The 137,872-nt window shown below is 39.4% G+C and overlaps 9 protein-coding genes, 1 long non-coding RNA gene and 1 pseudogene across 21 annotated transcripts; 5 read left to right on the forward strand and 6 right to left on the reverse strand.

Moving 5' to 3' along the window:
* Positions 1 to 415: 415 nt before the first annotated feature.
* Positions 416 to 1,332, forward strand: LOC134207598 (mpv17-like protein 2). The gene has a single exon (XM_062683306.1). The coding sequence runs from the start codon at positions 566 to 568 to the stop codon at positions 1,133 to 1,135; it is 570 nt and encodes a 189-aa protein (XP_062539290.1). The 5' UTR covers positions 416 to 565; the 3' UTR covers positions 1,136 to 1,332.
* An 11,893-nt stretch (positions 1,333 to 13,225) lies between these two features.
* Positions 13,226 to 16,393, reverse strand: LOC134205323 (N-acetylneuraminate 9-O-acetyltransferase). Of its 2 annotated transcripts, XM_062680480.1 has the most exons (5): positions 16,295 to 16,393; positions 16,053 to 16,206; positions 15,887 to 15,983; positions 15,071 to 15,826; positions 13,226 to 14,848 (listed from the first exon to the last, which is right to left on the reverse strand). In XM_062680480.1, exons 2-5 carry the CDS (start codon positions 16,183 to 16,185, stop codon positions 13,438 to 13,440), a joined length of 2,397 nt encoding a protein of 798 aa, XP_062536464.1. In that variant the 5' UTR covers positions 16,186 to 16,206; positions 16,295 to 16,393; the 3' UTR covers positions 13,226 to 13,437. The 2 variants fall into 2 exon arrangements, with proteins under 2 accessions (XP_062536464.1, XP_062536463.1); XM_062680479.1 differs by having other exon boundaries at positions 16,053 to 16,326.
* Positions 16,394 to 16,432: 39 nt separating this feature from the next.
* Positions 16,433 to 22,048, forward strand: LOC134205322 (DNA polymerase eta). The gene is made up of 4 exons (XM_062680478.1): positions 16,433 to 16,627; positions 16,696 to 16,799; positions 19,290 to 21,024; positions 21,310 to 22,048. Exons 1-4 carry the CDS (start codon positions 16,571 to 16,573, stop codon positions 21,943 to 21,945), a joined length of 2,532 nt encoding a protein of 843 aa, XP_062536462.1. The 5' UTR covers positions 16,433 to 16,570; the 3' UTR covers positions 21,946 to 22,048.
* Positions 22,049 to 26,319: 4,271 nt separating this feature from the next.
* On the reverse strand, positions 26,320 to 27,087 carry LOC134206646 (uncharacterized). The gene has a single exon (XM_062682374.1). The coding sequence runs from the start codon at positions 27,085 to 27,087 to the stop codon at positions 26,320 to 26,322; it is 768 nt and encodes a 255-aa protein (XP_062538358.1).
* Positions 27,016 to 29,743, reverse strand: LOC134207603 (retinol dehydrogenase 14-like). The gene is made up of 3 exons (XM_062683317.1): positions 29,610 to 29,743; positions 29,131 to 29,506; positions 27,016 to 27,719 (listed from the first exon to the last, which is right to left on the reverse strand). The coding sequence occupies exons 1-3, from the start codon at positions 29,669 to 29,671 to the stop codon at positions 27,156 to 27,158; spliced, it is 1,002 nt and encodes a 333-aa protein (XP_062539301.1). The 5' UTR covers positions 29,672 to 29,743; the 3' UTR covers positions 27,016 to 27,155.
* Positions 29,744 to 29,934: 191 nt separating this feature from the next.
* On the forward strand, positions 29,935 to 30,706 carry LOC134207610 (uncharacterized). The gene is made up of 3 exons (XR_009978388.1): positions 29,935 to 30,060; positions 30,432 to 30,487; positions 30,551 to 30,706. It is a non-coding gene; the product is annotated as an uncharacterized LOC134207610 (long non-coding RNA).
* Positions 30,707 to 33,116: 2,410 nt separating this feature from the next.
* LOC134205326 (ceramide kinase) lies at positions 33,117 to 88,902 on the forward strand. Of its 10 annotated transcripts, none has more exons than XM_062680486.1 (11): positions 33,117 to 33,187; positions 33,269 to 33,318; positions 33,617 to 33,806; positions 41,604 to 41,902; positions 77,263 to 77,511; positions 77,628 to 77,840; positions 77,959 to 78,234; positions 78,733 to 79,137; positions 79,207 to 79,589; positions 87,712 to 87,983; positions 88,058 to 88,902. In XM_062680486.1, exons 4-11 carry the CDS (start codon positions 41,791 to 41,793, stop codon positions 88,164 to 88,166), a joined length of 2,019 nt encoding a protein of 672 aa, XP_062536470.1. In that variant the 5' UTR covers positions 33,117 to 33,187; positions 33,269 to 33,318; positions 33,617 to 33,806; positions 41,604 to 41,790; the 3' UTR covers positions 88,167 to 88,902. The 10 variants fall into 10 exon arrangements, with proteins under 10 accessions (XP_062536470.1, XP_062536476.1, XP_062536466.1 ...); XM_062680485.1 differs by having other exon boundaries at positions 33,138 to 33,191; XM_062680482.1 differs by having other exon boundaries at positions 33,137 to 33,318; positions 33,518 to 33,806.
* Positions 75,168 to 76,463, reverse strand: LOC134205327 (uncharacterized; annotated as a pseudogene).
* Positions 88,903 to 93,391: 4,489 nt separating the features above from the next.
* Positions 93,392 to 102,848, reverse strand: LOC134205325 (ADP-ribosylation factor 2). Of its 2 annotated transcripts, XR_009978114.1 has the most exons (4): positions 102,690 to 102,848; positions 101,200 to 101,588; positions 93,793 to 93,947; positions 93,392 to 93,711 (listed from the first exon to the last, which is right to left on the reverse strand). XR_009978114.1 is itself a non-coding variant. In XM_062680481.1 (3 exons), exons 1-3 carry the CDS (start codon positions 102,754 to 102,756, stop codon positions 93,861 to 93,863), a joined length of 543 nt encoding a protein of 180 aa, XP_062536465.1. In that variant the 5' UTR covers positions 102,757 to 102,848; the 3' UTR covers positions 93,392 to 93,860. The 2 variants fall into 2 exon arrangements, 1 of the variants encoding a protein (XP_062536465.1); XM_062680481.1 differs by having other exon boundaries at positions 93,392 to 93,947.
* A 10,909-nt stretch (positions 102,849 to 113,757) lies between these two features.
* LOC134205328 (protein lin-52 homolog) lies at positions 113,758 to 123,701 on the forward strand. The gene is made up of 4 exons (XM_062680494.1): positions 113,758 to 113,992; positions 116,226 to 116,303; positions 123,260 to 123,355; positions 123,423 to 123,701. Exons 1-4 carry the CDS (start codon positions 113,947 to 113,949, stop codon positions 123,566 to 123,568), a joined length of 366 nt encoding a protein of 121 aa, XP_062536478.1. The 5' UTR covers positions 113,758 to 113,946; the 3' UTR covers positions 123,569 to 123,701.
* A 3,337-nt stretch (positions 123,702 to 127,038) lies between these two features.
* LOC134206647 (uncharacterized protein K02A2.6-like) lies at positions 127,039 to 130,872 on the reverse strand. Its single transcript, XM_062682375.1, has 3 exons — positions 130,513 to 130,872; positions 127,261 to 130,345; positions 127,039 to 127,184 (listed from the first exon to the last, which is right to left on the reverse strand). Exons 1-3 carry the CDS (start codon positions 130,870 to 130,872, stop codon positions 127,039 to 127,041), a joined length of 3,591 nt encoding a protein of 1,196 aa, XP_062538359.1.
* Positions 130,873 to 137,872: the final 7,000 nt, after the last annotated feature.

Below are 137,872 nucleotides of genomic sequence, written 5' to 3' on the forward strand. Positions count from 1 at the left end.
CCAAATATGGGTGAAATTTACCAATATTTCTCCCTTGTAAAAGTACTCATATTTGAGTAAATCACAATTACCCAAATATAGGTAAACGCTACTTTACCCATAAATACGTATGTGCACTTTTTGGCGATTATAGGTATTCTTCACCCATATTTGGGTGAACTGAACTAAGCGTGTACCGATTCCTTGTGGCAAATTTTCATAAGGCGTTTGATCGGAAAACATACGTCCATTTTCCTCAGTGTTGGGCAAAACGACAAGCTTTGGAGAACTCAATGCAAACTTTTTTGCAGTGCGTTGGACTGCTTGTTGACTCAAATTTGAGTTCTGTTGGATAATCGTGTATCACTCATGAGTGCATCGAGCACGTGTACCCAAATGGGCAGGGTCTCAAAAAAAAAATGTCAAAGACACATTTGTTTACAATTTGTTTTTTAATCACTTCGCGGCTTGTTATTCGTGTTTCATTCATAGATCAATCCAGTTACGTTAAGCTCCAGCTCTTACTGGAAGGAAACGGAATATTCAAACGTTTGCTGTAAGTGCTGGGCGGGGCTTCATCTCACAAATGATAAGACTATTCCGTCAGCTGCAAACTCTGACCAAGAAAGCCTTCAGCAGGAAATATCTCCTCTACACCAACGTTGCGATCTCGATTAGCTTATCAGGTGTCGGTGACATAATTGAGCAGCATTACGAAATCTACACCAACAGCTTGGAATGTTGGGACCGTCAGCGGACGCGCCAGATGTCCATCTCCGGCATGACCGTGGGCATCTTTTGCCACAACTGGTACAACTTCATGGATCGGAGATTCCCCGGACGAACACTTGGCATCGTGTTGAAGAAAGTGCTGATCGATCAAACCGTGGCGTCGCCGATAGTGATCTTCCTGTTCTTCATCACGTTAGGTGTTCTGAGGAAAGCCACTGTAGATGAAACGATCGTAGAAATCAAGGATAAATTTATTCGACTGTACACCGCCGAATGGGTGGTGTGGCCACCGGCTCAGTTATTTAATTTTTATCTGCTACCCAATAGGTACCGGGTACTTTACGATAATACCATATCGTTAGGGTATGATGTCTACACTAGCTACGTTATAAACGATCGTGTTGACCGTGATGGGAGCTCCTAACGATGAAGCAATTACCACCAGTGAAGGTGTTCGGTAGTTAAAGAGAATAAACGTTCAAAGTGTTTTACGTGCGCGAGGAGTCATCTGTAGGCTCAAATATGTACACCTACATATCATTAGTTACCACTTTAATTGTAATATTTTGATTTTTGAGAATTATTAATGAACAAGCCACTTTATAGTGTATGAGAGAGCAATTATTGATATGTATGAAATAGGTTTATAATTTTAAAGAAGTGTCCTGCTGATAAGCAATTCCTTTTCTTATCGCGTCATTTTTGGGGGGATTTTTTCCACAGCAAGTAGGAAGGAGATCTATTCCGGCAGCACCCCTTTTCCGTCCCAAATATTTATTACTCAGCCGTATTTCAATTTAATTAGTTGATGTATAGTACATAGTATCTATGTGTAATTTTAAAGATGCATAAACAACGAACGAACAACTTCGACTAAAATGCGAAAGAGTAATAAAAGCCGGAAGCGGGTGCTGTCTATAAAGTAGATCTACTTCCTATCGATTTCATCTTGTTTGCAGATCACCGTTCAACAGAAGTTTCATCAAATGCAAATCGTGAAATGCATGCAGAGAACCGGTTAGGAAAAAAATGTGTAATGAACTGAAATTTCATTAGATTGTTTAAAGATAATACTTCAAACAGCAAAAAAAGAAATAATAGCGTAACGTACTTGTTAATCGTAGCGTACTTGTTTTTCGTTTGTTAAAAGTATGATTGGTATGTTAAAAATTGAAGAAAATATTATGTAAATAAAACAACCCTTTAAAATGGATATTGAATGCTTTCAAGATAGACAAAATTTCCCTATAAATAAACAATCCCTTGTTATGTGCTATTTATTTAGAGTTCAAAACATTTCAAAAATCTGTTCACGTAGTTGTCTTCTGTTATTTTGTTATTCTCAACGTATCCTTGGGCCTCTGCTAATCTGCGATGTCTACGTTCACTGTAGTAGGACTGTGCTAAACCTTTTAGCCCAGCATGAACCACCTAGGACTGGTAGGTCGTAATGCCACAGCCTTAGATGACATAGTACATTTTTTGAAATGCTTTAATACATAGCGCAATCTATAATCTATGAGACAAAAACTAATGTAGGGCGGGTGTACCAATCCTCGCCATACATAAGAACAACTATTTTTTTTTTTAAATAACCCAACTAACAATTTGGTGCTTAAAGCTTCAACTTCAAGCCTTAGGTTGTATAATATTCGAATAAAAGCAACCAATGCTGAATAAAAGAAAAGCCTCCGCAAATAATCCCTTAAACTTCAACTCGACTATTAGGGTTACGCGGGCGAGATGGGTCACGGGGTAAGATGGGTCAGGGCCATTTTTGAACATCGTATACATTTTATTGTGGAGATTATGACTTTGTAGGAGGAATAATTTGGTTCTACTATATTGCCACTCGATTTGATGATAAAATTTCATTTTGGTTGAGTATGGCAAGGTAACATATTTTTCAGCATAGTTTCTTATGCGAAACATACTTTCTATAAAACGTGTATAAATCTCGTCGAGCAATCTAAAATTTAAACATTTTTAGTAGTATAGTGAAAGTATCATAAGTAATGTAGGTCTTGTTGTACTAACTGCGGTGAAAAAATAAAATTGATTGAGAATTAGACATTCTAACATGAACTTGCAAATGGGGCATGATGGATCTGAACATACTAAATGGCATAGTTCGTAATCAAAACATATTTTCTATTACGGATTTAATCATTTTAAGGTTACTTTTGAGCATAATGATGTTAATTTGTTATTTAAAAATGTATAATTTCTGTCTTCAAGAAAACAATACACGAACGGCTTGTTTCAATAAGAAATTGCAGACTTCATCCATTTCTTTGCCAATTCTTCATCCAAAGCTTAAAAATCCTTTTTTATTCAATAAAATCATTGGCAATAAAGCTATCAATCTGTGTGTGATTTAAAAATAAGAATAAGAATAGCTTATGTATCTTTGAAGATTGCACAACGTTTAAATAAACCTTTACTGCTTCTTTTAATAGCTTATTAGTATGGAACGTCAAAACCGCAATGTTTACATTTGATTTTTGTTGCTGGATCTGTGTATGAGCTATTGATTTCTGTAATGCAGCTTTAAAGGTATTCACATGCTCTTATAGCAACTGACAAAACGCTGTCATTGATGCTAGCAGATAGTGTAAGAAAACAAGACATTTAGAAGAAAAATTTCTGTTGACGGTTACTGTTAAACGATTAGCAGCGGATGGTACTATATGCAGGTCAATCAAATGTTGCCTAAAAACAATTTCAGCGATTGATGATGCATAAAAGATAGCAAACAGAACATGCTGATAGATGTTTGAATAATACCTAGTTGCTGAAAGATTGTTGTTGAAAGTTGCTGAAAAATGCTGAAAGTATAATGTTTAAGCTTATGTGCTAAAGGCAGCATGTAGCACTCTTTCTAACGTTTATACAGCACGAAACTGAAAATAGCGTTAGTAAAACAACCTATGGGGTATGCGCAGAAGCACATCCATAATTTTCTTTGTTATTTACATAAGTCAAAGTGACAGAGCAGCAGCCATTGAATCAGGAGATCAGGAGTTCGAATCTAGGTAGCAGTAAAATTGGTATTTCAGTTTTCACAAAAAAACTCCGAAATTTACTCTCCTCTCAAATAATATTTGATCAAATTGAATTCAGTGGCTGTATAAAACTTATTTAACAGATTAAAAAAAATCTGAATAAGTGCCATTGAAGCGAATTAGGGTAAATCACTACTTGGGCCTATGGACCCGGTTCCCGGATCACTGCACAGAAAACTAATAATTTATACTGTTTGGATGCCGTAGGTTTATGATTGAGATTTTTTAAAAAGTCTCCCATTTATTTTTTACAATACTCAATATTTTTCAATCACTTATTTGACTCCTAATTGATCCAATTGTAGAAAACAAAAATGTAGATTTCAAAATTTGCTCTCCGATGCCACGCCACTGAACCGGAGTGATTCTTTCCACTTTTACAAAACGGTATCATCGAATAAACACCTACCTGAAAATCGTCACAGTGCTCGATACAACCATTGCTTGAAGCTGTTGATCACCACACCATAATTCTAAACAAAAGCACTTCAATTATTCCTATTTGTTCGTTTCACTAGAACTTATTTAAACATATTAGAATACATTTTAAAATGTATTCTCAAACCGAACAAAAATTCACCTCGGCCCAAGAACTTCTAGCCGCACCGTGCTGCCAAAAGGCCAGGATTATTAAAATGATCCTTCATCGTTAATAGGAAAATTGTCTAATACGTTGACGCTATCATGTTATTTATAATTCGATTTGATTTCGATTTCAAAAGGTGGAAAAAATATTGTTTTCAAGTATTTGGAAGAAAATTGGATGAGTAAATATATCTTTTCAACCAAATAAAAATGATTATGAATAATACCATCTGGCATCTTGTTGTCGTGGAACGTGCATATTTTTGTTTACGTCGCATTTTCTACCGTCCCGAGAGAGAATGAGAGTAAAATGTTGAGAGATTGAGTGAAATTTTGCTTAGGCCGGGAACTGGGTTTTATGTATGCCGAAATGACAATCGCTATGACTGAAATGAGTGCTGCACCTCGTTAATTTAAAATAAATAAAAGCTTTTTTGAACGATATTTAGCACGAATAGCTATTTTTTAAGCAGAAGTGAACCCCAATGCAGTATTATACATCCCAAAAAATTCAGGAAAAGTTGCTTCCTGTCATAAATATCAATTAAATAATGCAGTCGTACGCAATGGGGTACCCGGGAATGGGGTAAGAAACCCTATATTACTTGAATGGTTTAGTAAAGATTGAGAAAAAAATGTGTAACATGCTGTAAAGCAGTTGGGCAGGCACGTCAAAAACAGCTGAATAGATTCGCCAGATTTGCTGGTGAAAGAATTGAATAGAAGTTCTTGATCATATGTATAGCACACATATTCAGCTTGAAGTCGTATAAATGAGTTGAAATAAAATTTACATTGACAATAAATGTTAGTTGGGAAGTACAAGGCATGTGGGTGGATTTTATATATCAAGCAAAAGGTTTTACTTCCTGCTTCTTAGAACAGCTGTAAAAACCACAATAAAAAAAATATAATCCTCAAAATTGATTAATCCATAATAGGAAAGCATGCACCACAGTTGTGGCACTATTCTTAATTTTGGTTCCTTATTTAGCGAATCGCATTGTTTTCTTATGAGATTGGCCAAATTGGGACCACTAGTGCAACAACTGGTTCAAAGGACGTCAAAAATCATTTTTTTACAATTATGCTTTGCTTGTTTTGGAGGAGATCAAAGGTGTTATCGTATCATATGAATATGCTTTATCGATATGAACTTGGTTTGCGGTGATTTGGCATATAAAGCACTAGTGCGACAACTGGTGCTATGGTCACAACTGGTACGTCTAGCCTATTATGAAATGATCTGCTGCAGTAGCATTTGACAAAACACACCAGTGATTGTTGCACTAACTCTTTCTAATATTCTAATTCATTGGTATTAAATCGACTTATATTTCATAAGAAATTAATTTGGGATTAGATAAGTACTTAATCGTCTGTGCTGATTTACATCACTCTGTTTCAGAAAGAGTCAAGTGCATACCATTGCATGTCGTAATTGAGGTTTTAGTAATCTTTTTGTAATGTCTTCCTTGTTGTTCGTGAGAGTTGATATGCCCGTAGAGTCTTCATTAGTAAGTCACTTAAAATAGAGATATTAAACATAGTTGGCCGCAATTGTGTGACCCACAGTCATTAGTAAATTATTGTATTAAACGCGGTTTGAGATAATTATGATGAGGGCCCTCCTTAGTCGTTCGGTGAGATGCGCGGCCACAAAGCATGACCATGCTGAGGGTGGCACGAAGTTAATGTGACCGCTTGAAGCTGCCGTGATTGTCAGGAGTGGGGACCGCAGTGCCATCCCTGTGCGTCCGCGCTGGTAATTATTCCCTGACAGTCGTGGCAGTAAGGTACGACAAGAGGTTTAACGCGGTTTAACCCTGCTGCAAGACGGGGGATTACCACACTGATTGGGAACTGCTTGGGTTGTGATCTGCTAACTTAGGGTACCTACTGCAAGGTATCTGGGCATCGACTTGTTGGTAGTCTCATGAGGCGTAGTTGGAGAGTTGAGGCGTATTCGTGCACATTGTGTACGTCTCGAGGGAACGTGATGCTCAATAGTCACTCCTCGATGTATTGCTTAATTGCGGGCCGGGGTTAATGACTGGAGAAAAGGGGTTTGGTTAAAGTGGGTCGAGTCTGGTGATCCCAACCTCACACTATCTTGGTTCGTCTCTCCCATGTGTCTGGTTGCAGTTTGCCGTTATCATAAAATCTGCAATTATTCTAAAAAATTGGCATAATATTCTTCATCTGTATACATTGCCATAATTATATTTACTTTTTGTGCAAGTGTATCAAAATCTGGAAGGCGACTGTCATGCGAATAAATAGATGGGACAACACAAATGGGTTTTGATTTTCAAATTTAGAAAACAAAGCCTATTATTTTATCAGTTTTTCTAAAAGATGAGTTTCTGCAAACATGTCTTCAGTGGTTTTGGCATTCATAATGTGTTTTTCAACGCAAGTCTGATAATTACATGAGCTTTTCCATGTTTGTCAGCCAGGCAGCGTCTTTTTGGGTTAAAATCAGTTCCTTTCTCTGAGTCACCACCACAGCATAGTTTGTTTCATTCAACTTTTTTTGCACCAAGTTTTCTTTCCTGATTGTTCTATTACAGCTGGTAATGCCATTTTCCTTTCTCGGTCGAAATGTTTTTGTACTTGCGGTTCCAATCTTCCCATATTTCCGTATTACGTATTACTAAGGTTTAACGCATCTCCCAGTGTTATTCCTTGGCAGAATGTTTGCTTATCTTTGGTTTTTTTTTACTACAATCTGGTCTGCTACCACGTTGCCTAAATTCCATTATGGCCCGGAATCCATTGGATTTAATCACATTCCATCTGACATCTTTGTATATTTCTCCAAGCACTCTCGTTCAATAACATCTTGCATCCGCATGCACTCTTCAAGCCTGTGAAGAAGGTTGAGGGTTCGAGTTCCTCCAAGACACGTGGATTCTTTTTCACAGATTTCATATCAATGTTTCCATTTGGAAACAAGTGCTGTGCATATGCCCCGCCAAGATATTTAACAAAAAAATGATTTTCGTACGGCCGAGTTGCCGAATAACATGCATTTTACTGGGAAGATTTCCAATATGCTGTTTCCTTTTTGCTTAGCCAACTCGAACGCATTTAGGATACCAAGCAAATCTGCGTTTGTGATTGCAAAGTTTAGTTGTCTCCGTCACAATCCACGGCTCAACTTCGAAATAGCAGTTTATTCGATTTGATATATTTCAATCATACAGAACAGCATATTGATAAGTATTGGTAAGTATATATAGATAATTTGATTTAAGACTATCGGGATGATAGGGATGCTACACCTTTCTCCTACGAATTTTTTCAGCGGTTTTTTTAATCACAGAGACCTTACTAATTCTCTTTTTGTGAGGCTTTCGGCCCGCAGTTCCATCGGTATTTGGCCAGTCTTAGCTTTTATCACATGAACTGGTGTACTGTTGAGATAGTTCATTGCTTTCCGTATGTAAGCATTTTGTAGTACTTTAAGCTTGTTCAGGTGCGTTTTAGCAGCATTTCCGAAGACCGTTGCACCATATTCCATCCTATTTCGAATAAAAGCGTTTCCGATGTTCACCAGTGTTCCAGGATTCACTCTGTTCAATTTACGTGATAGCATTTTCAAAGACCCATTTTGGCCCTGCTTTCTCCTTTACGATTTCGTTGTACTTCCTGTGTGATAGCCCTCTGCCTAGCACATAGCCAAGATAAGGATGCGTGTTAACTAGTTCGATTTGCTCTCCACGGACCTTCACCTTCAGCATGTCAGTTCTTTTCCTTATGAAGGGAATGATTGCTGATTTCTTGTTGTTCACTTTTAGGTTTAGTTGTTGCAGTTTATCAAACAATCTCCCTAGGAATGGCGCGCATAATCCTGCAGCTTCTTCGAGTGACTTCGCTTTGATGATGCCCGCGAAATCATCAGCCAAGTGTACAAGCTCGCAATCGCTGCCCGATAGTGTGTGTAGGCTCGCCGTGTACAGGTTAAAAAGAATGGGCGATAGTGGACAGCCCTGTGGAAGCCCTTCCGACACTTCGCAACCATTCTCCGGTGACGAAGATATTCATGGAGCCAACTGATTAGTTTCTCCGACACTCCTGGCCTTGCCATGCTGTCCAAGAGTAAGGATGTGTTCACTGAATCGTAGGCCATACTCACGTCCAGAAACACCACAAAAACTTCTTTGTGTTCCTCATCTGCCTTTTGCACCGAGTTCACCACGTAGTTTATGCACGTTGTCGCCGAAACATGTTTCCGGAAACCAAAATATAATCTCGGGATCATATTCTTCAAAGTTGCTATTTCCGTCAACCTGTTTTTGACTACGGAGTTGATCAGCTTAATCTCCACGTTGATTAAAGCTATTGGTCTCATAGTGTTTGGTAGTTCCGCTGACCACGCTTTCTTCGGTATTTTCGGTGAACCTGCATTCTTTCAGAATCTCTTCTGTGACAAACATCCAACTTAGCATTTCGCATTTTTTTCTTTCATTCCCGTTGCTTTAACACCACGTAAGATATTCCATTTATGCCAGGCGCTGAGTGCTTCTTCCTATCTTGTAGAACGGCCAAAACTTCTTCGTACTCGATTGCCATTTTGTATCCTTCTGACATTTTCTCCGTAGATGCCGTTGGTAGGACGATTTCACGAAATTTCTCTCCAAAATAGTGATCCATAAACGTTTTTCCCTCATCGCAGGTAAGTTCGTATGCTTCCCAGCTAAGGTTGTGTCAATTCCTTTGACAATATTCCATTCGCGCTCGTTTCTTTTTCAGCAGTAGGTAATTGGATTTCGTTTGCAGTCTATTTTATTCCCTGAGTGCCCCCGTTTGCTTGCATACAGATTGGCAATCTTCTCGGACCACCAGACTTTCAAAAAGTTGGTCTTTTTGTTTTTCAGATTAAAAGAGGGGTTTCTACAGCCTCAGCGAAAACGGACACCATCTCTTCCGGCTAATCTATATACTGCGGTCTTATTTGGTTCAACTCCTTGACAGGTTCCTTGGCTCTTGATGGTTTGGGCACTGCTCGTCTGTTTGGGGAGTTTCCCACCTCCACTTACGCTAAGGCTCTGTCTCATTTGGAGAATTAAACTTAAAAGTGACAGTTCGAAAATTAAAAAATCACCCCGTTATAAGAATGGCTGGTGCTACCCAGCAATTCCAATAGGACATCGATGGAAAATGATTCGATATCTGTCAAAAGTAATCTTGCTCTGCGAGCAGGGTTATTTGGTAATTATTGAAATGTCACTTTTAAGTTTAATTTCAGTTTAATTATCCAATTGAGACAGACCCTAAATCCGAATATTCTGACTCGTCCAGCAGTCCTTACCGATTTTGCGATCTCGTCGTAGGGCACTCGAACTCACTGCATTTTTCGGATGATATTCATTCTTCTTTCCCGTTATGGACAGCTCCTGTTGACGGCTTCGTGATCTTGCTGGCAGTTGGTACATTGCACCCGTCTGCTTGTTTACGTCCCTTTCACACTTCGCACACTGTGCTCTTCCTGTGCAACGAAAAGTATGGTCTTCCTAAACTGACCGGTAACCGAATACTCGGAAAAACCGGCACCTATCCGCGGAGAAGTCCACCATACAAGGCTATAACAAAAAAAGAGCGAGATGGATCAACTAGGTCCGAGCTCAAGACGTCTCAAAAGCAAAGGAAAAAAAAAGTATGGTCTTCCTATGCATTTTTGGAACAGCTTCATGTCCTTCGGTGTCAGATTAAGACCGGTCAGATGTATAAAATCCTCCACTCTATCCAAAACCTTCTTGAAACGGAACCAATTTTCTGGATTTCCTTACATTTCTTGAAACCTTCCTTGAAACCATACAGCATTTTTCCAATTGCGACTGGGTGGTTTGGAGTAAGTTTGTCCGTCGTAATCGACAGGTTCTAAATAAACCACATATGTCGGGGTGATGATGGATTTGACCGATGAATTGGGTTTTCCTGATGCTTCCTGCCGTCTTTCTCTAATCATTTTTCGATTCTGGATCTTGTCCTCATACCTTGGCTATCTTGCGGCATTCTTTTTTTTTTCTTCCACATTGTTTTCTTTCTTATCGGCAATTTCACTGTTTTTTTCTTGTTTTTTTTCTACTGCTTTTCTTTTCACTTCACTTTAGGTTAGGTTTTCTTTTCAGGTTATCACAGCCGGCAGATTTCTTTTCCCGACCACTTTTAACAGATATTTAATATTGAAACGATGATATTTTAATCACGAGCGCGACCGCGAATGTTTTCCGGTAATCCGACGATATTTATTTTCTTTTCAACTCGATTTTTTTTTTCAATTTTCATCGATCTTCAAAAATGTGTAGCTTCCTTCTTTTTCACTTTTCATATCTTTAACTTTTCTACTATACGGTCAACCGTCTTGAACTTTTCAACCGTCATCGAACTTTTCCTATAGCAAAAACTCTTTTTGCCTTTCTCGTACAACTAAGTTGTACCGAAAGGCTATCATTTCACTCCAAATTCGAACTTTTGATAGAAGTCCCGGAGACCCATAGTGTTATATACCATTCGACTCAGCTCGATGAGCTGAACAAATGTCTGTCTGTCCGTGTGTGCGTGTGTGTGTGTGTATGTGTGTGTGTGTGTGTGTGCACAAAATGCCATAAAAAACATTAGCCAAATTTTCACATAGAAACTCTTAACCGATTTTCTTGCAACAAGTTGCATCCGACAGAGACTAAAACGCTGTTGATCACTATTGAATTTCATAATAATTGTGAATTGCAAAAAAAAAATAATATTAAAATAGTGATGAGACATAATCACATAGAACAATAATGTGTTATGAAAAATGCCTTGCCTTTAATGTTTATTCATGGCTTGCTCCCATTACGAGTTTCTATCGTACTATAAAGATGCTCGTGTTGCGAGCATTTAGGCGTGAGTATGCTCTTCGTTCAGTTTCATAGTACTATGAAATTGTCCGAAAGTCCAAATTCGAACATAGGAAATTCGAGAAACTTTTGGCAGCGCCATCTGTCGTCTACTAGTGTAAATTTTCTATCATAACATTAGACGGTGTAGCTGTTTTGCCTTTCTTGTACATCATCGAGGTGTAAGCGTAAAGGCTACATTTATTACCTTTTGCGCGAGAAAGGCACCATCACCGCTAGGTGGATTAATCTGGGTTTTTTCAAACGAATACTGCTTCCAACAACTTCTACTGTTCTCGAGTCGCATCTAGAGATGTCGCAAATTAATCGATTACTTCGATTAAACGTTGTGATAATCGATTACTTCCCAACGATGAATCGACAAGAATGGAGAGTAATCGATTAGTTACTAATCGATAAATCTACGACAACGCTTAGATGTCGATTACTTCGATTAATCGATTCATCGTTGTCATAATCGACTAATTTTTAATCGATTACTACTCAACGATGAATTGGTTCAATAATCGTCAAGAATCGAGAGTAATCGATTAGTTACTGATCGATTAATCGAGATTTTACGACATCTCTTGCGTCACGTCGCATCAATAACCGGTTGATCAAAATTAAACACTTTATGACCTAGTCATTTGAAATTTCAAAATGACTGAAAATCAAAGCTCTGAATCAGTTGTGCACCGTTTCTTTAAAGAAGAACTCTACACGTTTAAATACATTGATAGCGCTAAGGATGGAGTCGATTGACCAACTTCTAATGTCTATTCTAACGCCGCATACACATGGTCAAGCATGTTTGACAAATATGCTCCATTCCGATGAAAGACAAGGTGTTGCTATTTAATCGTATGTATATGTACTTGGACTGGACTGGACTGTACATCAGACTGAAAAGCGAAGCTAAACGGATTTGACTAGTCATCAATACGTCGAAGACGAAGTACATGATAAGAAGAGGCTCAAGAGAGGTCAGTGTAAGCCACGCACCATGAGTTTCTATCGGTGGTGACGAAATCGAGGTGGTTGAAGAATTCGTGTACTTGGGCTCACTGGTGACCGCCGATAACGATACCAGCAGAGAAATTCAGAGGCGCATAGTGGCTGGAAATCGTACGTACTTTGGACTCCGTAAGACGCTCCGATCGAATAGAGTTCGCCGCCGTATCAAACTGACTATCTACAAAACGCTTATAAGATCGGTAGTTCTCTACGGGCACCTGGACGATGCTCGTGGAGGACCAACGCGCACTGGGAGTTTTTGAAAGGAAAGTGTTGCGTACCATCTATGGTGGGGTGCAGATGGCGGACGGTACGTGGAGGAGGCGAATGAACCACGAGTTGCATCAGCTGTTGGGAGAACCATCCATCATTCACACCGCGAAAATCGGAAGACTGCGGTGGGCCGGGCACGTAGCCAGAATGTCGGACAGTAATCCGGTGAAAATGGTTCTCGACAACGATCCGACGGGAACAAGAAGGTGAGGTGCACAGCGGGCAAGGTGGATCGATCAGGTGGAGGACGATTTGCGGACCCTCCGCAGACTGCGTGGTTGGCGAAGTGCAGCCATGGACCGAGCTGAATGGAGAAGACTTTTATGTGCAGCACAGGCCACTCCGGCCTTAGTCTGATAATAAATAAATAAATGTACTTGGTTTGTCAAGCAGCTCTACTAAGGGTCAAACCAACTTGTCTATTCTCATGAGGGCGGAGTAAATGTTTGCTGAACATGCTTGATCGTGTGTATGAGAGGTAACAAAGATTACCTTAAGAATTTATATGAGAACTTGTCCTTTTCCTCCCTCAGGCGATGGTGATGGCGATGAACTAAACTAGTCGTCGGATTTTTTTAATATCTAATTTTAAGAAAATCCATTTTTTCTATATATTATCTATCGATTCACTATTTTCAAAGCCAATGGAAAATTTCTCTAGAAATCAAATTTCAATAATTTTACATGAAATAGAATGTTGAATGAATATATTTGAAGCATAGGCAGTTTGGTAGTTTCAAATGTCTTAGTTAGGATATTATCTGTCATTATACGCCTATGTTTCGTGTAACTTATACACATTTTTATTTAAATCTAATTAAGTTTCAATACATTTGGTTGGCTTTTGTTAAATCTAATATTCAGTTTAATATTTCAAAAAACAATATCGGTCTTGCCTTTCTTTAGATCATTCCGTCATAGCGGCCTATAGGAATAAGAACCACTACAAATATTAGCATGTTACGCAAAGCTAATTTCCAATCATTAGGAACTACATAGGGCAATAGTACCGAAGTTAGACGATGAATTTCATGAGACACGCAGACGAATATAAACGAAGTGATCAACACATTCAGAGTAGGAAATCCCGGCAGAAGGACAAGCACACCGTTCCGATCCGCTGCCAACCAGATATGATACTGGCAAATGAATAGCTCTAAAGAAATTCGTCCGAACCACGCGAAGAACGTTGAATAGCGTGTTCGAAGAATTCCAGAAATGTTGCGAAGCAGTATGTAGCCAACGATCGGAATGAATACCACATACGAGTGAATTTCCTCGCAGTCTTGCTTATTTCGGCAGAAAAATGTCCACGTCGTGTAGAATCCTATTCCAGCAATGGCTGCCAGGGTCGATGTTAAGGAAATCCGTCTTGAGAACAGGTTTCCGTGATTGTTGTCGTCGAAAAAGTAATATCGCTGCGCAATATGAAAGACGGCAGCAAAGATCATCCCATAGGTAATTGTGTAACGATCAAGCTTCCAGCGGTACCACCATTCGTGGATATCATCATCTGTTGTTACAAACAGCGCTTTCCACGGACGGGTTACAAAGATTCGTTCAAAGAACACTTCGCTCATGTATAGCACCGTTATGACGCTTAACATACAGACAAATTTCAAGACGACATAGAGATATTGGTACGCGTTATTTTCTGAGCTTTGAGCAGTGATTTTTGGAGGTATTGATAACAAAAAGTAAACCATACAGTACCAGAATGAAAGTAATGGTACAAAAAAGTAAAACTGATAAGGTCGGTTCATACACAAACAAAGTATGACTGTCAGAAAGTTGATCTTGAACATGACGTGTAGGAAGCGCACGATACCATTATTTCCCGTTTGCCAGAAATATGTGAAATGACCATAGCCGGACAAGAACAAGTACCCACTGATTAGAACTTTTATATGCATGTAGATTGGTAGAACATGCGAAGCACCAGTCATGTAATATATCAATATAACGAGCTGCATCCAACCTTTTAGCTCATCGGTTTGATCTCGGTGCAAAACTTTGGTAAATTTACTGTCCTCGGTGAAGAACAGGCCCAATACAAACACATATCCTACCGGGATCCAAAAGCTAAACTCCGAGTAGTATTTGTTTTCCTTCATGAAGAAGTTGGTCCGATCGCACAGATAGAAATACGCCATGATAATCGCCAGAGATGCCAGGGCTATAATCGGAGATTGCGAATCTGCCGAGGCTGGGGACGTTGCCGTGCCTGCGGTTTGACTCAGTGGGACATAAACGTTGACGCCTCGCAGTTTTAGCAACGAACGCCGGACAAGCATGGCACCGGCAATAGCCAAGCTGTGGATAGAAAAAAAAGATGGAAAATAAAGTTAAGATCAACTATGAATAAACAAGTTGTGTATTGAGTTGTGTATACAAAAACGAGTTGAAAGGAAGCGACCACTGTCCTTTCGTGTACGATGAATGAAATGAATAAATCTACCATTGGTTGTATTTCGAGTCCCAGCTCAATAACTACTAACTATCGCTCATTACAACTAAACCATATTGTTTACTCACCATACTCCAAGTGTGGCATAAGTTACCACTTGGATAATTGTATACGTCTCAGCACTGCTGCAGCACGTTCCATCATTATAGTTCATGTAATCGTTGCAGTACATGTTCAGCAAGATCTGTATGTCGTGTTTCAGGGCCAACGTGCCAAGCCTGTTTCCATCCACAAATTCATCCACTAATCCCGAGGCGATCATTTTTGATGATGACCAAATTTTCGCATCCGAATAGCTCAAAATGTTGTACGCGACCTGGTTGATACGATCGATATCATCATTTTGCACATTTTTCCACTCGTCACTGAGGCGATCCTGATCGATGGGATCCTGCAACTTCCAGATAACCTTTGACTTTTTCGCCACCAAGCTATCAATGGGTTTTACCATTCTGGTTAAATTTTTTTCGAAGGCCTTCTGCACTTCCTTAGTGACATTGCCGTTGTGGAACTTCGAATAGGTGCAACTAGCAACAATCAGACTGGGAGGATCATCTTCGTGCTGCCACTTGAGGAACTCGTCGATCATTGTCTTGGATATTTCGTTGGTATAAATGTAATTGATTTGCAGTCGTAATTTGTAGTCGACAAACTGCAAATTTTCCATTTTGATTTGCGACTGGATGGAAGCATTGTCCGCATCCCTGGGCTTCAGATGATTAATCATCTCCAAGTAAAGAGATCTCACGCGACCGTCGCCAATAAAAGCGAAATGATTTTGGTTTCCCCAGAAGGCCAAGTATCGAAAGCATTTCCTTGTGTCGCTAGAAAGCACATCAATAATTTAAATGGTAACACTTCATCAAAGCAGAAAATTGCCTTACGTTTCCGTATATTTGTGCAGCATGCATCCAAAAGGCTGCCATTCCTTGTCGCCTTTGAATCTGCCATCGCTGAGAAGCCACTTGCAAGAATCACTACCTACAATCATCCAAAAGAATGTTATGAACAGAAAATAGCTTTTCACTGATATTATTTAATAACTATTACCATATCTTAGGTGCAATAAGCCGTGATAGACGGTGAAGCCAAGAACCATCAGAAAAGCCAGCTTCTTTGCGTTGCTGGCGTTCAAGTTTTGGATGAACTGTTCGGCTTTGGATATTTTCATTTCGCTGCCCATTGCGAATAGCTATGTGCCGTTCTACAATGCAACCCAGATATTATTGCTCTTGGTTACTTAATTGATTTTTCAAACAGATTTAATAAAACATTTTTTCGCTAAAACTCACGGCTTCAGGGTGAATCACAACAATAAGACCGATGCATTCTACTGCATTTGCACTTTCGTTCCCAAAACGTCAAACTTCGGTTTTTTTATTCGTTTGGGGCACGTTCGCAGATTTATGCAAATTTGAGCGATTTGGGCGCGATTAATGGATCCATCATCATGCGTGCGAATCAAAACAAATTCGTTTATAGAAGTTTGAAATAAAAACAAATTGTTTTCTTAAAATATAATATTATTGGGAGTTTACAGTGATTATTTTAAAGTTCAGTTTGGGACAATGTCCTCAAAACAGTTTATCAGTATAAATAATAAATATGATCGGATTGTAGTGCTAGTAATAAACATTATTGGTTCATTGCAGAGAAAACCTGCTAATTAAAAAACTGACCTCATTCATTACAGGTGGACATGGATTGCTTCTACTGCCAGGTGGAGGAAAAGTTGAATCCGGAAATCCGCGGTAAACCAATTGCTGTCGTGCAGTATAACCCATGGCAAGGAGGAGGGTAAGTTCAACTTGTAATTGATTGTAAAACACCATGAAAGAGGTAATATTATAATCCATTTATTAAAATAATTATGCTGACCATGAAGACGGAGTTGTTATACAAAAAGCTTACTAAGTGGACTATCTAATATTTTATTTATTCAGGCTACTGCCGGGGTGGCCTTTGCAGTACAATACCTACCTACATGAAAGTCGTCTCCACTCAGCTCGGTCCAACCAATGAGTCTACGGACGGTTCACAAATCGTCGCCTTGTGCATGTCGGATCGCTAACGAGAACCAATTTCACCGGATTATTGTCCGACATTTTAGCTACGCTCCCGGCCCACCGCAGTCGTCCGATTTTCGCGGTGTGAACGACGAATAAGTCAATTATTGTTCTTCCAACAGCTGATGCAATTTGTCGTACATTCGCCGCCTCCAAGTAATCTCTTCTATAAGCACCTTATAGGCGGCATCCGGCGGGGTAGTTGCTACAATCCAGCTTGTCGGTTTTTTGTAGATGGGACACACGACATCTTCCATCCACTCCTTCGGTTGAACCTCCTCCTCTCAAACCAAGTACCTCACAATTGTGTTTAAGTAGCTCTCATGGTAGTTGGTCAATACCAGGCGGTGTTGTTTATCATCCGGCCAATCTTCTTCTGGATTTCTTTAAAAACGTAGGTCCAGCGCGTGTGCTCCCATGTTCGAGGCCATACCGCCATCTTCCACCCATTAAAACAATCTCTGGACTCGTTTGGACTTTTGGACTCCAGAGAAGCCCTTCAAGATGCTCGGATGCCTCCTATCAAGAGGCTCTGAAACCCCCTTTCAAGGGCTAGAAAACCTACCATCAAGAGACTCAGAAGCTTAGAAGCCTCCCTTGAAGAGACTCGAATCTCTTCTTTCAAGAGGCTTGTATGCTTCACTTAAAAAAAAAACTCTGAAGCCCCCCTTCAAGAAGCCTCCCTATAATAGGCTTGGGAACCTCCCTTCAAGAGGCTCGGAAGTCTCCAATAGACATGCATAAAATTACTTTGAATTGGAATTTTTTCACAGAATAATGCAAATTTCAGCCAACTTCCCGGAGCGCCATATATATCGTTAGTTTTCAGGATAGTTTGTTATATATCTTATCCACGCTTGTTTTCATTAACTCCAAAAAAATATAGGGGGTACCTCAATTAATGCAAAAAAGTGAAGGGGTACCTGTCAGGAAAAAGGTTGAGAACCGCTGTGCCAGTTGAACTATCACTGACTCCACTGCCCCTAGCTTTGAAATCTCTTGCTATGACGTCCGGCTTCCGACCCACTAGGTCGGACGATAGCCGGTCGATCATCTGGTTGAACTGTTCTATTGGTAACTTTGGTTGGGCATACTCTTTCTTGTTAGTTTTGACCAAGAGGGCCTCGCCTATGTCCTTGAGTTTTTTTTAATGCGTTCTACTTCCGCTTTGTCCTACTAACCAGCTTCCAGCGATTTTCGGTTTCTTTTGCCGATGGCACATGCGTACTGGTACCATCTTGAAACCCGGCGATTTGCTTGGTGCCTTCCACCTTTGTTTGTTTAGTCACCTTCTCGGCTCGATGCATCTCCAGCTCCACTGCACCCCGATCTGCTCCGTCCAAACGACGGTTGTCCTTCATTATCGCGTTTCGTTTGGCATTGCGTTCAACACCTTCGCTGGATTGGTGCCTGAGTCGTTTCGGGTTAGGCGCAGTCCTTTCCTCGTTTATGTTCATCCGTGCACTGCATTCGATTATCTCGTCGAGTTGCTCGACGACCACCCGCATCCGGGGTAGTGGCCCACCGAGCATGCTGATAGTCAGACTATCGCTTATCACCACACGGGAGACTCTGGTGCTGCTGGAAGCAGACTCCGTCACTCCACTCTCCACCCTTCTGGAAGGAGACCTCGTCAAACCCCCTTTAGTACAGGGCTTCATCACCTTACTCCGCTGATTCGAAAGAATTAGTATTTGTATTATTCATTGCAATTAGGTCTCCCTTGTGGCTGCTGTCAAAGCCTAGTAGAGTACGTATACGTGTTCAGAGCAAAATCAGCGCAAGTCAGGAAAGGGCATTTGAGCCTACGCTCACCCAGTAAGAAAAACTGGGTTGCCGGATTGGACAGCGTGCTACAAGGCCCGCCATGGTTTTATGGGACGGAAGACAACCTGGCCATTAGTCCACTCGCAGTTTCAAGTCGGTGTCACCCGGCTCTACTAAGATAGTAGAATGATTCGGCTACCAGCCCTCGCTTCAATAATATCGCAATATCCGAGACAAGGTCTAAATATATGCAATCTAAACGCGTCTTGAAGTTGAAAACCGAGGTTCTTCCCGCTTCCATTCTGATACGACCGGCGTTGCTATTGTTTAATTTTGCGTCATCATGTTTTTGTTAGTTCCAAAAATCATTTTTTGATTCTCTGTGCAATCACAGCTGACTAGCTAACCTAATCATGGGTAGTCAATCATGCTCATTTCTACCTATTCTATTCAGTATTATTGCAGTAAATTATCCGGCACGTGCCAAAGGAGTCACTCGGCATATGCGTGGTGATGAGGCGAAACAGCACTGTCCGGACATCGTTCTGCCACAGGTGCCGCAAATTCGTGGCAAAGCAGACATTTCCAAATATCGTGATGCGGGTAAGGAGGTAGCCGCGGTTCTTCAAACATTCACTCCTCTACTTGAGCGCGCCAGCGTCGACGAAGCCTACCTGGACATTACCGAGCGGGTTCTGACACGGTTGCGTGACATGAACGAAGGTAAATTTCAACTACTTCCGGAGAAACTGGCCAACACCTTCGCAGTTGGCTACGACAGTATCGGAGAATTTGTACAAAAGATTTCCGGCGACCTAGACGGCAGAACAAGTTCGCAAGAGTTGGAGAGTGAGGAAGAGCGCGTGGCTTTCAAGAAAAGTGACATCAAGTTGCTGATAGGAGCTTCTATTGTCAATGAAATACGCTCGGCAGTGAAGGAACAAACTGGTTATGAATGCTCTGCTGGTATTGCTCACAATAAAATTTTGGCTAAGTTAACGGCTGGGTTCCATAAGCCAAATAAGCAAACTATTTTGCCTTTAAAATGTATTTCAAAAATGTATGACACCTTATCATTAAAGAAGGTCAAGGGGCTAGGCGGGAAGCTGGGAGATCAGGTGTGTGAAGTTCTTAAGATTCAAACCATGAGTGAACTTGGCAAATTTCCTGAGAAAGTACTACAGAGCCATTTCGATGAACGAATGGGATCTTGGATGTATCTAATGGCCAAGGGAATTGACTTGGAAGCGGTTACACCAAAGTTCAACTCCAAAAGCATTGGGTGCTGTAAAAGATTTCCTGGAAAAAATGCTATCACCGGTGTTGCTACATTGAAGCATTGGCTCGGAGAGTTGGCCAATGAGATTCAAGAAAGGTTGAACAAAGATCTGGATGAGAACAATCGCATCGCCAAACAAATGACCGTAAGCTACGCTCAGCAATTAGGGCAGAATGATGTTTCTAGTACAAGAAGTGTCTCCCTAATTGAATACAATGCTGAACGAATTGCTGCTGATGCTTTGGAAGCCATTAAACGAAATACGGACGTATTCCTCAAAATCGATAGCACTGGAGTATTGAATAATCCTATAAAATTTCTTGGCATTAGTGCTGGAAAATTTGAGGACAATGTCGCGGGGAGGAAAAGTGATTTAATGCAAATGTTCTCAAACATTGCCAATAAAGTTAAAGATGGAGAATCATCGAAAGATGCTAGAAAAGAGGAACCGACATTACCAACTCAACAGGTTAAAAGTGATTCACCACAAGTTGAAACGCATATAGCAGATATTGGCACTACTGATAACAGCACTTCTAATATGACCGAAACAAAAGGCAACAGCTCCAGGAAAATGTCTAACACAAGTTCTATTAAAAGTTTTTTCGGAAAAAGTGTTAAACAAAACACCAATGTTGAGGAACCTGCCACATCGACAAGTGACGAGCTCACAATTGCACAAATGGAGGCTGAACTGTTTGAAGATTTGTCTGGGCCTTATTTGAATTCCACTCTACCTTTGGAAGCAGGAGCAAACTCGTCTCCAAAGGACGACAGTTGCGAACAAAATCCATCATCGTCTACAATTAATACTTCGAATTCAGTTGAAGATGCACATGAGGTACCTACCATGGAACATAGTGAATCAACTTTATTAGAGGTCAAATCGGTGGAATCCATTAATCAACAGGTATGATTTCAAATTTACGATAGTGTTCTCCCTATGCTATTTTGATGATCGCTATTCCCGTCGTATGGGTTTTCAAATCATAAATTTAAATTTTGCGTCCCTTGTGTACTTTAGTTTTTCACACTTTCGTATTAGTTGTTCATCATTGGTCTTCCAAAAATCAAATAAATCAATAATAAACTTGGCCAAAAAGCTTATATCATTCACTACAGCTTGTTGGTATTGTCTATTGCGTTGAATCGATTGAATCTGTACATAGTTACATATTTTATTTTCTGCTTCCAGCTTGAAGATGTAAAGCCCGATAAGCCTTCGACACAAAAAGAAGCGTCTCAGCTGGATTACCATCAAACCTACGCCGAATTTAGCCGCCCAATTTGCCTTCCAGAGCCAACGAAAAAAGTATGTCCCGAGTGTGGAAACAATGTACCTGAAAGTGATCTACAGTCCCATCTTGACTTTCATTTCGCTTTGCTCCTTAGTCAGCAACAAAGAGAGGAGTTTCGCAATGAAATTAAAACTAAGTATGTGTCCCCACTTCCTGCAGCTAAATCCAAACCTGTTGCAAATTCCCAACGGGTCAAACCAAAAGCTCCCCTGATAGACAGGTTTCTGACGGTAATCAATACAGCAAGCACTTCAACTACAAATGCATCGACGACAGAGTGCTCTGAGTGCGGTAAAAGCGTTCCAACCGAAAACATGCAAGAACATCTGGACTACCACGCTGCCAGAAAGCTGCAAATTGAACTCAATAAAATGGAAATGAAGACGGTCAAATCCAATGGGTTTGGACCTGTCAGTAGCAAGAGCAGTGATGCGTCCAATGGCAGCCTCAAACGGAAACGACCTTCGTCGGCCTGCGATAAAAACCAGCCAGCTAAGGTGAATAGCCTGGCGGCGTTCTTTACTAAAATGTAATTTTAGTTATTGGACAGCTTTAAAAGTTGCAACAAGTTACGTTGTTTTAGGATTATGTTTGAGATCATTAAATTTTCTGAATAAAAATCCTGATTTTATTTTTCTTCTCATTAATTCAATTCAATATCAATATCATACAAATCCAACGAACAAATCCTCAGAACGTACCACTTCGCAGAAAAGCATTTCCTAGAATGTACCAAGTTGCGGCTCCTGCAAGATGGAGCCAAAAGAGAAATGAACAACCCGTAAAACTGAGCCACGCCCAAAGCCAAACACGCCAAAGTTTTTAATAGTAAAGTTACGCAAAGAGGATTTGCTTACGCTGATTCTGAATGATTCTCATGTTATTATGTATGTTGGCAAATTCCACTTTTGTTCAACCATTCAAGTTTTTTTAGCAAGGATTAATGGAAATCTGCAAACAGACATCTGAGGAGGTTAACTCAGGTAGTGTGGAGATTTGTTATATAGAAGCTCACTACCCACTAAAACCAAAACTCTTTCACCGGCCCGCAATTAAGCAATACTTCAGGGGAAGACTATTGAGAACGCTCACACTTAGGGTACCGCACAAGGCATTAAAACACATCGACTTCATAGTTGGTAATCTCACCACGCTTTATCACGTCCCGATTTAATCACGTTTTCGACCTGATTTTGTCACCAAAAAAAAAAAATTGAAAATTTTAGTCGCTCTTTTTATTTTTGCAAATAATACCGCAAAAAACAGTCATTTTCATGAAATAACTTTCACCGCACGTGATTTATTATGAATAATTTGAAATTATTTCATTTAAGTATTAGTAGTATTATTTAAATTATTAATTTCAGAGTATGTACCTATCAAGAATGTTGCAAGTCTTTTCGACAAGAAATTATGGTATCCGTTCACGTACCAGAGGAACTCATATAATCAATTTTGAGTACAAATAGTTAGACTATTAAAAACAATAAATTGACTATCGATTTACAATCAAAATCTTTTTTTTTCGTTTTCCACTAATTTTACCTATGTAATTTTTCTCAAATGTGACTCCTTTCTATTGAAATTTTCGAAAAAAGTCGTGGACGGCAAAGGGTTAATGATCCCATGATTATCTTTGCATGCCATGCCACGGTCGCTTTGATAGGGCCTGATTGCGGACACATGCAGCTTTTTAAAGAGGTTTAACAGAGCCCGCTGCCAGGCCCCACCACGTCCTAGGCAGGCTTCCTAACTCGCAGAGGCCGTGAGGGGATTAAGCCTTGGACAGTCCATTCTGCCCCAACAATCATTGGGGCTGCAGGGACTATGTCCAAGGGCTTTACTACCCTTCCTAAGGGCCTCTGCGAGTTAGAGGACCTACCGGACGTGGTGGGGTTTGGCAGTGGACTCTGTTAAACCTCTACAAAAAGCTATATGTGTCCACAAGCAGGTCTTATCAAAGCAACCGTGTGCCGCTCAAAGCGCACAGGAGCCCAGATAGTGCCAATTGGCATGAGAAGTGTCCCTACTTCGGTAGTGCGTGTTCTGCTGCAGCACAGAGCGAGTGATCTGCTTGTGTTGAGGCAGGAGTGTCATAGTGCGTCACCACTATTGTCACCTCGGAACACGGCAGAATTTTGAGTCTGGACTGCGCATGCCGTAGCGTAGTATTGTTGATTGGTCCCTACATAGCGCTAGTGGCACCTCAAGGCATGATGTTTTGAGAGAAAAAGTTGAGCAACCTCTGCATATAAGTGCGCCGTTGAGGTAAGAGGTAAGAGTACAACGTCATCAGCCATTTCGAAGTCATTTCGGTACTTCGCAGCAGCCCGCGGTTTGTTTCGCGGCCGGTGCGATTGAAATCTTTTTGATTACGATGAGGAACAGTAGTGGCGATAGAATACATCTTTGCCTCACACCAGCTAGGCCCCGAATGGGGTCGGACAAGACCCTATTTGCAACTAAGATACTAATTTCGTCAATTGGAGATGCAATTTCCAATATAGTGGAGACGGATGTTACCCGCGACTTTAAAAGGCGTATTACAGCTGCAAATAGGGCTTATTACGGACTTCGTAATCAGCTTAAATCCCGTAGTCTGCAAACGAAGACAAAACTCGCGCTGTATACTACTCTGATTCTTCCGGTGGCTTTATACGGCCATGAGCTTTCGGAGTGTTTGAGCGTGAGGTGCTGCGGACAATACTCGGCGGTAAACAAAAGAACGGTATCTGGCAGCGTCGCATGAACCACGAGTTGTACCACGTGTATAAAGGGCTGGATATTATTAAGCTTATACAACACGGCAGACTACGGTGGGCTGGACACGTTGTTCGTATGCTGGAAGAACGTCGAGCGAAGATAATATTTAGTACAGAACCCGGAAGAGGCCGCAGGCTTCGTGGAAGGCTTTTTGCAGTTGAAGAGGACCTGAGGGCGCTCAATGTTCAGGGCGACTGGAAGCGATTGGCCCGGCGTAGGTTCATCTAAGAGCTGTAGCCCATCAAGTACCTATCAAGTAAGTAAGTGTGATTAATAATTAGGGAAACCTCTATGGCACAGGTTCTTCTCAGGCGTCTTAGTTGGTAGCAGTTGTGGAAGATCTGGAAACAGCAAGCGACGCAGAGTACAAAAAGCTCGAAAACATTGATAATTGGCTGCGATAGAGGTTCGGATAACCTCATTTTCTAATTCAGACGCAGGGTTGGGGCGGCTGTAGGTCGCTGGCACCGGAGGCACGACTGTGCTGATGGTGTGTACCTTGAATGTGATTAAACCAATTTGAGCGTGTCTGTGCTAAAATCTATTTTATAGTACCATACCAAAACAAATAAAATAAGAAGACCGATCTGTGTCGATGTCGATCTCTTTTGTTATCCAGACATCAGTCATGATAGACGTGTTTTTAAAATCTGTCTCCGAACTACCTATCTACCGAATCCACTTCAGTATCTTTCCTTTTAAAGTTTTACCGTACTTTTCACTGAGAAGAATAGATGCTTCTTTTTGCCTGCGAAATGAAGCAGGAGGATTACTGGCCGTTGAAGGATTGTACTCGATTCCGAAGGTGTGCAATTTATGGAGGTAGAAACAGCTGATTTGTTTATGGGCAATGACTAGACAAGACTAATACATCAGGGACAAATTAACGAATCCACACTGTACTTGCTTGCAAATGGAGTTCAGAAGACCACATTTTCAAGCTCACCACAGAACCGGGAATGCTGCTGAGGTGAGAGCAATAGGACCATCCTCCGTGACTTGTGGCAGGTATGCGTGTCAGTGTAGAATGACTATTGCTTACTCGAGTGGCTGGAGAGAAACAGACGACTTACTTTGAACAAAATGCAATCAAAATCATCGTCACGGTTGAAATATCGCCCAATGCTAAATACACTGTGAGTGAACAATCGCCAACCACATAGCGGTAATGTGCAAACGGTAAATAAAAGGCAAAGTCGATGACAGCGCCATCGGTGACCGAACGACCACCTACAAAAAATTGAATCTACCACCACCTATCACCGTTGGGGAGGGGTGAGAATGGGGAACCGCTCTCACCGATAGTCTGGAGGTCGGATAGCAAAATTGTTCAAAAAGGTCTCTCATATTTCAGTTTTCATGCCCTCAGCTCAGATACATTCAATCTTTTCTACAAGCATTCTAAGTAGTTGAAAACAGTGACCCATTCTCACCCCCATTTGACCCATCGTCATCCCCGACGATGGTACCGTTCAAAAGGTGAACGATGGAACATGTGTTGAGTGAGACGTCTGTTCTCTGTGCCATAACAATAACTTCCTCTGATGATACATTTAGTTGATCGATGGCTGTGGCAGCAGTTCTCGGGTGCGAGGGTGACGACACGTTTATATTTATGTTATCTAACCAACTAGTATTAAACACATTTCTATTTTTTAACACAATACAGGGAAATATTGAAAAACTCCAAAAAAAGAGCTGTGAAATACAAATTGCTATGGAGCTTAAAAATTCAAAAGAATTACCTATTACTTCGGTAGATCGCCAGTAGAAGCAGATTTTGACATGTACTCTACCATGCTACCAAGAGTTTGATTCAAATTAGTGGACGACATTTTTTTCGGTGCCCGAGTGCCAACATACTCGAAGCTTAACGGTAACTGACATTAATAATTCTCTGTCCTTCTGCCTCGGGCTGAAAATCTCGATAATAAAGACAAAAAAAAATCTGTCCTAGCTGTCTTAGCTCTAGCCAATGAAGAATATCAATAATCCAATCAATATGCCACGGTCTTGAAAATGCTACTATTAATAGCTATTGGCTTTCTTTGCTCTTCCGTTTCTTCAACCAAATTGAACGCCATTCCACGATTTCTACATTTTATTTTCGCACTTAAATTTATATAAGCAAAAGTAGAAGCATTTCAACCGAACATTTTCTTAACCATATTATTATATGCGTTCTCTTCTTGCTGCTTTGTTGTTTTGATCCGATGAAACAGCGTTGAGCACTCTTTATTCGCCATGTAGTCGATTCTTTCTAGGGTTTCGATGGCTTCCGAAAACTGCTTCACGTGGTACTGGGCTAAAGCCATTCGGTAAATCGCCTTATCAGAGGGTTTGACCTGGTGTTTAACGAATTTCAAGACCTGCATTACTTCCTCAAACCGATTTTGCTTTATCAAACAAGCAGAGATGTTGAGGTATATAATTTCTAACAGGGTTTGCATTTCTTCTATGGTGTCTGGTCCCTCTAACGCCGGATCCAGTGCATCTAGTGGCGCACATGAGAGTAGGCATTTGGCGGCACGGTTAAAATACGTATGTGCAAACAGTGGGTAGCGAGGGAACATTTGCACTCCCTTTTCTTTGTAGTTTTTAGCTCGAGATAGATTCTCAAGAGCAGATCTCGTAAATGGAGGATTCGGGTTCTCAACTCGTAGTAGTTGAATGACACAATCAACGTTTTGGCCATTGCAGCAAGTGATAGAACACATACTTTTTTCGTTGGGAAGCATTTCCATAACGATTAGTTCTATATAACAATCGACAGGAGTCAATCCATTTCCAATGACAATCCACTGTTCGGAGCTTGACTCATCTTTGTTAAGTATGTTCGATTCTTTGCCTTCAGGATTACTTATTGCACTTATATCTATGAGACAACGAGCCTCTGGGGCTGGTTTGATCATCGTCGAAAAACTGAACTCAATCAACTCTTTCCGAAGACCTTTGGCAGCGTTAGTCCAAATTTTTGGAACTAAACCATCTCGAGCAGATACTCGCGACATAGTTTGCGACTCAGCGTCCATAATGTGTCGCCTAATATTGGATTGAATATCCGAGGGTTTATTTTGTAGTCCTCGTCTTTGTCGAAATGATGTTCATTAATGTAGAATCTGGGAGGATTAGGGGAAAGAATGGCTAGCAATAAACCTTGTGCTCCTTCCCTAGGAGTTTTGATCAAAAGCACTCTTAACGGTTTTTGTATGTAGTAGAGAAACTTATTTGATAAAGGTGGGAAGCTTCTGAAGATGCTAGTTTCAACGTTGCCAGGATCAACACAATGAACAGACACGTTGGAATTAGCCAAAATCGATGAGAGCTTATATGCAAACAATACCGAACTGAACTTGCTGTACTGATAGGACCTGAAACGATTACTAGAAGAGTCTTCAAATTCCCGATGCAGCTCTAAATCCGGAAATCGTTCAACTCTTTGATGTGCCTTCGAAGACAATATCACTATCCGACTATTTCCAGAATATTGTTTTAATTTTGGTAGCAGCAAAAGAGTTAGCAAATAGTGACTCAAATAATTTACCTGAAATTACAGAAGAGGTGAAAAAAAATACGTTTAGATTTTCTTTGAAAATAAAAAAAAGAAAATTAGGGCAGAGCGGGGCAAGATGGATGGATTAAGATGTACTCTCAACATTTTAGTACCAAAACATTTTTGTTTAATTTTTTTTATAAATTTTTTGCACATGGTCTATATTTGAAAAAAACTATCATGTCAATGAAATTATAAAAAGGTAGCTCAATTAACGTAGGGTTAGTTTTGAAACTGTAAAAAATAATTTTCAAGCTGCTGACCGCTAATCAATTAACAATGAAGTGACTTCAAATTTGGCAAATCTGCTGAGAACTTTTACTGATTTGAGCTGTTTGTAAAAATGGGTTTCCGAAATGCGAAACGCATATAAATCAGATTTCTGAACTAGGACAAAATCGGACCTCATAAAAATATGTTTGAGCTTCATTACATATGCATGAACTGGACAAAATCAATAACCGAACACTAATTACGTAAGCCATTTTTCTGGACTTTTCATCACCCCCTCCCCCCTTGTAAGATTTTTCCCATACAAATTTATATGGAGTGGAAGAAAATGGCAGACCCCTCCCCACAGAAGTGCTTATGTAATTAGTGCACGACCCCCTACTGTGGCATTACCTCACCGTTTTTAAGCAAAAAATGATTAGGAGTGCTTGTAACCTAGGGTAAAATGCCCAATAGTGGACCCCCTAGTAGCGAAATTTTGCTCTTCCTGGCATAAGGAGTGGAAATTTTCAAAATAATAATTTTGCGTGAAATCTAATATCAAGCTCTGCATCTCCTCTTTACGATACATACATAAAACGCTCAAATACTCGACGATATTCGTTGAAATTAACATTTTAAAATCTGACTGAATTCCCCCTATAGTAGACCCCCTGGGGGTCCATAATAGGAAATTGCTTCCCTATAGTCGACACTTCATTTGATTTTTATGTTCCGTTTCGGGACGTTCTTCTTTCCTATTATGGACCCCCTAAAATAATCCTATAATGGACACTCTCGTGTTTATTTTTTATAGAATTGTAAAAAATTATCTAATTTCACTTTCCATGGCATTTCCAATGCATGTAGTCAAATCATAGGAGTGTAAGGTAGGTTCTCCCGATGGAATTTCATAGCAAAATGTTTACATTTTGCTGTAATAATGCAAACATTGCTGGAGGGTCCACTATTGGTTGGGGGTCCACTATTGGGCACTTTACCCTATGCATTTATTCATATTTATTCAGGTTTTTATTTCTAACCAGAGGCCAGTTGACCTAGATCGCCACGCCTCTACATTAAAATTTATAAGATTCTAAAAACCAAAATTGACCCACCCTATCCGTGACCCATCTTGTCCCACCTTACCCTTATGATTTCTTAGAATGCCCCTAGAGGTGATAATACCCACCTGGAATGTCTGTTCGATTCCATCCACAGTTAACGTAGATTGAGTATAAAATATTCCAGCATTATTCACTAACGCGTATATCGGTTTCTGTAGTTCGTTGACATCCTTAACGAAACGTACAACGCTTTCCAAACTGGTAAGCTCTAGTTCGAAAATATTGATCTTAGTATCTGGGTGACCGATTCGTTGTTGAAGTTGCTTTTGTATTTCCCGACCTCGCGCTAGACTTCTGCAACCCAAAACTAAATGACAATTTCTCGAGACAAGTTCATCAGCCAAGGCCAACCCAATTCCTGAAGTTGCTCCAGTGATAACAACCAGCTCATTCTTAACGAATTTCCTTCTGCTGCGGTAGAGTCGGCCGATGTAGAACCACCTGCGAAGAAGGGTATACTCAGTCATTGAAAATATGCAGTCAATATTATAATCTATTGAAATTCGTGTGTGGAACGGAAAAAACAAGTGAAATGAACATTTACCGGATTGCATAGGACACAGTGCCGATGGTGAAGACTATGGCAAACTTTTGCAACAATCTCATCACGGGAGCAGTCACAAATACACGCCGGAAAAAATAAATAAAGTCTGTTCTAGCTCTGTCCACTAACAACTACTTTACCTTCTTCAACAATCAGCGAGATGAAACTGTGATAACGAAGGTTTTCTTCTAACTTTGCTTCAATTCATGTGATGATAAGCTTGATAAGAGTAAGGAAAGGACAATAAACAACTGCACGCTCGTCCGGCTGAACTCAATTTTGAGTCACTTCAACTCAAAATAATAACTTCTTCAGAGACGTCAAACGCTGAGTAACTGAGAATTATTATTTTGAGTTAGTTTGACTCATTCTGTATAAATCGAAGCAGAACTAGAAAATGAGTTCACAGTGAAAATTTGAAGAAGTCTAACGGTCGCTGATAAAACTTCATGTAAGTTTCTCGGTAAGTTTAACCACAGATAACAGATATTGAGGCTGGCATCCGATACGTGTGTAAACATCCGCAACCGTTAATTTGAATGTATTTTTAATTGGGACCGCGTTTGGCAATCGATTGGAGATGGCGCAAGGATCATTGTTATTGAAAACGCAGCCCAAATGCGGCTGTCGAATGCATTGGCTGCGTTCGACGGTTGTTAACCAGCTGCGTCCGTGTGTACTGCCGCAATCAGTTGAGTAGATGGCAATTCAAAAGTTTACACAGGATTTTCAATAAAATTTGTACTAGCCTAAATATCTGTTATCTGTGGTTTAACCTAAAGTCTAAAAACAAATTGAATATTTGGCTCTTTTTCGTTGCAGAACTAAAATCATAAAGCAGCAATCCAAAGTAACTGAAGTACAACTATTCAGACAAGGTAACCCGCATTTATTGTTTCAATGTGAATAAATTTATCAAGTAGTTTCTCGGTATTTTATAGATTGTAGTTTTGGGACTTTGGCAGCACCCTCATACACTACGTTAGATATCAGCATCAGTAATCTTTATATTAAGATACCCAGATACTGTTCAAATCCGATATGAAGGCTCAAAGGAGGTTTAGGAAGAGGTCCACGGTTAGAACCCTAACTAACGATCTTTCAGCAGCCCACAGCAGCCATTTTAGGAACGTTTTTATTATTTTATTATAGTAATCGGAGCATGTATTTGTATTTATAATGTATTTCAATTTATATTTATTTGATAATAAATGAATGTGCTCTGTTTCCAAATTAATTCTTTTTCCACTGAGCAAGATTGTTTTTCTCGATTTGACAAACTCAAAATCCTATATATCAAATTTTGTGAATTTGAGTTGAAGCAACTCAAAATAAAATATCTTCTTCCGTTACTCAAAATTGAGTTCGATGGCCATAACTCAATTTTGTCTTGAGCCAGTTTTTACGATTTTGAGTTAAACTGACCCAAATTTGAGTTCAGCCGAACGAGCGTGTGCGATATGAGGATTCAGTGCGATGCACAAACAGAAAGGTAAATAAATCGGAACACGTTCACTAATTTAAACTGACGTCATATACATGGATATAGGCACATTCAAGGCACAGTGGGCACAATTAAATATTCTGGAACTGTGCCGAGTGGCTTACCCCTTGGTTTAACGTTTAACTTTCCCGTTTAACTTTCCCAGCGCTTTCTGGTGACAATGTCATACGATATATTGTTTCGTGTAACATGCTCGCAAGATGGTGGTAGAGGAGTTGGGCGATGGATTTTTCAGAAAATTATTCAAGCTGTTACGTCTGTTTGTCTGTGCTGTTACTGATTCCGACATTTTACGAACACGTTTGCGATCTCTCGCCTGAATCTGTGTAAAATCCATAACATAGACGAATCCAAGTAAAAATAAGAAGACACACGACGGTGTTAACTTTGACAGATCCTACAGCATAGGAAGATCATTTTTAAATGCTTATAATACAGTATCCCCCCGCTGATCCAACAAATGTATGGCTGGACTATCGAGGTTTCTCTCGTTAATCCGACTGTCAAATCCATACAAATGAACCAAAACAAAATCACAGCACAAATTTGAAAACTGACAGCATACTTTTTAATCCGGAAAATTCCGAATTAGCGAGATCCGGACCAACGAGTCGTCGGACTAACGAGGTCCGGATGAGCGGGGGGATACTGTAAATTCTAGACAAATTGTAATTAAAATGTGATTGATGTACAATACGGAAAAAGTTCTGAATTATAAATACATATTTAGAAGCTTATCTCAATTTTTTATATATTTTCCAAAAATGTATCTATCCTACATGTAGTTTGGAACTTTTTCCGTATCATACATCAATCAGATTTTAATTACATTTTGTCTAGAATTTATTATAAGCATTTTAAAATGATCTTCCTATGCTATGCTGTAGGATCTTACTTGGATTCGTCTATTGATTTGCACGGTCGTTCAGCGGTTGTAAACAAGTTCAATCTCGGCAGTGTCACATGAAAAGGCTGAAAGAAACATGTTTACGAAAAATTAGTGAGATTTCCGTGAGAAAAAAAAGAGACGGCAATACAATTTTACTCAGGCTGTGAACCATTCCAGCCATTCGTTTAACTTTTAGTTAAAATTTGACAGTTCGATGGTTATTTTCAGGCTTCGGAATTCTCACTCATATGAATAAAAACCTGCGATTAATCCATTTAGCGGAGTGTGATTTTTCATGGTCCCCCTGTGAGGAAGTATTCTCACACAACATTTTTATCCGGATAGAATGGCGGGTGATAAATTCGTTAGCGCCGGATCGCCGGATAAATTAATTTTAATCCACAAATTTTCCTTCTCGCCGCCTCACCAGATACATTTTACAAGCATATTTACAAAAATTTAGGACCGCAACGGGATTCTAACCCAAAAGAATTTTAAAATGTTCAGAGCGCCCACTAAAACCACGCTACCACATGAATTGATTGAAAGCCAGGGGAAAACTGCTGTACTAAACCTTCTGCTTATTGTGGCGCATCGTCAGATTCAATCAGCTTGGAGAGGCAAAGTAAGCAGCATTTGATTTTCGCGAAACATGGGAAGAAGGATAACAATTTTTCGCACCATCGCTTGTGCCGGAGTTTATCGCACTGTAATTTATCCGGATAAAATGCATGGTGGAGTGATCTGTTGTCGCGTGAGTGAGTGAGAAATCCGAACCCTGGTTATTTTCCCATCGTGGTTAAAATTTCACCCCGGAGCCGACCCATTTGAGTTTTGACAGATTGATAGTTTTTTGGAACAAAATAGATTTGGCGCCAATTTTCTCGCGAACAAAGTTTAACTATCGAACTGTCAGATCTAACCATGCTCCAGAGGAGGGTTGTTTTTAACCACAGAGAAATAACCATCGAACTGTCAAATTTTAACTAAAAGTTAAACGAATCGGTGGAATGGTTATCACAGCCTCAGTCTCTGAGTGATTTGAAACGGGCGTGTACGTGTTTTCTGAACAGACCCTTCCTCTGTCAAGTTTACAAAGTGTTCTGTTCGTGCTGTTAGCACTGCTCCAGCAGTTGAACTTTATCTGTCGGGCGGCTCAGTCGTTTGTGTTTGCTAATTTGAATCGTGCGTAGGTGGATTTTTGGTTTTCAGCTGTTTTCAGTTTTTCCCAGTAATGTTTATCTAATAATCTAATGTATGTTTTAGCCAAACTTTAGGTGAATTGTGTATTTGGAGTGGAAAGGACGAAGATAAAGGTATGTTCAGTGTTAGGCGCGTACTGCTGCAGCCCAAACTTTCATATTTTGCTTGTTTACATCGCGTTCTGAGATCGCACTTAAGTTGGAGCTTCACATTGCTTGCTGGGCTTATGCATGATATAAGCCAGGTCAAGAACATTCTCAACGTTTTGAAAACAGGTTCTTATTTGGAAATATATTCTAAGTGCAATATTAGAACATGTTGTTACAGTGGTGATCGTCATCATTATTTATGTTTGAGAGTTTGCGTCTAACGCCAAGTAGTGGCTAAGTGATTTTTTTTCCTCTTTTAAAGAGAAACTCAGCGTGTGGATCGAGAGTTCAATCAATAAAATAGTGTAACATCGGCATGATTCAAAGATATGCAAAAAAATAAATGAGTGAGTTAAACTTGTGAGCCAGGGTGCAGTTAGGTACTTGTTGGATACTCACGAGTGGAGATTCTAAATCGCCGGAAAAATAAACCACAGCCATGGAATGATTTGGTAAGTACTCTTATTTGCTGCCAGGGTTAGACAAAAAGGTTAAGATAGGTAAAATTTGCCCTATTATAACTGGTTGAAATTATTTGATGTCGAAAGAAGTACCATCGGCTGCAGAACTCTTCCAGGTTTCTCATTTCTCTCCTTGTTCTTAATCTCAGATCGGTTCACGGGCACCGGAGATGTTTCGGGTTTTTCGGCTATGTTAAAATGCATTTTTCCTTCTGCTTGTCATTTTATGGGACGTATACTATTCAGTTTTATGCTTCCCCAAAAAACTAAAGCTGATATGTCGACTAATGCTGAATGCAGATAAAGAATCCGTCAGAAACAAGCAGTAATATGGCCGTCTCCGTGAAAACGGGCCGAGATTTGGCCATTCATCCTGAATCGGTGTCACTTTCGCAGAACACCTGGAACCTGTTGTAAATTGGCTAGTGAGTCATACAGTCCAGCACTGGCCGCTATAATAAAGTGTCCTCTTGCCGTTTTTCATACAAAATGGTCAACTTTGAAGCTCTAGATCACGGTTGCCGGATTTCTAAATCTCGGTTCACGGGCAACCGAGGTCTAGAGTTTGAAAGTTGACCATTTTGAATGAAAAACGGAAAGTAGGCACTTTATTATGCCGGCCACTGTATATGTACACTCCAGGTCATAAGTTTGGGTTTACACCTTATAAAATTTGACGAAGTTGTGTTTGCACATATTTCTGTAGTATTATGTCCGATTTGTGATTTTCAGGGCTCAATGGATAGATAATGACTAGATTTTGAACTTAAGACATTTGATACAGCATACTATTTGTGAGATGAATGCCAAGGTTGAGCATAAAGTTGCCCTTTTCATATAAATTTAACCTAAATGTGTAAACCTAAATATTTTCCACATGTGCCGATAAAATTTCAAAACAGTTGGGGGGGTACAGGGCCCTAAATGCCGTTAGTCAGTGGCTGTTACAAATATTTAATGAACACTATATCTTATTGCTCTCCAAAAGGTGAAGGTTGAGCTGGTGACCGTAAAAAAAAAACTCCACGGGTTTATAAAAGAATGTTTTAAAAATCCTCAAAATATTCCGGAAATTATACTGTTGCTCCCTCAAATTCTTATTTTGGGCAAAAAATCCAAGGAGAAGAGACTTTTTTTTTAACAATTTGTATCGGCTAAATTGCGCTGGACATGTCTTTATGGTTATCAAGGAAAGAAAATATTGTTAGATTATCTCTCATTGTGAGCATGAGCATGAGCATGATGACCGCCTCTGTTTTTCTCAATATCAGCAAAATATACAGCAAAACTTGAGGACCAGGCCTAAAACGTTCTGGAAGTACATAAATGAACAAAGGAAACAAGCTGGGCTCCCTACAACAATGACTCTGGACGAGGAAGTGGCCTCTACACCCCAATCCATCTGTCAGCTATTTGTCGACAAGTTTGTGAGCACCTATTGTAACGAAGTCATCTCTGATGTCACAATCGCTGAGGCTGCTAACAACGTTCCTGCAGTCGGGATCACTTGGGCCACGTTTTTCGTAGATGCAGAAATGATCCGTAGAGCTAACTCGCAGTTAAAATCATCCATGAGCCCAGGTCCGGATGGCATTCCGTCTGCGTTCTTAAAAAGGCACATCGAACTTCTGCTCGCTCCCTTTCAATTGATTTTCAACAAATCGCTATCCAGTGCACTTTTTCCGTCCGTGTGGAAAACCGCTCCAATGTTTCCCGTGTACAAGAAGGGCGATCGAAAAGATGTCAACAATTATCGCGGCATCTCATCCTTGTGCGCTACATCCAAATTATTCGAGCTAGTTATAACAGAACCACTCATATCTCACAGTAAGCAACATCTGTGTGCCGATCAACATGGGTTCATCTCAGACAGATCTACGACCACTAATCTTTTGTGCCTAACTTCGAGCATTACCGACAGCTTTGTGCAGAAAGCACAAACGGACGTTGTATATACGGACCTATCTGCAGCTTTCGATAAAATTAACCACGCTATCACGGTTGCAAAATTGGAAAGACTTGGCATTGCTGGTTATCTTTTGCGCTGGTTCCATTCATATCTCACCGGACGGTGACTGTCTGTTACGGTAGGCAATTCTCAGTCCACTGAATTTTTGGCAACCTCAAGCATTCCTCAGGGAAGCCATCTTGGCCCCTTGATATTCCTCTTGTATTTCAACGATGTAAACAATGTGCTTCGAGGACCGCGACTGTCGTATGCGGATGATATGAAGCTCTATGCCCTAATTCGGTCTATCTGTGACGCAATGGACCTACAACAAGATATTAATTCATTTGCGGCTTGGTGCACATTGAACCGGATGGTTGTCAATCCTAGCAAATGTTCCGTGATCTCTTTCACTCGTGTAGATCAGCCAATAATTTACAACTACGAGCTCAATGGAATTGTGATGCAACGTGTGAACTGTATAAAGGATCTTGGTGTTATTCTAGATACGCAGCTAACATTCAAGCATCATGTCTCTTACGCAGAGCCGTAGCGTGGATTTCGGGCGCCCTTGGCGAAAATGTTTTTGGGCGCCCCTCTTTTTCTAAGGAAAAATGTTCAATGTTTTACATTCCAATAACATGTTGATTCTCACCCTAAAGTTTTTTAACTTCATTAGCAAAGTTTTCAGCAAGGTAAAAAAGCAAGATTGAAAAGTTTAGTGGATTATTTTAGATATTTAAAATAACAAGCAGTATTTGGCGCGATGTGGCGGTATGTTTTTAAAAATGTTGTGATATTCTTTTACTATTTGCTAAATATGGTAGAAAATGTTAGGTACTGGATTTTCGTATGAAATCTGTAGAAACACTCAGAACGGGCTGGAAGATCATTAAAATGCTGAAAGTGATTATGATTCCTTTCAGCTCATACTGTCCATAACGGCTGTTTTTTGCTCTCGATTGAAGGAACTAACGTACTTGCAAATACATCATGGAGAAAATGGATTTAAAAATCGTGACACATCATATACAAATTTCAGATGGTGGGTACAAGAAAATCCAACACTAAAGTGGATCGGTCGATAATCGAAATCGCTAACTGATTTCAGATCAAGAAAAATCAAAATAATAAATTTATATACACGAGCGCTAAAAAAGCGCGTCCGAACTCAAAGGTGGTTCAGAATGCAATAAGTAACTGCCTATAGTAAGATATTCATCAGTTTCATCTTTTCCCCATTGGACTCGTACCTATAAGTTTTTAATTCGGTGGATTCAGTATTGTACGAAAATTATTGCGTTACATTTGGTCTTTTGGGAATGGGAAAAAATGTGGTGAATTTATTGTTTATTCATCTTACTTTTACCCCTACCCCGATGTAGGTAAGTGGAGCAAAAGGTCTTTCAGAATTTGTAACGGACCTGTAACAGTAATGGACTAAGCACAATGGATACGTTTGCGTACGTTTTGACAGTTTTTCTATGGGAAAACTGTCAAAACGTACGCAAACGTACAAATTCTGCGTGGCTCTTAATACTGTTCAAAAATGGAAACAATCCGATCCACAATATTTATATAACCTTTTGAATATAAGACTTGTCTATAGACATATAAGACTTGTAGAAGAAAATATATTTATAGAAATATATTTATATAATACTAAGTGATGTGATCTATGGGATTATGTTGGTAATTATAAAGCCACTCCACTTGAATGGAGTTCCATATAAAAGTGATGACTTTATAATTATTTCCAACTGACACGTGCCTTTTCAATAAAGATGCATACAAATAACAATCATTAATAGGAATCGATAATTTGATCCTTAAACATGGCTATTATGTATGAAAATCAGCGAATGTGTAATAATTATTTCCCATTGTGTAGTGGCAATACTATTTTTATAGAATGTGTTTTGTCAAACATTTTTTGAATTTATTTATTTATTTCGTCAACCGACGTAGACTAGTACATTTACAGTACACATGTTCTCAATGCTATAAATACATTATTATAATGTATAAAAATAAAAATAGATTGGTTAAGTAGTGTATAATTTTACAATGTAATTTTAAGATGTGTATAGGTTTCAGATTGTGAAAAAATATTTTTTTAGATTCTGCCGAGACAATGTCAATAGTTTCGCAGTGTTGATTATAGATGGCCATCATCTGATTGAGCGGTCTGAATTTGGCATAGTTTGTGCAACAGTGATTAGTTGAAAATATTTTTCGATGGCCCAGTTGTCGAGATGGTATGTAGAAATTTATTTTCGATAAAATATTTGTTTTGCGAAACTATATCGTTAACAAAAGAAACCATTGCAATTTCCCGACGCTCTTCCAAAGTTCGATTGTTTTTAAGCTTGCGTGCCTCATATGACGAAAGTGGGAATGTTGTCCAACCTAATTTACGAAGAGCAAACAATGGTAATTGTTTTTGTACTGATTACTCTTTCTTCGTGTGTTATTGAAAATGGGGACCATACAATGCTGAAATATTCCAGTATCGACCTTACATAAGCAATATAGGGTAAAATGGCCAATAGTGGACCCCCTAGTAGCTATTTTACTCTTCCTGTCATAAGGAGTAAAAATTTTCAACATATTAATTCTGCTTGATATCTGATACCAAGTTCTGCATCTCCTCTTCACGATACATACATAAAACACTCAAATACACAGCGTTGTTGTTTGAAATTAACATTTTAAAATCTGACTGAATTCGCCCTATAGTAGACCCCCTTGAGGTCTGATGAATTGATAGGAAATTGCTTCCCTATAGTCGACACTTCATTTGATTTTCATGTTTCGTTTCGGGACGTTCTTCTTCCCTATTATGGACCCCCCAAAATATTCCTATAATGGACACTATAGTGATTCAAATTTTGACTTTTTGCTCCCGATGCTTAAACGATTGCATTTTCCATTTTAATAAATATCCTCCTAATTTTTTAGCAAATTTGGATGTAATTTGACTGTGCACACGTCATTTGAAGTTTGTATGGAAATTACTGTGAAAACTGACCCTTATGTGGAAGACCGTTCCGAGAGGTCGCCCATGAACTATTTAAATGAAATCCACACATTGCCTACCTACACAGAATACTTCTCAAGCTGAAAGGCAGTTGTTGTTGCGAAGCGATTTCTCGTTTGGAAGCAAAGTTCTGAAGAAAACAAAAATTCTCATTATTGATATTGATGTTATTCTTTTACGTGTTAAATTGAATTTCCCACGATTCAGTATTTTCCTAATAACTTTTCTTGCGAGGGTCAAATCGTTTCGCAACAAAGACGGCCTGTTTCCTTGTAAAATTTCTCATGTTGCCGATGTACTTATATGTTGTTAGAGCTTGAAGCGAAGGGGTCATACACTAATTACGTAAGCACTAATGGGGGGGGGTCTGCCATTTTCTTACGCTCCATATAAATAAAAAATGATTTGGATGGGAAAAATCTTACATGGGGGGAGGTGGAGTTGAAAAACCCAGAAAAATTGCTTACGTAATTAGTGTACGGCCCCGAAGCGTTGGGGAACGGTTTTCCATGAAAGTTACTGTTTTCATAGCAATTTTCATACAAACTTCAAACCGCGCGTGCTCACTCAATTTACATCCAAATTAGCTAAAAATTTAGGTAGTTTAATAAACAGGCAAATGCAATCGTTTAAGCATCGGGGGGCAAAAAAGTCAAAATTTGAATCACTTTAATGGACACTCTCGTTTTTATTTTTTAAAGAATTGTGAAAAATCAGCTAATTTTACTTTCCTCAGCATTTCCAATGAATGTAATCAAATCATAGGACTGTAAGGTAGGTTCTCCCGATAGAATTTCATAGCAAAATGTTTACCCTTGTGCTGTAATAATGCAAAAAATGGCTGGAGTGGTCAAATTATTGATTGGGGGTCTCACTATTGGGCAAGCTCTTTACCTCTATAATGTTTTTTAATTTGTGTAAATGGGTCATGAAAGTTATAGCAGAAACGTTTTTATAAAACCCATTATATTATTTCCTTTATGAATAATGGTGTTGTAGTGGAACTCTATCGCATTTTTCCACAACATGGTTTCCTAATGCAATTGATATAATTGAAGATGTTCTTTTTCTGCTGAATGATATTAGGTTAAATTTTTTGACATTATTTAGTTGCAGTAGGCTTTTATTTAATCATTCGTAGAATGTGGTTATTTCGTTCTGGAATATGTTAAGGTCATCTTTGTTCCCTATTTCCCGTCATCCTCATCCCCAATACGCGTTCTGTACTGCTACACATATCCTTCATGAAGTGTTTAGTTGTGTCTTCGCGGCGTACGCCAATTCGCTTGATCACTTCTGATGAACTTGACATCTAGTGCCGAATCTTGAACCTTGCTTTTGAATGAACAGGCCTCACTTCTTGTACTAATTGAACAGCTTCCTCGACTGTCCAAACATAATCGTCAACGTAGTGGGTTTCTTTTACTGTCATTACTGCTTCTGGAAACTCGTCTGCATTTTCATCCGCATGAACATTTTCCACATACTGCAGTGAACATGGTGAGCAGAAAGAACCAAATGTTGCCATACGTCGATACCGAAACTATTTTTTTTTGGCTCTGAAGGGCTGTCTCGCCACAAAAACCGCTTCGCTTGATCTACACCTGATTAATACCTGGCATTTTTTAACAGTATAACCGTCGCTCTGCTATCAAGAAAATCAATCTGTTCGTATTACAGTAACACCCCAGATTGAAATCGTCTACTATAGTTGTGCAGCATGTAGCTGTAGCTGGGAACCTTTTCTTGGCCCATTGATCGTCTTTATTTATTTATTAGGCTCAGTCATGTAAAAACTCTTTTTAGACAACGTATCTCATCAATAAAGTATTTAAAAAAACTTTCAAATTGAGTTTTGATCGTTTCGATCGATCTTTTAAATCTGTTTAATAGCAGCATCCGATTTTCGATCAGAATCGAGTGACCGTTATCGTTTCGCATCCGCGTCTTTCTTTTTGCCTTTATTGTATAATTTGTTTTGTTTTTCTTTTTTTATCACTTCTAGGCGAAACCAACCAATCCACTGTTATCGCAACAGTGCCTTTCCCTATACACCCAGGTTTTTTTTACACGGTTTGGTTTTGGTCGTTTAAGACCTTAAGGGTCAATGAAGCAATGAGTTAACCCAACCAAAACATTCAGAAAAAATCAAAAAAAATTCAGGGGGTATTTGAAAAGCTGTAAAAGTTCAGGTTAACCGAGAAATTAATGAATTCCAACCGTGTAAAAAAAACCTGGGTGTACTGTTTCGGGAAGGGTTTTGATTTCAAGCACAAGCTTAGAGACTGTTGTTTCGGTTGTTTCGTTCTTTCGTTTTGCTCTTGTTGCAAACATAATGCACACTATGACCAGGGAGTCTAGAATGTTCCCCACCCGAAAACATCCTAAACCGGAACACAGAATAAAATTCTCCATCTCCGGATTGGCAGTCCAACGCCATTATCCTCCAGGTTAACTTTCAAATGTTGGAAAATCACTCTAACAAAGTTAAAAAAAAATCCCAGTTTAACTGGAGTCCCATACATAGGTACATTAGTTATATTTCCTGCAGACGAGGGATATTTTCAGCTCGATTTACCTTTGTTTTACTAGCTTTACAATTACAATGCCCCATTACTCATTATAATTCAAAATATTAACGAAACAACAATTAAATATGGAGATATATCTCACATACGTTTGTACGATTTTAATTAAATATCTTCCATTATTTCGCACAATACCTACTATTTTTAAATTTACATATAAAAAATCTTCAAAAGTTTAATCATATGTATATTTTTCTATTTTTTCAATGCAGTTCAATTTACCATAAACATCAACATCGACCTCTCACAGCCAGCACCAGCTTTCAGGAAAAAGTATTAATTTGCAACAGTCGTACCTAATACACATTATTGCTGATTGACCAGCTTAGAATAGCCGTTCCGCAACAACGCGCGCATTCATTTGTTCATGTGCTCAATCGTCCCAGTCTAGCAGAAGTCATGGACAAGCAAAACGAAGTGCTTCTGAACACATTCGTGATATCGAAGAAAAAATACCGAGTGGTCTACAATGCCGGCGTGCTCGTGTGGGAAGCTGAGAACTCCAAGAAGGGTATGTCGTCATATTACAGTCCATTACTTTTACAGTCGTATAGCGTCGTGTGTTATGGTGAATGCAGGTTTCCGACTCACTCAAGATCGCTTACTCATCCGGCTAATGAACAAGTATTTGTATAAAAACAGTAAATGAGCAGAGGCTTTTGAACCTAAGCGTTAACCTCAATTTGTGTAAAAAGCTAGTAGGGCAAGTCTCTTTTTGTGTACTGTTTTTTTTGGTTGATTTGTTAAATGGAGAAGATGTATCTACTTCTGTCCTTACTTTATCAAACATTCCGAACATCTCTTCCAGATGTTAAAACCCTAAGTCAGATGTGATTAGACAGCTTAAGAAACAAAATTATCACGATAACATAAAAGTGTAACAGTGACCCTATGCAAGCAGCGTATGTGAAGGCGTATCACCTTACAGTTATTAAGTGATCACGTTGTGCATATCTACACATATTCTTATTCCCTTTGTTTTCAGCTCAAGTAGAGAGTCATTCGATGCATGTAGCGTTCTTCATCGATCGCTCCGAGGAGTATAAACATGCACCGGATAACTTCTTATCAACTATTCTACAGAAACGTGAATTCATTTGTATTTGCATAAACCATCTTTGCTGATCAACAAGAGATGGCGGGGTTTTAAAGCAATCCCTCGGAATACGGTCACATCAACAACATTTAGTTGTCAGCTAAATAATTTACTACTTGCTGTTTTTTTGCTAAGGCCGATACAAATATTTAAAAACTATTTGAGGGGGCAACAAAATAAAATTCGGATAACTTTGAGGATTTTCAAAACATTTTTTAACAAATCCGAGGAGTTTTTTGATTTTTTTCATTTTAATATTTATTATTTATTATCCAAGTCAAGGTCAAGGGGGGGACCTTTCGGAGACTAATAGGACAAAATGTTAATTAAATAGTTGTAACGGCCTAATTAATAAACATGTATCCCCCTTATTATTGGTAGAATCAAATATCAATCATCAAACCCTCACGTGCGAGCGATTTTGGATGAAAGCATTACGCTTGAATTTTCTCTTCGCTCGTTTTTCGAAAAACCAAAAAACCAAAAAACCAAAATTCATCTAATATTCAAAATCAACATTGATATCTTATAATTGGGTCCTAAAATGAAGAATCGATATTAGATTTTCTTTCATGAAACGATGAAGGTAATAATTCTAAACGTGTCAGTTTTTCTTTAGACTCAAAAATCGAAAAGAACATTGTTTAATTTGAAATTGAAAAATTGATCAAAAATGCTTCCTCGACATTTTCGGTCTTGTTTGACGTACGGATTCAAACGCACTAGCAAAACACCGCAGGGCACTTGACTCAACCTTTGACAGTTAATATATGGGACTGACGTTTTGAACTGATGGTTCATTCGTTCTGAAATGTTGCACAGCCCAAAATTTGCCTTAAAATGTCTTAAACACAAAAATATTATTTTAATGATTTAGAATTTTACCGGAATTTTTATAACAACGGTACAAGTATTCTTAACCGATGCACTATCGTTTGCAGCCATAAACGAGGTAGGGCTTTAGGAACCAATTTTTAATAGCAAAACTTTGGATTGGTTTGTGTCCTATTCTCAAACACATGTTTTACCACAATCAGTAAATTGGGTCCTAAAATGAAGAATCGATATTAGATTTTCTTTCATGAAACGATGAAGGTAATAATTCTAAACGTGTCAGTTTTTCTTTAGACTCAAAAATCGAAAAGAACATTGTTTAATTTGAAATTGAAAAATTGATCAAAAATGCTTCCTCGACATTTTCGGTCTTGTTTGACGTACGGATTCAAACGCACTAGCAAAACACCGCAGGGCACTTGACTCAACCTTTGACAGTTAATATATGGGGCTGACGTTTTGGGCTGATGGTTCATTCGTTCTGAAATGTGGCACAGCCCAAAATTTGCCTTAAAATGTCTTAAACACAAAAATATTATTTTAATGATTTAGAATTTTACCAGAATTTTTATAACAACGGTACAAGTATTCTTAACCGATGCACTATCGTTTGCAACCATAAACGAGGTAGGGCTTTAGGACCCAATTAGGGCATGTAACTCCCTTCTATCAGTTTACACCGATCCATTCGGCATCATATGTTCAATTAAGGAATCGATTGGTGGAAAGAAAGGGGGGAGAAAAGTCTTCAACGCACTTGCAGAGCAAAATGGCTCAGAAAATCTTGTTTATACATTTTTTAGCGAATATTTCAACGCTAATAAAATGAACAAATGGCTACCAGGTAGTCGTTTTGAGTAGAACATCAATATGATATGCAGTGAGTCTAGTATGGCTAGTAGGGGCAATATGAACATACGGGGCAATATAAGCGACCTTCAATTTGAGCTTATTAACAAGTTTAATTATGTAAAATTTATATGATCTTGAAGAGATGTAAATTTTCGCTGCATAGGCAGAATTATTAGAAGATTTAAAGTTCATAAATAAGGTTTTGACAAAAAAATTCATTTAAATACAGGTCAAAAATTCATCACAATCAAAAGATCTATTAAAATTGAATTTTGTACATACATATACTGATATAAATCTGAATTTATCAAAAACTTTTTTTTTCCAAAACCGCTCTATAGGGAAATATGGGCATACCTGTACAGAGCAAGACATTTGGCCTTAATATGCGAACAAGTTCAAATTTCAGCTGCCGAATACAAGAATATTATCATCTATGTTAGATTCATTACGGATAAATTACAACACCACATTACTGCGATCGGAACAGAAAAAATGACCATTGACCAATTGAAATGTGGCTGTTCAAACATTGAAGAGTGGCAAATCGGTTTCCTTAGGTGGCCCATAGCGGCCCAATCACCCCTACATTTTGTTGTTGCGTACATTTTTAGAGATGAGGTTTTAATGCGTTTATTTCACATTTATTGAGTTTATTAAGACTACGAGTTTAATACCGCCAAAACGTTGACCGATTTGGCTGAAATTTTGTCCAGAGCATCAGGGCATCAAATAGAACCGAATAAAAGGGCAAATAAAAACAGTAAATGAGCAGAGGCTTTTGAACCTAAGCGCTAACCTCAACTTGTGTAAAAAGCTAGTAGGGCAAGTCTCTTTTTGTGTACTGTTTTTTGGTTGATTTGTTAAATGGAGAAGATGTATCTACTTCTGTCCTTACTTTATCAAACATTCCGAACATCTCTTCCAGATGTTAAAACCCTAAGTCAGATGTGATTAGACAGCTTAAGAAACAAAATTATCACGATAACATTGAAACAGTGATGCCATAAAAGTGTAACAGTGACCCTATGCAAGCAGCGTATGTGAAGGCGTATCACCTTACAGTTATTAAGTGATCACGTTGTGCATATCTACACATATTCTTATTCCCTTTGTTTTCAGCTCAAGTAGAGAGTCATTCGATGCATGTAGCGTTCTTCATCGATCGCTCCGAGGAGTATAAACATGCACCGGATAACTTCTTATCAACTATTCTACAGAAACGTGAATTCATTTGTTTTTGCATAAACCATCTTTGCTGATCAACAAGAGATGACGGGGTTTTAAAGCAAACCCTCGGAATACGGTCACATCAACAACATTTAGTTGTCAGCTAAATAATTTACTACTTGCTGGTTTTATTTTTGCTAAGGCCGATACAAATATTTAAAAACTATTTTGTCTCCCCCCCCCACTCGTATTTTTTGCCGAAAAATAATATTTTGAGGGGAAAATAAAATAAAATTCGGATAACTTTTAGGATTTTCAAAACATTCTTTAACAAATCCGAGGAGTTTTTTTGATTTTTTTCATTTTAATATTTATTATTTATTATCCCCCCCCCCCTCCTCTTGACCTTTCGGAGACTAATAGGACAAAATGTTAATTAAATAGTTGTAACTGCCTTATTAATAAACATGTATCCCCCTTATTATTGGTAGAATCAAATATCAATCATCAAACCCTCACGTGCGAGCGATTTTGGATGAAAGCATTACGCTTGAATTTTCTCTTCGCTCGTTTTTCGAAAAAACCAATGTGTTCCAAAAAGCAATTAAATCAATCGGAGCGAAATTTATTGTTTGCATACGCAATAATATCCATTATTCTAAGCGAAGAACGTCACTTTATCAATAAGGCTAATAATAAGTCGATCATTTGTCAACGATTTGTTTAATGATTTTTTCATCAATTGATTTCAAATTCATCTAATATTCAAAATCAACATTGATATTTAATAATTTTTAATAGCAAAACTTTGGATTGATTTGTGTCCTATTCTCAAACACATGTTTTACCATAATCAGTAAATTAGGGCATGTAACTCCCTTCTATCAGTTTACACCGATCCATTCGGCATCATATGTACAATTACGGAATCGATTGGTGGAAAGAAAAGGGGGAGAAATGTCTTTAACGCACTTGCAGAGCAAAATGGCTCAGAAAATCTTGTATATACATTTTTTAAGGAATATTTCAACGCTCATAAAATGAACAAATGGCTACTAGGTAGTTGTTTTGAGTAGAACATCAATATGATATGTAGTGAGTCTAGTATGGCTAGTAGGGGCAATATGAACATACGGGGCAATATGAGCCACCTTCAATTTGAGCTTATTAACAAGTTTAATTATGTAAAATTTATATGATCTTGAAGAGATGTAAATTTTCGCTGCATAGGCAGAATTATTATAAGATTTAAAGTTCATAAATAAGGTTTTGACACAAAACCCCCTAGCCAAGGTCACGGGGGTTGACGGTACTGAAGATAATATTCATCTGTGTATCATATCACATTTGGAGCACTTCAGTGCGCCTCTAATCTCAGAAATCAGCCGAGAAAAAACGTAGGATTAAAAAAAATAGATTGATCACAAAATGAAATAATAATATTGAACATTTTAGATTCAGTAATTAAACAGAATTTTATTTTTTAATTTTTGTTTCAGAAATGGTTTAGAGCAGCCAATGTAGAAGTTTACTGTACTATTGAATATAAAAATATTAAATTGAAAATCTGAGATAGAAGAGAGACAGAAGAAAAAAGTGGAGGTTGAGATTATGAAAGAGAAAAAGAGATTGATAAAAAGAGAAATCAGATATTGATAGATAGAAGAAGGACATAGGATTTGTAAGGCAATACTCAACAATTCTTTTGTAGTTTTATACATACTGTATCTAACAATGACTAAAACACTAATAAGACAAAGTTATAAAAGACCTTTATGTTGAAACATAACAGACAGACAACCGACAACAACACAATGACAATAACAGATCTAAAATATAGAAGACAAGTAGTGTTTTACATTAATTATACAACTCACAATAATAGAAATGACTATCCAACGAGTAGTACATATTTTTAATGATGTTATTCATATAAATCAATGCTTCATAATCGTAAAATTCATTCATTTAGCAAAGGATATGACGCCATAATCTTGATCAACCGCCAAAATAATGGAAGCTCTCAGATTAATATGTCGATTTATTGCAATAGTACCGTCAACTGGGGGGAAGATGATCATTTTAAGACAAAACATGCAATAACAATGTGTGTTTACATTTTAAATCGAAACAAATATTTCCAAAACATGTACTGCTATACGTTGCAATAATCAACAACATTAGTTTTCTGAAATGCGTTCGCATTTATTAAAATAAATTAAATTATCACACATTTTTTGAGTAATCTGGTTTGGGGTGAAGTTGATCAAGACAGCTCTACTAAAATCATTATGACCTAGTAGTCAAAATACACTAGGTTATTTGTATGAATGTTGAATTTACTACGTAAAGAAGTCTGCGAAGTCAATATTTGAAACGAAAATAACGTCATTCATGACTATTTCTCTCTTTCTTCCACAATATACATTTTCATGATTATAATCGAAAAACTCGGGTTTCCATCTAGCGGTAACATTACTTGAACGGAGAATATTGTTGACTACCGTTTCATAAAAAACGAACAGTAGGTAATGTCTGTGACATAACCGCTAAGTGGACGTAGGACTTGACTTGACCATGCCCTTAAGATACATAATATGTCCAAATTTCTCACATCAACTATTTTGGATAAATAATCGGCGTTGCATACCATTCCTTGGCAAAATCTTCTCATCAAACCGACACAGAAGTCAAATCTACCTCGAACAAGAATCATCAAAAACAATTCAGGAAGTATCTGTCCGGTCACGGAATATTAGCCTCGACAATGGCAACCTTCCCACTGAAGGACTGCCTGAAATAAGCCACAAGTTGGCCCAGCAGGGGATGTAGGGCCTCCTAATCCGTGCGATAGCGACTGAAGGAGAACATTATTTTTAACTCTTAGAGCCTTGAAAAAGGCTGTTTGCTTCGGCTAAGTCCAAAAAGTAAGAAAACGATCTTTTCAAATAACCGCTAATTTCTAGTGGTGGTATAAAAAAAGACTGAATGCTCTGCGAGCGAATGCACTTTTCTTTTATACCTTATTTTGAATCTTCTCTGCTTCCCAATTGGTGGGCCAATCAGCCAGTGTCTTGTATCCCGCTTCTTTGTCAGCCAAAGCGTCATCATCATCAACGCATTCGAGAAGGGCTTCTTCTTTTTTACGCTTGTTGCTCGCTGCTGGCGTCTATTTCCTAACGGGACTTTTCGCTTGATACAGGCTAATAAGCCGGGCAAGCGAGCTTAGAATTGCAGTTCAGGTGAGAAGTACGTGTTCTTTTCTCAGACAACATTGTTAGTAGTAGATGGAAGGAAACACCCGGACATGGGATTTCGGGTGATAAGATTTAGAATTGGTAACATAGGACGATCATTCAGTCACGTTCGCTTTGTGTGCGGTCAGTATCAAACAATGTTGATCAATGCCAAAAACCAACATTTGATGAAAAATCGATTGATAGTTTATTTTAATGTTTGAGCTGTTATCGGTGTTTTTAATCCAAATATCCAAATATTATGTGAAAGCTTTGGACATCTTATGTTTTTTAGGCATGGTCAAGCGAAGTCCTTCGTCCACTTCGCGGTTAAATCAGAAAAATTATCCACTGTTAGTTTTGACGCTATTTATGAAAATCACGCATAAAATTGTATCACTAGAATATTGGATTTGGCACCCAAGTACAATTTCTATCCCGAATGGTATTGAAAGCTTTGATATTGATCTCTATTATTGGCTCTCTGAACCGTTTGTTTTTTGGACATACATGCTGCATCATGTGGCTTTTTTCAGCCTGTCTCGGCTCATCATCGATGCCGGCCGGTCTCGGCTCGACTCTGCTGCTGCTGCCGGTATTTGCTCAGCATTGCTGCTTTGTCGGGTCTGTAGGGTGGACTGCTGCTGTACTGGCTAGGTTCCGGCTGATGATGGTGGCTTCGATGTTGTCGAGCCGAAAAAGCGGTCGGTGCAGACTTCATTCCCTGCTAAAAGGTGTGACGATGCGATGATGCGGTTGCTTCGCTTGTTCCGGTCAGAATGAAAGGAAAAAATCGCGTTGCGCTTTTTTATGGCTTCTCGGCAGACCCAGCTACTGCTCATTCGCTGGTGTCTGCACCAATCAGAACGTGGTAATGGAATGATGCAAGAATTATGCGGTACCCATATTTATAGGTTCCCTTTATCCCAATGTTTTTGATTGAAAACAGCTTCATGCCTCTTGCAACAAGGTTCTCGGGTCTTATAAAGCATGGACATGAAAGGCATACTTGAAATCTGTCGGTTGAGGGGCTTACGGTAGAAATTCGTCCACTGAGACGAGCACTATTAACGTTTAAAATCTTTCAACTCAGCGTAACGCGGTCGATTTGAATATTTTGAAATGACACCCGGTATAGTAAAGAGAGACGTAAGTCCTACGTCAAAAAATTGGCACTTTTGTCTGACACATCAAATGATCATCTTCACCTCAATGATCATCTTCCCCCCAGTTGACGGTACTTAAATTAATTTATTGTATATTTACGATACCATTTAAATTATTCCATGTTGAAACAAAGTCCACTAGTATGATCCCATCACATTACATCAAAGTGTTATGGCTCGGCTGCGGTGGTGGGCGCGGTGACGCGTTTTGACAGAGAATACAGAATTACTGTCAAGATGCGCCGTTTCGTTAATCGCTGTAGAACGGCCTTTACTTGGAGATGGCATCAGTACCACCCGTTGTCAACATAGACTACTATTCGGTATTGAATGTCGGCTCCAAGAAAACATTCATGAGCGTGATGAGCTTTCATTATTATTATTATTTGTTTTTAAACTGACAGACTGCGGGAAGGGAAATGTATCGGTATGATCCACGGGGATGACAAGCTACGCCATCTTTGTCACATCTTTTCTGAATCACCAATACAAGTGCACTGCGAATGCAACATAAACAATTGCGAGAGTGAAAATGATATAAAACGAACAAAGGCATAGACAGTACCTTGTGCAACTAGAATTCTAAATAATTGAGCAAATATGTTAATCATTCTTAAGTAGAAGCATGGAATCGAGTGTAAAATTGTTTTAATTGATAATTCGTTAAATTTTTCTCTATTTTCTCATGACTGTATCATGTTGCATTATTGAGTGGTATGGGCGTTTTGCATCATATTCTCCTGTAAAAACGTACACATTCAAAATTCACGCACATACTATTGCAAATTAAATCAGTATTGGGGTAATTTGACACTGGGGGATAAATTTATCCCCCAAAAAAGAACGAACAGGCAAACCTGTCAAAATCCATAGTAAAAAAATTGGATATCGCTCCTCTGGTATGATCACAATACGAACCCAGACCGCAGTGACCTAGTGGGCAACATAGCTTGAGTCGTCTGCTAGTATTGTGTATCACATGGAGAGCCCAGCCGAGATACCAGTCTATTAAGACTACAACTGGTCAACCCTCGAAAAAAAAAAAAATATAAGGTTTTGACACAAAACTTATTAAAATACAGGTCAAAAATTCATCACAATCAAAAGATCTATTAAAATTGAATTTTGTGCATACATATACTGATACAAATCTGAATTTATCAAAAACTTTTTTTTCCAAAACCTCTCTATAGGGAAATATCTTCTTCTTCGTTGGCATTACATCCCCCACTGGGACATTGCCGCCTCGCAGCTTAGTGTTCCCTAAGCACTTCCACAGTTATTAACTGCGAGGTTTCTAAGCCAAGTTACCATTTCTGCATTCGTATATCATGAGGCTAACACGATGATACTTTTATGCCCAGGGAAGTCGAGACAATTTCCAATCCGAAAATTGCCTAGACCGGCACCGGGAATCGAACCCAGCCACCCTCAGCATGGTCTTGCTTTGTAGCCGCGCGTCTTACCGCACGGCTAAGGAGGGCCCACATAGGGAAATATGGGCATACCTTTACAGAGCAAGACATTTGGCCTCAATATGCGAAAAAGTTCAAATTTCAGCTGCCGAATACAAGAATATTATCGTCTATACTAGATTCATTACGGATAAATTACAACACCACATTACTACGATCTCGGAACAGAAAAAAATGACCATTGACCAATTGAAATGTGGCTGTTCAAACATTGAAGAGTGGCAAATCGGTTTCCTTAGGTGGCCCATAGCGGCCCAATCACTCCTACATTTTGTTGTTGCGTACATTTTCAGAGATGAGGTTTTAATGCGTTTGTTTCGCATTTATTGAGTTTATTAAGACTACAAGCTACGATAAAGAATAGCTTGTTGTCAAAGTTCAAATGGGGATAATGTATATGACGTTCCATATCAAGGTACACTTTATCTGGAGATAAAGCTCGTAATCTAAATAGTATATTACGGGGTGTGTTACGAAATAAGATTTATCATGGTGACTAAGTATTTGTGTTTCTGTCTTTTGCTGAGATGATGGCCACATACACTGTCTCTCAATCATACTCTTCGTGATAAAAACCGTTGTATGATAGTTCCTCAACGAGCATTATCCTGGCGATTTATAGACGGTCATTTTAGTACGACGGTGAATTCTGTTCGACTTCCGTTCTTTTGAAAGAGGTTCGTTCATTCAATTTATTTAGCTTACATATAAACAGATAACACATAATCAACAATTTGCCGCCCCAATACACCAAATCTATTTGTATTTAAACCTCAGTAGTATCAACTCACTGATCACAAACTGATATTCATGGCTGGATAAGAAGAAGACAACTTTTATCGTTGTTTTATCATATATATATTAGGGTGGCTCAAAAAACACTTTTTCAATTATTTTGAAGGGCCGCCCTCTTATTCGGTTCTGTTTGATGCCCTGATGCTCTGGACAAAATTTCAGCCAAATCGGTCAACGTCTATCGGTCTAATAACTTAGCCGGGCAAACTCTAATCTTCTCGCGGTTTTCTGCATAACATTCTGTATAAAATTCTCCAAGATCTGAATGAGTATCATAGATCTTCATCGTGAGTTGTGTATTCCAGCTGCAATTTACTGTTTTTGGATGTTTCTGCATACATGTTTGCATATAAATTTCCAACAAATTCAATACCGCCCAAACGTTGACCGATTTGGCTGAATTTTGTCCAGAGCATCAGGGCATCAAATAGAACCGAATAAAAGGGCATCAGGGCATCAAATAGAACCGAATATATATTGAAGTTAAAGAAAAAACCCAGATCAATCCACCTAGCTCGCGCATTAAGAAAAATAAGAAAAACATAAGAGAGGTCGAAATAGCACTTTAGAGGGGGATAGATTTTACTTTTTCCATCAATTCATATGCATTCGCGGTCATTTGAATGCATTGCTGCAACCCTTGAAAAAAAAAAATTTTTTTTTTTCGTTTTTGAAATTGTTTTTCCCAAGACCCTTGGCAGAAAAACAATGCTTTTCAATAACTTTAGAACGCAATGACCGATCGGGCCAATTTTCAATATGAAACAACTAGACCGCAATCCGCGTCGACTGCAACTTGTTGCGAGCAAATCGAATAATGCTAAGTACCAAAAAGTGTGTCTCACATTTTGGTACACACACACATACAGTCATCGCCTCAATTCGTCGAGCTGAGTCGATTGGTATATAACACTATGGATCTCCGAGCCTTCTATCAAAAGTTTGGTTTTGGAGTGATCCTATAGCCTTTACGTATACTTTGTATACGAGAAAGGCAAAACACGTATATTGTATATGTACTAGTAATAAACCGCTAACCTAGCTCGCTGCGCTCCTCGCCTTCTTGTACCTGCCGGTTCAGAGGCGAAAACCATCTTTGCAGGGTAGTTGATCGGCATTCCTGCAACATGCCCCTCTCATCATTATGTTCAGCCGTTAGCAAGGATCCAAAGTAGACGAATTCCTCGACCACCTCGAAGGTATTCTCGTCTATCGTAACACTGCTCATGGGCGTAGCCAGGATTTCGAGCAGGGGGGGAGGCAACTTTTTGAGTCTTCTAATTCGTAGTTTTATAGTGGTTTTATGAAAACACATGAATATTAGTGCTTGGCCCTATTTCCTCCTATTTTGAAACGAAGTCCACAAACAACAGTAAAGGCTGGATCACAATAGCACGTTGCGCTGGGCGTTGAAGTCAGCGTTTTGTACTAGGACGCAACGCTAATAAACGTGACGCATTCATACGCACAATGCAACGTTCGCGTTGTGCGTTTATTAAACAACAATAAAGATATTTGAAATTCTAAACAAATCCGCTCTGAAATAATATTTATTATCAAATAAGCAGAAAAAAAAACAATATGCAAGCTTCCTCCAGGAATTCCTTCGACAATTGCAGTTCATTCTATCCGAAGTTCTATCAGGAATTTCAAATTTTCGCCATTATTTACTCCAAGAAATCTTCCACGAGCTCCTTTAAAAGTTCTGCAGGGAATTCTTCCGATAATTCTTCGTGCTGTTTCTCATAAAAATTTCTGAAAAATTGCACCGTGGAAATTCCGCAGAACTGCCAGTAAACATTCCTGAGAATTTCGCAAAAAATCTTCGAATTTCTTGTGTAAATTCCATAAAATTTTCCCTGAAAGTTTCAAATAATTTCTTGTGAAAATTTCAAAGAATTTCTCGTGGAATTCCACCGAACATTTATACAGAAATTATACCGAAAATGAAATTTTCGGAGGAATTCTTAGATTAATTCCCAAAGTAATCCTTAAAGAATTCCGGTGAAAACATTAAGATTTGCACTGAGAGATCTACCGGCAGTTCCTCCAAGAGTTCCTCCAGGATTTCCTCCGAGAATTATTCCAGTAGTTCTATCGGCAGTTCCTACGGGGGTTCCTCTGAAAATTCTTCCGGGAAATTCTCCAGAATTTCCTCTGGGAATTCATTCAGGCTTTCTTTGTGGAATTCATTTAGTTTTCTTCAGGAATTTATATAGAAATTCACCCAGAAGCTCCTCCGAGAATTTCTCTGGGAGCTCCTCAGGGAATTCTCCGGGATGTCCTCTGACGATGACGATGGTCCAGCTATATACCCCTACAAAGGTTTCAGCTAGACGAGATTTGTCTATAAGATGAATTTTCCACGATTCTTCCCGAGGATTCTTCTGATAGTTTCACTGGCATTTCCTCCGGGGATTCCTTTGAAAATTCTCCCGGGAGTTTCTTCAGAAATTCCTCCGGAAGTTCCTACGAGAATTCCTCCGAGAGCTCCTTCGGGAATTACACCAGTAGCTCTCCCAGGAACTCATTCGGACTTTTTTCAGGAAATCATTTAGGCTTTCTTCAGAAATTTAAATGGAAATTCCTCCAGAAGTTCTTCCGATAGTTTCTGTGGGAGTTCCTCCGGGAGGTCCTCTAGGAATTCTTCTAGGAGTTCCTCCTGAAATTTATTCGCGAGTTCTTACGGGAGCTCCTCCGGCAGTTCTTTCGGGAACTCCTCCGGGAGATACACCTCAGAAGAGGAATTTCCAGAGTAATTTCCGGAGGAACATCCGGAGGAATTCCCGTAGAAAGGAACTCTAAGTCGCTAAGTTAACTAAGTCCCGTTTTATTAGGAAATGCTAAGACAATGTAAAAATAAAACCGTACTTAGTTAACTCTTTGATAAAGGTACAATATATGTAACCGAAACGTCGGATAAAAACCCAAATTTATCCCCCAGTGGTGATTATGCCTTTCTCGATTCAATGTGTTGAATTCGAATTAGTATGGTAAATGCAACGTAAATTGCCTACATTTAGGCGGTTAATAGCTTTGATGCGATTATATCACGCTGCTTAAAAATAACTCAACTATGAGAGTAATGGATTGCGTCACGGCTAAATTGATTAATGATTTAAAATGTGCATGTACACAGCGTATTTGATAAAAGAAAAATAGAAATATTATTCAAACCGAATGAGATATTAGCAAACAAAAACAATAGTGTCCAACTAGGAAAGTTTCTCCGTCGAATGAAACTAGTTGCACTCGAATCAGTCAGAGTCCTTCTATATGAAACGTGTTTAACAATAAAAAATTCCCGGGGCTACACACACACACACACACACACAGTCAGACATGTGCTCAGTTTTTCGAGCTGAGTCGATTGGTATATAACACTATGGGTCTCCGAGCCTTCTATCAAAATTTTGCTTTTGGAGTGAAATTATAGCCTTCTGGTACAACTTTGTTGTACGAGAAAGGCAAAACGTAAAAACCGTTTTTGAGCATAAGAAGACTGAAAGCCATAAACTCAAATATTATTATTATCTTTATTTGGGAAGTTTTCAGTCCAAGGCTGGCTCACCTCGAATCCAGGAATTCCCTGTGAAGTTCCTGGAGGGATTCCCGGCGGAACTCTTGGTAAAATTCCTGGAGGAGCTCCCGGAGGTACTCCCTCAAGCACTTCCGGAGGAATTCCCACAAGGAAGTCCTGAAATAATTTTTGGAGAAGTTCCTGAAGGAATTTCCGGAGAAATATCAGAAGTAATTCCCGGATAAAATACCAGGAGGAATTAATGCCGAAATTCCCAGATGAAATCCTGAAAGTATTCCCAGATGAATTGCTGAGAAATTGCTGGATGCATTCCCGGGCGTTTGTTCTGAAGAAATTCCTGGAAGAACTCGATGGAAGATGTCCTGCAGGAACTCTCAAATTAATTTACGAATGAAATTCTGGAGTATATTCCGAGTCCGAAGTCCGGAAAGAATTCTAGGACAATTCTGCGAAAAAAATCCCGGAGTAATTCCTGAGGGAATTCCAGGAGAAGTACCTGAAGGAATTCCCGGAAAAATACCTGAAAGAATTTCCGGGGAAATACTTGGACAAACTCCTGGAGAAATTCTCAAAGAAATTTGTAGAGGAATTCTTGAAGGACATTTCCCGGAGGAATTAAAGGAAGAGCTCCTGGAGAAATGCCTGAAGAAGTTCCGAAGGAATTTTTTATAGATTTACAAGTGAAATTATGGAGCGAAATCGGAGAATTTCTGTCATAAGTTTTTGAAGAAACTTCTGGTGGAATTTCGGGAGGAAATTCCGTATGTATTCTTGAAGGAACTCTCGAATACATTCCAGAAGAAATGCCGAAGATTTTGCTGGAAGAATAGCCGAAGAAATGTCTAGAAGTAAAACTTTGTGGATAACTTCCCGGAGGAATTAAGAAGTTCCCAGGGGAGCTTCTAGAAGGATTTTAAGGACAATTTATGACGCCGAAATGTTTCGAGCTGTTTTGAACTTTCATATGTATTATGGATCCTGGATACCCTAATAAGTTTTTGGGAATCTTTTGAATTTCAACCACCTATTTCTGAATATGATTGGATTGTAAAGTGCACATGTTAAGGGAATTCATTCCAGTCCCCGTTCAATCTTACCATCATTTAGGGGGTGGGCGACGCCCCCCCCCCCTGCTACGCCCTTGACACTGCTCCACGTGCTTCCATTTGGTCAATTTATTCAATCAGAAGCTGGAAAAAATACTTATGCTTCCCTCTTCAGTCTGATGTAGATTTCTTCCATATTCTCAAAGTTACATGCCGTAACATCAATGTCGTCGGCGAAACCAAATAGCTGAACGGACTTCTTGAAAATCGTACCACTCGTGTCAATCCCTGCCTTTCGTATTATTTCCTCTAAATAGATGTTCGCGCGTTCCTAATGGAATCAAGAATTTCCATGAAACTTGAATTACACAATCACTATCAATCGTCGCCTTGATCAACCATAGCTGGTCCCGATCGATTTACCATATGCAGCTTTGAAGTCGATAAATAGTTCGAAGCATGAACGTTATAGGGGAAAAATCAACTGAATGTATAAAAACCCGACTTAATCCACCTACAGTGAACGCAACCCTTCTTACACTTTTGAATGGTTGTGTATGCCCCGTGCATATTACAATTTCTATGCATATGACCTTCAATTGAATATAAAATAACTGATATTATCATGCTTTTATCGATTTCAAAATAAAATAAGGGATATTTCTGAAAATTTAACAATTTTTAAAAAAATACAAAGAGGCTGCAGATTTGATTTGCCGCCTTAAATGGCAATATTACAGCTTCTGTTTAAGCCCAAAAGAGTTCAAATCGGGTCATAGACGGCTGAGATATTAGTGTGACAATTTTTCATTAGTAGTCTGAAAATATGTCTCATATTCGTATTTCACATTCTCTGGGGGATACCTAGTTGATCACTTTTGAATATAATCACGAACGGTCATTGCGTTCCAAAGTTATGGAGAAAATGGTGTGTTGAACCATATAAGCTTGGTTGGTTGATTCAAAAGATATTTTAGTTACCAGATAAAGATTGTCGCTGTCGTCGCTGTCCGGAAAATCTTTTGCTGGCGAAGATATGGGAGCTAAATGCCAAAGAAGGCAAATCCAGCAGAACAAAGGGAACCGAAGCGACAATCTTTATCTAGTAACTAAAATATCTTTTGTTGATTCGCTATACAGCGTTTGCAAGAGCCGTAATGTAAGCAATTACTTATGATGTGTATCACACTAAGGCGAAACCAAACGTCGCCGTCATCGCTAGGTGGATTAATCTAGGTTTTATTTAGAAAGCTTTCTAAGCATTCGAAGTAATTTTCAATATTTCAATTATTCCCTTCAGTTTTCAAGGCAGCTTTGTGCTGCCGAATTATGTGCATCAAAGGCCTTCCATAGCGCAGCTGTTAATTAGCCAATACAGCTTTAGCCAATGCCTCCCTGTTTCAGTAGCTCTCCTCGCAGTTGATAGAAAATCCACTCCAGAACAACTTAAAAACCGGTCTATTATCAAAAACCGGCACACAGTATGTTTTTTCGCTACTGGAAACATTCCGTTCAAACTATGTAGGGGTGCCCAATTTTAATTAGGGATCGAAATGTACTATGCACATGAGAAAGTGCTCAAAACTATATGAACCCTTTATAAAGTCAAATTCTACCAAACATAACCGAATGTTTATGTGATAATTTCGAATGGGATCACCTCAAGCTGCCGCACATACCCAACCATCGCATGAGCGACGGTACAGACGACAGAGGGAAGGAAAGAAAGATAATTTAGTTGACCTTAATCTTGAAAATTCAGCGACGCGACTGTCCAGTAGACAGCGATATTTGTGTGCGTTCGTTCAGCTTCTTCAGCTGTGGCGCCGCGATGATCATTGCTTCCGCGATTAGTCACTCATTACCATGGAGCCTCTGTTTGCGATGTTGGTATACATATATGTAGGGTGTTGGCATTATTTACCTTTAACAACTTAAAGGTATGTCGAATCAAATGAGAAATCATTTTCATTACGAGATCACATACTTTAACAAATAGTTTGTTAGATTTGTGTAGCATTTGATATAGGTACCTATTGGTTGACTACTAGTGTTATGAAAACTTAGACCATGACCAAATATATTATATTAACAATATAGCTCACTCTCATGCAATACTGGCGACCCATGCTTTAGCGTATGTGGCGCCACCCGTGGCAGAAATGCAACTACTACACGCTAAAATTTCGCGCAACCCTAATTGACGCAAGTGGTGTCAAATCTAAATAGCAAGAGTCCTTCATGAAAAGGACGGAATGGCAAAATTGTGGAATCGATACATTTTTTTACTAGTTAGTTTATCATTAACATGGGCCATCGACAGGAAGCGTAAACACGATAAACAAAACGTAAACAAAAGATACATAGTACACGCCTGATAGGGAGCTCTCGATACTACACATCAAATTAAATATATACTGTCGTAATGCAACAGATAAACTTTCAACTAGAAAAAACAATCAACGTAGGCGCCACCTGAAAAGACTAAATTTTAATTTGTGCATTATTGTTGTTATATTGCCTTCAAAAAATGTCTTGCTGAGTGTTTCGTTTTCGGCTCACACTGACAGCTAGATTACGGCTCGGCTTAACACACAAATTTTTCGAATCTGTTTCTCCCTACGCTATTCTGAGATTACACAGGGACATGATAGATTTATCAGAATTCTGCGTCGTCTAGAGAGTTGTAAAAACCTGAGTAAACGTCAAAATTAATTTGTGCCATTTGTACTAAAATCTGGGTAAATTGAACTTCACCATTTTTGGATTTAACAACAAGCTTCTCGATAAAAATCTCTCCTTTTTTATCGAATGCAGCAAAAATAAGGTAAGAATAGTGAAATACTTTATGGAAGCCATTCCTACTGCGTTCAATGGATGAAATGGCTTTATCTCTCAATATCTTACCATTTTAAAAAATCCATGGATTAAAACGTTGATTTGACGAATCTGATAGCACTCCCACGCAAACCAACCAACACGTAGGTGAATGCTTCAGCTAGCTGTTGGTTGTGTGGGAGTGATATCAATTTTTTCAATTTGACGTTTGAATCTTTGTTTACAAAAGCAGATAAGTTTTTTTGAAAATTTGGTATTGATTTTCAGGAGAAACGTCACATCTACACACTTAGAAGATAATGGCCAAAACAAGTTTATCGACCATTTCAGATAACAGATGGTGCTGTATTCACTAGTAAGGTTGTCTCTTTTTTGATGTATGGGGAAGAGCGAAGTGACCTATATTGTTAATATAATATATTTGCCATGACCGTCGATATGAAATCGTAGTAGCTATACCAACTCTAGGGAATGGGGCAAAACATAAAACAACATGGTGTTGCCGGAAATTGCGGTGTGGCGTTCATTGTATTACAGAGCCTGTTCGATTTTTGTAACGCATTCATAATGTTAGCGTTGCCAAAATCGAATGGGTTTTGCTGTTCCGCTATCATATACCACATTTATTTACTTATTGTGGCATTTGAATAGCTTTTAACGTGGTTTATCATTACTCGGGATTTTTTGAGCAACTCTGTGTTTCGTGTTTTTTTAACGTGATTTCTTACGCGGGTTTGCGCCAAAATTAAGTCCTAACTGGATTTTGTCTTTTGCTTTCAGTAATGTTCATACACACATAATTTTATAATATTCCCTGAATCATCTACCTAACGGCGTTGGTACTTTCATCGTGCTCTAGATGTAAGAAAAATCATATATGCATAAGGAAGATTATAAATTTAGTGTGATAGCTTCAATATTTAAATATGTTCACATCTAGATTTATTTTTCGAGGTTTGGTTTTGATTCGGCTGCAATTAAGCAAAGAATTGACAACACAAAAAATCGAATAAAATTGAGGTGTTGTCAAAACTCCGGTTAGCCAGTAAATTAATAAATTTTAACCACGTATTTATTTCTCGCGCTTAGTATTATAGAAGCGTAACTGTATTGATCGATTTCTCTTAATCGATTTTTCTTCCATTAATAATTCAACTAAATTAAAAGTTACAACCATGCTTGTTGCTTCTGGTGCAAGCTGCAACTATACTTCATCGACCCGAGCTATAAAATCTAAGGTAAACTATTGAAATTTGCTTCGGTGATAAGAAGAAAATATCGATGAAGAGAAATCGGTCGATGCAGTTATGTCCCTATGATACTAAACGCGAGAATTCGTTTATTTATATTCGTTGAGAAACAATCCGCCGAATACAACTTGTAGCAAGCCAATCGCTTATGGATAAGAATTTTAGCATTAGCATTAGCATTGAGCAATTCGCACAAATTCGTAGGTGGTCCAAGCCTGGATTATTGTATGAGAGTAGCATCACTTTCATCCGTTACCACAGATATTGATTTGGGACTAATCATTATCTCTTAGATGGAAGCAATGCACTCTCCAATAGCCCGGATCTGTCCTGGCCACGTCCTTGCGAATGCTAGGGAAGGGGGAGGATGGTTAGTCGGACACCTACTTAAGAAAGATGCAGAGAACTCTACGACCTCTCATATGTGCCACGGGAGGTTTTGGAATTGTTAGTATGGAAGGGTATAACAGTAGGAATCGTGTTGGTAGAACGTGAAACACAGAAAGAACAATGATAGAAATACAAAGTAGGAAAGGGACGAACCTGGAATTGAACCCACGATCTCCTGCTTATAAGGCAGAAGCGGTAGCCACTAGACCACCGAGCTCGTCTAGTCGGTTAAGGATAAGCTTTTAGTTAATTAATGTGTTTTTGGCGTATGAAAAGAAGTATGCTAGCCTTATTGATTTCAACTTGTAGACGTTTTTGCACCAAATAAGGAATATACGTCGCCTCCACGCGAATACAAAATAGACCGCAACACCAAAACCTCTGTTTGATTACTATTTTTGCTTAGGATATCAACATAATACGTCCAAAATTCACGCTTCTCTCAAACAAATTGCTCAAACTTTTCTTGATCGATTTTAGCAAAGTTTTTAACAAAGTCCAGAAAAAGAAATTGAGAATACAAACCAATAAAAATATTCGAAATTATTTTAAACGAACCTGCCCAATCTCGCTAGTGTTGTTTTTTTTTATTTGATTATCAATCGTTTAGTTGATTGCAGCGTCGTATTCTAGATCGATTTCACTTCGAACTTGATGGCTTTCCACAGAACATATGAAAACGTTGTATTATGATAATTTTCCAACTTTCTCAGTAAAAAAGTCCATTCTTCATAGACATAAACATAGCCGATATCAAGACAAATCGAATAGTGAGAAAATCCTGCTAATCGGTCCATCCGTTTATGAGTTATATAGCTTCAAAGGAAAAACAAACTCATTTTTATATATAGAAGAAGATAGAGATGAAATTTACAAGAAATATAACATAGAGTACAATTATATGATTAAATGTTGCGTTTCTTTGTATGTTTGAAATGTGTGCATTTGATTTAAAATTAAAATTGCATCATTTGGCGAACTATTTTATCGGGTAAATTTTTTTTATATATATCAAAATACTTTATATCGATAGATAAAGCTCGTAGTCTACATATAAGCACAGACGAACAGCCATAATACATAACAATTGATCGTGCACCGATTTATTGAGCAATTATAGAATTTGTCAGTTGGCCAAGCAACACAGCTCGTTGGCTCGTTAATTGGTTTTGTTCGGGCTTGATATTTACTGACTTTCATCATCTGGTTCTTGATTTTCCCAAGTCGAAAGGAACAACCAATGTCGCTAATGTTTCCGTGATGATGAATTTTATGGAAAAATGATTTATGTATTATGTGCCCTCCTTAGCCGTGCGGTAAGACACGCGGCTACAAAGCAAGACCATGCTGAGGGTGACTGAGTTCGATTCCCGGTGCCGGTTTAGGCAATTTTCGGATTGAAAATTGTCTCGACTTCCCTGGGCATGAAAGTATCATCGTGTTAGCCTCATGATATACGAATGCAAAAATGGTAACCTGGCTTAGAAACCTCGCAGTTAATAACTGTGGAAGTGCTTAATGAACACTAAGCTGTGAGGCGGCTCTGGAGAGATCGTAGTATGCTGTGATAGCTGACTGACGTGAAAATAATTTCCTCCCGTCTGAAATTTATTAATGTCCTGCAATTTGAAAAAATAGAGATTGTTTTCGGGCCCTAAATCAAGCGTATTGATCAAAAATGAAAGCGACCAACTCAAGTCAGCCGGTCAATTTCTCAAAAAGTGTTTTGGCCAAGGACCTTGTGCTTGTGTTATAATCGTTATAATGGTGAATGATTCCATATATCCCTGGAAACTTTTACAAGAGCTGCAAGAGCTACAAGACATGAACAATCAAATAGTTAAGAAGCTGTTTGCAGCCAAGAAGGATATCGCTGCTTGTTAGTTTTTCCAAGTTTCGTGCAAAATTAAACCTTCAATCCCGGTAATGGTCATGCTGTTATGCCGTTATGCTGTTTGTTTGTAAAAAGAATTCCGACGGAATTGACGGAGTTGTGTTTTTATCAAACGGAGCCTGCATTATCAAAATGAAGTTATTCCCTGCATTGGCCGCTGGTATTGGACTGGTTTCTAATCTGGAATTGTTACTGAAGACTCAAGGATTAGAGGAAATACAGACATGGCATGTACCTCAGTGCAAAGACGAATTTCTTTTCCCTTGATAGCGAAAAATAGTAAGTCCGTTCCAATTTATTTATATTCTGGTTTTGTTTTGTGCTACACTGCGTTCAGCTTCAAACATATAGCTGATAATTAGTTACGTGGAGATTTATACTTGATTTTCTAAAGTTTTCATGTTTTATTACCGCCCTTTTGTTGTTTAGTCCAAGGTAGTCTTGGGAAAATAACTCTGTATATACGTATAATTATTATTAGCTCGTTTCATTTTGTTTTAAATTCTCGTTGACTCATTTATATTAATTAGACAGAGATCTTAGATCCGTTATATCCATTGAACTGATTCCCAATGGCAGTCCATTCAAGATGTTTTAATATGGATCATTTCAAACATTAAACTTAAATAAAAAAATGAAGGATGATCAAACTCATACTGCCCATTGCATATAATATAGCTACAGTCCACTACTTATGATTTGTGTGAAAACAATCAATAAAAACGTAAATCACTGAGATATGATTTATTATTTTACTTAGATTATTTCACAGTATAAGGTGATTTTCTTCCAAACTTGTAACAACTGGCAAACAAAAAAGTTAAATATCGTTAGGTACTGCGATAATCCATCAAAAGGTTAGTGAAAACAAAATAACTAAACATTGACTTTCAATGGTAAACAAAAAGCGGTATGTTTTTACACTATAGTTATCAAATGAAATGCGTTTGAAGTTTCGATACATGGGTTTTCTATTGATAATGTTTCGTTTTCATCGCGAAATCCGTTTAAAAATATATTCATCAAATAACATTTTACCTTATATTGCATGATGTTCAAATATATACAAATTTCTGTTACATGTCGCTAATAATTTAGAATAATAATATTTTTCACTTGTTTTGAGTTGTGGATATTAAAATGTGTTAGTAGAGCTTATTCGGCTGTCCAGCTAAATTTCTTACATCATGCTCTAAATTCCCACCTTTTTCAGTGCCAATACTTTTAGTTTAAATTTGACATTAGCACATGCGGGAGGGGTTTTCCATATATGATTCTTCTCTTCTCGTTTCAGAGAGCGAGCAATGGCGCTTAAACCTAGGCTTATTAGCCAGGGCAAGTCTAATAACTTGTCCCATCCCAGGAAGTTAAACATCTAGGAAAACGGAGTGACATAAATTTCTTAGCATGGTCACTCCCAACGTTTGAATAAACTTATCATATCATTTGCTTATGATGATATTCCAAAACTAAATTCCCTACCAACCATCCAACTCCTTGACATCTATGAGGGCGTCGGTGAGTCGCTGACCTCTCACTAAGTAGATGTCATATCATCATTTCCTTCCCTTTCCTAGTAACGGAGAAGATGGGCGTGGCCGGCAATGGTAGTTTTCATGCTTTATCATTTTGGACCTCCAATTGGGTTGCTATTAATTCCCAAATAGTAATCCATAAGCAGTTGGGGTAAGAAAGTTAAAGAATATACATGACAGCTATCAGTATGCAATCTACGAAATACTCCGTTACAACGCAACGCAACGCAACGCAACGCAACTAAGCTGCGAGGCGGCTCTGTCCCAGTGTGGGGATGTAATGCCAAAGAAGAAGAAGAAGATTATGTCTGTATGCCTGTACACTATTAGTCTATTCAGCTATCAAGCCATTTTGCTGTTAATATCGTTTGGCCGAATGAGAAAAATGTCCTTAGATTGTGAGTAGTGAAATCAACGAGTTCAAGACAAAATTTTCAAAACGACTTATCTGCTTTTGTAAACAAAGATTCAAACGACGATTTGACGAATCTGATAGCTCTCCCACGCAAACTAACACCATCAACAGGTAGCGGAAACCTTCACCTTCCTGTTGGTGGTGTTGGTTTGCGTGGGAGAGCTATCAGATTCGTCAATTCGTCGTTTGAATCTTTGTTTACAAAAGCAGATAAGTCGTTTTGAAAATTTTGTCTTGAGTTGTATCCCACCCGTCGCCCAACACTAAGCACTTTCCTTACTGTCAACCAGTTGATTTCTATCCAGTTTTCCGCGAGCGGTAATGGCCGCCAGCATGCCTGCGGGTTAGTCTCTGATTTGACGTTTCTGGAGGTCAACTGCACCCACCATTCGAGCATTTTGATCAATGTGGTATATAAGAAGGTTTGAATTCACTGAATCAGCACCTTCTTATATGCAACATTGGTCAGAATGCTCGGACCGGTGGGTGCAGTTGACCTCCACAAACGTCATATCAGAGACTGACCCGCAGGCAAGCTGGCAGCCATAACCGCTCGCGGAAAACTGGATACGATTTCTATATGGTCGGGGCTCAGCCAAATCACATCAAGCGCCAATGAAAAATTTACAATTTTTTGCCAAACTTTTCGTGTAACAGATTCACTTACCGTTGTGCGGGGCTTTTTTTGACTCGCCCCCGAGGTTTTTTGATTTTTCGAAAAAAATAAAAGGAAAAATACCAAATTTGAAACAGAAAGTTGACATCCAACTATCAACAAGACACCCGATCGGTATTAATGACAACTTAATAATAATGTTCGTTTTCATTTTTGTTTTAAAACGTTTAAAGTACCTAGCTCCTGATTTGCCAAATGAAGCCCGGCACGACGGTAATCATAAATTATCACAAGTCAGTCAAAAAGCCGCTTGGTGTGGTTTGGCTGAGCCCCGACCATATGGAAATCCAATAGCTGCTAATTGAAAATTGAGATCTATGTGATTTCAATTGAAATTTATTTGTCACATTGATTTTGTCTGATTCTTCTGAGGCAATTGTTATTAATTTTTAATGAAATTCATATAGCTTTTCAATCGGAAAATTTCCTTTGGATATGTGATTTATTTTTTTAGTGTACCTGTATTACTAAACTATTTAGATGAAAATTCTTGTCAAAACTAGAGGCCTTGATAATCAAGGCCTCTAGTCAAAACTTCTCGAGATCTACCAGGACTCAGTTCCTCGTGCATTATAATAGAATCGTATTTTGAAGTACGTCCCAAGTAACCATGGAGCTATATATGATTGCAAATAATACAGCCATTAAAGTTGACTTAAAGTGGAAAAAGGCCTTTTTACGACCGAAATAATGCTTCATTACTTTGACATGTTGAAATAAAACATAAGTAATGCATCGCTGCATTCGTAACGCTAAACTAGTGTATCGTTGCTTGACAGTTGATGAATAAATGCATCTTTACATCGTTAAAACTGATATAATGCAATTAGCATTTAATATGATGATCTGTGATTGAATACATGCATTAATTAATGCTTGGTGGTTACTTGGGGTATCCGATCATGTGTCTTCTAACACGCAGAACAATCGTGCGATCATCAACAAATTTTGTTCTGCGTTGTGCGGGTGAGTGAATAATAGGGTGTCCCAAAATTGGACAAAGTCTGGAATGCCGGGGGCTCAACCTTCAAATGAAAGCTTAGGGTATAACAAAAGAAAAATTGTTCTACGACAACTCTGGGAAATGACCTAAAACATTCCGTATCAATATTCTACCATAAAGTTAAACTCCCAAGTTAAATGTAAAAAATATGAAATGGGTTCCATCGATTTTTTTCCGATAGACCATGTTTTTCGATGTTCCCTATAAAAAATGCACTTTTTTCATAAAATGCGTCGGGGCTACCCCTAAACGTATTTTCCCAGAGTTGTCGTAGAACAATTTTTCTTTTCCAGAAAAATATATTAAGCTCTTTTAGTGGAATGTATTAAACAAGTACAAGACACTGAAGACGACCACACAGTTGTGGTCGAAATACGTATCTGCAAAGATAACGAAAATTAACTGGTGGAATTAAATGGACAGTACTTAATTCGTCTTAGACGGTTTAATTTTTCTTTTGTTATACCCTAAGCTTTCATTTGAAGGTTGAGCCCCCAACATTCCAGACGCGTTCGATCGTATCGAAACGATCGTATCCTCTAACACGCAGAATGATCGCGCAATCATCGAAATATTTGTTCTGCTTTGTTCGGTCGGAACGCACGTTCGGTTGTGTTTTAGTTTAACCACGATCAAACTACTCGCTATACCCGGCATTCTGTTTTACCAGGGTTTGCAGAAATCGCTCTCAATGGATAACGAACAACGATAAAAGAAAGACAAAAACTGTTTCGAATCATAACAAGCCATGAAACCAAATTAATCAAACTTAAAAAAGCAGAATCGGATAGGCAGCCCTCACAGAGAAGTGATGATTCCGGCTTTGTTCTCGCTCATTTTATGTTGGGAGTCGCGTGTAACTAGAACAAATTGAAATGCACCATCATTAGGGTGGCTCAAATTAGTATGGGAAAAACTTTGTTCAACTTTTTTGATGGGCCGCCCTCTTATTCGGTTCTATTTGATGCCCTGATGCTCTGGACAAAATTTCAGCCAAATCGGTTAACGTTTGGGCGGTGCTAAACTCGTTGAAAGTTTATATGGAAAAATGTATGCAGAAACATCCAAAAACAGTAAATTGCAGCTGGACTACACAACTTACGATGAAAAACTATGATACTCATTCAGATCTTGGAGAATTTAATACAGAATTTTATGCAGAAAACCGCGAGAAGATTTGAGTTTGCCCGGCTAAGTTATTAGCATTTCTCTGCAGTGGGGTTTGAGCAAATTTCGTTTCTTTTACCTTTGAAAAGAAATAAATTCACCCCTACAACACTCCAGTTAAATGCTAATATCTTTGCCTAATAAACTCAAATCTTCTCGCGGTTTTCAACATAACATTCTATATTTAATTCTACAAGAGCTGAATGAGTATCATAGTTCTTCATCGTAAGTTGTGCCGTCCAACTGCAAATCACAGTTTTTGGATGTTTCTGCATACATTTTTCCATATAAACTTCCAACGAGTTTAGCACTGCCCAAACGTTGACCGATCTGGCTGAAATTTTGTCCAAAGCATCAGGGCATCAAATAGAACCGAATAAGAGGGCGGCCCATCGAAAAATTTGAAAAAGTGTTTTTTGAGCCACCCTAACCATCATGCATCAGTGCTCCCGCGTTCGGAGCTTTTTTAAAAGATATTTATGATGAGGTATAGCCTCCGGAATCAGTTATTCATCATGGCAGCTTGCGAAAAAAGTCTCTAATGGTATGCTACATATCGTGTAGAGATCCATAAAACACGTCGCGTAAAAATTGGCGACTTTCAACTCCCTTTCCCCCCTTAGACATGCTTTTTGTAGCAACCCCCTAATATTTTTGTATGGATCGTTACGCTGCTAAGACCCCCTCCTCACCCCTAGTGGTGTGACGTATTTTGTGGACGACCCCAATATTTATACAGAAATGATAAGTGAGAGCTCCTTCATTTTTTTGGATTCAATCCCTGTCGTTTATTAAAATGAACCCTGGTAATTATAGCAGAATGATGGATATATGGGGTTGTCATTATTAAATTTATTCAGACTAAGGCCGAAGTGGCCTGTGCGGTATATAACAGTCTTCTCCATTCGGCTCGGTCCATGGCTACACGTCGCCAACCACGCAGTCTACAGAGGGTCCGCAAGTCATCGTCCACCTGATCGATCCACCTTGCCCGCTGCACACCTCGCCTTATTATACCCGTCGGATCGTTGTCGAGAACCATTTTCACCGGGTTATTGTCCGACATTCTGGCTACGTGCCCGGTCCACCGCAGTCTTCCGATTTTCGCGGTGTGAACGATGGATGGTTCTCCCAACAGCTGATGCAACTCGTGGTTCATTCGCCTCCTCCACGTACCGTCCGCCATCTGCACCCCACCATAGATGGTACGCAACACTTTCCTTTCGAAAACTCCGAGTGCGCGTTGGTCCTCCACGAGCATCGTCCAGGTCTCGTGTCCGTAGAGGACTACCGGTCTAATGAGCGTTTTGTAGATTGCCAGTTTGGTACGGCGGCGAACTCTATTCGATCCGAGCGTCTTGCGGAGTCCAAAGTATGTACGATTTCCAGCCACTATGCGTCTCCGAAATTCTCTGCTGGTACCTTTTTGGGCAGTCACCAGTGAGCCCAAGTACACAAATTCTTCTACCACCTCGATTTCGTCACCACCGATGCCTCGCGGTGGGTGGCTCACATTGTCTTCTCTTGAACCTCTTCCTATCATGTACTTCGTCTTCGACGTGTTGATGACTAGTCCGATCCGCTTGGCTTCCCTCTTCAGTCTGATGTAGGCTTCCTACATCTTCTCAAAGTTACGTGCCATAATATCTATGTCGTCGGCGAATCCAAATAGCTAGACGGTCTTATTGAAAATTGTACCACTCGTGATAATCCCTGCTCTTCGTATTCCCCTTCCAAAGCGATGTTGAATAGCAGACATGAAAGACCATCACCTTGCCGTGACCCTCTGCGGGTTTCGAAGGGGCTCGAGAATGCCCCTGAAACTCGAACTACGCACATCACCCGATCCATCGTCGCTTTGATCAACCGTGTCAGTTTATCCGGAAATCCGTTTTCGTGCATTAGCTGCCATAGCTGGTCCCGATCGATTGTATCATATGCGGCTTTGAAGTCGATGAATAGATGATGTGTGGGCACGTTGTATTCGCGGCATGTCTGCAGTACTTGGCGAATGGCGAACACCTGGTCCGTGGTGGAGCGTTCGCCCATAATACTCGCCTGGTACTGCCCCACGAACTTCCTTGCAATTGGTGCTAGTCGACGGCATAAAATTTGGGAGAGTACCTTGTAGGCGGCGTTCAGCAATGTGATTGCGCGGTAGTTGCTACAATCCAGCTTATCGCCCTCTTTGTAGATGGGACACACGACACCTTCCACCCACTCTTGCGGCAAAACTTCCTCCTCCCAAATCTTGGTAATGACCCAGTGCAGCGCTCTAGCCAGTGCCTCACCACCGTGTTTAAATAGCTCTCCTGGTAGTTGGTCAACCCCAGGGGCTTTGTTGTTCTTCAGCCGGCCAATCTCCTCCTGGATTTCCTGGAGATCCGGAGCCGGTAGAATTATTAAATTTATTATTTATTAAAATACCAACCCCATATATCCATAAACCTACTGATTTCTCGTGGAAGTGCAGATGACTCGTTGGCTTCCATCAAAGCGAGTTTCACGTCAACATTTTTCTTCCCATTCCTGAATTATTGGGGTCACTACTTCTACACAATGAAAATCATGTTAGTCCCAAACATCATATGTTGGTTCGCTGTGTAATTACAGCTGACCTGGCATTAACTGAGTAGCAACCGTGGGCGGTCAATCATGTCCATGCTCATACTAAGAAACGTGCTACAAAACGTGTACCAAGGTGGCAAGCATGTTGAATTCCACTACTTTTTTGTACCTTTGACAGATAAGTAAGGATACGTAAGACGAGTCAAGTACAATACTATTTCGCCTACCGAGCTACGAAAGCCGATACCTTGCAGGGATCGTGGAGTTATGTTAGAACAAGTAGACCTGAAGGTCCAACCACGCACGCTCCGTAACAGTCATATGTTGAGGCTGCTCACTAACCAATTCACAATTTTCAACTCTCATGTTTTTTCCTTTCTCGTACAACAAAGTTGCTCCAAAGAACTTTTGATAGAAGGCCCGGTGAGGTGATGTCTGTATGTGTGTATGTGTACAAATTTTGTAGACACACTTTTTGGAACTTAGCATTATCCGATTTACTCGCAACAAGTTGCATTCGATGGGGAATATGGTCCCACTGTTTGCTATTTGGCTCGATCGGACATTGCATTTAGGAATTATTGAAAAATCATTGTTTATTTTCCTAAGGGTTCCTTGAAAAAACAATTTCAAAACCTATTTGTTTATTTTAAAATGGTGGCAATGCCTTTTAATCAATGCAATAACATGCAAAATGATCGAAAAAATGTGATCTATTTTTTAAAGCGCTTTTTTAACCTTTCTAATTGTCATTGTTTCTAAATTTTTATAATGCCTTTCATCACTGCTAGGTGGATTAATCTGGGTTTTTTATGTTGAACAATGGAACTCATTGGAAATCAAAGAAAACCAGTAAAAATGTACCTAAAAGTTGTGTTGTAGTGAAGTTTACATAATTCGGCAAAACAAGTTAAGTAGAAAACAATTTTGGACTAAAAATGTAGTCGAGTCAAAGTACAATCGACAAAAATATTTAATAAAGAATGTATTTTGTGACACCTGTTAAGGTCGTCATGGTAGACCTTGAATAAAACAAGGTCAACTATGAGATTTGTTTCATTAGCACTTTAAATAATTATCGCTACTTTGAAGGGGATTTTGGTGTTTCAAATGATGCGTATAATCATTTAGATACTAGTTGAATCGGTCAACTTGTTGTTTCATTAGCGTTTTAACATAGGCAAATAAACTCAAACGAGTAGTATTCCTGAGAAATCGATCGCAAATTAGTGAGAAACCAAAATTCAAAGTTTTAATGTTTTCGTCAAAAATGTGCAGCAACATTTATTTTCGAATAGAATGATAAATTTTGTTTGTTAGTTGGAAACGACAATTACTTTCCATGTGTTTCCCAAATATATTAAGTACGGGCAATTTCAACATACTTACTGTTTTTTAGTTGTACGGTACCTCATTGAAGAAGGGGTTTTTACAACCTGTTGGGCTCATATTTAATTCGAATATTAGAACAACACCTACCAAAGCTCTCCCTATACAAAGTCTCGAAATGTCGAAATAAATGGAAATTTTATGTTATATATCACAGTCACCAGTGCTGACAAAGGGTCAAATGTGGTAAAAAAGTGTCACTGTTTCCACAGATATAGCACAGCATATGGCAGACTAGTATTTAAAATTTTCAGTAGGAATCACGCAGAAAAATAAGTTGTATTTCCAAAAGAATTCGTTATTGATTCAACAAAATTTATTGTAGACTCACGGCCTACCGGCTATAATTTTTGATTCAAAAAATTTCGATCGTCTTTTTCAACAAAACAAAATATTGTTTCTAAACATGCCATGAAATATTTAGCTGTCAAATAACAACAATCCGCATTGTTGATTCAAAAATATTACATAGTAGTTCAATAAATAAAAATCATTATTGTAAAAAAATCTGCCGTTTCGTAACAACAAAACCATATTGTTGTTTCAACAATAATATATTTTAGTTTAGAAAAAAAATCCTTTGGTTTAAATAATATTCTTGCATTGGAGAAAAAAAGGTATTGTTGATTTCATAATTGAGATATATTCCATTTTTCAATTTTCAAAGTAATGTAAAATATATGTATTTATACATTATTTATTATTATCATTAAATTACAACATCTAAAAAATAACTTATCGTCTACCCTATGCAAATTAATGGCACATATTTCTATATCGTTTATACCTGAAATTACAGTCTTGATCGTTGTTTTATACATCTCAAAAGATTGAAAATGTTCATCAAAGCAACGGGAGTGAACGTTATAACATGTCATAATTACATTATCGTCTTGATCCAGTATTATGTCTTCTATTTCATAAATACTCGCCAGATCTTTCTGTTGTATTAAAACAATGGTATTCTTTGTGAATTCAAATCCGTGTTTGAAAAACTTATTAACATATTTCACTGCAGTTCTGTCAATTTTGTAATTATCATTAAAAAGTGAAATGAAATCATTTTTGAGTTGGCTGACCATAAATTTAGATTTGATGAAGTCAACAGTTGCAGGAATAAACTGTTTATTGAAAATATTGAAAGCAAATTTTAAACTAGCCTTTATACCGAGTGATTTACAAATGTTGATTTTATTATTATTCACTCTACTATACTGCTTGGCTTCTCTATGTTTTGCCTCCCCTCTCATCGTCCATTGATGGCGAGGTGTACCAGAACACTTAATAAATGTTGCGTAGTGAATTAAGTTGTGATGCTTTGGCTTAAGATTGTCATTAAAAAGCGTTATATATTGAGTATGATGAGTTTGTACGAGCTCTCTTAAGGTATTCAAATGATCATGTGAAATTTCCCGCAGCATCAGAATATGGCATATTTTTAGTAATACGCAGAAATGATTCCAAACTGGATCTTCGGCAGGCACTAGATTACCGATGATAAGCGGAAGAAATGTAACTAGAGTTTTGATTTCACTCGCAGTCATTTTTACTTTACTTTTCGCAACATTTATATCTTTAATGTCATTGGGAATATTAGATGAGTTATGGTTTCCAAAAACAAATAAGTTCTTTCGGTAATTTAAATCCTCTAATGTGAATAGTTTTTTACTTTTGATAAAGTAATTCAAATAATGCCCTAATCCATAGATGCATATGCCCTCCCATAGGTCATGCATTAAATCAAAGTAAACATTGAGAACTATATGAAAAGATGGTATGCGATTAAATACACTATTATTTTTAATACCAGTTATCGATACGTTATCTAAAATTAAATCCTCCTGATAATTTTGTATAGTCCTAAAAGAGCTCTGGTGTTCAATTGTATCATTTTCTCTCTGTTCTCTATTTCGTTTACACATCCGACAGTAAAAATTCGCTCGTGCAGATTCTACTAAGTCAAGTATACCAGAAAGTCCCAAATTGTCTCCAGTAATATTCCCCAACATGAAATACACTGTGACTTTTTCCCCTCTGACATTGATTTCGAGGCCATCTGTTTCTAGTTCGATGAGTTTACGAGATTGATGAATAGTCGTTCATTGTCATATTCTTTCCTATCTTCTGATAATACATAACCGACAACAAGTATATTCTCTAATTTTGTTAAAACATTTGCAGGTAGACATGGTATGTAACAATAAATTCCACATATAGAGGTACGTGCTGCATGAGGTGACACTGTATCGGTAGTAGTGAAGTCGTCAAAAAATAAGTTCAACGGAATTATAAGCTTCGAATCGAGACCTGCTGTTCTGGTTTTCCAAACACTCCCGTCTATTAGACTCCGAATATAGTTATCATCAGATGGAATGATACTATTAATTAAAGTGTCCATGACTCCTTCGGATTCCAAGTACTTTCTCAAAGTGAATGACAAAGGCAGAAGAATACCTGTAAAAGTGTACATATAATGAATAAACTGGACAACTAATTATTAATTATTACTCTACCTGTCACTGGGTCGTTATCCATCATCTGCTCATTGTGTACGACACCAGGAAGAAGCTCGTCGCTTATAACAAATTCTTTCGGGTCAACATACAGATCAAGCTCTTTCAATCTGTTGAGATACTTATATTCTGTTTCTACGAAATTTGCTGCCGAGAGCATTTGGCTTAAAATTTGTTTCCCTTCATCTGTTATCATGCCGTGAAAACCCATCATGTTAATTGCCTCTGAAAACGGCTCTATTATTTTCAATCTAACATCTTTTTGAATATCGAAAACAACTTTTCGTGGAATTGTATTGGCGTTTAAGTATTTTAAGCCAAAATCTAGAGAAAGGAGTTCTATTTCTTGTATTAATGAATTCAATTTTGAAGTGCATAGCGCGTCTTGTTGAGGTTCTAGGTTTACATTACTACTTGCAGCAGGCTCATTACAAAGGAAAGCATTCTCAGTTTGTTCATGTACATCATCAGGTGTATTTTCGGCATATGCTGTAGCGAAACCGTTTGAACTGTTACTGGATTTTTCGATGTTTAGGACTGTTTCTGCTTTTGGTGGTTCATTAAAATGTGTTTTCAGGTGGCGATAAAATGAATATTTTACATTGTATTTTCTGGTACAATCACCAATATTGCATTCGTAGACTTGAAGATTTCCGTGGTATTTGTTTAGGTGATCATGTAACCGATGTAACGAGTTGTTTGTCCATTTGCATCGTGGTGCAACACAACGAATCATTTTGTCGTTGTATTGTTACGAATGGAAGAGCAGAGGGCACCAACGACAGTTTGACCAGGCGGAGCTTCAAAACCGTAGAGGTACGTGGCCAGCAAGTTCCATATCTGCGAAGATTGCCGAGGAAATTCGATGTCGTAAGATTTATATAGCTTGATGCAAACGTCGAAAGCTTTCTGTAGGTTTGGTAGCTTCTATGAAACTACGTTGTTCCAAACCGAGAACCCTTCGGGACGTTTCGGGTCGCTTCCATGAACTACGATGAATGGTGTTGTTTCTAATTCCTTTTCACGACATGAGTTGAAGTATTTAGCCAAGGTCGTCTGAAGGTCAGTTAAGCTTTTAATCACAACGATCACGCTGTCTCGCGACTCCACGGTTGATGGCTTCCAGCGTCGCTTTTGGGATGTTGTCAGCACAGGACATGGTAACATGTGGGCTAGCAGCATAACTGTTATGAGACCTCGGCCATCTAGAGAAGGGAATATTTGATTATGTTTCAAATTGTGTTAATAAATGATTATATTATACCATTCATTATTTCTTGATCTCTCAGTAGATTGAGCAAAGTCTTGCCTTCAGCATCAGTTATTTCAACCTCCAAAATAGGAAAAACGCCCGACAGGAATTGGTCCCAACGATCGTAAAGTAATTTCTCTTTCTCTGGATATCATTGCTGGAAGTCGATTTGGACAAGTTGGTATGCTTTGTGGTTACGCAGAACTGGATAATCCGATATGACCGAGGCGGTGCTTTTGTGGCTGTTCTTTGATAGTTCGTAGATTCTTAATTTTGAAGTTTGTTTCCACTTAGCCTTGAGCTCTTCCCACTCATCTTGATTGTGAATAATCCACTTTATGACCAGCTGGTACTCCGCAACTAAAACGTAAAATAAAAAATTGTAAAACAGGTTACTTTTAAACAATATATAATTAAATACTTTGTTCGTCACTTATCCCAGCTGCCGAATGGGATGCTCCGGATTCAGACGCGGTCGGTAGGTGTGATTCATCTGTGGAGGTCAGCTTGTAATTGATGTTGCGGTCGTACAGTTTTCCTTTTGCTTGTTTCCTTAGCTTGATCTTACGGCCTGTGCTGTCAGTTCCCCATGGTGATTGATACCAAATATCCTGTTGAGTTGCAAAGTTGTTTCAACCCCCTTTCAAAGCAAATATCAACATTATTCTTACCTTTGGCTCACTGGGAAATAGTTTTGTCAACTCTGCGGCCCTTTGCTCCAATTCAGATGAGGACAACTTTGAGAAGCGATCCTTAAACTCGTCCACTACGATCTGTGTGATGGCTTTCTTGTCGGTTCTAGATAGAAACGGATTCACAGCATACTTTCCGAGAATCGCCCGACCTTTTGCTGAAGACGTAATCAAATACGTGGCAGTACACTTCTCCCGCGTTATATCTTTTACAGGTTCAGGAATCTTTTCTGCTTCGTTACTGACTCCTGATAGCAGTGGGAGATTCTGCAAAAACATAAAATTAGAAAAATAATTTCCTGTACTTTAACATTTGCATACGATAATTAAATAACAAATAACAAATTTAATATATGTACCTGCTGCTTTCGCCACCCGTTAAGAGCGTGAATAAACTTGGTCCTCTCCGCTAGGAAAGGTTGAGGAATAAGCTCCTCCACTTCTTTCCGCTCGACGATCTTGAGCGTTTCGGCTGTGTATCCATTTGCTGTGAAAACAAATCGTCGAAGTGAAATTTTCAAACTTTCATGTTCTATTCAACTTACCCAAAATTACGTTAATAGTATCAACTGATAAACCAAAATTCTCGAGCAGCTCGACGAATTTTACGGTTTCTTCGTCGATGCTTACAATTTCCAGCTCCAATTTTGCTTCCGCAGACATTGTTTGAAAAACTTAAAATGGCGGCTGTTGAAACTATACACACCGAAACAAAAACTCAATTATTTTTTAGTTAAACATATTTTTTTGTTGTTTCTACAAATTTGCAGAGTTGAATCAATGCATGTAGAAAATTGAAATATTATCGATACAGCAAAATCGTTTTCAACTGGAAATTTTTTTGTTTTAAAAATACGAATTTATTGAAATAATAAAATAATGTCGTTTAATTTAAAAAATACGATGATTGTAGATTCTACTACATGATATTTTCAATTCAATTATGTCATATTTTTCTGCGTGAAGGATAATAATAACTCGTACTATGGCTTACAGATCCCAAACACGATAATACCTAACCTACCGGTAATCTGCATCTGATAAAATATCTTGTTTTTTTTTTCATTATATTTACTAGCAGGAAAAACGTCGGCCCCCGTCTGTGATATCGTATCAGTTACGCTATCAACGACGGCCAGCGGACGATCATCTGTGAAAAATGTCCCCCATGCTGTCACTACCACGTATGGAACAACCTCAAGTACTCATGCCCCCATGAATGAAGATATGGATTATGATCGGCTCCCGGTGCTCCCAACATCAGCATCGATATCAACGAATGCTACTATAAACACCGTAACAACCACTACTAACGTTAGCACTAGAGGTGATGATTAGTTGATTAGTTCCATCTTTAAATAGCTATAGCTATAATAGCGTTGAATGTTTTGTTTCGCATTTTGAAAAACACATTTGCTTTCCGTTGTCTTATTTTTGCTACAGTAAACTCGTACGATTTGTTGCACAGCGACGTCACCAGTGGGGAAGACATCCTGAGTGGAAGTAGTCAATCCCACGGCAACTACCTAATAATCCATTATGCCAGGCTAGTGTCGCCCAGTACATGCAAATGGAGAGTCCAACAGCTGGTTCTGTACAAAAACGAACACAGAGTTACCAAGCTTTGGTACAATCGTTTATCAGAAGATATCAGAGGTGAGTTTGCACTCTAAACCGATAAGCCGGTTTGAGATATCGGGGCAATAATAAACTCGTAAGAACGTATGAATTATTTATGATGTTTTGTTCTCGTTTTTCCTTATTTATTTTTTAGAGCAAAACCGACCGAAAAATATATTACTGTTTCTCAATCCTTACGGTGGCAAACAAAAGGCATTTTCCCTTTTCGAAAAGTATGCCAAACCGTTGTTCAAATTGGCCCATGTTGATATCAATTTGATAATAACGCAACGGGCGCAGCAAATCTATGACATTATGACCTCGCAAACGATCAATCTAAACAACTATGACGGCGTGGTATGCTGCGGTGGCGATGGGACATTCGCTGAGCTTTTCAACGGACTGGTCTATCGGACGATGATTGACAAGGGTGAGTATAAGTCATTTCATCAACTTCCCTCGTCGGCATACTTGTGCCGTATGTAATCCATTATCGCTTTTCATAGCAAATTCTCATTATTAAAAACAAAAATTTTCAATGTCATACGCGACATTGCTGGCCTGGTATCCAGGCTCTAGTTGAAATATAGAAATTAAAATATATTGAAATTCAAAGTCACGAAAAACATACAATGGAAACGTGGGTGGTAGATGTATACGAAAACACAGTAACACTAACATACAAGTATAATACAATAGATCTAACAAAAGGGTGCAGTGATTAAAATATCCAACAAGGAAAAAACATGCAAGTAGGGGCAAATAGCCCAAAGTTTAGGTACATTCCAGTTAAGGGTCATTTTTTGTTTGTTTCCTTAACCATAAATCACTTACAACTGCTGTAAAAAAAATTGCATATCGCTTCGATTCATAATTTGTTGTTCACTCATTAACTCTCCTTATATTCAATAATCTAACTTCATTCCAGGAATGGACATTAACCAACCACCATACTTACCCAAACCAAGCATCCCAATCGGGATTATTCCAGCTGGTAGCACTGATACGGTAGCTTACTGCTTAAATGGTACCACTGACATTAAAACCTCCATCATCCACATAATTCTTGGTCAAACAAATGGCCTTGACATTTCCAGTGTGTACCGAAATTGCGCTGATAGCGGCAGTGGAGGTTCTAGTCAAGTGCAACCTGCCAATGATTTGAAAATATCAGACAATAATACTTTCGACAGTTCTACCGCTGGTCATGCTAGAACGCGACCTCAATTGCTCAAACTCTATGCCAGTGTACTATCATACGGATTCCTTGGCGACGTGACGTTTGACAGTGAAAATTATCGATGGATGGGACCTAAACGATACGACTACTCAGGTGAGTTCAATTCGAAGCATTCGTATAGAAATCGTTGTAACTTGTTTTCTTCTGCTCATTGATTTACAGGATTTAAAAAATTCTTACGCAATCGTGGCTATAGCGGAGACATCACCATCCACCTGGAAATGGATATGATCGATAACGTGCGTGTTGATCGGAATAGTCCGCATGACGGCGTTCTGTGCTTGGAAAATTGCCAACGTTGCCAAGCTTCTTCCGCTAAAATTGCAAATCCTATAGACTGTGAAACCGAAACAGTTACCATCAGTGGAAAGTTCCTGATGGTGAATGGTGCTAATATTTCCTGTGCATGCTCTCGCAGTCCACAGGGTTTTAATCCATACAGCCACCTGGGCGATGGCTATATTGACCTGATTTTGGTACGGCATACTTCGTTTTTCAATAATGTAAGGCTGCTGCTGGCGATGTCATCGAAACGGAAAAAGATCGTAAGTTTTTTGGGAAACCGATTTGAAACTCAGAACACTGTTTCTGACTAAATCTAACAATTCTAATAAGTAATGATAGCTTCATAGATTGTGTTGTACAATCAATCGGTCACGGGTTTTCCGTTTTAAACAATAGCTCACAAGTTTGATCTCCGTAGCTATTCTTTATGATTGGTGTCCGGTCGTTTTCATCTCCTGTACGACTATCATTACATTTTACAATTTTTGCTAAAGATAAGTAGGTACTTTTGAATTCCTTACGCTGAGCTTCTAGGCATCTATTTGATACATTCTGCAGGTCATTTTTTCAAAAGCATTCATTTACTTTTATTAATTTGATTGGCAAATGCTTGCTTCAAATGGAGGAATGAACTACTCATTAGAATTATTTCAATTGCGTTAATGTTAATTAATGTGTGCTTTCAAAGATGGAATCACCTGTTCATTTACCCTATTTCTAACGTACGCATAGAAAAGAAATCACATACGCTTCGACTTATTTCGGGCGAATGCAAACTTTTGAAGAAGGAATACTGCACGTTATTTATATTTATCATCAGACTAAGGCCGGAGTGGCCTGTGCTGCACATAAAAGACTTCTCCATTCAGCTCGGTCCATGGCTGCACTTCGCCAACCACGCAGTCTGCGGAGGGTCCGCAAGTCGTCCTCCATCTGATCGATCCACCTTGCCCGCGGTGCACCTCGCCTTCTTGTTCCCGTCGGATCGTTGCCGAGAACCATTTTCACCGGATTACTGTCCGACATTCTGGCTACGTGCCCGGCCCACCGCAGTCTTCCGATTTTCGCGGTGTGAACGATGGATGGTTCTCCCAACAGCTGATGCAATTCGTGGTTCATCCGCCTCCTCCACGTACCGTCCGCCATCTGCACCCCACCATAGATGGTACGCAACACTTTCCTTTCGAAAACTCCCAGTGCGTGTTGGTCCTCCACGAGCATCGTCCAGGTCTCGTGTTCGTAGAGAACTACCGGTCTTATAAGCGTTTTGTAGATAGTCAGTTTGGTACGGTGGCGAACTCTATTCGATCGAAGCGTCTTGCGGAGTCCAAAGTACGTACGATTTCCAGCCACTATGCGTCTCCGAATTTCTCTGCTGGTATCGTTATCGGCGGTCACCAGTGAGCCCAAGTACACGAATTCTTCAACCACCTCGATTTCGTCACCACCGATAGAAACTCGTGGTGGGTGGCTTACATTGACCTCTCTTGAGCCTCTTCATATCATGTACTTCGTCTTCGACGTGTTGATGACTAGTCCAATCCGTTTAGCTTCGCTTTTCAGTCTGATGTAGACTTCCTCCATCCTCTCAAAGTTACGTGCCATGATATCAATGTCGTCGGCGAAACCAAATAACTGGACGGACTTCGTGAAAATCGTAATCGATGAGATTCTGGTAGATGCGATTGACCGTGAACCAAACCGCGGGCTGTTATGGCAGCCTATAACCATGGAGCACCTAAACGACTTCGAATTGGCGGATGACGTTGCACTACTCGCGCAACGGCGCTCTGATATGCAGAGTAAGCTCAACGACCTTGCCGATCGCTCCTCCTCGGCAGGTTTAGTCATCAACGTCAACAAAACCAAATCGTTGGATGTAAACACGGTGACTCCTTCCAGTTTCACAGTAGCCGGGCAACCAGTGGAGAATGTTGAAAGCTTCCAATATCTTGGTAGCCAAATGGCGTCAGACGGCGGTACCAAGAACGACATAGGCGCACGGATCAAGAAAGCAAGGGCTGCCTTTGCGAGTTTAAGAAATATCTGGAAAAACAGGCAGATAAGTGAACGCACCAAAATACGAATTTTCAACTCAAACGTGAAATCTGTGCTGTTATACGCTAGCGAAACATGGTGTGTATCAGTGGAGAACACTCAACGGCTGCAGGTGTTCATTAACAGATGCCTGCGGTATATAATTCGGGCCTGGTGGCCTCACAACTGGATCTCAAACAACGAGCTCCATCGTCGTTGTCACCAGAGGCCGATAGCAACAGAAATTCGGGATCGGAAGTGGGGCTGGGTCGGCCACACTCTACGTAGGGGCGGAAACGAAATCTGTAAGCAAGCATTAGACTGGAACCCAGCGGGACATCGCAGCAGAGGCAGACCCAGAGGCTCATGGCGGCGAAGCCTCAATAAAGAAATAAAAGAAGTCGACCGAAATCTAACCTGGCAACAGGTTAAAGCGATAGCCGGGCATCGCTCAGGATGGAGATCTTTCAAGTCGGCCCTTTGCACCACCGGAGGTGTACAGGATCCATAAGTAAGTAAGTACTTCGTGAAAATTGTACCCCTCGTGTCAATCCCTGCCCTTCGTATTACTCCCTCCAAAGCGATGTTGAATAGCAGACACGAAAGACCATCACCTTGCCGTAACCCTCTACGGGTTTCGAAGGGACTCGAGAATGCCCCTGAAACTCGAACTACGCACATCACCCGATCCATCGTCGCCTTGATCAACCGTATCAGTTTATCCGGAAATCCGTTTTCGTGCATTAGTTGCCATAAATAAATGATGTGTGGGCACGTTGTATTCGCGGCATTTCTGCAATACCTGACGTATGGCGAACACCTGGTCTGTGGTAGAGCGTTCACCCATAAATCCCGCCTGGTACTGCCCCACGAACTCTCTTGCAATTGGTGTTAGTCGACGGCATAACATTTGGGAGAGTACCTTGTAGGCGGCGTTCAGTAATGTGATTGCGCGGTAGTTGCTACAATCCAGCTTATCGCCCTTTTTGTAGATGGGACACACGACACCTTCCATCCACTCCTGCGGCAGAACCTCATCCTCCCAAACCTTGGTAATCACCCAGTGCAGCGCTCTAGCCAGTGCTTCACGCCGTATTATCTTCTATGTCGTTCGTAATAGTTGTTTTTAAAGGCGGCTTATTGGGCCTGCGCAAACCTCCTGTCTCGTCGGAGGGCCGTCGTGTCAGGGCTGTTTAGCGTCCCACCTAACACCAGGACTTGGGCTTGTGCGCTTTGAGTGGCACACGGTCGCTTTAGCGGAGCCTACTTGCGGATACATGCAGCTTTTTATAGAGGTTTAACAGGGCCCACTGTCAAACCCCACCACATCCTAGGCAGGCGCCACAACTCGCAGATGGCATGGGGAGGGATCGTCAAGCCCTTGAACATAGTCCCTGCTGCCCTGCTGCTACTGCACGTGCTCAACGTATTTGACACATATTTTCAAAGATTATGCAAAATGGTCGTTATACCAAATCCCTCGAGGTACCCAATACATTATGCCAACTGGTTTTTATGTCAAATGACTGTTAGATACTCAACTCGTTATGCCAAATGTCGTTATGCCATATGGACGTCCTTTTTTTTCAGGCTAATCGATTCCAAATTTCGTGACAAGCCAGTTGTTGCGCTTGCCAGTCCATTATTCGTCCTACGATTTGATGGTCTTCACAAAATAATATTTCGCAGCATCCTCCTTAGCCTAGCGGTAACACGCGCGGCTATAAAGCAAAATCATGCTGACGGTGGCTGGGTTTGATCCCCGGTGCCGGACAAGGCATTTTTCGGATTGGAAATTGTCCCGATTATATCATCGTGTTAGCTATATGATATACGAATGCATAAATGGTACCTTGGCTTAGAATCCTCGCAGTTGATAACTGTGGAAGTGCTTAACACGTACGTCCCCAACCCCCATTTTACGACAAAACTCGAAATTCAAAACAACGCTGCTCAGCCAATTTCTAACGGATTTTCAAGCAATCTTCTAGAATCGATCACAAAATTCCTCTAGTTTTAGGAACCGAGGTTAATTTTTTTTGATATGGCCATGGTTGCGGAGATATTCCGGGGAGTACTGGGGTTACCTCCCTCCCGGAAAAAATGGTCACAAATGGTCAGATCGACTTCGAAATCCATCGTGCGACATGTCAAACTTCATGATTTTGCAAAACAAGTACACTGGAGTACATTTCAACGACTTTCGGTCGAATTGGCCACCCACCGGGTGCTTCCAGGGCATGGTTCCCTTGGGGAAGTGGCCAATATCCGTCCAATCTTGGAACCCATCTTGCGACATGTCAAACTTCATGATTTTGCAAAACAAGTACACTGGAGTACATTTCGGCGACATTCGATCAAATTGGCCACCCTCCGGGTACTTCCAGGACCTGGTTCCCTTGGGGAAGTGGCCAATATTCGTTCAATCTTGGAACCTATCTTGCGGTATGTCAAACTTCATGATTTTGCAAAACAAGTATACTGAAGTACATTTCGGCGATTTTCGATCGAATTGGCCACCCTCCGGGTACTGCCAGGGCCTTGTTCCCTTGGGGAAGTGGCCAATATTCGTCCAATCTTGGAACCCATCTTGCGACATGTCAAACTTCATGATTTTGCAAAACAAGTACACTGGAGTACATTTCGGCGACTTTCGATCGAATTGGCCACCCTCCGGGTGCTTCCAGTGCCTGGTTCCCTTGGGAAAGTGGCCAATATCCGTCCAATCTTGGAACCCATCTTGCGACATGTCAAACTTCATGATTTTGCAAAACAAGTACACTGGAGTACACTTCGGCGACATTCGATCAAATTGGCGACCCTCCGGGTGCTTCCAGGGCCTGGTTCCCTTGGGGAAGTGGCCAATATCCGTTTAATCTTGGAACCCAACTTGCGACATGTCAAACTTCATGATTTTGCAAAACAAGTATACTGAAGTCCATTTCGGTGATTTTCGATCGAATTGGCCACCTTCCGGGTACTTCCAGGTAGACCTGTGCGCTAATTGATATTTTACCGGCGGTGGCGTGATAGAGCATTTTCAGGCAGCGACGGCGGCGTCACGCCATTAGTGATCAGCGGTGGCGCGGATCGGCGTGAACCACTTCAAGCGCCAAAAAATCGGAGGAATTACTAGAAAAACTTCCGGAGGAAGTACTGGAGGAGCTGCCAGAAGAATTACTGGGGGAACTTCCGGAAGAATAAATGTAGGAACTTCTAGAGGAATTACTGGAGGAACTTTCGGAGGAATTCCTGGAGGAACTTCCGGAGGAATTCCTGGAGAAACTTCCGGAGAAATAACTGGAGGAACTTCTTGGAAGAACTTCCGGAGGAACTCCTGGAGGAACTTCGGAAGGAATTCCCGGAGGAACTTCCGGAGGAATTCCTGGAGGAACTTTCGGAGGAATTTCTTGAAGAACTTCTGGAGGAATTTCTGAAAGAACTTCCGGGGGAATTCCTGGAGGAACTTCCGGAGGAATTCCTGGAGGAACTTCCGGAGGAATTCCTGGAGGAACTTCCGGAGGAATTCCTGGAGGAATTTCCGGAGGAATTCCTGGAGGAACTTCCGGAAGAATTCCTGGAGGAACTTCCGGAGGAATTCCTGGAGGAACTTCCGGAGGAATTCCTGGAGGAACTTCCGGAGGAATTCCTGGAGGAATTCCTAAAGGAACTTCCAGACGAAATCCGGGAGGAGTATCTGGAAGAATTTCCCAGGGGCACTTATGTAGACGGATATTGGCCACTTCCCCAAGGGAACCAGGCCCTGGAAACACCCGGAGGGTGGCCAATTCGACCGAAAGTCGCCGAAATGTACTCCAGTGTACTTGTTTTGCCAAATCACGAAGTTAGACATGTCGCAAGATGGGTTCCAAGATTGGACGAAAATTGGCCACTTCCCCAAGGGAACCAGGCCCTGGAAGCACCCGGTGGGTGGCTAATTCGATCGAAAATTGCCGAAATGTACTCCAGTGTACTTGTTTTGCAAAATCATGAAGTTTGACATGTCGCAAGATGGATTTCGAAGCCGATCTGCACATGACCATTTTTTCCGGGAGGGAGGTAACCCCAGTACTCCCCGGAATATATCCGGAACCATGACCATTGCACAAAAATTGACCTCGGTTCCTAAAACTATAGGAATTTTGTGATCGGTTCCAGAAGATTGCTTGAAAATCCGTTAGAAGTTGGCTGAGCTGTGTTGTTTTGAGTTTTGAGTTTTGTCGTAAAATGAGGGTTGGGGACGTACGTGTTAATGAACACTAAGGTGTGGGGCGGCAATGTCACATTGGGTCATGTAATGTCAAGAAGAAGAAGAAGAAGAAGCAGAAGAAGAAGAAGAAGAAGAAGAATAGGAAGAGGAAAAAGAAGAAGAAGAAGAAGAAGAAGAGGAAAAAGAAGAAGAAGAGGAAAAAGAAGAAGAAGAAGAAAAAGAAGTGATTTGACGTTCAGATCAGGTTCAAGCTGTTGATGGAGATTTTTACTTGATTCTCTGTATGCAGATATGTTACATTTTGGCCTCTTTTGAGGAACCGGAACAACTGCTGCTTACTGCACTGCCAAATTCATTCCATGCTCTGCTTTCGTGCTGCGTGAAGAAGCTAGCCGCTTGCGGAATTCTTGTTCGTTGGAGATCACAATAAAAGATATTTTAGTTACTAGATAAAGATTGTCGCTTCTGTTCCCTTTGTTCTGCTGTCCGAAACATGTGTGGTACATACCTGTCAAATCGTATGGATTTTTCTTCTTTGACATTTAGCTCCCCTATCCTCGCCAGCAAAAGATGTTCCGGACAGCGACGACAGCGACAATCTTTATCTAGTAACTAAAATATCTTTTATCACAATGGACTGCAATTTTTGCTGCCCTCCAACGCGTTCCTATAAAAACCGGGAATTGTAATTATCATTTAATGTAAATTACATGTGTCAATTCGTGTCCCTTGTCATGAGTCGTTGTCGGTAAAGCTGTTACCGATCTTTTTTCTGTCGATTGCTCAAACAGTTTGTTACGATTTGTGAACAGTTTAGTTTGTTGGCCTAAGCTTAAGGTTTCTATCCACAGTGATGGGGCTGCCATCTCAGATATAGCTTACGGGGCATAGCATTTATTTTTCAGCCGCTGGATGCCAGAACAGACGCTTGCACGGACTGGGCTGAAGCGCATCGAATGGCATATGTTCGCTAGATTAGGGCTTGCTTACGTGTGTACATGCAGCTTTTTATAAAAAATCAACAGAGCCCACTGTCTAACCCCACCACATCCTAGAAAGCCCCGCCTACTAATTTTCCAATGAGTTTTCGTTAGCTGTTGTAGGTCGTAGCATGCCCGCTTGCACCATGGGGAAGGAGGTTTGAGGTTATGCCAATATAGATATAGAATCGACTTGTAGGGCAGATGAAGTTTGGGTAGGATTAGGATTCAGTCACTAGTGCCACGTTAGAAGAAGAATTATAATAATTTATTCAAACAATCCAAAAATTTACTTTAATTCTTTTGTTTTTGCTACAGTTAATATGGGGGCTTTGAGTTTGAAAACCAGAACATCATATAAGAGAACAAGTTTTAGTAGCTGATGACAAAAGTCTCAATCCACAATCTGGTTTGACTGAAACGGAATCCTCTAAAAACACAGATTAATCATCCGAGCGACAACGATGCTTTTCTAGCGATCATGAAAGATAGGAAAAAACGGTTCAGCAATTTTACATTTCTTTTTCTAAATTTTCATGTACTTAAACAATTATTGTACTGGGTTCCATATAGAATAAAAATAAAGCAAGACTAATGAAATTTGATTGGGCACCCATATACATATAATCAAGTCATATATACCCAAGAGATATTCATAATTTCGCAAAATTTGGGATGTGATATACACTTCGTCGCATTCTACGCAGATCGATAACGATATTGTCAATTTCTGGGTATACATTAATGCTCACAATTTTTCCGATAGGCTTGATTTTTTTGTGGATTTTTCCATGTGGTCAACTCAATGCTTCAATAAATCCTGTGGTCATAACCATCCACCGAAAACAAACCGCGTTAAAAGTCACCTATCTGTAGATAATATTTGGAGTGAACACATGTCTGTTCGGCACTAAAAGCCAAAAATGTAGGAATACACTCAATAATTTATGTATCGGATTCGCATACCAATATGAAAATTCCATTCTCTTGTCATCAATGCTTTGCACGTTTCCGACACAAGACCGGTATTCTTCATGCTAATCACACATTCACAGTCTACCTTTGATAAAGCGTAACGCGTCTGATTTTTCGTTGTCGCCTCTTCCTACTACATCGTACTGCTATGCGGCTGCCGGGTGGTTCCGCTGAAAACAGAGCGATTTACCATTTGTGGAGATTTACCGGACGAAGAAATTCAGCTTCAATGGACGCGTCGTGACTGCACGCCAAGGTCACGGTCACGATAACGGTGCGGCGATTGCTGATGAGTTGGACCGAACCGGTACAACGGCGACGACTAGCACAGACTCAACGAACGACATTGTGGACTCAACGGCGTCGACCGGCAGCTCGGACGAGAACAATAAGCTACTGTCCAAGTGGAACTGTGATGGGGAGATCCTGATGGATACGAATATAACAGTAGAGTGAGTCTTGTTATATATATTTTTTAATTATTCTATAAATTGAATAAACCGGATGATGCTGTTCTATCTTTCAGGTGCAATTGCCAGCTAATTAACGTGTTCCGACGAGGTATCAGTTGCAGTGATAGTAGTTGTAAGAAAAATGACCCAGGCGTATTGAACTGCTGCGGAGTTTGTAAATAATCCCTAACTAACTAACCCTAAGTCACACGTGATGCAAGACAAAATGTGCTCTAATAATTTTAAGATGATTTCCTGCTCTTTTGAGGTTACACTTTAAACAAACCCTGCCTGTGATTGGTATTAGAAAAGAAAAACTTAACTTATTAGACTTTTTATGTTAGCGTCGTCGTATGCCTGGACAAAAGTATTTTTTAAAACAGCGGAACATTCAAAGTACTACTCTCAATTCAAACATGTTTTAGGGTGTGTAATAATTAAGTATTTGAATTGGTATTCTACAATAACATCATCATTCGAGATGAATTCCAATATTTAATGCTCTTATGACATTCCAATATGGTAAATTCAACTGTATTGAACATTTACAACTGCTGATAGGCTTACCTTTTCCTACAAAGGTATCGTGTCCTACATTACCATTTAGGTATTAGAAGAATAGCATTTTTGCTTTCCATTCAAGATACTTGTGATGATAGTATATTTTGTTTAAGGATGCTTATTGAAAATTCGAGGAATTCAATTGGGGCGTTGGGAAACGACAAAGAAATGTCTTTAAATATACATAACTAATATGATGGGCTGAACAGTTGAAGTAGTTGTACGAACTAGTAATTGTACTCAATGAGTCGTACTTGTTAATCAAATGGTTAGATTGTAAATTCTAGGGATATAGTTTTATGATGTAGTTTACGTACTGAATGTTTAATAAATAAATTAAATTGTTTCTACGAGAAAAGTTGTTTTTTATATATCACAATTTCTTAGAAATTTGTTTGTCTTCCTCGAAACAATGCGTACTTTAGGTGATGGAAGAGTCCAACTTAGAGGATCACCATCCTGGATGGTTGCCATTTATCGCCCAACCTTTAGTTACGTTAGATTTTGGTCGACTTCTTTAATTTTATACTGAAGAATATGCTTCCATGAACCTAATCCATGTTTCGTTTCTGGGTAGACCTCCTGGCTGGTGATGGGTTACCGTTGCCTGCGTGGATGATTGGTTATGTTTGGTCTACTCATAGCCGAGGAGAGTATTACACTGGATCACCACCTCTTTATCCACCTCCGGCCACCTCTTTATCACCTGAGCTTAAAATTGCAACAAAGGCAGTTAATATGTTAAAGATCAATTGAACAGAACATTTTACGATGAATAAATATTATTAGAGGCAAGGCTCTCTCAAAGTGGCCGCGACTGCTTGTAACAGTATACTTCTCACAGGACGAATTATTTCAAATCTCGACCTCCGTGTGACCGATGCGCCACCTGTCAGTGGGACCCGAGCCTCTTGAGCTTTTTTATTTTATGCTTTCTGACGAGTTACCGTCGCAATCTCATACTATTATATTAAACTAGAGTAAGAACTAAAATTGTTAAAGCTCTACACTGCCAAAAATATCTATATAAGATATATGTGTGACCTAGGGTGGTTCAAAAAATCGATTTTGCTCCACAGTGCTTAACTGATTATTTACCATGTTCTGAGTGTCCTCTGAAAATTTGAGCTCATTTGGATTAAAACTGATTTAGCACAAGCCGTTTCAAGCTTGCATGCAAATTAGTATGGGGAAATTTATTTTTTCATTATACTGTTAATGACGTTCCCCCATTAAGGTCACTCCTGACAGAATCCAAGTTTCAAAGTGCTCGCGTTTTCGGGGGCACACCACTCGATACGGAAGCAACGCACAACTGTCATTTTTGTTTTTTCACGCATGCTGCGACGCAGCAAAGCTGAATCAACAATAATGACAGTTGTCCGCCGCCTCCGTATCGAGTGGTGTGCCCCTGAAAACGCAAGCACTTTGAAACTTGGATTCTGTCAGGAGTGACCTTAAGCGCAGGTTAAAAGAAAACCTACATAGCTAAAAGGAATGCTCAACAGCTTTCACTCAGTGAAAACCGCATCTTAATTAATCGTTCCAATAATTAGTAATCGAATTTAATCTATACCATGGTTTTCTGGAGCTAATTGCATAACTCCAGGGGCGTCTCGTGGACTTTTGCTACACCTGTTCTACCATGCTGATAAAAAATATTCATCAAGCTGAGTGGTTTCGAATGAAAGTTGTGCATTTAATCTAATATTACAACCTTTTCTTGAACAACTTAACCAAATATTAGAAAAAAAAACAATTTAAATAGAAAGGATTTACAAAACAATAAATAGCTTATTTATCTCTTTTGTTACAAAAATGTTTTAAATTTAGATGCACTTAAAATTTTAAACTCTCGCAAATCGTCTTAAATCTAACTTGGTAACAGTTGGCAATAACTGGATATTGCTCAGAATAGAGATCTTTCAAATCGGCTCATTCCACAATTCGGGGTACACGGGTCCCATCGCCGCTAATATTTAAACTCTCACATATTTTGTTGCTATAAAAAAAATGTTATTAATCATTATTAGTATAATAATTATAGTATATAATTAGTATATAATTATACAATTATTGTTTGATGCGACCCCAGATTGTGACGACCAATTAGTCAAATTTAGAAGCTGAAATGTGTTCCAGTTATTTAATTCTTCAAATTTAGTGAAAACTATACCTTTTTCTCTATGTTGATTGATTTTAAGTATTCTTTAAAAACCATTATTTAATGTCTCTTTTGAAAACGCAAACATTAATTTAATATTGTTCTTGATGCATTAATGCAATTGCATATTCATCAGGAGAAAAAAAAGAAAAACTTTTTCTAATCATCGAAGTATGAACGAAAGCGTACGCGGTGCGCCTTTCGGCAAAGCACAGCACAGTCGACACTACGATCGAGTCTAACCGAAGGTGCGTCGCGTCGTTGATTGTTCTCGCAGCGCGTCGAACGGGTTCGACTCCTGCTGCGCGCATAGCAGAACTTGCATCTAAACGTGCTTGCTTCCCATGCGAAAGAGTATGATGTGAGGAAACGGAGAAAGCTGGCAACGCTCACGCTGGTTCTTTGCGCGCGGAGAACGAGTGAGCATACCAAGGAGGAAATTATTTCAAATCATTTGTCATGGCGCAAAACATAAAATTTGTCTTTTGGCAGCGCTGCTGTTGGTTCTTCATTATGGATCGTACGACTGGCAAAAGCTTTCTTTGTGATGGGGTGTGGTGTGTCGGGGAAACACACATTTAGCTGCAAATTGACTGTACGCCAAGCATGTGGCGTTAACTTGATCTGCCTACGAAATATTTTGTTTCTTTAGATGTTTAGATGTTAAAATCATTGGAAATATTACGTGAAACTTTGTTTAAAAAATTTACTGAGTAAATTATTTGCCCTAATAATTAATTACCAAGAGTCAAGACATTAATTTCCTACTTCTGACCTACAAATGGTTACCTGTTCCATGAACAGGTAGAACGTATGGACGAGTCGCCTCTGCATAACTCATCAACAGGCAACATTGCTGCTCGTGGCGCGAAGGATAGCACATACAAATTCAAGCTACTATGTTGCACTGCACATTCCAGTGATGCCCTCAAAGAAATTTAAAGATCATGACTAAAAATTCGCAACCTGTCTTAAAATCGATTACTAATTATTGGGGCGATTAATCAACATGCGATTTTCGTTGGGCGAAAGCTGTTGAGTATTCTTTTTAGCTATGTAGGTTTTCTTTTAACCTGCGCTTAATAGGGGAACGTCATTAACAGTATAATGAAAAAAATAAATTTCCCCATACTAATTTGCATGCAAACTTGAAACGGCTTGTGCTAAATCAGTTTTAATCCAAATGAGCTCAAATTTTCAGAGGACACTCAGAACATGGTAAATAATCAGATAAGCACTGTGGAGCAAAATTGATTTTTTGAACCAACCTAGTGTGGCCGTTATAAATGTTTGCAATAGCTCCACCCTAATATAATCGATATAGAACCACACATAAATTAAATAATTGCTAATTCGAGACCACACATAAAGTTTATTTGGATATATATTTTATTATAGTAGTTCACATGAAGAATGGTTATGTGTGCGCTGATATACATCATAAGTTAAATCTATGGATTTTTGCCAATAAATATGTGTGGATTTTTAGTAGTGTAGGAGCACAGTACCCGTTGGAAAGTTGACGTCAACGTAGCTAGGCCAGGCATGAATGAATCATTCGAATATACTAGTTTCAATGAACAATGATTTTTTTTATCAATCGAGTTGATGATTCTTTATTGAAATGATCTGAATCGGTTTCGTATTAGTTTTTTCGCTTTTATTTGGTTAGCACCTCCTCCCATTAGGGGTTTGAATGAAAGATATTTTAGTTACTATATACAGATTGTCGCTTCGGTTCCCTTTGTTCTGCTGTCCGGAACATGTTGGGTACCAAGCTGTCAAATCGTATGGATTTTCCTTCTTTGACATTTAGCTCCCCTATCCTCACCAGCAAAAGATGTTCCGGACAGCGACGACAGCGACAATCTTTATCTGGTAACTAAAATATCTTTTGTTTGACTTCATTGCATGAAGAATTTTGGGATGGTTTGTCGCATGTTTGGAATCGCTAAAATGAGATTGGATGTTTGAAACTCTTATCAACCCGCCCGAGTTTGAGTCTCAGCCGCGCAATTGAAAAACGCCTCAGCAGCCTATTCCCTTGAAGAGTGGCGCTAAAGCTGCTGTTGGCCGAGAGGACAAACACATTCGTTACATGCTCACAAAGAGGTGCGGCTCAAACAGCGTATGTCCTAACATTCAGCGGTTAAAAAAGAACTGCTTCTCTCGGAGGATGGGAACCGAATCTTCAATATTGTTCAAGAAATCGAACTGAAAGATTAAGAACTATGCTCAGAGTCGATAATGTTTCCCACCCTAACATCCTAGACCTAGAATCGAACATGCCATCTTCGGATTGCAAATAAAGACCCTACTTCTACTCAGTTAATCCAACCATTGAACACATTGTCTACTAATATCTATCTAGCTCAACTTTGACGAATATAAACTACCGTCGGGCGTTTACTGTTATATTCCGGTATTCGAGGGAGCAACGCTCCTCGGCACCGATGAGCTGGTTTCTTGCTTAGCGGTTTCACAGATACAGGTGGCACTCGTCAATCAAGAATATATTAATAAGAGAATAGTCACTGTCAGATTCAGAACGCGATTTAAGAACCTTACGATAATCGAATGTGCGCCGACCAATGCTGCCGAGCTACCGAACAAGGAGAATTTGTACAGAATGGTATAACATCTAGGAATTTCCATGATTCAATAATACAAAACAATTTCCATTTTGTTTTTTTTTTATTGTTATAGTAAAATATCACTTAAAATTTACAAATAATTAATGTAGTGTTTTCAATAACCTGTGTCTACTTGGTTCATACAACACATACCGATCAATTTACATGATTTTTTGCCAAGATTAATGCAGTCGTTTTTATTCATGCTTCAGTTATTACAATTACGAAATAAACTGTTTCCTTCTAAGGGTAGTTGCAGCTTCTTTCTTCTATTAGAAATAAAGACCAATGATATACAAATACAGCTATCATACGCTTCTGCTTATTGTTTCAATTCAATGACCGAACATAAAACGTCGTGTTCTTCATACTTGTTATGGATCCGGAAAAATGCAATCAACCATTTTATAAAATAAATTGGTAGAAAATGTTGTTTACAGGAAATACAAACCGACTAATGTGTGTTGTAAATAATTGCGGCTGATTGGTGTCCCTTCTTTCGATACTAGTAGCAGCACATCATTTCTTCGCCAGTTCATTGGATAGCCAATCTAGACCTTCGTATAATCCGTGGCCTTGGGTGGCGCAGGTTGCTTGGATGTACCACTGCGGAGTAGAATAGAGAACAGTTTGTTTAGTCGCGTAATCCGAAATATTGTGATAAACACATCCCCTAACTACGTTTAATTTAATTTCTTGGCGGATTACCACCGACACTAACTTATGTTGAGCAGCTTTTTCTATAATGTATCAATTAATATTGAAGATGTTAAATACTGTTTTGAAGATGTTTTATGTGAAAGATAGCGGAGTATTAAAAGGATTATACATGATGTCGGCTATCAACCGAAAGATCGCAGCGAACGAAGCTTTACAATTTTGACAGACGAGAAAAACGTTGCTAGAAGCCGGATATTGATGTCAGGCAAGAACAGCTGAAAAACAAATCCACCGCAGGAAGAAAAAAAAAGATAATATGAATAACAAATGATTACATACTGAGGCTCAGGAAATATTGGAGCAGAACGATATGCGGAAGTTTTATTAGACTGTCAATGGCGTGCGGACTGAGACTGTCAATGGCGTCCCGTCATGTACAACGACCAAGAAGGGAATTTGCTGACAGACAAAATCGAAGTGGCTGCCAAGTTGAAGAAACATTTCGGGATTTTGTGGAACGGTGCATCAGTGAACACAGTGAACATTAGCAATGATGGACAATCTGTGGAGCCGCATACATTTAGGGTGACCATATGGAATTTTTCCAAAGGAGGGCAATGCACCTGAATCGTAGCGTATTCACCCGAATTTTGACATTTGGTCAAAAAGGAGGACATAAAAAAACTTCGACTATTTTTAAATTTTAATATGATTAAGAATATTATTTATGTTAGTTTTTGTAACTTGAGGCAAATATGACATATTCTACTACATCATTAACATTACATCTCCAGATGGTACATTTCCGACTCTCATCATAGTCTACATAAATCTACGATTGTAAGAACTATAAGTGTTATGTCTTGTCTCGCGTCGCGTTTCTTATGAGTGTCGTGTCGTTCTTACGTTAAGCACAAACCATAAAAATTGTTGCTACATAAAGTACTTTCCAATTATAAATCGCAAGCACCATTTTTCATAAAGGGAAGATTTTAGCTTCAACTAATTTTAAAATCAACAGTGAACAAATGTTGAATATCATTATGCTGGCATTTTCGGCAATATTCCACAGAATTTTATTAAGAAAAGCGAACACGTGAGCACATTTTTTACTTTGGAGGTCTTTATGGCACATTAAATAAAATATTTTATTAGATCTAGCTAGCGCAAGAATACAACTTTCATATAAGCACTTGATATTCATATTTTATTGATTATAACTATCAATACTGAATTATTTTAATCTGCAGAAATTGGTCTCAAATACCGATTCAAATTCCGAACACCACCTTAAAAGCACTAAAATTCAAAAATTCAGCGTTATTCCGGTATTGCACAATTTTAATGTTTCCGATCAGTATCCCTGTCGAGAAAATTCGTTTATTCATGCAAAAAAGAAGTGTTTCAGATAAATCTTCATATAATGAGTGTTTAGCATATGAGTCTGTTTGGGATTAGGTAAAAACGGTATTAGGAACGAACACAAGATGCTTAGTATCTGTGAAGCTTCTTTCTTCAATGCCATTGAGAATCACAATTTAAGGCATGTGAATGAGAATGATAGGGAAGGAGGTTCCGGAGGTCCGTTAACTGTATGACCGGTCTACAAAGTTCTCAACTAAAGAAATTTTAAACTGTTAGGATTTAGACTAAAGAAACTGAAAGCTGCTTTGATTAGTTCAGATTTCCATTCCATTCTAGGCATAGCATAGCGGCTGCTCTTTGCGTCACATTTTCAAAAAACGTACCGTGCGATGCGTTCAAAAGGCAATTCTATAGATGAGAAGTATAGTTGCATTTTTTTTCTAAACCATTTCTCACATTTCCGACTCTTTTTAATATCGTTCATACCTGCATTACTGTAACTTACGGATTTATTTTTCGATATGTACATTGAATTTATTCGAAAACTTTTTGGAAAATATTTCTGATTAGAGAGCCAAAAAAACACAAACGTGTGTAACGTTTTTCGGTGAATGGATCTCTGTTACAGGGCTGGTAGCGATGAATGCCGTTCAAAATAGTGACTTTAGGGACCAACGATGACAAAAAAGTGACCAAATAGTGACTTTTCAGATGCAGAAAAAGTGACTAAATAATGACTTTTGTATGAAGTTTTGAACCGGGTATAGAACTATAAGTTGCATTAGCATTGTTACGGTATAATTCGTAGATTGCAAACTAGTGTGTTATTTTTGAAATCCTTATGTAGAATGTTATCAGAAATCAAGAAAAGGCAAAATCAATAAAAGCATTATGATTACTGCTACTGGCCACGCCCATCTTCATCGTAAGAAGGGAGAGAACGGAAGCAAGAGGCCAGCGTCTGCGACACTCTCATGAGTACCAGGGAGTTAGATATTGAGGATGATATTCGTTGGATCAGCCAGAAGCTAGCAATGTGACCATGGTACCTCATATTAAGTAACACACCACGAGAATATCTACCCGGCGTCACGGGAACGGGTAGAAAGTTACAATTTTTATCACAAAATTATGTGGATGATTACAACAACATTTGTTGTTTAATATGAGCTCAAAGTTACAGCTAAAGAATTATATAAATTTATTTAATTGATTCCTAGACTATTTGGACTCACAAAGCTTATACATAATTGGTATGACCATTTGTTTGAGAAAAATACAAATAATTAAATTAATGAAGAAATTTTTAAAATACGATTTTACATGTTATTGAACTATGGTTTAATAACAAATTTAAATGAAGTTTTTGACGCGGCATTCTGAGGAAAATTTTGAAAATCCAATAAAGCTCTGTCCAGTTAGAATCCGGAATTGTTTATCGTATTGTAGCGGTATAAAGTGACCGCCCCAAGAATTATTTTACAGCGGTATGTCTACCTAGGCACCCACTTTCTGTGGTATAAATTTCATGGTTTTTCGTACAGCGAGTCGAAAATTTTGTATGTCAATCCGTTACCTAGATACAGATGTTTTATTATTCCGGATTCTAAATGGACGTAGCCTTAAAACCAATTAGAAATCCAAAAATTCTAATAAACTTTAATTTCTAAATGGCAGACTTAAGTATTAAAGTTAATTAAAAATGAGTAGCCAAATAATCTAGAGTTGAAAGATCTTTTAAATCTAATTTTGTTTTAGATTTAAAAAATCCGGCCAATTCATTCACCTTCTCACTAGTTTTTTGAGTATCTGGGTATGGAAGCATGGGATTTGCTCTCCAACCTCAATGTACGCAGTCCGAGAGCTCTTCTATTTTAAATGGTCGATAACGGCGCTGGCCACGTCCTCACGGTTTATCAAGGATGGGAAGGAATTGATGATGCAGTCACTCGCCCACTGAAGCCGATAACCTCTGGACTCGCCACGAGTTCATGCGGAATTTTATTGAAATCTAGGGATTTTCATGGCATAGGTTCGTCTTAATTAACGGGTTGTTGCTAATGTGGTAGTGATGAAAAGGTGGTATATGTAAACTGGACGCCAGAAACGAGCTTCGTCGCTCAGATATCGATCCGCCAGAAATAGTCAAGATGTAAGCACAGACAAACAGACATAACACTCGCCGAATTTCCATCGTTTACTGATTTACTAGTCAATTCAAATAATCATTAGTTGGCCAATCGGACACTAGTGGCGCGCGCATCGGATTTGTTCGAGTTTGACATTTGCTCACTACCGCCATCTGGTTCGTGATTTGCCCAACTAACTGAAATCAACAGATGTCGTTAGTGTTTAAATGACGATGAATTTGATGAGTAAATGTTCAATGTGTTATGTATGTTTGTCTGTGATGTAAGGTAGTAGTTAGAAATGGAACTCGCCTTGGAATGAACCCACGACCTTCTGCGTAAGAGGCAGAAGTGGTAGATGACCACCATATGACCACCAAGCCCGTTAACACATTTGATTTGGTTGATCATAATAGGTACAAATGATTTCTGTTTTGAACTTGAAGCCTGTTGTAAGGCAATGCAAAAATAGTGACTTTAGTGACCATTTTCCGAAAAATAGTGACTTTAGTGACTTTTTGATGCAAATAGTGACTTTTTAGTGACTAGACTCAAAATAGTGACCAAGTCACTAAAAAGTGACTCGCTACCAGGCCTGCTGTTATAATATTTTTTCTTCAGAAAAGGTTATTCATGCAACCGTTTTCTCAAAATATCTAAAAAAGGAGGACATTTCAGCGCAAAAGGAGGACATCTGATTTTCAATGAAAAAGTCCTCCTTTAGGATACCATATGGTCACCCTACATACATTAGAAGAGGGTAAATAAGCCATCTAAGAGTTGAAAAACAGAAAAGTTTACCCTGAGACAAAATCTCGATAAATTCCGAGAGGACAACTTGCAGACACATCATCTGTTTATTGATTTAAAAGCAGCGTATGATTCAGTGAAACGAAATGAATTACTGCAAATTAAGCTAGAACATGGTTTTCCGGCGAAACTAACACTTTTTAATTTCGTTTAACATTGGACGGATCGAAATCAAGTGTAAGGGTTGCGGATGACATTTCGACATCGTTTGTAACTTTGGATGAATTGAAGCAAAGCGATGCACTCTTGAATTTACTGTTCAATACAAGGAGTGATTAGGATAGCTGGTGTTCAAAGAAACGTTACCACAACATCGCATTTGCTCCTGGGCTTTGCGGACGATACTGATATTATCGGGATTGGCCATCGTGCTGTAGAAGAGGCTTTTGTGCCTTTTAAGAGGAATACAGCGAGGATTGGACTAACGATCAATACCAACAAAACGAAGTAAATGGTTGCTGGCAATCTACGTAGTATATGAGTGGTGATGGTAGTGAAGTGGTACTGGATGGTGAAAAATTTGAAGTTATAGAATAATTTGTGCACCTTGGAACTCTATAGTGACGTGCGATGATGTTACCTGCAACGGGTAAAGGCGTATTGCAACTGAGAATAGGGCTTATTACAAACTTCATAGCCAGCTTAAGTCCTGTAGTCTACGAACGAAGACGAGGTTTGCTCTTTATACTGTATACTACTGCCCACGGATCTGGCAACATCAACACTGCCGTGAATCGCATATATGTCCCATATGAATAGGAAACCCAGCAAATATGGGACAGATGTGCGATTCACGGCAGAACAGGTTGTGCGAGAAAATCCATGAAGTTTTGACCAGAACAGCGCAGGAAGTGTTGACACTTAATTATGCACTGCCCAGCGACGCCAACATAATTGTTGATGTGATGAGGAGTGCCTGCGAGTGACGGACGAGAAAAAATGCTGCCAGGAGTCGGATGCTAGTGGGTAGTACCCGTTGCAATAGAGAACGATACAGCCATGCGTTAGCTCCGGTCGACTTTGTTGCTCTGACGAGTTCATTCGGCCTTTTGTGGTTTTGGCATTTTGTGCATTCGCCCTTTTTTGCTCTCGGCTTATTGTGATTCGGGCTTTTGTACCCAGCGAAACTGATTAGGCTGATACGTGCAACGCTAGACGGCTCGAAATCAAGTATTCGTGTTGCAGACGAAGTGTGATGGGTGATGACCTTTCGAATTTATTGTTCAACATTGCACTCAAGGGTGCGATTAGGATATCAGGCGTGCAGAGGAACGGCGATATGATCACACGGTCGCATATGATCCTGGACTTTGCGAACGACATTGACCGCATTGGAATCGATCGCAGGGCAATAGTGGATGCTTCAACCATTAACTCTATCAAGACAAAGTACGTGGCTGCGGGTAGAAATAGAGGTAGACCTACCTGAGGTAGTGCTTTATAGGGATGTGTTTGGAGTTGTTGAAGGGTTTGTTTATCTTATCTTACATTTGTTCTGACAATGATGATTCCCGTGAAATGAAAATATACCGCTGCTGCCAATAGGGCCTTCTACGGATTACGTAACCAGTTTTTAGATCCCGCAACATGCAGACGGAAACGAAATTGTTCTGTATAAAACTTCGATTCTACCAGTGGCCCTTGACTGACGTGGACGTAAAAAAGAGGGGGACCGGAAAACTTTCGGGGTTTTCGAGCGAAAAGTACTGCGTACAATAATCGGAGGGACACTAGAAAATGGTGTATAGGGCAGACACATGAATCACGAGCTTATCAAGTGTAGGTACACAGAAGAAACTATTGTGAATCGTATAAAAAACGGCAAACTTCAGTGGGCCGGTCACAGTGCGAATGACGGAAGAAGAATAGTTTTTCGTATTCTTCAAAAAACCGGATAGAGACATAATTAATATTAATGTTGTCAAGCTCGGGGCCCTCCTTAGCCGTGCGGTAAGACGCGCGGCTACAAAGCAAGACCATGCTGAGGGTGGCTGGGTTCGATTCCCGGTGCCGGTTTAGGCAATTTTCGGATTGGAAATTGTCTCGACTTCCCTGGGCATAAAAGTATCATCGTGTTAGCCTCATGATATACGAATGCAAAAATGGTAACCTGGCTTAGAAACCTCGCAGTTAATAACTGTGGAAGTGCTTAATGAACACTAAGCTGCGAGGCGGCTCTGTCCAAGATGTAATGCCAATAAGAAGAAGAAGATTGTCAAGCTTGTATAACACGGTATACCTACGACACGTTGTTCGTATGCGGGAAGAGTGTCAAGCGAAGAAAATATTCAGCAGAAGATCCGAAAGAAACCGGCGGCTTCGTTATAGGCCACGTATTGTCTATCCGGAACAAAGTTAGAACGCTTTTTATACCGAAGTTGGATTTTCCTCCAGATACAGGCAACTTTCCCAACTTCGGAAGTAGTGCGCTGGATTCGCCTAAAGATGCGCTAAACAACGCATCAATTAGTTTGACAAATAAAACTTCGGAAGAAAATTCGGTTCGGAAGTCCCGACTTCCGAATTCTAAGTTGGTACTACGCCTACGGCTCAGGAACGGGTCCACCTATACATTCGGCGTAGTCTCATTGAGAGGGAGTTTTTTAAATACGCCACCTAAATATGTTTCAGATTACAAAAAGAAACATGAAAAAACATGCTCGAAAATACAATCATCAACTTTCAAAAGGTAACATTTCATTGAAATATCTTTTACTTGGTTTAAGCATTGTTATTGAAAATGGCTAAATTTCGAATGATTCTCATTGAAAATTTACCGAATCGCATAATGGGCTCAAAACTCGGACCAAAAATCTAATTTTCATAAACAGTGCTTACGCACAACATTATGTGGTACAACAAAATTCACTGATCGCGTGTTATTTTGCACTTACGTGTCTATTTCTAAGCTGATTTAGATGCAACTTGTCAGTCAACTCGGCGGCGGTCATTGCGTTCGGCAGATCTTGTTTGTTGGCAAACACCAGCAGGACGGCATCTCGCAGTTCATCCTCCTGCAGCATACTTTGTAGTTCTTTTTCGGCCTCCACAATTCGCTCCCGATCGTTGGAGTCCACCACGAATATCAGTCCTTGCGTGTTCTGGAAGTAGTGGCGCCAGAGTGGACGAATTTTATCCTGACCGCCGACGTCCCATACGGTGAAACAGATGTTTTTGTACTCAACCGTTTCGACATTGAAACCAATTGTCGGAATTGTCGTCACGATCTCGCCCAGCTTCAACTTGTACAAAATTGTAGTTTTTCCGGCAGCATCTAAACCAACTGGATAAGAGAATAAAATGATTATTGTTAAGTTATATCATACATAATTTAAATTACATTATTAACTCAACTGTTCAATTTTGTTTTTAAAGGTTTTTCAAAATAATCTAAATATGATGCATATTAAAATATAAAAAAAATATTTTTGAATTTCTCGTAGACTGCTGTCTTACGCATAGTCCCATGCTTGCTGGAAAGGGCAATTAGGCTAATAAATAACGGAAAGGCTTTTTTGATAGAGGCCGCAAATCCTTAGTGTTATATGTATAACAATCGAATCAGGTCGACGAATTAGATGACCTCTGTCTGTGTGTATGTATATCAAGGCCTTATGATGAACGAATGCAAAAAATGTTAACTTGGTTCATAAACCTCGCAGTTAATAATTGTGTTAGGGATCAATGAACACTAAGCTGCGTGGCGGAAATGTCCCAGTGGGGGATGTAATGCCAACAAAAACATAATGAATTCTGTCATTCAGAGAAAAAGTAGAATCAGGAAAATAAAATATGGGATGTGACATTAAAATAAGTTTTGAAACTTTTAGGACAATGCAACGATTTTAAGCGCGACGTTAGGGGCGGTACACTAATTACGTAAGGGATTTTCTGGGTTCAACACCAACCCCCTTTTAAAAATCTTCTAGAGTACAGACACATTAGTTAGACTGTTGATAACAAAGATTTCTTTTATTGAAATCTCATTTAGTAAATTGAAGAATATTTTTATTTACATTAGTTACATCTTTCTACGTTGAATTGCTACGTTTCTTCATGATAGCGTTTTTTTTTGTTCTTCTAGCGTCTGGTATGGGATTTAACGATTGGGAACTGCTGGTCTATGCCTCCATGCTAGTTACAAATTCCTATTAAACGAGTAAACTACGAAATTGTGGCGATTGGTTACTTTTCAAAAATTCTAGAGCAATATGATACTCAGCAATTAGACTGATAACATTGATAAACTATTAATTAAACGATGAATCAGGACATACAAAAAAGATGGCTTGTGACGTCACCGCTCTAGATTATCTTAAGTTTTATCGTCTGATAATGCCCTTCTATGCAATGTCTGTATATCTACGAAAAGCGGGAGACTTACCCATCAAAATTCTCATTTGCTTTTTGCCAAAAAGCCTGGTTAAAACACTAGAAATAGTTAAACCCATATTCTCTGCGGAGTTTCCACTTGTGCTTACGAATCAGTGAAACGAGTTGGACTTGACAACTAATCAAAAAACACACACAGTCACGCACGCAAAGCATCGATCGTTTGATGACAGAAGACAGCGCAACGTTTTCAAAAACGGCAAGATGCGTAAGCGTTTGTGCACGAAAAAATAAAACTGCCTATATAGGCGATCTTGGTTATAGGGTTGCTAGTTAATAGTAATCTCATGTTTACCTGGGAGCTGCGGACTCGATCGAATCGAATTTTCAAGATATTTTGCTTGAAACTCGCAAATTTCCTCCCATTGTTCACTGTACACGTTACGATTTTCTCACGTTGAATTACCATTATGTTTATCTTTACAAAATTAATTACAAAGATTTCGTCAATTTACCGCATCGTATATATGAACGTGTCGAATGTCAAATTAATTCATACCCTACAGTAGGGTGGCTCAAATTAGTGTGGAAAAAACTTTGTTCAATTTTTTTGATGAGCCGGCCTCTTATTTGGTTCTATTTGTTGCTCTGATGCTCTGGACAAAATTTCAGCCAAATCGGTCAACGTTTGGGCAGTGCTAAACTCGTTGGAAGTTTATATGGAAAAATGTATGTAGAAACATCCAAAAACAGTAAATTGCAGCTGGACTACACAACTTACGATGAAGATCTATGATACTCATTCAGATCTTGGAGAATTTAATACAGACTGTTATGCAGAAAACCGCGAGAAGATTCGAGTTTGTCCGGGTAAGTTATTAGTATTTCTCTGCAGTGGGTTTGAGCAAATTTCGTTTCTTTTACCTTTGAAAGGAAATAAATTCACCCTTACAACACTCCAGTAAAATGCTAATATCTTTGCGTAATAAACTCTAATCTTCTCGCGATTTTCAGCATAACATTCTGTATTTTATTTTACAAGAACTGAATGAGTATCATGGTTCTTGATCGTAAATTGTGCCGTCTAACTGTAAATCACTGTTTTTGGATGTTTCTGCATACATTTTTCCATATAAACTTCCAACGAGTTTAGCACTGCCCAAACGTTGACCGATTTGGCTGAAATTTTGTCCAGAGCATCAGGGCATCAAATAGAACCGAATAAAAGGGCGGCCCATAAAAAAATTTGAAAAAGTGTTTTTTGAGCCACCCTACCCTACAGCTATGTTGAATCTGTCGATATATTTAAAATGACGCCAGTAAATTGAAAATTGTTGAAAATGAGCTGTATTTAGTATGAGTTAATTTATACGTGTACTCTCTCGTCTACGCTCAAAATGCACAAAACCTCTCTCGATGCGATGGATACTTTTTGACAGCTTACTTTGGAGATTCTTTGACACTCGTTTCGACTCTATCCGCAGCTCCCAGATGTTTACAAAAGTTAAGTAACATATTACTTTTATCATCGGAGAATAAAGACTAGCGTGCAAATTTGTCGAAGTACCAAAACAAAAGCTTACAATCCAATTGTATACACTCAGCCAAGAAAACTAGTGATAGTCATACGAATTTCTTATGTTTTTTTGCTATAAGAATCGCTCATAAACTTCATACGATTTTTTTATGAACTGTGTGTTATATTACCGAGAATGATTTTCATAAGATTGTCTTATGAAAATGTTAAGCCTTTTCAGAGCCCATAAAGAAATTCATAAGAGAATCTCATGAACAACAAAAACTTTTGCATATGAGGATCATAATATTTTCAATACGATTTTTATGCATGCTGTGTACTCCAACGAGAGCAAATAAAAAAGAAACATAATAAAACCGCAGCAAATTATTAAACAACATAATATTTTATTTTTTCCTGTGTTTGGTGCGTTTACATTTTGTTAAATAAAATTTAAGCAAACCTTAACTAATATTCGCGTATTATCATAGACATAATATATGGCATTGTTAAACGATACTCTATTCAATGTATTCAAAACAATATTTAATGCCGCAGGATGAGTATCCTATTGATATTTGGTCGAGGTTCTGCTGAATAAGGCCAATAAAAATCCCTATTTTTACCAAAATTGTCGTGTAGCAGTTTCAATGATTACAAACCTCAGCCAATTAATCAGAAGGCCGCTCGGCGCGGTTTTGCAGAACCTCGACCACCACCCGTCTAAATGATTACATTACATGATTATTGATTGCACCAGTTGATAAGACTCAAGAATCTTTGTTGTTTTTTTTCCTGCTGGTGGGCTCGATGAGCTGCATCGACAAGGTTCTGAAAAATATAAATTATGATTTTGGAAGTGAATATTTAACACAATACACAACTCTAACAAAAGGAATCATTTACTTACATTTGCATTCCTCAAATTTACAACGGACTCTTAACTGCGCTCGATCTGGAGATTGTGAGGAAATTTTCGAAGTTTCCTCAGTTGATGGTCTATACTGTATACGCCATGTTGACTGCTCATTTCATAAGATTTGTGTTATGAGTTTTTCACATCAAGAGAAGTGAATATCACAAGACACCTCTTATGTTTTGTTTTTTCTATAGATAAGTCTTATGAACTTCATAAGAAACAGAAATGAATTTCATCACGGGCCAACTAATTATCATAAGAGGCTCAATGAAAATGAAACTCGATTATTTTTCTAGGGTTCATAAGATTAGGCTTATGATGTTTCTAAGATAGTTTAGTTGAGTGTATAGAAATTAGCGAAAGCACAATCCAAAACATCATTCTTGCAACTTTTTTCAAACCCCAAAAAGGTCTTTCTTGCAGTGGAGACGTCACCCATAGAGCTTGCTGACGTTTGATCATCTTTCTTTTGTACCTTTGTTCTTTTGCTGATCTTCTATGAAAGTGACAGCTTCGGGCTTGCGGGCCTGTTCAGCGGTTGTAAACAAGTGCAGTCTCGGCAGTGTCACATATGAAATGCCTATATGGGTAGGATTTATTATTCATCGGGAAACGCTTCGGAAGCCTATAGGCCGAGCACGCGCAGTTTGAAGTTTGTATGGAAATTACTATATAAAATTTATATAGAATAATCGCCACTTAAGTAAAATACCGTTCCGTGTTGCGACCCATTAACTATTCAAATGTAATCGACACGATGACTTCATAGAATACTTCCTAAGCTAGAGGACAGTTGTTGTTGCGAAGTGATCTGACTTTTGTAAGGAAAGTAATAAAGAAAATAAAAATTCTAGTTTTTGCTTTCCTTTCGCCAGCGTTGCGTTCGGTATATTGATTTAGTATAGTACAATTGTGTTTAATTTGTGATGTAATATTCTACAGTTAAATTGAATAAGTACCACAATATGACAAAATACCTTAGCACAACTAAGCGAGGCAGAGGTGAATGAGCAAAATGCTATACTATCTCGAGAATCACAATAAGGCTTGCTGACGTTAATCATCTTTCTCTTGCACGCGCGTGGAGGGGATAGGATTTGTTTTCATCGGGAAACGCTTCCGAAGATATATCCATTTTGTGCGCGTGCAAGAGAAAGGAGATCAACCGTCAGCAAGCTCTATATATTATGCATCTCGAGAAAATATAGAATACTGCGGCGTCCTGCTGGCTGCTTCTCAGGTAATCGCAACAGTCACTAAACACGACAGAGTCAATAAAAATCTTACCCACAGTATGCACTTGTCAAGATAAGCACTCTCCATGTATTGCGCTTTTTGCACTTCATAAGAGTTTTGCGAGATTTTTTTTCTCACAGTCATCTTTTTCTCACACTCAATACACTCAAAAAAGTTTGATTTTCCGTGTATAATATTTGTGTGTGAGTGCTTAATCTGAAAACAAATAGACGTCAAATCATGACGGGAATCGATTTAGTGTACACGCTTACATGTGACTAACGAGTAATGGGTTATAATTGGGTAAATTTCAGTAACAAAAATCGATCAACCCGAAATGAGAGTGAGTGTGAGAAAAAGAAGCGGGCAAATCACAATCTACACATAACTCTTCAAATTGGTGAAATCGGCAATACTCAGTGACGCTGGTTGCCTCTCACTAATACAATCGAGTACTGCTGTCATTTGGCGAAAAGCACGTGGTTTTGTTTTGAGAGGGAAAATTTTCCCTATCTTTTAACCCGGCGGTTATCTTGACGTCTGTAACGGTCATATCAAATGTACATCACAAGCACTAGTGGTGTACTCCCTCGGATGGCGTGATCATACGCACGCATGTGTGCGTTCGTACACATGGTTTATTGGTGCATGGTTCATTGGGTCAGTTGAGTTATAGACATCACGCAAGGCAGACGTGCTCAAGCAAGCGGCTGCACGAAGGACGCGACTATTCGGCTGGTCATTCGGCGGGTCTTTACAATGGCGACGAGGAGAAAGATTCGATTTGATTTTATTTTTTTTAGATGAGAGATGGAAGAGTTCGAGGAATTTGGTTTGTCGTTTCTTGTTTAGTGGTTGAAGAAGAAAGAATGCTCAACAGAAGAAGGGACCGCAAAATGGAGTAATGTGAATTTTGTGTTTGAATTTATTTTTGTTGCTGAGTTTTAATTCGTTTAGCGAAACACCATTATTGTATTGATGTCTGGATGAACGTATATGTTTCGGCGCTGATGTTTCAAGTTCCGCAGTAGATGACACTAAATAATCATGACGGATTGTAGAATACATGTGTTTACTTTAGATTGTGTGTACTATCGGTTGTTGCTTCGTGCATTATAGAGTTGCTTCGTATAATTAGTAAATGTCTTGCGCTGTGTTGGAAAAGATTGTACGAAATATAGATGCTTTGTGCATTGTAGCTTAACACTTCACGGGAGGTTCAAATGCTTTAGAGTGGTATCAAAAGGCTTCGTGCAAGAAGGAGATGCTTCGTGCTTGAGATATTAGAGATGCTTCGTGCAATAAAGAGAGGCTTGATGCAGTAATGATAAGCTTCGCACAACTAATAGATGCTTCGTGTAATGAGGAGATAGATAGATAGAGATTGATGAAATTTGAAATGTTTCATACAATGAGAAAAACAAATTGTGCAATAAGAAGATGCATCGGGCAATAGCGAGCTTCGTGCAATGAGGAGATGCTTTGGAAAAAAAGGAAATGCTTCGTACTATTATGAAAGGTGATTGATGAAATCTAGGATGCTTCGTGCAATGGAGGATCTTTGTGCAATAGGAGGATGCATTGTGCAAGGTAGAGGTGCTTCATGCAATGAGAAGACGCTTCGTGCTATTTTAGGAAAGGATTTATAAAATTTTAGATGCTTCGTGCAATGAGCGGATCTGTAGTGCGATGTTTCATGCAGTAGAGCGATGCATCATGGAATGAGATGTTTCGTGCAATAAGAGGGTCAGGTAGAGACTCCGTATGTAAATGGATGTTTCTAGTAATGAGGAGATTCTTCGTGCAATTTTGATGAATGATTGGTAAAAATTGAGATATTTCGTGCGATGTACAGGCATAATTTAAAGAAACGATGTGCAGAAGTCTGGATGCTTTACGAAATTTTAATAAATGAATCGTAGAAGTGGAAATGCTTCATTTAGTATTGAGAGACTTAGGGTAAGAAAGAAAAATGCGTGCATAATGTGTACACTTCGTTAATTTGGGATGCTTTGTGGAACATGAATAAAGTCTCGAGCAATTTGAGAGGCTGTGCTTTATGAAAAGTAGCAGTGCAATTCGCGTGCGTACTAGTCTACGTTGCTTGACGAAGTGGATAAATATGTAACAGCGAGAATATGGATGTGTTCCGTGTTTCCACTGTGATGTGAGTATGCTTCGTTAGTACTGGGATATTGCAGAAGATTTGGATTGATCACGTGCAGTACTGCTTCGCGTGATTTGTTTTAGAGGTAATCCTCACAAAGATGAAATAGTATTTTCCACATTGTAGGAGTGATAATGAGCAGAGTTCAATGCAGTGTTGATTCATGCGTAATAGAAGTTATGTGGAAATCGGGAGTACTTGCATTTTGTGTGATATACCACGGGAGTCCTTCCACAAACATGCAACGTGATTCAATACGTTGTGTTTTGTGAAATTATAGTTCTATAGATGTTGATGTTTCGTTTAGGAGTTGATGGTACAACATTTTGGATTGTTGAGCTGATGATTTGAGCTTCATTGTTTGGATTCCGGGATTGACTGCTGTTGCAAGGGGTGTTTTGCTCAGGCGGGAAGGGAAATTACCCTTCACAGTTGAGCCAATGTTTGGCGTTCGCAAGTTTGATTATAAATCGTGTCTGGCTTGGGAAGCGGTTTTGTGCGCAGTTGTGGAACGGTTCAGTTGCGGCCGGGAACAGGCTCAATGAGTGTATGTGTGGATTTGACTGAATTTGTGTTCTGCTGAGCTCTGCTGGGCGTCGTGGGGAAAAGTTGTGACATCGCTGAGAGAATGGTGGATGCCAGGGGAAGTGTGGTTGATCGTATGGTGAGAGTAACATCGATATTACTTGTTTTATGATTGTGATTTTTGATGTTTGGAGTTTTTGTAGGATTGATTCCATAGGCCTCGATAGGCTTGTCCACGGTTTGTTTGCCAAGTGCATGCATCTTGTGAAATTAACTGTTGAACTGTTTGTTAAAGGGATCTACCCACGAACCAGGTATTAGAGAATTATTTTCTGAATGATGAGTCATTTTTATTTTGAGAAAGTTTTGAAGTGGTGTAGTGTTCTATTATGAAGTGTATTTGATTTCATTAGCTATGAGTTGTTAGCTCAGGAATTGAACAAGGTTTAAATGTATGAGTGGCCAACGCATAGGAGTTGGGCGGCAGTGAATTGGTTGATCCTAGGGATGGTTGTGTTTGGCATGGGTGGGAGGCTGGCTGGAACAACCTATTGTGTCCATGTTGTTAGAGAACAGGACTTGGTCTGGGCAACAAATCACTATAGAATGTGTTAGATTGAACGATACTCGTTTCATATGGTGGGGTGTTATACACTATACAGACATTTTGGGTGGTCAGTTCATATTAGAATCATCGGTTAATCTGTCAGCAATGGCGAAATATATCTAATCCGGAAAGATCACCTTCATATTTCGATCCGGCCATGGATATTGCGGGTTTAGTCAATGACAGGTATACGAGGCAAAATAAATTTAAGCAAATTCCGTGATGAACTTATACCCTAAATAAAAAATCACGAAAATAAAGTTTAAAAAAAAAAAGTAAATCACATCTGTATGGAATTATAATCATCAGGTATCATTAGGTATCCTGCTGAAGTTATTCGTTTTCTTTTGGTGTTTGAGCCTTCTTTAGCCTGTGCAGCTTCAAAGCAAGACCATGTTAAATATGACTTTGTTCGTTGCCTGGTGCTTGTTGAGGAAATTCTTGGATGGGACACTTTGTTGAACTTCCCAGATACGGAATATCATGGTGCTAGCCACGTGATACACAAATAGTTCCAGTGGGGGATGCAGTTGCAAAGAGAGAAGAAGACCTGGAGTATTTGATACAGGTTGACAGTTGCAGGATGAACCAGGACTTGAAGGGAATGATATTGAAAATATCGAGTAATAAGTAATAAGTAATAATTACAGTGGATTACAATGTTCCTGTAGCGTAGTAACTTTCCTTTTGCATTAGGGGACTTATGCTGGTATCGTTTGAGAATCGGAAGTGTTAACCTGAGGAAACCTGTGAAAACCTGAGGAGAATCGATGCCTACTATGTCGATGATTTGGAACCATTGAGTTGTTGGAGGCGATAAGTGTATACATGTTTAGCGCTGATGAAAACAGTGTTCAACTGCTCCTTGGAGTTCTTTAGATAAAAAGAATTGCACATGGTGCTGATGCGTTTCTCTCGAAGTGCTATTTCATTTGTTTGTTTGTTATGTGTTGTACAATGAGTTGGCGCAAAAATAATTGTGCATCTAATAAACTGAATTAAGAGATATTTGTGTAAGATTGTTGTTAGGCACTTTTTACGAATCATTCGGTGTGAAATCGAATTAGCGTATGTACTGTATACTCTGAACGGGTATGTAATGACTGGATGCTTTGAATGACGAAAAACATTGATGGCCGAGGAAGGAAAGCTGAGCAAAGAATAAGTGTTTGAATTTGGCCATGCATGTTTAGTAGAAAGACTTTCGCTAGGTTCTTTATATGACTGTGAACATTTGGTGAGTCATTGTATGACACCTGATCTATGTATGCATCGTAATTATTACATTATAAATATCAACAGTCATGATGATAAATATTATAAAACATTCAGAGATGTTATGTGATGATTTAAGGTTTTGTATTATATGTGTATTATGTATTTTGAACTATAGACATAAGAATTCATGTAATAGTACAATGGCACAAGGTTCTAAAAAAAGGGAGAGATGTAACGGTCATATCAAATGTACATCACAAGCACTAGTGGTGTACTCCCTCGGATGGCGTGATCATACGCACGCATGTGTGCGTTCGTACACATGGTTTATTGGTGCATGGTTCATTGGGTCAGTTGAGTTATAGACATCACGCAAGGCAGACGTGCTCAAGCAAGCGGCTGCACGAAGGACGCGACTATTCGGCTGGTCATTCGGCGGGTCTTTACAACGTCTACCTTCGCAGTCGAGCCTGCGATAGTAAAGGCTCCGTCAGACGTTGCAAGCAAATCACTCGTGCGAGCGAATGATTTCTGAGAGCACTCGCAATTGCAGTCACACGTAGCAGTTTCTTACACTGACAAAAATCCAATCATATCCATTATGTGTGGCACACATAAATTTTGACTATAGCATTTCCCACATAATGACTATGTGAATTTGCATAGCATATATGTGGAAACACACATAACCCTCATTAACTAATAACCTTTATGTGGATTCTCTTATAGCGGGTGGTTATTAATGCACACATAAAATTTATTTGTAAATTTCTTTAGATTTTTGCCAATAAAAATGTGTGGATTTTTATTAGTGTACTTTAAGCAAATGTCGGATTTGCTCTCATGCAAATATAAACAAAAACGAAAAACTTGTTTTTCGGCCACAAAATCTAATTTCATTCCTATTTTTGCAGTGCAAACTCTGCCACCTGAAGACGTTATCACTTTTGCTAGTGCTGCACTATAGCAAGCACAATTTCGTTTCTGCAAGTTGAAAATATTAAACGCTTAGCAGTCACACATTGCAAGCGAGCGTTTGCTTACGAGTTGTCATTTGTTTGCATGCAATCACTTTCAGTGTAGTCAGACAGGCAATTTTTTGACAGTTGTCACTTTCTGCGAGCAAAATGCTCGTTGCGAGTGATTTGCTTGCAACGTCTGACGGCACCTTAAGACCGCCGCGAAACTCTACACTGAAAACCAAAACTACCCAAAAGTGGGTTGTTTGCACTCAATACCGTGGTTTGGGCCAATAACCCAAATTTGAGTAAAATGACTTTTCTGGCACTAGGTAGTTTGCCTTTAATCCCATGTAAACAATTTACCCAAAACTGAGTTTAATTTATCCAAAGCGGACCTTGATCAACCCAAAATAGAGAATATTGAATTTACTCAAATTTGGGTTATTGGGCTGAGCAACCTCGGTGAGGTGTTTGCATCTTGCTCTAGTTTTGATAGCAATCATGGGAAAGAAAGGGAAAACTACCCAAATTTGGGTAAATTTTTTCTGCGATATTCTCAATAGTGCGTATATTGAACTCAAAGTTTGGGTTGATTTATCTGTCCGTGTAGAAAAAGATAAGCGCGACCTGGGTGGTGCGGATAGAATCGGTTTGGTTGTCAAACTGAAGCCAAAATTTTCTATTGTGCCGGAGCCAAACATTGAAGATTGTGGTTATGTTCGTTTCTGATCTAATATTGAGAAGTATTGTTATTATTTTGGAAAAAAATAAAAATAAACTTTGTTTGAGTTTTTTATTCTTTGTAACAAATATTCTCACATTATATTTCCAGTGGAAAATTAGTGGGGATGCAACTAAAAAGCACTCGTTACGAAATTTCACGAGATTCAGCAGCTGATTGGAGCATGAATGTATGTGAACAATCGTAAAGTCATGTAGAGTCTAGCGCATTTGTGCGCTCTCATGCAGCGTGGAAAGAGAAATTCGAAGAGCGGGAAATGTTTGACAGCCAAGTAACTGCAAAATAATTTTGTTTATGGGAGTGATTTCAAAATATCCCTCTGCTGACTTGAGCGCAGAAAAGCGGCTCTATCCGCAGTACCCAGAGCGCGACAATACTAGCAGAAACTTTGCAAGTAGGAGTTTGTTTTATTTTTGAGTGTAAACTAGACTGGCCCAGGAAACAAAAAGTTATCTAATTCCACGGGGCACCCCCCAGGATTGTGTCTTTGGGTGAGAAAATCAATCTCTGAAAATTTCAGCTCAATCGCTTGTTGCATAAGCTGGCGCATTTGATTTGAAGTTTGTATGGGGATTTCAGCCTAAATGTATAGAAAAATACACCTCCGTCACTCATTCGATCTGGAAATTGGTTCTGATTGCTCGATTGACCTCAGAATTGCAAAAACGGCAGTTGGTATGCTACAGAACAATTTCACAGAACATTGTATGATGATTAAATGAACTTTTATATAGGTTTCGGCTGATGCGATTCGATCAAAAAACCCAAAAATACACAAATCAACTCATAATAAATCAGCCGAAAATTATATAAAAGTTCATTTAATCATCATGCAATGTTCTGTGAAATTGTTCTGTAGCATACCAACTGCCGTTTTTGCAATTCTGAGGTCGAGCAATCAGAACCAATTTCCAGATCGAATGAGTGACGGAGGTGTATTTTCCTATACATTTTGGCTGAAATCCCCATACAAACTTCAAATCAAATGCGCCAGCTTATGCTACAAGCGATTGAGCTGAAATTTTCAGAGATTGATTTTCTCACCCAAAGACACAATTCTGGGGGGTGCCCCGTGGAATTCGACAACATTTTTTTTCTCCCTATAGTAATCTGGGCCAGTCTAGTGTAAACGAAACAGTGATCGCTGCCTCATCGGCCTAACCAGGCTCAGCTAACGCTTACGGCGTTTTGGTTCGTTTGATCAGCTTTCTGTATCAAAACGCACACAAACGTATGTTATTCGGCAAATCTTTGTTTACAAAAATATAATGTGTAAAAATAAAACCTCGGCATTAATTTTATTCTCGCTCGTCTCGTTAGAATAAAACTTAAATCGTGCCTTTCAACATAAATACGAACATTTTAATATAATAAAAAACTTGTACATTCCATCATTTGAGCAAATTTCATTAATATAATGTCGGACTCGGATAGCAAAAATTCTCCGGTACAAATTAAAGAAGGTAAGAATAGTAACAATTATGTATTTTTGTAATTTTTATTGGGAACGATAACTGATTAGTTTACACTTCTTATTATCGGGTCAAGGAAGCAATTTTATGTTTGAATGATTAGTTTCATGATTAGTTTTAACTTGATTCCACTATTCTACTGAATAATCTATTATTTCGCCATACAAATCATTTGGAATACATAATGCTACGTTTAGACAATTCAAGCACGTTCACGATAATTAAGCAAGTCGCTTAAATCGAACGTCCAAACACCTTGCTACGTTTTGATAGGGCAAGTGGATTGAACAACTTGACTTCAATTGACTTGCCAAACGTTGAACAACTTTCTTTTCGTTCAAGTGAATTGAATTAAGATGTTTACACGTTCCACTCGCGTTCGATTCAAGCGAATTGCTCAATTCACTTGCCTTGTCGTAGCATTATTCAACTCACTTGAACGAAAAGGAAGTTGAACAAGTTCAACTTTCGGCAAGTCAATTGAATTCAACTGAGTTGTTCAAACGTAGCATAGTTCTCAATTTTCACAATGATACGTTTCATAATGCTACGTTTAGACAAGGCAAGTGAATTGGGTTGTTTAGGGGTATCGATGTTTTTACATATTCTGAATCTACAGGAAAATCTTAGCCTAACACCAATTTTTCAGAATTTTTGGTGCCCCGGAACTATTTCTAATTTATATTTTAAATTTATATGGGACTAAAAATTAAATTTATATGGGACTAAATGCTATTGAAAATCGGCCCAATCGGCCATTGTGTCCCGGAGTTATTAAAAAAAAAAATTTATTCCCTATTTTTCCCAAGGGCCCCATCTTGGAAAAAAAATTCAAAATCGATTTTTTTTACAATGCATTCAAATGAACGCAAATAATGTGAATTGATGGAAATAACTGAATCTATTTCCCTAAAGCGCGATTTGGCCTCTATAATGTGCTTTTCTTGTTACTCTTGTGTGTTTTCTTGTTTTATGATACACTGGAAAGGCACCATCAACGCTAGGTGGATTATTCAGGGTGTTTTTATTACAAGATAATTACACTTATCACGATCCGTAAGGCTGGTTTACAGTTCGGAAAATGTGTCACGGGATTTTGTTCTACAGGGCGGGATTTAAGCGACTTGGGGACGAAAAATGAAATTCCCGCCCCTTTAAAATTGTAATTGTAATTTTATTATTGCATGGAAAGTACCAAATCCCGTGACCAGTGGCGTAGCCAGAAAATTGACTTGGGGGTGGGGGTGGTTGGTTTCTGAATTTTTTTTTTTTTAATTAACCTACAACTAACCTACATGAAGTTGACAATTCTTTCTATCTATAAATAATATAAAAATATAAAAAATACTCTTATAACGGCTGCAACCGGGTATGCTTTATTTTGCTTGATAAGCAAAGTAAGACAGACCTAACAAACAAACAAAACCCTGTTTCTGGTAGTCAACTTTTTCTGGTGCGGATCGGTGCCAAAATAAATCGACTTCGCATAAAAGACAGTGACGAATCCAGCTAGGGGCGGATGCCCACGTAGCGTTTTTTCAAGCTGCGTGCACGCCGCGTCCACGCAAGGTACTCAGCATCAAATGTAGTCGTGCACACGTATACGTGTGCATTACTCCATTTGATGCTGAATACCTTGCGTGGACGCGGCGTGCACAAAGCTTATAAAACCGCTACGTGGACATCGGCCCTAAAGGAACTTAGGGAGTTGGGGTCGTCACAGTAGATACTTTTGGGTGGTGTGTTACGGTATAAGATCTACCATAGTCACATTCTCAGCTACAGGCAAATTCTGACCCAACGAATACCTACCCCAATATTCAACTCCGTGGTATTTATGAGGGTATCGCTGAGTCCGGGACCTTTCATTAAGTAAGTACTACATCAACAAAATGTCCCTCGCATGATTGGGGCTACCCCAAATGACATAATGCCATTTGGCATGAGGCCGTTTGGCATAACGAGTTGAATAGCCAGGGGCCATTTGGCATAAAGACCATTCGACAAACGACATAAGTAATCTGTTAGTGCTTTTAAATCTGTCTTGATTTTATATTTGAATTTAGTTGTAATTTATTGATTCAACGTAATCCTGCCAGTTACAAATCTATTAATCCTGTCAAAGAAACAAAAATAAATGGAAAGCTATTGTTTGGTTGAAAATTTACTCCTATTTCGATAGTTGTCCTGATCATTCATTTTTTATTTTTTGTGCTCATTGCAGAAGTTGATGATGATGAACCTAAACTAATGAGTTTAGAGAAACTGGACAGAGGATCGCCAGAAATGTGGCCAGCAAAAGGTAGGTATTTCATAAATAAAATCGACAGTATAATAAAACTAAAGCTCTATAAATAAAGCGTTCATTTCTAACGGTAGTTTATTGGGCATAAACTCGTAAGGTATAGAAAAATCCATGTAAAAATAAGAAGAAGACCGTTGGTGTTAACTTTGACAGGTCCCAGGGCTCAGCGGAGATCATTTTAAAATGTAAATTGATAAAAATCTGATAATTGATAAAAATCTACCACTTCGCGTTAAGTATCATATCGCGGTATAACATTTCGCGGTTTATATTATTTGGGGGTTACTACTTTTTCGCGGTCAATACCGATTCGCAGGTTAATGTCACAAGTAATTCAAGAATATGTGTTCTTTAGCTTTGTAAACCCTCAAAATTCCCCTAATTATTATGTGTAGCAAATAATCATTGAGTTTACCCCAGACCTGTATAAATTCAAATCCCAACAAAAAATATTTGAAGCAAAACATATTTGCAAATGCGACTATGTAAAGAAGGCGAAACAACACACATCGTATTTATACCGGGCAAATGCGAACATTTAAAGAAGGTGAAACAACAGATTTTGCCTTATACCGGGCAAATGCAAACATTTGAAGAAAGCAAAACAACACACTTTGCCTCATACCGAGCAAATGCAAATATTTCAAGAAGACAAAACACAATTTGTCTTACACCGTTGCGAACATTCAAAGAAGACGAAACAATACATTTTGCCTTCATTTCATTTATTTAGTCTCTAAACAGATAGCACTGACGCCACAATACACGGTTCGAGGCCGCATCTCTCCATCCTCGAATACGCCCCACGCTCGCCAAGCCGTTTTGCACCTGGTCTGCCCATCTCGCTCGCTGCGCTCCACGTCGTCTCGTCCCTGCCGGATCGGAAGCGAACACCATCTTTGCAGGGTTGCTGTCCGGCATTCTTGCAACATGCCCTGCCCATCGTACCCTTCCGGCTTTAGCTACCTTCTGAATACTGGGTTCGCCGTAGAGCTGGGCGAGCTCATGGTTCATTCTTCGCCGCCACACACCGTCTTCTTGCACACCGCCAAAGATGGTCCTAAGCACCCGTCTCTCGAATACTCCGAGTGCTTGCAAGTCCTCCTCGAGCATTGTCCATGTTTCATGTCCGTAGAGGACTACCGGTCTTATTAACGTCTTGTACATGACACATTTGCTGCGGTGTTCCACAGATGATGCGCCTTCGTATTTCACGACTGACATTGTTATCAGCTGTTAGCAAGGATCCGAGATAGACGAATTCCTCGACCACCTCGAAGGTATCCCCGTCTATGGTAACACTGCTTCCGAGGCGGGCCCTGCCGCGCTCGGTTCCGCCCACAAGCATGTACTTTGTCTTTGACGCATTCACCACCAGTACAACTTTTGCTGCTTCACGTTTCAGGCGGGTGTACAGTTCTGCCATCTTTGCAAATGTTCGGCCGACAATGTCCATGTCATCCGCGAAACAAATAAATTGACTAGATCTGTTGAAAATCGTACCCCGGATGTTACACCCGGCTCTCCGCATGACACCTTCTAGCGCAATGTTGAACAATAGGCACAAAAGTCCATCACCTTGTCTTAGTTCCCGGCGCGATTCGAACGAACTGGAGTGTTCGCCCGAAATCTTCACACAGTTTTGCACACCATCCACCGTTGCTTTGATCAATCTGGTAAGCTTCCCAGGGAAGCTGTTCTCGTCCATAATTTTCCATAGCTCTACGCGGTCTATACTGTCGTATGCCGCCTTGAAATCAACGAACAGATGGTGCGTTGGGACCTGGTATTCACGGCATTTTTGAAGGATTTGCCGTACAGTAAATATCTGGTCCGTTGTCGAGCGGCCGTCAACGAAGCCGGCTTGATAACTTCCCACGAACTCATTCACTAATGGTGACAGACGACGGAAGATGATCTGAGATATCACTTTGTAGGCTGCATTAAGGATGGTGATCGCTCGAAAGTTCTCACACTCCAGCTTGTCGCCTTTCTTATAGATGGGGCATATAACCCCTTCCTTCCACTCCTCAGGTAGCTGTTCAGTTTCCCAGATTCTGACTATCAATTTATGCAGGAAAGTGGCTAGCTTTTCCCGGCCCATCTTGATGAGCTCAGCTCCGATACCATCCTTACCAGCTGATTTATTGGTCTTTAGCTGTTGGATGGCATCCTTAACTTCCCTCAAGGTGGGGGCTGGTTGGCTTCCATCGTCCGCTGAACTGACGTAGTCATCTCCTCCGCTGCCTTGACTTTCACTGCCATTCAAATGTTCCTCGTAGTGTTGCTTCCACCTTTCGATCACCACACGTTCGTCCGTCAAAATGCTCCCATCCTTATCCCGGCACACTTCGGCTCGCGGCACGAAGCCATTGCGGGATGCGTTGAGCTTCTGGTAGAGCTTGCGTGTTTCTTGAGAACGGCACAGCTGTTCCATCTCCTCGCACTCCGCTTCTTCCAGGCGGCGTTTCATCTCATGAAAAAGGCGAGTCTGCTGTCGCCCCTTCCGTCTATAAAGTTCCACGTTCTGCCGGGTACCTTGCTGCAGCGCGACCGCCCGCGCTGCGTCCTTCTCCTCCAGACAGTGGCGTAGCCAGAAAATTGGTCTGGGGGGGGGGGGGGGGGGGTGTTTGAACATTTTTTTTCGAAAAAAAAATTTCTTCTAAAAATATTTGTCTTTGGGGGGGGGGTTATGCCCAAAACCACCCCCGTGGCTACGCCACTGCCTCCAGAATCTGTCTGCACTCTTCGTCGAACCAATCGTTCCGTCGACTTCGTCCCACATACCCGACGTTGTTCTCCGCTGCGTCGTTAATGGCGGCGGTCGTCGGTACCGAACATTGTTGATGACGGATAGTTTTGGGCGCAGTTTAACCATCACCAGATAGTGGTCAGAGTCGATGTTAGCGCCACGATATGTCCTGACCTCGATAATGTCGGAGAAGTGCCGTCTATCAATCAGAACGTGGTCGATTTGTGATTCTGTCTGCAATGGTGATCTCCAGATGCACCGATACGGAAGGCTGTGTTGGAAGTAGGTGCTGCGAATGGCCATATTCTTGGAGGCGGCGAAATCAATTAGTCGTAGGCCGTTTTCGTTCGTCAACCGGTGGGCGCTGAACTTTCCAATAGTCGGTCTAAACTCCTCCTCTTGGCCAACCTGAGCGTTCAAATCCTCTATGATGATTTTGCCGTCGTGGCTTGGGCAGCTGTCGTACTCACGTTCCAGCTGCGCGTAGAATGCGCCCTTAACATCATCAGTGCTTCCGGAGTGTGGGCTATGTACGTTGATTATGCTGAAGTTGAAGAACCGGCCTTTGATCCTCAACCTGCACATTCTCTCGTTGATCGGCCACCACCCGATCACGCGCCTTTGCATATCGCCCATCACTATGAAAGCTGTTCCCAGCTCATGTGTTTTGCCGCAGCTCTGGTAGATGGTATGATTACCTCTAAACGTTCGCACCATTGATCCCTTCCAACAAACCTCCTGCAGCGCTACGATGCCGAATCCACGGTCCTTGAGCACAGTCCTTGAGTATGCGTGTGCTCCCGATGAAGTTAAGAGATTTGCAGTTCCACGAACCGAGTTTCCAATCGCTAGTCCCTTTTCGTCGCAGTGGTCTTCGCCGATGGTTCCGGTCCGTACTCTCTTGTTGATTGTTCGTTGCGTGAGTTTTTTTTTTGGCTGGCTTGCAGGGCCTGACACCAAACCCCCTAAATTTCCGGAGGACCATTCCTCCTTATTTCATGTACCATGGTGCACAGTTTCACAGTTTCACTCGCTGGCACCCGGACGATGATCAGCCGCCCCTAACATGGAGAACAGACGCAGTTGTTAGCCGATCCTGACATGGAGAACAGACGCTCAATAAGATTCGCACCTCCGGAGAGGAGCAAACCCCCCCTTCCCTGTCAGCATACGACCATAGCTCCCACCGGGGTTGGTAACTGATCTTCCCTAAAGTTGCTCGTATCCCGGCCAGCACCACGGGGAGGTAGGGATAGGAGTTGCTGGGTAAGAGGCGAGATGGGGTCTATTTTATTCCTTCAGGTACGCGAAGTAGCAATGGTACGCTTTACCCAGCATTTACCGTGCCTTTTGCCTTATAGCGGGAAAATGCGATCAATTTAAGAAGGCAGCACATGGTATTTCCTAAAACTAATACCGGTTAACATTTAAGGAAGATATATTTTGCCTTATGAATAATTTTTAGTAATTCCATCTTCTGAGTTCTAGCAACAAAACATAGCCTTTTAAGCTATCAAGACAGCGAGCTTTATCATATGATTATAGTGTATCTTGATGACAAAGTTCACACATCTAATTATCATATTGTATATGTCTTTTGGAATTAACATAAAATAATGCGTAGAAGAAAACATACTTGAAAGGGAAACGCAATGAAAGAAACGGTCATATAAAGAAGAGAAAATTAAGAATTGGTAGAAAAAAATGGCGAAGTCTTAAAAATACAAAAAAAAAGTTAAAAAGATAAGCTAAGCTTGACTACAAGGATGTTATCGATCATTTAATAATTCGCGTTCGATCATTTAGTAGTTTGTCAATAAATCATTCCAGAAGCTGAATTTCAAAATGTGTTGTATGATGGACTTCTAGTGCGAAGGTTTTTCTGCAACTCTGCCTTATGGTTCGTTGTTTGTATTCCACTAGTAACGGAGTTATAACTGTAGTTTCAGTAACTTAGGCTAAATGATAACAAAATTCCAATCATTTAGTTTAAGTTACTGCAACTAGCGCTATAACTCCGTTATAGCATGAGTTATGACAAACTGCTAAATGATCGAACGCAAATTACTAAATGATCGATATCCTTGCTTGACTACCTCGAAACGGAGCATCGCGAAATTGTAAACCGCGAAATTATATATACCGCGAAACGGAATACCGCCAAATTGTATAAACCGCGAAACAGATTACCGCCAAATGGTACACCACGAAATGTCGGACAACCATAAAACCTCATCCATATTTTAGGCAATTTTTCGTATCCGATTTGCTTGCAATAAGTTTTTTTTGTATATTCTCAATACATCAATCATATTTTAATTATATTTTGTCTAGCATTTATTATACACATGATTTCCCTATGCTTAGGCCATAGAACCTGTTAAAGTTAACACCATCGGTTGCCTTCTTCTTATTTTTACTTGGATTCGTCTATTACCCAAGAAAAGTTTGAAAACAATTTGAAATCAAAATTTGCTATCGAGATGTAAATTATTTTGATTACTCCAGTTTTGTCGTTTTGTATGGATCAAAGATTAACATAGCAGAAATGAGCACATATTTTCACACTGTGGAATCAAACTGAAATCAAATTTTGCTTTCATCGAAATTAACATGATTACTTAGTTTGTTATCATGAGATTCTTGATTTGATTCGGTTAGATCATTCTTATAAGCATTAATAATATATCTGTTTATATCAAAGCAAATTGATCACTCGTTATGAAATCATAGGTATGAGGAATGTACATTGAAAACATATTTCGATATCAATTTTTATTAAATAATAATTGACATATTTTGTTTTCAATGTAATCTCAACAGCAGAGCTTAATATCAATTTACTATCATTTTGTTAACCTTGCTCAGGTACCTACCTGGATACATGGTTGTCTACAGCGTCGAAACACTTATGTCTAGCGTATTGTAGAGCTCCATAATCGTCGGTCTTGGGCGATGTTCCTCCAGTTTCTCCGAACGTTTAGGGTCCCCATGTACGATTCCATCGGGTGTAGCCAGTGTGTTGGTGGCTTTCCACGAAGTCGCCGGCCTCTATCTGGTTCTCTGTTCAATATTGTTTTCGCTATTCTTTCTCCCGACGTTAGCACTAAGTGACCTGCTCACTGAAGTCTGCCGTATTTTATACGATTCACAATATTTTCTTGTTTGCACACTTGCTACAGCTCATGATTCATACGTTTGCGCCACACACCATTTGAAAAGCGGCTTCAGACCGTTTCCGATTCACGCTGACTGGAGCAGCCCTGAAATTCGTCTAAGTTCAGTCGCCGTTCGTTAATATTTTGGCGAGTCAGTCCGATTTCACTCATTTGATTGCGAACAAACTAGTTATTTCCCCATATGAATCGGATATATGGACAGCAAAATGTTCGGTGCTTCGTTTGCAGTACCTACGCGACACTGGTGAAGTACGTATTTCCTGGTAAATGCGTTAATATAAATGTTTAACAACAATTCAACCTATCAGATATGAGACATGGCCCAAGATCAACATAAATACATACATCAAACTTTATGGGTTCCAAGACGAATCGATTAGGAAAAAAATCTGGCAGATCCGTCATTCCGTTCTTGAATTAAATCGTCAGGAGAAAGAGCGCAATTATTTTTTAAAAATAGATTGTTATTATTCCACTAAACGAAACTGCTTCGGATGTTTCACACTCAACCATTAATAGAATTTGAACTAATAAAAATATTAATTTGAATTATTAATTAATTTTAGGATCTAATAATGATATCAACAAGTTTGAAAGTTATAAGTGTAATTTTTATTGGTTAAACCAGAACAACATATAGAGGCGCCACTCATTGTACAGAGTGCTTGACGAATTTTTGCTGTATGTAATTCAGAAAAATAGCAAATTTTCACCAGTTATAAATAATAAAGTGTTTCCAGCTATACCTGAATCTTTCTCTGCAATGATAGAAAAAATCTATTTGAAATTTACTGCAAAAATGGTCACTGCTGTTAGATATTTCCGAATCTTGTCATGCAATTGAAAAAATCCGTTTCGAAATTTACTGCACAGATTCGTCCGCACCCTGTTTATTGCTTTGTACACTTCGTGTTCGTGTTACACCGGCATGCAGTAGTTTAGTTCTTATTTCGATTTGATTACTTGATTTATTTGATGATTGAATTTGAATAGGTTTAAATATCTTACAACACCGATTCCAGGCTCCCCCACCAACGATTACAATACGCCCAATTTGAATTTTTCTCCCCCGGCATGGACCAAAGGTTTGACCCAGGATGATATCAATTCCATGTATCGTAAGTTTTCAACCGTGTCTTAGTTAATATAAGCGTATTTCTCTTATTATCTCATATTGTTATACAGAATTGGGAGCTTTGTCGTCCAAAGGTATAATAGCTGAGGTAAAGAAACTGTACGACCAGGCCTACCAGCTGGGCGTGCAAGAGGCGAAAGAAATGACGCGGGGTAAATATTTGAATATCTTCACCAGTAATCGGAAGAAGTCATAGTGAAACGGTACTTGATTGTCTTTAGTTAGTTTTAATATGAGTAGGCTTAGATAATTGTGGGGTAAATAAAAAAATAGATTCCTTTTCGAATTTTCATTAAAGAAAAAATAAATATGTTTATAAGAATAAGTAAGTAAGTTGTTCTTAATTGAAGGTAGTTGCAATATAAGAAACTGTTTTTTCCAAAGCAGTTAGCGAGTTGAAAAAAAAGCTATCCGAAAGCCGCGTTGGTCATAGAAACGCTTTCGACTTGTCGCTTCCAAGAGCAAATACTCAGGCAAAGGTGATTGACTAGGGTAACGGTACCAATAGTGGAGGTATTAGTAGATCCACAAATGAAAATATTTTTAAAAAATTGATAAATATTGAAAATTTATAGCTTTTATATTTTAGCCAATAGATAAACTAATAAATTTGCTAACAAAAATGAGATTGATGTCATTTAACATCAACAACAACAAAATATTGCTTGCACCACTAATGGGTACACTGTTCCTTTAGTGGCGGTAAAAATTAATTTTGGTTCCCATAGTGGTGCTATCCATTGATTTCTTATGAGACACGCCACTATAGGTACAGTTGCACCACTATAGGTGCAAGGGAGTCAATTTTATTAGGGAAAATCATTGTTTTCAATAGTTTTTCAAGCGAAATCTTTGGATAAGTTGCATTTAACAGTGGTGGATAATTATGATAAATCTCATTAATACCTCACTACCTCCACTATTGGTGCTACCTCCACTAAGGGTACGGTTACCCTATCTGGATTCGTGAAAAGCGGATTAGTTCGGTTCGTTGATAATTTTAGTAATATGTTATTCATTCCAAAGTTTGAACTGAACGGCACTTAATTGCGTCCACTGTCCATGTGTTTGGTTTACAGTGGGATCTCATTGTACTCGCGGCTGATTCGAGATTAAGGATTACAAATATACAAAAGGGAAAGGAGTGGTTTCATGGTGCTTACATTTTTGGTTACCTTGCTGATGTGTTTTCCCTCCCCTAGGATGTGTTATCTTGCCGCGATGGGTGGGCTTTCGCCATTAGCACTGATATGGCAACCAAAGACATATCCTGTCGTGGTGATATCACATATTGACTATTTTTTCCGCGTCACATATAATCTGGCATTGATGCCCTTTTCATCAGTGATAATGTGTGAGATCTCTTCTCTGCGGCAATACTTTTCTGAGGCATTCCCTGATGACGATGAGTCACAGCCACGCTTAAACATAGCTAGGTAGGAATTCACCAGTAGAAAATATCATCAAGACATCAATAGGGAATTGACTCTTGGATTCACTGAGTAGAAGTTTTATCAAAACTAGGAACGTGGCACCTTTTTATTTTGTTATGTCTCACTTTAACGAGCCATAATTAAAAATACCACAAATTAAAAAGATGGTATGCAAACAACCTACATTGGCTTCATTCTCGATATTTTTTTTCTAATGGATAGGAAATAGGCGTGATGAAGCTGTACTTTGCCACCGAAAAGTGAATCGTATAGCTGACCACGACCTTTACAATTACAGTTATGCTACGCTTGCATGTAAGGCTTTGAGGCTATTAGACAACTTAGAGACCATTTCTTCACCTTCGCTTAACTCTTAAGCGGTGCTTATTTATACGCTTGAAGTGGGATACTCGCCTGAGAGGAGGTGACCTTGAGCAATAGAGACAATGAACTGACATCAAAACGTAACATATTCTACAATGAGTATAGAATTGAACTGAATAACGTAGGAAACATGAGATAACTAAGACAGACAGAGTAATAAGCGAATTAAACGTAATAAGCGAAATGACACAGTGCGAAACATTCGACATAATTATGACTAGATTGACAGTAGATCCATAGACATAAAGACATCCTATCAACAATTCGAAGCTCAAGAAATGTTTGTAAACTCATTACCTGTTGAATCTTATTTGAAGGCGATTTCGATGCTGTTGAGGACCAACAGGCCCAGAGCAACAGTATTTGGCGTTGTCTTGAAATGAGCTTTAAAATATGTAGTATTCAAAACTTTAAGTGGAGAATTTTTGATGATTGCTGGGCGCACGGTTCTGAATTGTCCTGGTAAATAGACTAAATAGATTCCAAAATAATTCATATTTATCAAGATCTAATGCGTTATTCTTGTTTCATTTATATTCGAGTTTTCTCTGTTTGTCATCATATCTACAATAAGACTGACTCTCGCGATAGATGATAAACTAATTAATTTTCGAGCTTCATTTGTTTGATGGAAACTGCAAATTTAGAAAAAAATGACTGTCTAGTTTTTGTTTGTGTTAACATTGTAGTAGGGATAGTAGTGATGATTGTCGATCTCACTGAAATTGTAAAAACGATGGTTGTTGATATGGTGATCTTGTATGGTTATGCAAGTGTTAGTGAAAAGGTTAATGCACAAGTAGGTATTGGTGGTGTTGACATAGTGACAGAAGAAGCTAGGTAGAAGATAGAGTTGATTCAATGGGATGGGAACATGTTCACAGTGAGTATGAAGAAGGAAATGCAATATTGAGTTGATGTGCTAGAAGTGGGTTTTTTTTATAATTATACTAGAAATAATGTAAAATATTCGGTACATGTCCAATGAACACTAGCTTTCATAAGTGTCGGTTCTTATATGATGCGCTGTTAGATCAGCGCTGTTTTGAAGATCGATTCATTGTGTATGTGTGTGCGTGTGTGTGTGTTCATGACAGTAAATAAGATATTTTTGATGACAGTGACAATAGTAATTATGATAGTGATGGTGGCGAAAACGATAATAAGTGGAGGGAAATAATCCATCCAACTCCAATAGAAAACTATTTGGATCAGGCCTTAACAGTGACCATTTGAGCAACGTAGCTTAGGAACGTCTGTTAATGATAAAAATAGAGGCTCGTAGAAGCAAATTCAATCACTGGATCAACAAGGAATAGACCCAGTTTTAAGTTGGAGTGATGAGTGATAGTTATAATGGTGAAAACGGTGATCAGTGATGTTATTGAAGGGGCTATTTATTTGAATCAGGCCTAAAACAGTGACCATTAGAGCAACGTGGTTTAGGAACGTCTGTTATTGATCTAAAATAACAGAAACTACGATAGCATAAAACCGAAATTAACTGTATAGATCAGCGGTTCTCAACCTTTTACTTGAGAGGTACCCCTTCGAACTTCATTATTTTTTTTGCAGTTGTGGTGACCGGAGCACGCCAAGGTGTATCTTAGAATGAGAGTGACCATTCATTCACAGTACCGCCAAACCGCAATTGACCAAACTCTTACTAATACTAATACAAGTATCTTAATTGCCATACTTACGTAGTGCGACAGGTACCACATCCCCTTTTCTATAATTAAATTGAATGATTAATAATGCGGGTAATTTACTTTTGTTTTTATTAAACACATTTTTCGTTAGTACTGTAATGAGTTAGTTGATTTCTTTGAGACACCGAACAGAACACTTAAGGATCAACAAGTTTACGGATACGCTCAGAACGACGAAGTAATACTGATTCGTTTTTATCATTTGATAAGCTGCTATTATAGGGATCAGTTGTTGTACCTGGAATCTTTTTCAAATGAGAAACATTCCTGTCATATTCTTTGCCTGAGGGAAATAATTAATAAAAGTGATAGGGTTATTATGCTTGCTGAAATAATCGAAAGTAATTCAATTGATTTACCTGTATCCATTGAACGAACACGGACGTTTGTTCCACTTCGATCTACAACCAAAAACTTGTCCCTTAGAAAGCTGGTCGAGAGCTTATTTGTTGGATTCAGGTTGCGTAGAAGTACTATGTCATCTGGACCTATATCACTGGATCTCGAATTACGCTTAGCATCCTCTCTTTCCTTTCCCACGAATTTATTAAACGTGTCTCTGTCTCTATATTCTGTTGACGAAACGGCCGTAGATAAATCTTCTACATCTGGAAATTTGAATCGTAGTCGTCGGTTTTGTAGAAGCTCATTCGGAGACTTTCCAGTTGTAGAATGAGGAGTGTTGTTGTACATCTCTAAATACTGTGTCATTTCCGACCTCCAGTCGCCGTAAAGGGCATTTGCAATTTTTAAACGTTTCAGAAGCGATCGATTTTGGCGCTCCACCTCGCCATTGGCTTGTGGCCAGTACGGTGTGGTATAGTTCAAATATATTCCTTTAACTTTGCAGAAATCCTCAAATTCTGTAGCAACAAACTGTCTTCCGTTATCCAGCGTGATTGTGCGAGGCACGCCCCACAATCCAAAAATCTTTGACAAACGCTTGATAGTTTCCTTGGCAGTTATTGACATCATTATTTCCAAGTCAACATGTCTGCTAAAGTAATCAACCACCACCAATATGTGTTCTCCCGTTGGCAAAGGGCCAAGAAAATCGATCGCGATATCAATCCACGGTTTTTCCGGAAGAGTTCTACGCACCATTGGTTCCGGTGGGTCCGGTATTTGCACAAGACGACATCCTTCGCATTTTTCGCAAACTTTGACTGCTTCCTGATCCATATTTGGCCACCAACAGCGATCTCGCAATCGTCGCTTCATACACGTTTGGCCCGGATGACCTTCATGAGCAAGCATTAGCATTCTTTCTCTGAGACTCAATGGAACTACTATTTTAGATCCACGCATAATCAAGCCATTAGCGAACGAAAGTTCACTGCGGAACGGGGAATATTGTTTAACCATACTTGAAGTCCAGTCTTCTTCCATGATGGAGGATGATACAGCTTGCATTGCTTCATCATTCTTCGTTGCTTCAACTACTTCCGATATATCAATAGCAGCCGTTTCCTGAATAGCACGAATCGTGATCTCGGTATCTGTGTCATAATCAGTTTTCGATTGGTCATTATGCAGTATTGCTAAGGCATTAGCGGCAGTTCTTCGTATATACACCTCAGATTCTTCTTGCCAGCTTGGATCATTCACATGTGATCCAAGGCGTGAGAGAGTATCAGCAATGTTAGATGACCCCTTTTTGTAGACGACCTTAAATCTAAACGCTTGCAATCTCAGCATCCATCGTTCAATACGTGCTGTGGGGCGTGACTTTGTCGTAAACAAAACTTCCAAAGGACGATGGTCGGTTTCTAGAGTGGACGATATCGCCAAAGATATATTCGAAATCGTTCTACACCCCCACACGATCGCGAGCGCTTCTTTTTCTATGGGTGGGTATCTTTGTTCAGTCTCCGATAAGCTTCGGGAAGCGTAACTGATTATACGAGCTTTGTTTTGATGTATCTGTACCAATACAGCACCGAGGCCAACACCTGAAGCATCTGTTACCAAAATGGTCTGATCGTTAGAATCGTAGTATCCCAAGTGATCAATACGTCCTATCTGTCGTTTAAGAGATTCAAACGAATGTTGATGCTTAGCAAGCCAATAGAAATTGTTTGAATCTTTCAATAGTTCTCTCAACGGATGACTTAGGGTTGCAAGATCAGGAAGGAATCTGAAACGTACGTAACCAGACCCAAAAACTGCGTAGTTCCTCTTTGTTGCAAGGGCACGGCACTGTAACAGTGAGTTAACTTTAGAATCCGATGGCAAAACTCCGTCCGCTGAGAGCTTATGACCAAGAAATTCAGTTTCTGTCCTTTTAAATTTGCACTTCCGAATATTGAGCAATAAGCCGTGTGAAGCTATCACGGATAACGTTTTCTTAACCACTTCATCGTGCTCTGCCTCTGACGAACCCCACATGAAAATATCATCGATAAATACTACTGTATTTTTGCAGCCAGCAAGTATACTTTCCATTAGATTTTGAAAGAATTCTGGTGCATAGTTTACACCAAACAGCAGCCGCGTGTACCGAAACAATCCCCAGTTCGTTACGAATGTGGTAATATCTCTGCTGTCTTCATCGAGCTCCACTTGATGAAACGCTTGCTGTATGTCCAATGTCGTAAAAAACTTCGCTCCTTTGAACCTTGCTAATAGATCTTCAAAAACTGGAAGGGGGTGATTCAACCTCTGAATCGCCTGGTTTGCGCGCCGCATGTCTACACATAACCTCAGCTCACCGTTATCCTTCATGATAGGTACCAGGGGAGATACCCAGGAAGATGGCTTTGTTACTCGTTCGATGATGCCCATTGACAATAATTCATCTAATTTCGTTTTCACCTGATCGAGCATGGGAATTGGACACCGGCGAAGTGGTTGGATAACAGGCGGCACCGTTCTATCAATGGGCAGAACTAACTTGAAGTCTTTTATTTTAGGGAAGGGCTTCGGTTCCTCTACCCGGTTGACGCCTTCCTTGACAGTGCTAGGTAATCCAACTCGAAGCAATCCCAATTCTCGCGCTGTGATCTTCCCCAGCAGTGATTGTTGGCCTCCTTGGATCACATAGAAAGTTGTATTGGAGGAAATTGTTTCGAAACCATCTTTGATTTCGAGTTCCGCATCGAACACCGTGATGAGCTTTAGCGGTACTTTTCCATATGCAAGGAATTGCTTTGTGGAATCGTATCTTTGCGAATGACATTCCACCCCTTTAAGCTTCAATAGCTCCCAGGTAGTGTCATCTATGAGATTGTATGTCGACCCAGAATCAATTAGCATTTCTATGCCAATACCCCCTACACAGCAAGTGATATACTCATCTTGTTCGTCTGATATTTTATACACCGGAAGATCTTCTTTTTTAATATCACCACTCTCATCGCGTGACTCAATGTGTCGTACAAATTTAAATCGTTTGTTGGAACCACCTCTCGGTGGCGAGTACCTTCGCTTTTGCACTCTCGCAGGCTAAATGAAAAGAAAACATATTGGAAATCTTACGATAACGAAACAGTTTTACAATTTACTTCTCTCTCCAATTTTGCTTTACACATTGTTTGGAAATGACCAACTCGCCGACAACGATGACACGATTTGTCCACTGCTGGACATTTTTCTATATTCTGATGTTGTACCCTTCCGCAACGTGAACATCTCGCTTTATAGGCAGGAATACCAGTGTCCTTGTAAAACGGTATTCCTGATCCCTTGACAATCAAACTATTCACATCAACAGAATTGGGTCCAGTGGTCATCTGGGACGCTTGGTGTTTGATAGATTGATAAGCATTGATAATTTTCGATACGTCGTCAAGTTTCAGTTGGTCCCTTTCGAGCAACTTTCGACGAAGATCCTCTGGAGCATTTTGTATAACCTTATCAATTACAGCAATTTGACGGCATTCGTGTTCATTTCTACCAAAAGCACATTTTTCCGCCTTTTGTTGCACTCGCAATAGAAATTTTTCAATAGATTCGTCCTTATCCATACGCATCGCCCAGAACTGAAACCTCTCAAAGCTTTCGTGTTGTTTAGGGGAGAAATGTTCTGTTTAGCTACTAGGTATGGATCCCTTCCATCAATACCATCAATGTCCGCTCCAGGTAATCCATAGAACACACCTTGCAACTCAATACCGCCCATTGCCAGTAATTGCGCTTTTCGATATCTGCCTTCAGTAATATTGGTAGCAACCATGACATTCTCGAACCATCGAATCCACCCGATCCAAGCATTTCTGATCTCCGATGATGGCAGATGCAGGAATTTAAACTGCGGCAAGTTATACGACGCAGGACTGCGATGTCGGCTGAACGATTTCTTCCACGGAATCTACCATTTTGCCTAAAGATGAATTTTATTTAGATACAATCCTTACAACATAGAAAACTCTCAATCGGCAGAGTAGGCAGGCATTTATCATAGTGAATTGAATCACACCCATTTTGGTAACATTTTCCTAATCAGTGAATTTAATCACGTCATCAATTTCTTTACTTCATACGGAGGTTCTGGCTTAATTTCAACATGCCCTATCTTTTCTCCCGTATTTGAGTGAATTAAATCACATGCATTCCATTTTCAAATTCATTCATAACGCACATCACAGTGAATTGAATCACACACCCAAATAATTTGCTTTGCTCTCAGCTCTCCCTTCCAAGTGAATTTAATCACATACATCAAGCATTTACTTTTCTGCGCCGCTCTTGCTATTTATAGTGAGCATCTCCCTTCATAGTGAATTGAATCACATACAGCTTTTACTTTTCTACTCAGCTCTGCTATCTATAGTGAATTGAATCACTCACACATATATATATGTATTCTCCCTTATTATCAATGCGTTGGCGTTGGAACGACACTCATGCTAAGCCGGAGAGAAAAAAAACACCTAATTGCTAAAGAGAGCGCATCCAATCTAACTGGCTCGCGCACTGCAGCGACTGTTCGAAGCGAAAAGAAACTAACACATACCTACATATATTTCCCGTCCACAACGAGCCCTTGTAAAGGCTAACTCGATGCTGAACAGTCGCATTGATGCTGCCACCCTGCCACCGTTACACTCGTTCATTTTGTGTTATACCATTCTCAACATATGCACAACACAACTAAACAGATCAAATTATGAACTACCCCATTTTATATTTCCAACCATTTCCAGCCAACCATTCATATAGCACAGCGTGAATGTCTTCATTCATAAATCGATTCTTCTTTCATTCTCTCTAGCACACTAGAACCAGATGGAATATATTGGTTCCTGAATAATGGATACATCTATTTGTATGTTTCAACTAGATTGAGATGAATGAATTTAAATAGAATAATCTAACAAGCAGATCTAAAAGATCAGCAATAATTGAATATTATATTGGTACTCTTGTTTAAAGTCGTCATTATTAATAAAGTATCTTGATTTGAATCTCCGAATCATCCAAAAGTTTGTCAAAATGTTCCACAACCACAACCACATGTACGTACCTGAATCATGGTAAAGTAACATCTTACACAAAGAAACAGCATGGTCTGGTCAGTCTGGTCAGATCAGATCACTAGTCAGGGCTACTCAATGAGCCTACCCATACATACGTGTTTTGCACTCCTCATTGCTCATGTGCACGTAGTTATGCACCTCGATCACTCTTTTTTTTTCTTTCAGCCACTGACTCACATTTTCATCTTCTCACAAGTATTCTTCAATTTTTGGCCGAATAGATGTATTAGAATTTTCTCAAATCACATTTGCTGGTCGTTATTCAATGAGCTTTCAGATTTTATTTTTTCATAGCTAGTCACACTTTTTCCACTAAAAACTTCTGCATAAAATCTTCCGGTTTTTTTTTTTTTTCATTCCTGAATTCAAGCACATTTTTTTCCCATTATAAAATTATTTTTCTACTCAACCATTTAATCCGTTCACCTTTTCTTCACTACCCACGCTACCCACGCTGCCAATATGGCCGCCGCAACACTGACCAATTGAGAGTTTCCATTTTATTCAATTTAACGTTAAACATCACAACTTTTACCTTTTTCCTTTTTATGAATAGAAAACTTATTCACAAACCACACCAAATAAAACCAAATTTTCTGAAATTTGAACTTCACTTTGTAAATTTTCCGAGAAACTTTCACCTCGTCGCCAATATGTGGTGACCGGAGCACGCCAAGGTGTATCTTAGAATGAGAGTGACCATTCATTCACAGTACCGCCAAACCGCAATTGACCAAACTCTTACTAATACTAATACAAGTATCTTAATTGCCATACTTACGTAGTGCGACAGGTACCACAGCAGTAAATAAAAAAAATGTAAATCATAACATATATGAAAAATGGACCTGAAACCTAACGGGATTTATGGCTCTCCAAAAAGTTGGCTGAACCATTACTCTGTAAGTTTATAGATTAAGCCTTCAACAGGACTTTCATGACTATTGAAGCCTTCCGAGCCTCTTAAATGGAGACTTCCGAGCCTATCGTAAGAAGTCTTCCGATCCTCTTAAATGGCGGCCTTCGAGCCACTTAAAATGAGGCCTCTGAGCATCTTGATAGATCGCTTCAAAGCCTCTTGTAACGTAAGATGAATTCCGAGCCATTTGAAGGGACGCTTCGAAGCCTCTTGAATGAAGTCTTTCGAGTCTCTTGAAAGGGGCCATCCAAGCCTTTTTAAAGAAGGCTTCAGAGCCTCTTAAAAGCTTGTTTTCGAGCCTCTTAAAAGGAGGCTTTAGAGCCTTTTGAAAGTTGGCTTACACGCGTTTTGTAAGGAAGCCTTCGGGCCTCTTGAAAGGAGTCTTTCGTGCCTTTTGAGTGGAGGCTTCCGGGCCTCTTGGGAAGAGGCTTCCGGGCCATTTGAAAGAAGACTTCCGAGCTTTTTGAAAGGAGGCTTCCGGGCCTTTGGAAAGGATGCTTCCGAGCATTTTGAAAGGAGGCTTCCAAGCCTCTTGTAAGGAGGCTTCCGGGCCTCTTGAAAGGTGGCTTCCGGGACTCTTGAAAGGAGGCTGCCGGGCCTCTTGAGAGGAGGCTTCCGGGCCTCTCGAAAGGAGGCTTCTGAGCCTCTTAAAAGAAAGATTTCTAGTCTCTTGAAAAGAGGTTTTCAAAACTCTAGAAAGTAGGCTTCCGAATCTTTTAAAAGGAGGCTTCCGAACCTATTGAAAGCAGGCTTCTAAACTGCTTGGAAAGAAGTCTCGAAAGGTGTAGAAAGATGCTTCCAATCCTCTTAAATTATGGTTTCCGGAACCATTTGATTCGAGATTTTTGTTTGGAAGCATATTTTTAACATATTATTTTAACATATCATCCAACATTTTGTAGATGTGAGGCCGCCTAGGGTTAAAAACCTCTCAAATAAGGACAAAAAAACATTTTGTTTCAATCAGGTAGATCGCATTGAAATTTTTAAAATTTGTTCATTCGACGTTTTGTGCTTTTGATCTGTTGTCCACAATCCTTTATACACTGAGCGAGTTGTGGAGGGCAGGATTCAATAGGCTTTGATTTACTGATCGTTATGCATATTATGTACAAGACAATGTTTTGAAATTAAAAACATTCATTCATTTATTTAGTCTACATCCAAACAGATAACACTGAATCAACAATTTGGCGCCACAATACACGGTTCGAGGCCGCATCTCTCCATCCTGGAATACGCCCCATGCTCGTCAAGTCGTTTTGCACCTGGTCTGCCCATCTCGCTCGCTGCGCTCCACGCCGTCTCGTACCTGCCAGATCGGAAGCGAACACCATCTTTGCAGAGTTGCTGTCCGGCATTCTTGCAACATGTCCTGCCCATCGTACCCTTCCGGCTTTAGCTACCTTCTGCACTGTTCGAACAAATCATGTACATTTACATCAAATATCATGCACATAATTGGAGCATGATAAACGATAGAAATTTACATTTCATTTTATTTTTACATCACTTATCATCTCAAATTTTTGTGTTGTTTTAAATTTACATGTTCTATTTTATCCTATTTAAATAAAAAATGGTTACCATGAGAATCGAACTCAGGTCCGCAGAGTGATAGCCCGTTCTGACACCACTCTACCGTCTTCACTTCTTGAAACCAATGTTGCCCAAAGAGTAATAGATTCTGAGTTATGGCGATTCAAATATACCGCAGTATCGAACCCGTCGTGATCGGGTCCTGTTTAGGTAATGTAACTTTACATGCTTTGAGTAAACGCATGCGCAATGCGCATCGTCAAGGGGAAACATCTGACTGGATAAAGTGCAAGAATTCGAAGTTTTTCCAACGATTTAAGTAAACGCCTGATGAAGTACACCGATGAAATGCAACATTATGGATGTTGCTTTGTAGTCGTAATGGAAAATTTTCACTTTGGTATGACTGTGGTCGAAAACGGAGGTTTCCCGCTGCATTTGCAGCTGCCGTGATGGAATTATTTGTTTTGTTTACATTCTACCGAGATCGTCGCAAGGGTGGCCATCTTTTATTTCGGTTCACATAATATCATGTAAACTTAATGGTTTATAAATGAATTTTCATGGTGAATAAAGTATTGTTGTCAACAGAGTGTAGTTATAATGGCAAGGTAATGTATTTATACGGTTTAATTCATGCTCTGTTTATGTGCATGATTTTCAACGCATAATTACATTGAGAAAACGATTACATTAGTTTCATTGATTACATTACCAGTAGAAGTCAAATTTTTTTGCAGTGTGGATACTGGGTTTGCCGTAGAGCTGGGCGAGCTCGTAGTTCATTCTTCACCGCCACACTACGTCTTCTTGCACACCGCCAAAGATGGTCCTAAGCACCCGTCTCTCGAATACTCCGAGTGCTTGCAAGTCCTCCTCGAGCATTGTCCATGTTTCATGTCCGTAGAGGACAACCGGTCTTATAAGCGCCTTGTACATGACACATTTGGTGCGGTGGCGAATCTTTTTCGACCGCAGTTTCTTCTGGAGCCCGTAGTAGGCCCGACTTCCACAAATGATGCGCCTTCGTATTTCACGACTAACATTGTTATCAGCCGTTAGCAAGGATCCGAGGTAGACGAATTCCTCGACCACTTCGAAGGTATCCCCGTCTATCGTAACACTGCTTCCCAGGCGGGCCCTGTCGCGCTCGGTTCCGCCCACAAGCATGTACTTTGTCTTTGACGCATTCATCACCAGTCCAACTTTTGTTGCTTCACGTTTCAGGCGGATGTACAGTTCTGCCACCTTTGCAAATGCGAAACAAATAAATTGACTGGATCTGTTGAAAATCGTACCCCGGCTGTTACACCCGGCTCTCCGCATGACACCTTCTAGCACAATGTTGAAAAACAGGCACGAAAGTCCATCACCTTGTCTTAGTCCCCGGCGCGATTCGAACGAACTGGAGTGTTCGCCCGAAATCTTCACACAGTTTTGCACACCATCCACCATTGCTTTGATCAGTCTGGTAAGCTTCCCAGGGAAGCTGTTCTCGTCCATAATTTCCCATAACTCTACGCGGTCTATACTGTCGTATGCCGCCATGAAATCAACGAACAGATGGTGCGTTGGGACCTGGTATTCACGGCATTTTTGAAGGATTTGCCGTACAGTAAAGATCTGGTCCGTTGTCGAGCGGCCGTCAACGAAGCCGGCTTGATAACTTCCCACGAACTCATTCACTAATGGTGACAGACGACGGAAAATGATCTGGGATATCACTTTGTAGGCTGCATTAAGGATGGTGATCGCTCGAAAGATCTCACACTCCAGCTTGTCGCCTTTCTTGTAGATGGGGCATATAACCGCTTCCTTCCTCTCCTCCGGTAGCTGTTCAGTTTCCCAGATTCTGACTATCAGTTTGTGCAGCTAGCTTTTCCGGGCCCATCTTGATGAGCTCAGCTCCGATACCATCCTTACCAGCTGCTTTATTGGTCTTTAGCTGTTGGATGGCATCCTTAACTTCCCTCAAGGTGGGGCTGGTTGGCTTCGTTAAACTGACGTAGTCATCTCCTCCGCTGCCTTGACTTTCACTGCCTGTACTCTTAGCGCCATTCAAATGTTCCTCGTAGTGCTGTTTCCCCCTGTCGATCAACACACGTTCGTTCGTCAAGATGCTCCCATCCTTATCCCGGCACATTTCGGCTTGCGGCACGAACCCTTTGCGGGATGCGTTGAGCTTCTTGTAGAACTTGCGTGTTTCTTGAGAACGGCACAGCTGTTCCATCTCCTCGCACTTTGCTTCTTCCAGGCGGCGTTTCTTCTCCTGCAAAAGGCGGGTCTGCTGTCTCCGCTGCCGTCTATAACGTTCCACGTTCTGCCGGGTACCTTTCTGCAGCGCGACCGCCCGCGCTGTGTCCTTCTCCTGTAGAATCTGTCTGCACTCTTCGTCGAACCAATCGTTCCGTCGACTTCGTCCCACTTCGACCCGACGTTGTTCTCCGCTGCGTCGTTAATGGCTGCTTTGACTGTATTCCAGCAGTCCTCTTTCTTGTTTATTATATCTTTCTTCTTTTTTCAATCTTCTTCCTTCTCCCATCTCCCTCCTTTCTTGTTAATTCTTCTTTCTTCCTTTTTCTTCTTCATTCTTCCCTCTTCCTTTTTTCCTTTTTCCTTCGTACTTATTATTTCTTCTTTCTTCTTCATTGTTTCTCTTCCTCCTTTCTTCTTCCTTCCTCTTTTTTCGCTTTTTTTTCTTCCTTCCATCTCCTTTCTTCTTCCTCCTGCTTTCCTCCTTCTTCTCTTTTCTTCTCCTTTCTTTCTCTTTTCTTCTTCCTTTATCCTTATTCTTTTTTCCTTATTTCATTTTCCTTCTTCCTTCTTAATACTTCCTTCTTTTTTCTTTATTCATCTTTCTCCTTTCTTTCTTCTTTCTTGTTTCTTCTTTCTTCTTCCTATTTCCCTTTTCCACATTTCTTCTTCCGGTTTTACTTCTTCCTCACTTCGCACTACTCACTTCTTACTCCCCACTTCTCATTCGGCCTAATTACCATTCGGCCCTTGCTGCTTAGTGTTCATACCCCACAGTTATGA

The sequence above is a fragment of the Armigeres subalbatus genome, chromosome 1 (assembly GCF_024139115.2).
Source record: "Armigeres subalbatus isolate Guangzhou_Male chromosome 1, GZ_Asu_2, whole genome shotgun sequence".
Classification (NCBI taxonomy): Eukaryota; Metazoa; Arthropoda; class Insecta; order Diptera; family Culicidae; genus Armigeres; species Armigeres subalbatus.

Coding starts and splice junctions, on each gene's coding strand:
- LOC134205328 (XM_062680494.1), top strand. CDS start 113,947: ATGTCGGACTCGGATAGCAAAAATTCTCCGGTACAAATTAAAGAAG. Junction 116,304..123,259: donor AGAAATGTGGCCAGCAAAAG/GTAGGTATTTCA, acceptor CACCGATTCCAG/GCTCCCCCACCAACGATTAC. Junction 123,356..123,422: donor TGATATCAATTCCATGTATC/GTAAGTTTTCAA, acceptor ATTGTTATACAG/AATTGGGAGCTTTGTCGTCC.
- LOC134206647 (XM_062682375.1), bottom strand. CDS start 130,872: ATGCGTATGGATAAGGACGAATCTATTGAAAAATTTCTATTGCGAGTG. Junction 130,346..130,512: donor GATGTTCACGTTGCGGAAGG/GTACAACATCAG, acceptor CTTTTCATTTAG/CCTGCGAGAGTGCAAAAGCG. Junction 127,185..127,260: donor TGTTCGTTCAATGGATACAG/GTAAATCAATTG, acceptor TATTTCCCTCAG/GCAAAGAATATGACAGGAAT.
- LOC134205326 (XM_062680486.1), top strand. CDS start 41,791: ATGGACAAGCAAAACGAAGTGCTTCTGAACACATTCGTGATATCGAAG. Junction 41,903..77,262: donor AGCTGAGAACTCCAAGAAGG/GTATGTCGTCAT, acceptor TATATTTACTAG/CAGGAAAAACGTCGGCCCCC. Junction 79,138..79,206: donor TAAACGATACGACTACTCAG/GTGAGTTCAATT, acceptor ATTGATTTACAG/GATTTAAAAAATTCTTACGC.
- LOC134207603 (XM_062683317.1), bottom strand. CDS start 29,671: ATGAGATTGTTGCAAAAGTTTGCCATAGTCTTCACCATCGGCACTGTG. Junction 29,507..29,609: donor ACTGTGTCCTATGCAATCCG/GTAAATGTTCAT, acceptor CCTTCTTCGCAG/GTGGTTCTACATCGGCCGAC. Junction 27,720..29,130: donor GAATCGAACAGACATTCCAG/GTGGGTATTATC, acceptor CTGTAATTTCAG/GTAAATTATTTGAGTCACTA.
- LOC134205323 (XM_062680480.1), bottom strand. CDS start 16,185: ATGGGCAGCGAAATGAAAATATCCAAAGCCGAACAGTTCATCCAAAAC. Junction 15,984..16,052: donor CTTATTGCACCTAAGATATG/GTAATAGTTATT, acceptor GGATGATTGTAG/GTAGTGATTCTTGCAAGTGG. Junction 14,849..15,070: donor TATGCCACACTTGGAGTATG/GTGAGTAAACAA, acceptor TTCTATCCACAG/CTTGGCTATTGCCGGTGCCA.
- LOC134207598 (XM_062683306.1), top strand. CDS start 566: ATGATAAGACTATTCCGTCAGCTGCAAACTCTGACCAAGAAAGCCTTC.
- LOC134205325 (XM_062680481.1), bottom strand. CDS start 102,756: ATGGGTTTAACTATTTCTAGTGTTTTAACCAGGCTTTTTGGCAAAAAG. Junction 101,589..102,689: donor GCAAATGAGAATTTTGATGG/GTAAGTCTCCCG, acceptor TCTCTTATCCAG/TTGGTTTAGATGCTGCCGGA. Junction 93,948..101,199: donor ATCAGCTTAGAAATAGACAC/GTAAGTGCAAAA, acceptor TCTACTCCGCAG/TGGTACATCCAAGCAACCTG.
- LOC134206646 (XM_062682374.1), bottom strand. CDS start 27,087: ATGATCAAACCAGCCCCAGAGGCTCGTTGTCTCATAGATATAAGTGCA.
- LOC134205322 (XM_062680478.1), top strand. CDS start 16,571: ATGTCCTCAAAACAGTTTATCAGTATAAATAATAAATATGATCGGATT. Junction 16,628..16,695: donor ATGATCGGATTGTAGTGCTA/GTAATAAACATT, acceptor CATTCATTACAG/GTGGACATGGATTGCTTCTA. Junction 21,025..21,309: donor TGGAATCCATTAATCAACAG/GTATGATTTCAA, acceptor TTCTGCTTCCAG/CTTGAAGATGTAAAGCCCGA.